The sequence below is a fragment of the Ascidia mentula genome, chromosome 8, assembly GCF_947561715.1.
Source record: "Ascidia mentula chromosome 8, kaAscMent1.1, whole genome shotgun sequence".
Classification (NCBI taxonomy): domain Eukaryota; kingdom Metazoa; phylum Chordata; class Ascidiacea; order Phlebobranchia; family Ascidiidae; genus Ascidia; species Ascidia mentula.
The window spans coordinates 10,621,648-10,765,826 of record NC_138573.1 but is presented as its reverse complement, the minus strand read 5'-3'; the positions used below and the strand labels follow the sequence as shown (position 1 = coordinate 10,765,826).

Here is a 144,179-nt window from a genome sequence, read left to right as displayed (position 1 = left end):
CACGAAGAGATAGGAAACACGCAAACAAATTCGAATTACTTAAAACGTGGGTAGAGTTTTAAAACGAATTTTCAGTATGTTAAAACAAGTATTATACTGATTCGAATGGGTAAAAAAAATAAGAAATAAATCATTTCCTTTTTTGAAATAACACGTCGTTTTTCCGAAGAATTTTTTGAAGGCCTTGTGCAAATGGAATGAAAAAGCGTAAGTATGCCTCTTTGCATTTGTTTTTTTTTATGTTAAGTGTGTTTCAACTTGCCTCTGTTGACGTAATCTAACTGTGACGTAATCATGACGCAGATTGTGAGTACTAATCTGGCTAAAACCGCTTTGTTTTTTGTAGAAAGACATTTCAAGGCAAAATAACGTAGTCTGCCATAAGTAGACTATATTTTGAAGTTATTCCGGGTCTTCAGACATTTATAAATGTGCTGCTAATCTATTTTTGCATGTATCTTACATCTTGATGTAATATTTTAATAGGGTTTGATCAATTTTATGTGTTGGATATGTATCAATGCAATCCATAAACTAAAAAGTGACCAAACAAAATTAGTTGATTTTGGTATTATGTCACAAATTCGCATGTTGCAGTTTAAAGTAAAACTCTACTTAATCTGTCTTCCTTGCCTAGATTTGTATGTCCAAATTATCACATACTATTTTGCCAGAACATGACAGAAGTAATATATTTCAGACAATCTTCAGGATTCTCAGATGAAAGAAGCAAGATTTTTGTACCAATCTCCACAAATTTATATCATTTGAATTCTGTCTCTGATGAAAACATTTAATGTGTTCGAATATTAAAATTATTGTAAGTTTTATGGTGTATGATAATAAATTCTAAATCAAAATGTATGACTAACTCCTGTCTAGCAAAAACCAATCACCACACAAAAAGTAAACAGGATACTTTGTTTATGTACAATTGCAAAGGAAATACTCATGTCATGCTAGCATCAGAATATATTTATATATTTCAACAACATGAAACCCAAAGCTTCTTTGAAAAATACATTTTTGAATCTAAGTTAACAGGCACATTATGTATTGCTTATGTTTTATCTAGTTATGTTTCTCCACACTGTTAATTTTGTAAACAACAACCTAAAAGAATTCATAAATATGTTTATGTATGGCAAATACACACAAGATTACATCTACATAACAAACTGACTCACATAGAAAAAACTGTAGGTGATTATGAAACATATCATATTACATAAATTTGTATGTATATTCTTCAAAAAAATATTTTTGCCTGTGGTAGGCTACTTAACTTCACCAGATTCACAAACATTATTTCAGAGCAAGCAGGCCCAAAGCATTTCGACCTTTGGTCATCTGTTGATCTACATTGTAGTTACGAATTGAATCTTGCATGAAAATCACAATACCTAAAAAACGCATTTTTACACGATAGGATACCTTAAAACCGTATTTATGCCTATAAAATGACGTCATGGTTCCGTCACTAGATTTATTACGTCAACACAGGTATGTTTATACATACTTAAACCAAATATGACATAAGGTGGTATACTTACACTTTAAAACTTCCAATTTACACCAAAAACTGTTCGACAAAACATCACCGTACCTCGGAAAGAAGGGTAGGAAATATTTAATATTTTTAATTATTGGAATCTAACTTTAACATACTAAAAATTCAGCTCGAAACTCTACCCACGTTTTAAGTAATTCCAATTTATTTGCGAGTTTCCTATCTCTTCGTATGCAAAAAGTCGCATTTGATCTCCTGGAAGTCATGCGTGACGGAGACAATGGTTGCACTACAATGAGAGTATACTATGGTTTTACCATAGTATACTCTTATGGTAGTGCAACTCCCATTGTTTCATTGTGACGTTTTGGGTTCGTTACGCTTGAGCACTTCGGTACGCTGGTTTGTTGTTTGATGGAAAAAGCCTGTTTACAGGAGTGTAAAACTTGGTTATTCCGTAAGTTTTAAGCGGTATTAACATAGGAGCTGTCTCAATTGCATATGTGCTCGCGCAGGACGGTCTATACATACACGGACAGCTGGCTTAACGGGATCTTGTGCCGACGCAAGCTAGAAAATATGTCTTAGCACATTTTTGCACGTGCTGGTCATAACTGTGGCAACGCTGTTTTGTATTTCATCCCGAAAGACCAGAATATTGCTGTTTATTTCTGAAGAATTCGTTCCCATGTTCTGTTTTGGTCAGTTTACAACGAAAAGAAAGCAGTTGAGTTAAAGGACACATTTGGTAAAAAATCAACAGCACTATAACAATTAACGCTAATGTGTTTTTGAAGATGTAACCAAATTATTGCAACATACTTTTATAGCCTAAGGTGGAAATGTCTAGCTTTGGTTAAAATTTAAAACTGTATTGTTTGTCAGACAGTTTTTCATGCATGCATTTATTTGCAATCTTTGTTAAAAAAGTTTGTTAGCACCAATTACAACAGCCCAGTTTCATACTATGTTTTTCAAACTGGAAAATTGAAAATAGCATATGCACCTTATTAAAAATAACATTTTGCTCACACAAAAATAACATTTTTTTACCAAACCACCTAAATTTCTGCCAATATATTACATGCTCTTAACTAACACAAGATTGAATAGTTTAACATTTTGCTTTCTGTTGTTGAATAGTAACAAAGTGGCCTTAATGTGTCAATTCAACAAGATAAACATAAAATGTTTCATGAGCCAGTGTATTTTGTTGGGATGTTTTGTATATTTAAATTTCTGTAACAATGCTGTGCAATCACTGTAATGTGTGTTGAATAAAACTTTAAAAATGTCTTTGAAGATAATAAAGTGGATGACAGTACAACCATGCAATGAAATGAGGAAAGGCATTTGCACAAACAAAACATCATTTGTACAATTTGTAGGTCATAATCCAACGTCTACTCTTTTTTGTGCACTGTTTAACAAAGGGGTAAAAATCACAACATGTATAAATAGGATTTGTTTATTAATATAATGTATGTGTAATATGCAAAAAAATATACATAATAAAATAATGCAATACAAATCTACAGAAAAATATCAAGCCTCTTTTGTAGGCTGCGTTTCTACAATTTCAAACAACTTTCTGCAATTTTATGTATTGGGTCATTGGTAGATAAAATACCCACAAAAACTATTTTTTGCCCCTTTAACTAAGCAAACTTTTTTCAGCAAAATTAAAAAAAATGTTGTAGCTAATAACTACATAGTAACAAAATATGAAAATCAAAGGCAGTTAAAACTTCATAGCCTTTCATGCAACAATACAAGTAAATACTGCGGAACCGCTGGATAGCACAGATTGCCACATTTTAGTCATAGAATACCTTTAAAATCCTACATCTGGAAACATGCACACATCCACAAATTCCACCCTCTAGTCTACTTAGGCCAGTACATTTTCCATAGATTATAGTTTCATATCATGGCGGTATTCTGGGAAAAACTAAAAGAATTGTGTAAGCTGCATAAAGATGACCACTGCTTTTACCTATGAGGTCTCATCAGTGCAGCTGGTGTGATTATCAGACGACTTTGCCAAACAAACAGCCAAGCAGAGACTTCCACTTTGTTGTGACAACCACCTTCATCAGTTGGGCACCTAACTAGGTGCAAAATAAAAGTGTTACCAACATTTTTGCTAAATTCTCCAAGTTGCAAAATAGGAAAGGTTTTCCTTATATATGAAATATGTTGCTCATTATCCTGAATCCATCATGAAACGCTGATGTTATATATTTTCTTTTTGAAGATTGGCCATTTTTCATGTAATGCTCATCAGCTTGAACCACAGAGTTAAGAAGAACTCAATTTGTTCGAAGCAACTTACTTTCCATTAAAGTTTTAATTCATATTCTCTAGTGAAGCAGGTTCGTTTGCCGTACAGTATAAGAAACATATTCAACAGATTAGTTAGGACACCGTTTACTCAATTTTGTTTTTCGGAAAATAATGTCAAGATCATATTCGTAAGCTTATTTGTCCGAAACACGCGTATTTTACTAATTAGTGTAACTTTTCCTACGTTTACTGCACAACATTGGCATTAAACCAGCATACGCAGTAGTCGTTTTGGCGGTTCAGTGCCGAAGTGCTCATGAGTGACGGAGACAATGGAAAGTCGGAGTTGGACTACCATAAGAGTATACTATGGTTTTACACTTCTGTAAACAGGCTTTTTCCATCAAACAACACACCAGCGTACCGAAGTGCTCAAGCGTAACGAACCCAAAACGTCACAATGAAACAATGGGTGTTGGACTACCATGAGAGTATACTATGGTGTAACAATGCAATGGGTCATGCATGGGCGCCAGTGTTTCGATTGAATGACCGCAGAAGAACAGGCTGTAGTCAGACCCGGAAATTGTTTTTGGCAAACAAGAGAAACTGTTACCAGGTGCATGAAGGCGAATGACCTCTAAAGCTCAATTTTCAAGATTTAATTGTGAGATACGGCCTTTAACAGTCAAAGCAGATTAGCGAAGTGCCTTGTGAATAAACAATCCATACACATAGATCAATTTATTTTGCACTACTTGTCATTTTCTTTTAAATGCAGTAAAATGTAGTTTAGGAGAACAGTATACGTCGGAACAAAGATGACGTCACACCAAAAATTATGTCAATGTGACGTCATTGGGCAAACTTACATGCTACCCCCGTCCTACTAGCGGTCCGCTTGTTGGATCATTGGATCTTATACTGCACAACAGCAGCAAAATAACAACCCTTAGCAAATGCATAAACAAGATTTGCAAGCTTAATTTACAGCATGAAAAGGAACAGCAGCCAATAATTCCTACAGCTCTCTTTTTGTGAAACAATTCCCACATACATAAAAAAACAATTCGGTTCATCATAACACAATATATATATATAACTTTATTTTTTTGTGCATATAGTGCATCTCGATTATATTTTTGGAAATTTTTGAGAATTAATAATTGCTTTTATGTGGAGATAATTGTGCTGATCCAATCCTCAAAATCAGCAACCTGAAACATGTAAAAAGCGATTTGAAAACATAATCTTAAGTGAATCAATTGTCAATCACCTTTGTGTATACTCCTGGCTTGTTTTGCTGGGCACATTCAGTGGTACCATATGATGTTATTCCATGTAAATAATATGATCCATCAGTATGTAAACAAACCAAAGGACCACCACTATCTCCCTGTCATCAAAGGTGATAGTGATGCATTAAAAAGTCATTAAGTTGTTTTATCGTAAACGCCATTTCATGCTCATGCTTAAATGTGAAAGTTTCAACAGTTTAGACAAAGTATGATTCTGCCTACATCACATGAATCTTCTCCCAAAACTCCTCCAGCACAAAACTTTGCATCTCCATCAGCCACCACTCGTCCTTGGTAATCACTTGAGCTTCTCAGGGTAAGCAAATGGCAGAGAGTGTTAGGAAATATGCTAACATTTAGCTGCATTAAAATATCACTCTTCATTCCATTTAGCGGGGCTGCAAGCAACAAACATGATCAGTGCATCAGGTTAATGCAAGTTAAAACAAAAATACACTTAAAACTAGGCTACAAGCAACAAAACAACACAGAGTAATTTACTGGTTCTTGCGCTCTGAACAAAAAAACACTAACAGGTAAAACCCCATCCAAGCGTAGAACATATTGCCCCAGCAAAGGTTGGAGCATCAGCTTCATCTGTTCTAGTCCCCTTAGGAACAGTACAAACCGGGCGAATAAATTCTGTGAACACCACTGGTGATGACATCTATCCCAAAACATAATTTCCAAATTAAACCTGTGTACAGGTCATCTGTACAAGTATATTCTAACCTTTAGCAGAGCTATATCGTTCTCAAAGGTCAAAGAGTTGTAGTTTCTAAATTCAAGCCTGGAAATGTCTCTTGTCACCTCTCGCCCAGAAGTTACACTTAACATGTGTTCTCCCAAAATGACAGAGTACAAAGAAGGGTCCCGCCTTAATGCACAAAAGTGAAAAGGTTTTCTTCACGAAATTAAGTTTATTCCAGCGCCACTTCAAAAAATTAATTAACTGTTTTTTTTTTTAAATTATTTGAGTGCGAATAGTGCACAGTCCAATCTGGTTTGGCAAACTTGGGGTGTGTATAACTTTGCTATCATAAATATCACAGCCTAAATTAACAAGCTCTGCACTTGCTATTCCAATTTACATGTATAAAATGAGAGTGGCCATGCATTATGCAACCTATTACAATAGTACCTAAGAATATGGTAGCTAACTTTTGTAGATTATTCTATTTTCCAGAATCAAACAAAGTGAAAATTACTGAATTGTACAAAATAAAATCTACGTGGTCCAAACAGTTGTAACAAAAACAAGCACTAAACAAAAATAATCCGTTTGTCAGTGCCCAAACTATGCCTAGTGTTAGATACAGTACATTAAGTCTTAAGTTACTTAGAGGCAAGTGATTTTTGTAAAGTCCTAAAAAAATCTGGTACAGGAGAATAATGAAGCAAAGTCGTCTGATAGTCACACAAGCTGCACTTAGGTCGAAACAGTGGCTATCTGTCTGCAGCTCATACACAATTCATATTATTGGCTCCACATTGCTTATTTCTACAATGTTTGGATATTTTTTAGACATTTACTGTAAGCTCTTATACAACATTGTCTTTTGTAAAAGTATGTATTATAAAATTTTACTCATGAACTTTCCTTGAAAAATATATCCTTAAAAATAGGCAGATGCAAATTTAAAAATAATGGGAACCATGTCTATGGTGTCCTGGTTTCTTTGTCTTGAACTGTGCCAGCACCAGGTGCAACTGCACAGAGTCTAAATCAACCAGTTTTGACTAAGACACCGTCTAATATCATCTACAGCAGATCTCTACAGACAAACAAAATAAAATCCCCACTTGGAGAAATGATCCTAACAGAACTTTGTCCCAACAGTAATCACTAATGCACCTTTAATACACATGAAATTCCCTTATCAGCTGTTCCGAGTATAAATTTTGGTTTCTTTCCATGCTCCCAGCATTTTTGTTTAAAAGACCACACTACACTAACTAATGACTTTTTTAAAATTTAATAGTCTTACGTTGCAATGCAGTGGGCTGCACTCACAACCCATCTATTGTTAAGTAGAGAACCTCCGCACTGTCCACCGGATATGGGACCGTTTGCACGAGTGTAGATATAAGCCATCCATGGCCAGTCACCTTCTATTGCTGTTGTTCCACCTATACAAAAATGTTGCTACCAAATATACCTACAAAAAATCCTATAAAAACAAAATAGCCCTGATAGGGCAACATGGGGCTCCCAAATATTGAATTTACAACCCCTTTTAACAGGTTGAAATTTTTAGCATCCCTTCAAGTCTTAGTAGTCGAATATAAAGATATGCTACTGAAACTAAGACTGAAAAAATTTAAATCATACACGAAACACAGATATAAAGTGTTCAATACAATTGGATTTTGATGCAGCGCAAATCCAAGGCAAAAAACATTGGTTTACAGTGGCATCACACCCTTAGATGGATTCAAACAACTGTCTCTGACAAGTGGGGTCAGTTGTTTATCCAGTGTAACTTGACCACAATATGCCTACTCCAGTGGCGAATCTGGAAAAAAATTGAGGGGGTATTCGCATAGGCGTATCCAGGATTGGTTGAAGGGGCGTCTAAAATTGGGGGGGGGGGGGAATTCTCTGATTTTTTGCTGGAAATTAAGGTTAATTATGATCAAACATTGCAAAATACGTATGCCCGTATTAGCGCGAATGATCTCACAAACGGTGGCTTCCTGGCTTGCGTAACGCTATATGGATATGGAACACTCGAATGCAGTTTTTGCGGTAGAAGGCTACTTGCACCGAATATTTATTACTATTACTTTGAAAGAAAAGTATTGAATATACTTGCAACCGAAAAAGGGATTAAATGTGCGGTTACGTAGTCAAGAAAACATACAAATAAAAACTGTTTTGCTTGCCCGCTATTCCTGTTTGCACATTTGCGCGCGCAGTTAAAATTGCATATCGTGAAAACAGCAACAGATTTTCAAAGCGTTTGCACCGCAACCAAATTAATTAGTATTTGGTTGAGTAGTGTGATTGAATGACAAACATTTTTTTTTAAACCACAATCAGTCAAAGGCAAAAAACGTAGCGGAAACGGATATTTATGTGCATTCTCATGAAACTACTAAAACTTTTTTCACAGCTTTGCAGGAAAGGTTTTAAAACCTTTCCAGAGATACTAAACTTGAATTCGTGGGGAAACATTTATCACCTCTGCAAAGCTCATTTAAAGATCTTTTTAGCGATACCTAAGTAGTGTTTAGGCCGCCGATCGAATATTGATCATAAACCGACAAAAAACTGTTCTTCGCCCTACTTAACGGGATATATTAAATATAAGTAGTTTATAACAAAATTGTATTTATTAATGCTAAAACTTCGCAAACGTTTTGGCAAAGTTGCTTAAATTAAACCATAAACTTTTTCGCTGGCAACTTCTGCTTTTGTGGTTTGTAGGCAGTGGTTCCTAACTTTCATGAGCCTGTGATGCCTTCATCTCCAACAAAATATATTATGACCCACTCAAAAAGTGTCAAGCTTTTTCAGAGACAAATTCGCACGTGTGATGTAAAGTAGTTTTTTTGAATTAGTGCAATTAGCAGAAATACAGCGCAGTTTGTTATGAAAATAAAATACGTTCAAAACCCGTAAGTATAGCATGCGATGCTCCATGAACATTAAAACGACGCGTCATTTGGGAATCTATGAACTAAAGAATAGCTGTTAACCTACGACATAAATTTTAAATTAAATGTTAGCTTCAATAGGAAATAGGTGGTGCTGCAGTACTACAGTGGCTATATGCGAGCCACCACTGGCTATAATTTATAAAATTGGCCCATCAAACTGCTATTTTAGTTCAAATTAAAACTTACCGATAATTCGACCACCAATTACCGCCGTTATCAATGGTCCCAGTGCCGGTTCTGCAAGGATAATGCGGTATTTAGTGAATCGTATTGCCATTACTTTATAATACATCTTACATCGTACCTAAAGATTTCTTTACACTTTGAGAAGAAGGAATGCCACAGAAGTCAATTTTTGTAACTGCAGTTGTTTTGTTAATATCCGGCGTGGTAAGTTCCGTTGCGTTGTTTGGTGGTATCGAAGTCGGCACAGTAATTTCAGGTAATTCGTAGAAAAACAAAAAGCCAATCAGCATCACAGAACCTCCGGTTATGGTCCAACCAGTGATTACCCACGTTGTTCCTTGAACCATTTTTAAATAATGGTACTGTAGCCTACATACGCACGATCTGTTCAGCAATGAAAAGGCCTTGGGCCACAGACGCTTTTGACCTATGTTTACCGTTTCTTTCGCGCAGAAAAAAGGTAGTTTATGTGTGTGTGTTTTTCCGGTATACAACAATGAAACTTACAAAAATATTTATTCTTGGCGCAAGGAATTGTGTCTTCTCCATTCCAACAGCAAAGCCACCGATTGCACACATCTCTAAAAAAACATAAACATAAATAAAGTGTTCAATATAATAAATATACTAATAGACTATATACTCCGTTATTGCCGTAGTGTTGCAAGCTACTCGCTCATTATTTTCTCGGTCGCATCCTTCAACCAGTGACGAAAAACCATGCGACAAATGACTTCGAATTCGGACATTTCCCCTGGAAATTATACCTAAAAAAGAAACTCATCATCCGAAAAGCGGCTTGCAATGTAAATTTTTAGACGCTATAGTGCCATACCTTGTGCTTGGTAACCTGGTGAACGCGTCGAGGTAAACTGTAAATTTGCCTCAGGCCTGAGGTCCCGGGTACCTTCGGAATAAATAAGTTGTTGATGAACTAGATAATTACGATTATTATATCTTGGTAAATTTTTCATTTGTTGATTTTCAATCAATAATAATAATACAAATGAAACAAAATCCATGGCTGCAAATAAAGCACGAAATTGTTTATGCCGCTGAATTTGTTTGGACAATTTTAACGATAAATTGGCCATCGACGAATTGAAATCATTTATTACATTGACTTGTTGACAATGCGATGTAGAGATATGACGTTATATAGCCCGGGGACGATAATAAACTTCATGCGTCAGCGTATGTAACCGAAACACAGCTTACTGAACCTAGGGTGCACAAGCAGTTTTTCTTTTTAAATGTTTTTTCTCAGCAATAAAAGTTTAGCGCAACTGCAAAAAAATTAGTGACGTCAAAAAACGCTGCTTGGAATTTAAACTACCCTGTCTCAAAAACAATGCTATTTCAGCCATTTCAAAACGAACAGAGGGCGATATAGCAAACTGTAAAACTTTTGTGACGTGTCAGCAAGGTATACCCCTAGGCAATGATCTCTTGTGTCATCAACGGCTGTAGCGTCAGTAGCTGGCGGCTATTCTTGAAAACTTCTGGAGAGCAAGAATTAATTGTACGTAGTTGTTTATACAAAATCCTGGAAATCATTTCCTATTCCACGATTTTACATGTGCTTGAGCGATGAGTCTTTTCTACGTTTATGAATTTTTTCTTTTGTGTTATTTCTGTACACACTTGATCCAATATTTCAAACAAGCATTTTCATAACTGTGCTCGTTGTTTCAATTTCAATCGTGTGACAGAGGTCCAAAGCCGACTTGTTTATCTAAAGATCTATTGATTTGACATGATAAGCAATACGCAATAATTTAACAGGACAAAGCGGAGAATAGTACGATAGCATGAGAACTAAAAAAACGCTCCAAAGTGGTCTTGGTTGATGGTATCCATGAATGAAGGACACTTTCGCACGGAAAATCACGTCAGTATATACAGTCGCATTGGAAATACATGGTGGATACATACCGTCCGCTACGTCGACAAAAACGCAAACGCGGCTCATAGTACGTTACGTTTGAATCCTATCTGCAGCGCTTCGATTAACTCTCCTGCAAGACCCACATGGTGATGATTTACACTTTTGACGTGAAAATATGGAGGATCAGTAGGAAACGGCGCTTAGTAAACCATCGCAAATTTTGCATATGTTGACATTCAACAGAAAATGTGCAGGCACGACAGCGTTCTTGCAAGTACCACTAACGTGTGAGAAACCCATCTTCAACGTTAAAATTGTGTTCGATTGGTGTCCGCTTGGCTTTAAATTGTCAAGTGCTGGAGTTTTGTTGTCAGAGAAAATATGTATTGTCTCTTATTCATGTAGCCGACTGTGTAGTCACTTTTGTGAGAGCATAGGGTCAATAAAGAGTGAATGAGCTTGCGCCGTCCCTGCATACAACCCCACTGATATACTGATGACTGTTTGGCAAAGGTCTGAGTGCGAATGAGAAACAGTCAGAAAAATAAAACAAATGTAAACAAAATATAAGTCGAATCTCCTACACAGCTCAAAAACGCAGTGTTAATTTTGTTACATGAGGCGATTTTGCGACGTGGCTTCGGAAAAAACTTGTGTGGAAATCGGCGTCTTTTTTTTTATAGTATGCCCAACTGAAAAAAGTACAGCACGAGTATACCGTTGATACGACTTACCTGGCATGAAATTATGTGGTGTCATAACACGCAAGAAAAGCAAACAAACCTACACTGTTTCGGCAACATAGCAAACCTACCGTAAAATTACCTGATAGAAAAGAGTAGCAAGCTTAAGAAACATATTTTGTGATTAAAAAAGGAAAGAAATACCAGCCCAATTATACCTACAAAACAAACTCCACAGCAGTTTGGCGTTGCACGTGAATTTCATTGACTCCGGTATCCGAAGCCATTTCGCTTGATTTAATCCAAAAACTCCAACGTATAACGGAGGACAGTCAAACATTTCTGTAAATTTGCGCGTTCATGCGTGTAAAACTTGTCTCGTGTTTGAGAAAAGATTCTATTTGCACAAGGTGGAGCCATGTAGGCATCTAGTTTTAAATCTTTTTTGTTCCTGTTTACTTAACTGTTCGCTGTGATGCTGTTTATAAACTGTGTTGAGATTGAAACGCAAATAAAATATACACGGTATTGGTGGTGGATCTGGATCCTACAAAACAGTTCCGGTGGTTCTCAGACCCGGCGTTAGATCTTTGACCGTAACTGGTTTATCTGTGTTCTTGATCGGCTTGAGTCTGAGAACCCCATATCGGGTCAGAACGGTCTGTTTTGAGACCAAACCACTAATAAATCTGTTTATTTGTTGAAAGCGTCGCAATGTATAGGACGATATCAAGGACAAAAAAAGATAAAATGAAAATTGTTGTGATTACGCGACAAAGGAGTCGTATTTGCACACGTTTCAAACACGAAACAAAAACGAGATAACGAACAAAACGTTAACAAGCCTGCGTGCGAATGAGAAACAATAGAAAGCGATTTCAAAAAACAAAATTTCAACAAAAAATTAAAGGCCCTATCTCACAATTAATTCCTTCCTGTACCTAGTGACAGCTGCATGAGGGGTTTTGCAAAGGCTTACAGCGAAACTGCATGTCCTATGGGAGTATAAACAACCATGGGGGCCTCCAAAACAGTTTGTGTAGAGGAGGACTTCGATTAATTTCAAATGGAAAATATTTTCTGTGATTCATTTTTTCACAAAACAAATCTACACTTTTTTTTCATTCAACCCAAACACTGGCACTTATGCATAACCCGTTGCATTGTTACACAGAATTATACTCTTAAAAATGTACTGATCTTCTGGCGTAAACGTGCTGTACTTTACGACGTTTCGTCTGCCATGCGGCGAGACTTCATCAGGTATAACGCAACAATTGAATCACACTGAAACACGCAGTGGCACAAAAGAAAAAGAAAAAAAGGGGAACGTTGACACCGCTTGTCAACTCACGTGCTAGAGGCACCAAACATTACAGAAGACACAACAATTACAACAAATTATTGTAAACTGCCGGAAAGAAAACACATTGTTCTTTGTTATTGACGCAACCACTATTTTTGTGGATGTGCAACGACTCAATACGTTGGAGTTTAACTTGTTAAAATTTTTAAGTCATTTAAAGGCAAACACGGCAAATGATGGACGTGCACCCTCTTTTTACAGAGGGCTCGACCAACGCGCCTACTGCGCGCAATATGAGCTACGGTATTAACGATTTCCAAAAGAAATACTTGTTAGATTTGGTTGAGAATAGGCTTGATTGTCAAGGACAAAAAACGGGCTCTTCCTTAAAATATTCGCCAACCGATTAAAATCGATGTAAAATGTAGTTGTTACGTCACAAAATAAAGTTTTTCGTCGATTAAGAGAGGGTTAATAAAGTGGTATCGGGTTAATATTTTTGTATGTTGGTATAGAAACCCTTGTGTGAAAAGATTTTTGCATTGTGGGAGGAGGCTCAGCTCCAAACTGTATAAACAGAAGTGAGAATGGGTTCAAAATGTTTCGCTTTCCTACCGCTGTATCCATTCGCAGACACTGGCTACAAAATTGTCGCTGAGATAAGTGGGTACTAACGAAAACAGAGGTTTGACTGAAAGATATACACAGATCAGTTATTATTTACCCTTTAGTGTGTTTAAAAACACATCGAACCGAACCAGTTTGAACTAAATTGAAAAGACTGTCTGAAAAATTGAAGTTGGGAGCTGTGCCAACATTACTTAATGTTTCAAACTGCCCAGCTAAACTTTCTAGCCAAAGATACTAAGTGCTCAAAATATGAAACAGAAAATAGGCAATTCAAGCGAAAGATACAAACAGAAATATTTGTTTTGCACTGTATTTATTGTTTCAAAATTAGATCACAGCACTTTTGAATGCAAAACATGGCTTCTAATTTGCCGAAATTTTTACATGATGACCAAATCAACGCTTTGCAAGGCGAAACGGTCAACAGTTCAAGATATGAGTGGCCAAACGAGAACTCTCAAAGTTGCACTGAAAATTAGATGTGTTTGTTACATCGAAAATTACGGTCTCCCCACACTGTAAATTTCAGTATAAACAGCGCCTTCATGTGGACAATTTCGCGCCTTGTGTTCGACAAGTTTGCCTTGCTGAAAACATCTGTAGTCAAAGAGACGCGACAAAACTTTTTTTTTCAGTCGACAAAACTTCAAACGCACATAACTTTGCTGTTTCTCAATGGATTCCGATAATTTTTTGGCACGATGCATAGATTGACACAAAATATTTGAAAATGTAAAAAATTATTTAATGTCATAAATCAGCCATACCTTTTTTCATAGGTCGACAGGAAAGATAATCTACCACCGTTGGAAAGCCCTTCAAAATCCCTTTACAGCGATACCTAACTTGAACGCGATTTCGTGGGGTAATGTGTTTACCGACCGAATATTAATTATGACCGTCATAAAAAAATCAGTTTTAACCACAAGCCTGTTCCAGCACAACAGTTGAACAATTCAATTCAATCTTGTTCATTAAATTCTAAAAATTGCACAGACGAATCACAATCTGCCAAAAAACGGTCTGTCTCGCCATTTTTCCTAGCGTTTTGTGTTAGTCCCCGTTTTCTCCTTTTTTCTCCCAAGTCATTGGCCCAACAGTGTCACATGAGAGGAAGGGAGCTAGCGTTGCGATACAAAATCAACGTGCGATGACTGGTGCGTACTAGACAATTCGTGAACAAAAATATGAATTAACACATTTAACTATAAGCAGGTGGAAGTAAATGAATTGAATGATGAAAAAGAACGTGACGTAAAAGAATACGTGACACAACGAAAGCGATAAACTTGGGAAAAAACGCGTGACAACAAGTGATCGCAAGTTGTTTTGCGCTACATGCATTAAAATAATTTATTTTTTGCAAAGATATTTATATAACTTGTTTGTAGCAAAGAAGCACGTACTTTTTCGCTTGCACCTTTGACTCAGCAAGGATGCCAGTGATGTCAGCAACGTGAGTGATCGGCCTCATAACCCGCTGGCTCGAGCGGCCGCGCATCTGATCGGAGGTGAAAAGGCTCAAAGTCGTGCGGCAAGTTTTCCAATCAGAGTTAATCAACTATTTTTTTTATTTTTTTTAAGAAACTCTATATAAACCTAGGGAAAATGCTGCTTCGATCCATTTCGTTTTCACAACGAAGTACTGCCAAACTTTACAGCAATATTCTTTGCAAGTTTTCGAAAAAGTTTTGAAATGTCCTCTTCCATGTTCAATGGTTTTAATATAGTCTACAGCCAGAGAAAGGTATGTTATATGCTTGATCTTTTGTTGATAAATTGTTGCGGTTGCTTACGTTGGATCGTTTTACAGTCTTGTAGAGTCGAGTCTTGTAGAGTTCATATAGGGCTGTAACGTTACGGCCAACATAGGTAAGCGTCCAAGATCAGGAAAGTGTACAAAATCGGTTACCTAAACACGCACGTGACTGCTGCGGCAAACAGGGAGGGTACATATTTTCATCCAAGGGGGGTAATTGAAATCATTTACCCCATACCTTGCACTCTGTCTACGATAGGTAACTTTGTAAACGTAGGGGTAGTCACCCTATACCTTGCACTATGTCCTTGATAGGTAAGTTTGTTAATTGTTAGGGTAGTCACGCTATACATTGCACTATATGTCCATGATAGGTAAGTTTGTTTATTGTTAAGGTAGTCACGCTATACCTTGCACTATGTCCATCATAGGTAAGTTTGTTAATTGTTAGGGTAGTTACCGTATACCTTGCACTATGTCCATGATGGGTAAGTTTGTTAAACGTAAGAGTAGTCACGCGATACATTGCACTATGTCCATGATAGGTAAGTTTGTTAATTGTTAAGGAAGTCACGCTATACATTGCACTATATGTCCATGATAGGTAAGTTTCTTAATTGTTAAGGTAGTCACGCTATACCTTGCACTATGTCCATGATAGGTAAGTTTGTTAATTGTTACGGTAGTCACCGTTATATACCTTGCACTATGTCCAAGTTGGGTAAGTATGTTAAACGTAAGAGTAGTCTCGCTATACCTTGCACTATGTCCATGATAGGTAGTTTGTTAATTGTTAAGGTAGTCACGCTATACATTGCACTATATGTCCATCATAGATAAGTTTGTTAAACGTTACGGTAGTCACGCTATACCTTGCACTATGTCCACCAAATATATTGCAGGATACAAATAAAAATAAGTGGAAGAAGGTTAAAGAAACATATCATGATTTATCTGGTGAGTTAAACAAGTCTGATGCAGCATCCACAAAGGCACTAAAATGGCCATAGTTTTCTCAGAATTTTGGCAAGAAGACCAAGGAACACTGTAAGTGCCTGATGTTTATACACAGTCGTGAGCCTTGTTTTTGGAATAAACAATGTTTTTATTCCTTTAGGCAGTTGTTGAGACAGTGGAGTTGAGTCGATCATTCCACCAACACCAGTCATCAGCACCATTTGGGACAATCAATGTTGAAAAGCGTTTTGGATTTTAAACCAGTTCCAGTCATCCATCGCCACCTAGTGACAAAAATAATTTTTTTCAATGCCTAATGTGCATAAAGTATGGGGTCTATTGCTTGACTTCCAGCTTTCAAACAACTTGAAATATAGAAAGGCTTGCTATGGCCCACCGACCAAAACCTAAATCACGCAGGAAGTCGGAAAACGAGGAGGTTACTACCCAGATCGCACTAATTCGGCGCAACGAATATGGAAAGTGGGTGCCGTTGAGGGGGAGTATGCTTCCTTTCACAATAAATAAAAGTTGCTACCAGCGAAGAAATTTGTAAAGCTGCCGTTAACAAGAGGATTCTATTTGACGTGGACTTTGATGGTGAACGTTCTTACCAATTAGTGTACAAAGATGGCCAGAAAATAGTGAATGTTCCTGGTAAAAATGAACCCTTCACATTGTTGCGTTTTAAAACGAAACTTGGAAAACCCTATGCACGGATATGCCTTTATCTTACTGACGAATTCGATGATGAACTATATTCGACTCCGAAAAAAGTTTTGAGTGAGACTTACCTAGCTTTACCGAAAAAGGTTTTAAAGGCAATCGTGCGTGTGCTAAACACCCTGAGGTAACCGAGAACGAACTGCGCAGGTCAAAAACGGCGCCTAACCCTGCCGCTCAGGTCAAAATGCGTTGTCCTGTATGTAATGGGCGGTATCCATTGTCAGAAATTGAGGTACATGCTGATGAATGCTTAAGTAAGAGCAAACTGCATTTGCATGTGGTACAACAGAAGGCAACGACTGCATCAACTTAGAAGAAGACGACGAAACTGAGTACACTGTCTCGGATGATGGCTGCAGTACGGCTGTGAATACCCCGGTAGCGATAAAAGCAGCAATTGTGGAAGCTTTACAAATGGCTGTAATTGACAAATCAGATGTCGATGCAGTAAAGATTCAAGTACGAAGAAATTTTGCTTTTCGCGACTTTCACAATTTCTTCATGAAATCATGGAATTGGAAAAAACGTAATAGGGCTTATCACATTGAGTTTATTGGTGAAGCGGGAATTGACACCGGGGGAGTATCGAGAGATTTCTATACAGGTATTTGACCTGTGTGTATTGTGCTTCATGGCTGTTAACTATTCGCTATAGTTGGTCTCGCGATTGCACGTCTTAAATTCTTTACAACAAATTGTATTGTTCCAGAATCGCTGATGGAAGTCAAACAGCAGTTTTTTACTGAATGCTTGAATGGAAGTGGTTATGAGCCCATATGTAGGACTGCATGTGTAGCTGATGGTACAGCGCGCAGCATTGGGCGTCTCATAGCAGCCAGCTTGTGCCAAGGTGGACCGGGGCCGGTATTATTTGTCCCTTGGTTATACTTCTATTTGTCTGGTGGCATTGAAAAAGTCCGACAAAACTTACCGCACTATATCTCAACAAAAATTGTGAATATGGATCTGTATACAATGAGGTAAGAAACGCCGTGTTTAGTTTATATGCTGTTTGCAATGTTCACAACTGTTGTGTTACACTACATTGCAATGTACCACTTCTCGTATTAAAGCCTAGGGAATCGAAAAACGGTTTCAAATATTCTTGATACATAACAAGCTTGTAGAATGCTGGAAAATATAGGCTACAGAGGGGATCCCACAAAAGCTACGTTAAAAAATAAAGACAATGTTTTACAGTAAGTTATTGGAAACAGCTGGATTTTTTTTTCTCTTCTCTAACTCTGTTATTAACTCCTATTTCAGATCCATTTTTCAAAAAATGGATCAAATCAAAAATTGAACCATACCTTCCTGTTCTGGTTGGCATTGCAGATGGCTTGGAGTGCTACAATATCAGAGATATTATTAAGAAACACGCCGAATTGTTGCAGCTGGTGTTTTGTCCTGGCAGTTTGTTTATATGGGATTATAACCGCTTTCTCCAAATGCTGAAGCCTACGTTTGCGGACTAAGGCAGCAACAAGAAAATGAAAGAAATGTCCACTTACAAAGCATTCTTAAACTTTACAGATTGCTGTTGGAATGATGGTAAGTGTGCTTTACCGTTTTTTGAGGTCATGGACATTATCACATCTGATGCGTTTCTTTGCAGAACTGTGCCCACTCGAATTTCAAAAGCTCATGAAATTCTTGACAGGATCTGATACTGTACCACCTCTTGGATTGCTAAGTGATTTGAGTATTTCGTTTCTTCACGGATGTCGTTTGTCTCCCGGCGGAACGAAGTGCAGGTGTCTTCCCACAGTAAGCACATGTGCTATAAGTGTGGTCCTGCCAGTCCACATAGAAACGCAAGAAGACATGATGAATACGTTTCAGTGTGCCATTACATGTGAAACAGGGTTTGGACAAGTTTAAGTGTGTGCACACTAGATACCCTTTTTTTCGTTTCGCCGTGTTTAGTTCTAAATAAACTTGGATACTTCTTGTCCATTGGTTGTAAGCTTGTAATTGCCGTATGCAACTGATCGGAAGCCATTGTAAACCGAACGTACTATGTCCACATGATAAGTTTTAAAGATTGTTTTTATTTTCCGCATAGTATGCCACAGCAAGTTAAAGACACACGCAGAAACAATGTCGGCCAATCAGCTGTAAAAGTAGTAGAAAAGTTCGTAGATTTATAGGTTTGCGAGCTTAAGAACTTGTAAAACATTCTATTGATAACAGTGTTTTTCCTGCAAATTATATCAAGTATACATTCAAGAATTAAACGCATTATTCGTACCGCACAAAACTTTCTTAAAAATAACAACAAATTAATCATGATTTACAATGGGTCTAAGGCATACTGCAGCAGTTGTTCATAAACATTCAATGTTTCATACCACTTGGTTGGCGACGGCAATCCCAACGTTTGCTTTACGATAGCGAAATATTCTTGATACAAATTGCCTTCAGTGCTGTGCTGATTGTCATCAGTTATTTCCAAGAGACTCCGTTGCAGATGTTTAACTTGTTCTGTTGTTATGGTTCTGAGTTGATTTTCTCATGAATGTAATTCCGACAGATAATAAAGCTCATCCGGTCTACCTGATACAGTTTCTATTCTCGAAATTCTGATGAAATGTGTGTTCCACTTATCCCTTGTTATGTCCATCTCTTTTTGCAATATGTCTGGGAAGCAAAACCATAATGCTTCCATTTGTAACTGATGACCCGGAGTAAACAATTCTTTTTCAATCAGATCCTTAAAAAGATTCATCCACCATGTCGTACAGCTTCGTCGCAAACATGACCACCAGGCTTCAATTCGTTGGTTGTGCGGAGATGTTCCGTAAACGTGGGCAGAAGTCGAATTGTTCAAGTAGCATTGTGCAGCTGCAACATGTACGTTTTCTGTACCGCAGTCTGACCGTACTTTTCGCGGGTAGCCATTAACCGACAAGACGGTATTTAAATAAAGATGTGCCACCACACTGGGATTGTTGTTTGATCTCAAAACAGTAAGCCACAATATTTTTCGACTCCAACCGTCGATACAACTATGCACAGCAAAACTGTATGGTTTAAGCTTGTCGTAACCATCAATATGCCAACAGTGATTTGGTCCCTGGTTGCGGTATAACCTTCGCCGCAAACATTTCCTCTGTCGTGTAGCACAACCTTCTGGATCTAATTCGTTCATCAGTTTGGTTACGCGATTTCGCGATATCGTGTACCCCTCCAGTATAAGGCTATATGCCACATACTTCTGTAGCCCAACATACAAGCGGAACTGTTAAGTTTTTGGCGTATTTCATAAATAGTAGTCTCATTTACTAAAAGAGTCCGACGTTGTAATCCATAAGTTTTTAATCGTCGCCTCAAAGTCCTAATGCTCATATAGGCTACATATTGTGATATTTTGACATGAACTCCGCGATCGTGCTGTATTTAAATCCTCTGAAGAAATATCTCTTTATGACGAGTTCTTCAGGATCAACAGGAGAACCGCAATGCGGGCAAAACTTGTACTCCAGCTTAACCTTACATGCGCAAGCAATGCAAACAAAGTCAGTAATATCGTTTAGAAATTATGAGAAATCCATTAGGTTCTTCTTTAATCCTGCAAAATTTTGAAAAAATAATCTGACTACGAGTTATGGTACATTAGCTGAAACATCTAACAACAAGCCGTCAACCTAAGCACAGCTGCTACTTCCGACGTTAATCCACTAGTGCAAACTGTCCGCAATTTTTGCCAACACTGAAGCAAACAATACAAATTAATAACTGTTACAATTTGATTCTATTACCAATATTACGTCACAATACGTTGGTTTATTAACTTTATTGCTGATATTACCTTGACAATTTTAATGTGATTCACTTTTTTAATGTGTTCCGCATTTTCAATGTGTTTTGCATTTTTAAAGTGTTTCGCATTTTTAATGTGTTTCACATTTTTAATGTGTTTCACTTTTTTAATGTGTTTTGCGTTTTTAATGTGTTTCGCATTTTTAATGTGTTTCACTTTTTTAATGTGTTTCACTTTTTTAATGTGTTCCGCGTTTGAGTTGTGTCTCAGGCGTGGCCGCTATCGGCGCTATGGGCCACCGTAAATATTCGCAACGTTAAACGGCATATTTTTACACTGGTACTTCAATCGGTGGTGAAATTTTATGGGAAAAAACAAAGGACATTTTTGAACAGCTCGCCACAAGGTCAAGGTGGTGATTAGTGACATTGGGGCTTGCAACCAAGTAATGTGGAAGTCTGTAGGAGTTTTTAGCAACAGGTGATATCCTTTTTAATTTTTTGATATTTAAACTGTAGCAAAAAACTTATCTTTACCTTTTTCTGCATTACAAATGGTCAGAGATGAAGTTGGATGTTGTATTCACTATCCTGCACTGCCTTATCAACTTCTTTACTGCATGCCTGATGTGCCTAACCTTCCTTTACCTACTCAACTCAGTTAGCACATACATTCAGTAGCTTAATTCAAGTTCTAAAAGTAATAAATGTTTTCAACAAGGTTTAAAAACGTTGGGTGGAAAAACCTATTAATTATCAAGAGGAAGGTGAGTTTAGGATAATCAAATCAAATCATGTTTGTTTTGCGAAAAAAGCAACTACGCAAAGAACAATATACAAGGAAATGAAATGGCATGGGCACCGATAAAACCATAAAGGTTATCGAGTCAGGCTAGGATAGCCCCCAAGCTGACACAAAGCCATATTCATCCAATATAAAAAAGGGTGAATATAACCCAGTAAATAATATTAAATTTTTCTATCTGTCCTCACTTTCAAATTCCCATTAGGTATTAAGCCATTCAACCGCTTTAGCCATACGCACAATGGTCGCAATAAACAAACTTTATCCCGAAGCACTGACAACTGGAATTTTTTGTCAGTATAATAACAATTGGTTCGACATCATAAACTGTCGATGTATGCAGGATGCCCTTTTTACGAATGCAGCAGAAAAGTTAGACCAGCTAACAGAGGTAAAATATTATTTTAGTAAAACAATATCAATGATACTATTATTGTGACAAAAAACTATTGTTACACGTACAAAAGGACAACCCAAACGAGGTGCAATAATAATTACAGACCTTTAAACAACGATCGCCCCGACTCTAAATCAATAACAATGTCCCTAAACTGTTGTAACCTGTTGGTCCGCCCGACATGTCTCGCCCATTCTGTGGTGATTCCACACGATTCCATTTCTTGTGGTTTCATTTGGACTGCTGTCGCATTTTCAATAAAAGATTGTTTACCTGATTGGTATTGGATACACAGAGTTCATAGAAAAACACGCTTTACACGCAACAACCTTGTACATGATGACAGAAGCAACTTGACAATCCTGGCAGAAAAAGCTTCCTCCATGCTATCAAATTCTCAAGAACAGGGGTTTTACTTTGTTTATGTTTGGGCAATCCACGAGGTCCTTAACAAATTGATTATGAAACATGCACATTATATTGCCAAAGGGAAGATACAATGCCAAGTCAGGAAGGATTTCTCACCCTTTTCAGATCATTTACTCCCAGCATTAATTTACTACAAAATGAAACAATAACTCACCTCTGTCATCCTACCAGTCAATATTAAAAGTTTCGAAATATGCAGAGAGCAAGTTTTGCCAAATTGTTGTTGACATGGCAAGACAAAAAGATGTACTTCAACATTTACTTGGTGATGCCCTGTCACAAAATGTCAAGTTTTTCAACTGCCAGGAGGTTGTTCAACAAATTGTAAAAAAGTACATTAAGTTACGACTCCACATCCATGGCAAGACTGTGACTAAACAGGCTTCCCTAAAAAAACACAATTTGAAAGCAAAATGCTCTGCAATAAACTAATTATAAAAATTCATTGTTATGTTGATCCGTAACTTTTGTTGTGTGTTGGTGCTGATCTAATTCATTTATTACATGACGCATTTTATCACAAAACTTATCTGTAAAACATCTTGTTGGTAATAATTGCCTTCTACATTGAAAAAACACACCAACAGGCAATTATAGATGCCCACAAATCTCGAAACCGCCTAACCACGATGGCATCTACTGAACAGGCTACATGTATCCCATGCTTCTTGAAATGGCTATTACCACTATAACTATATTACTATTTTTGCCAACATTGGCACTTCTATTATTCACCTTCTTCAGTTATCGCGATATAGTGACCATTATTGATTTTTTTAAATCCATTTACTATTACTGGGGGTTTCCCCAAAACTGTTATGGGCATGCTGGTGTTAGGTTTCGAATTGGTAGATGATTTTAATATTGCCGTGTTCATTTTGATCCTGCTATTGAACCTATCTAAGAGTTAATGGAAAGTTGTAACCGAACAATCATGTGACCATAAACGGCATCATTGAGCACTCTTTCTTAACAGTTAATTGCAATTATGTGCAACGTTTGTTGTGGTATTCTTGTATTTTTTTGAAGTGCAATACTAATGAAAGAAGGTATCCATTACGACAAGTAAATACCCACAAACAATACTATACCTATTTTAATATTATAGCCAGAAGCCAACAAAAACTGATCAAGGCTAGTCGCATATAAGAGACATACGAGCGTTATGCTCTGGATACGTCAACAACGTTTTATTACTTAGTGTATAAAAGCTCAGTTTTTCAGGTCACACAGTTTTTAGGGATAAACACAGTTATCAGACGTAAACATTATCCACGCCTTATTCAAGTAGAATCCTTGGGTCTAGTGCGGAATCGTACGTACCTATGTTCCAGAAACCGGGGAAACCCCAAATTACGTCACGCACCATACCCGAATCCTTATTTAAATAGAATCAGGTTAAAGCGCATCCCAAAAAACTGGCAACACAAGTACAAGCAAACCTAACCACGCGGTCTGCACGCGCAGAGTTACTGCGCAGCCTTTGTTATGAGTGTTGCGTCAAACATAGAAAGCATAGCAAAAGCAGTGACGAAAAGGAATAAACAATTTTGGTTTGGGAATCTACAACTTTAAAAAAGTGAATCACATTAAAATTGTTAAAGTATAATATCAGCAATAAAGTTTATTAACCTACGTATTGTGACGTAATATTGGTAATAGAATCAAATTGTAACAGTTATTAATTTGTATTGTTTGCTACCGTCGTCATCTCGGCGAAATAAAAAAAAAATTATACGAAAATTATTTTGCGCATGAGTGAATACAGCTCAATTCAAATTTCTATGAAATTATGACATGTTTTATACGTGATTCAGAAATGTAACTAACTAAAAATCCGCAAAAAAAACAATTCAATCAGAGGAAATAAACAACAAATTGATAAAATATTGAAAATTTTTACAAATGAAAGCAACATGGACCAGATCTATACCAATATTACATACAAAAAGCAACTGTTAATGTAGGCCAAAAATCAATCTCTTTCCGGGCCATAGAATTTCCTATAAATTTGCACAGGGCTTGCCTAGAGCATGCAGGTTAAGGTGATATTAGTTAAAATACCAACCGGCTCTACAATTCCCAGCGAAATGGACTCAAACATAGGTCATTATGTGCGACGGCATAGAGGCTGCTTGTGAGCGCAATGGCGCCAGAGACATCTTGACAAAAAGCGAAAATTCAGACACTTTCCGGCCCATAGGATTTTTTATAATTTTGCACAGGGCTTGCCTAGAGCATGCAGGTTAAGGTGATATTAGTTAAAATACCAACCGGCTCTACAATTCCCAGCGAAATGGACTCAAACATAGGTCATTGTGTGTGACGGCATAGAGGCTGCTTGTGAGCGCAATGGCGGCAGAGACATCTTGACAAAAAGCGAAAATTCAAACAGTTTCCGGGCCATAGGATTTTTTATAATTTTGCACAGGGCTTGCCTACAGCATAAAGGTGAAGGTTATATAAGTTAAAATACCAACCGGCTCCACAATTTCCAGCGAAATGGACTCAAACAAAGGTCATTGTGTGTGATGGCATAGAGGCTGCTTGTGAGCGCAATGGCGACAGAGACATCTTGACAAAAAGCGAAAATTCAAACACTTTCCGGGCCCTAGGATTTCCTGTAATTATGCACAGGGCTTGCCTAGAGCATGCGGGTGAAGGTGATATAAGTTAAAATACCAACCGGCTCCACAATTCCCAGCGAAATGGACTCAAACAAAGGTCATTGTGTGTGACGGCATAGAGGCTGCTTGTGAGCGCAATGGCAGCAGAGACATCTTGACAAAAAGCGAAAATTCAAACACTTTCCGGGCCATAGGATTTCCTGTAATTTTGCACAGGGCTTGCCTACAGCATGCAGGTAAAGGTGATGTAAGTTAAAATACCAACCGGCTTCACAATTCCCAGCGAAATGGCAGGTCATTGAATGTGACGACATAAAGGCGGTTTGTTGTGATATGTAATAAATTAGCCTATTTGGTGTCAGTATGCCGGTATTGGTATAAAGCCACTACACCACGTCAAGGTTGCGGCAATCCTAGTGGTTTTATTTTGCAGATAAAACTACATTTGTATGCAATCACATCCAAATGAAGAAAAGAACTGATCTGAAATGTAAACAGATTGTTTTATTCTGAAATTTATAACAAAAACATAACTGCTAAGTTAGTTCACATGCATTGATGTGTTCCTATACACTGGTTTAGAACCATATGGTAGTCAGGCATCCCCTTCTGAAAAACTCTTGTTTATCTACAATGTATTTCAAATGAACGTGGAAACAACAAGTATACACAATAAGATGGCTGTCAAATTTAACTGTGTCCTTTTAAACAAAAATCGATGGTTTAGAACCGACCCTTCTACACGTTTCCTCGTATGTACAGCTACTCGTACTCATTAAATAACAAATGATGGCCTCAAAGTGCAAAACGTTGTTTAGGAAAAAATTTACATCCAGTATTTTGTCCATCAACATTTCACTCAACATGCTTCCTTCCACAATCAAACCTGGTTTCAAATCTCGGCCGCAAAATGATTCACGGAAAACCTGACTACCAACAAGTCGTTGACGCACGACACGTCGACAAAACGAATATTCCATGAATCGCATTATATTGTTCATTTCATCCTGGGAAATTGTAAGGGGGGGGGACTTTTGTTGTATCTTATCAACATATTTTTTTTACCATGGTAATATAAACATAGGCGGTAACATTCTGGTAATTTTTTTTCTTGTTGAAATGATATTAATAAAGTCGCCTTTATTTTGTTAAAAATAAGGTCATATGATTGTTTTCTAGCAGAGTTCAATTCAGTAACATTCGAAATTACAACATTTCTTCCATCTATGTATTGCTCCAAAACAATATTTGTTTGAATAATGCGATCCGTAGGCTTCGCTGCCGACGCGTTGAAACATCGTGGATTGCGACGGACATAAGTCTTAGGTTGGGCTGGGGTGCTGGATAAATCAACACCGGTCTTAACTTTCTTGTAAAATAAAATGCAACAACCCGTAAGTATCCTTTCTTTAACACTATTCCATGCGACATGTTTTACAGTGTCGTGATTAAGTTCTGTCAAATGAAATTTATTGAATTTGTACGTCAAATAATGGCCTGTGTTAACACCGGATCCAATATGTACAACAACTGACATAAGCCTAAACAAAACTCCTTGTTCAAAACGCAACAATTCATCTGGGACTACACGTTTATTGCTTTTCTTGCCACTTATATTCCTAAAAACAACAATGCATAATACGTCTGTTGGACTTTTGAGCTCACTGCTAATCTTCTTCTCTGTATCCAAATTACAATGGGAACAATGGCTGATGGCAACGTTGTGAAATTCAGTTTCACAATATGTACTGAGACTACTGTTGTCCGGGATGTGATCGAACAATGGCAACGTAAGTACAGATTGCTCATTCTGAAATTTCTCCTCGTTGCCACATGCCTTGCAAGTTTTTGATGTGTGATACTTAAACGACCAGTTTAATCCACAACTCTTTATTACGGAAGCAAAATTAAAAAGCATTAAAAATTCAGTAGGGTCCTAAATTAAAATTAAGGTGACTACAGACGTCTTCGACCAATTTCAAGTATGATGAGGAATCAACGTAGTTCTGTGCAAGATGACAAACTAAGTGACCAATCCTACTTTCTATCGTGGCTTTACTGGGAAAAACACAAGGGCGATCTAACAAACGTTGAAGAGCTTGTAACACAGAATTTAACCAACAGTTATTGTATAAATTTGGAAGACCGGCGAAAATTAGCTTGTTTTTAACAATCCAATTATTTAATTTATCACTGCAACTGATCGATTCTTGGACAAGCGCAAACACAATCCAAATACGATATCGCGCAACGTCAAACTCAATCTTATTATTCCCAATTATGTTGTTTGCAATTTTTTCTAGGTTAAACATCCACACAAACCGCAACTAGACAGATCGCTCTGATATACAAGTGAGTCGGATTTAAAAGAAAGGTTACGACCGGTTATTGGAACAAAAATCGGAATTAAATATTTTCTTACTAAAGGCGTGAGTTCTTTTCGCGGACTTCCAGTAGAATCATAAAGAACCATTTCGTTCTAAAAATGTTTAAACCACAAAATGCCCTTCAAAAAGAACTGGAATGAAAACATGCTCAAACAAACGTTCGTTATGAAACATGCCATGAAGTGCTTTGCCAATATTTTTCAATTGTTTGCCCTGCAAAATTTCTCCCGCTGTAATAGTTGAAACAAACCCAAAGGCGCCAGTCATACGTAAATTACAATAACGGAGTGTTCTGGAAATATAATAATCTACAACGTTGTCCGTTAACCAACCAATTGTTAAGTCACTGTGTGTATTCGCCCGGTTTTGAGTTAAAGCACAATAAGTTTTCCCACAAGGTCTACTGCAAAGTGAACACAAATCTAACCACGAAACTGACTGACGACAGGGCATGACGAGGGCGGTGTCAAAAATTAGCCAAAACAAGTAAGTTTTTGATAGTTTGGAACTTTTACAATGTTTGCTGCACAACGACTTAGCTGCTTTCATTGCATGGCTATAACAATTGTGAACAATAGTTTTTTTAGGTCGCCGTAATTTGGAACTCATGTCGCAATGCGGTAACAACGGTTATAATATTCCAAACGAGATTCTCTACAAAACGCTTTCAAAACTGCGTTCCACATTGCCATTGAGCCATCAATGATAAGCAGTTTTGGCTGGCGGGACACACTACAGACTTTGATAGGAAAATACTACTACACCGGGGCACAAAGTTTTTTTCAAACTTGACCCACATATAAGTCTGTGTAAAACAGAAATCTGTGCGAATTTTAATGATTAGGCGTGAACAGGGCAACCACCTGTTATTTTTGTTTATATATTTAAGTTGAAATACTACACGAAATCGTAGCGTTAATATTCGCACAGATTTCTATGTTACATAGGCTTATATGTGGATCAAGTTTGGAAAAAACTTTGTGACCCGGTGTAAAAGTATCTACCACTTTGATACAATCAAAAAGAAACGTTTCCAAAAAGTGACTTATCGAAATTGCGTCATGGTTCGTTGTCACGCAAGTTGCAACTGGAAGCGGTGTGCAACCTTTGCTTGGGTTTCTAATTAACAAAGTATAAACTTGAAAGTCTTCGTAATTTTCCATCCGGCGCAACACGCTTCCAGTGGCATCAAAATACACAACGTCCACAGCGCAAATTCGGTTAAACGTTTTCAATTGCGCGTTCGTGTACATCATTACCAAAGGAGGATATAAACGAATGCAACGTACAAACTTTATATTATCCTTTTCCATTTCTAAAAGCTTTACATACAAATTTACAAACCATAATCTACTGTGCTTGTTTCCGAGGCTGTTTTCGCTTTTGATGTTATTTAAAACTGATTTCGATGGAAAATAAGTATGGGCGCCTAACCAACGTTCCTCGGGGCAAAGTTCGTCGAATCATTTTCTGTGCTGATTTACGGCAGTTTGATTTTTCAACTCTTGGCGAATTTTGTCCCTCAGCAAGCCACTTATGCGTCTACTTTTTCTACATCCAGGTTTATGATTGCGCTTACCAGATATTTCAACCCGTCCTTCGACCTTGTCTACAAATGACCAAAATGTTACAACAAACTTAACGCCACACATGCAATCTTCACATCTTTTATGGGCGCAATACAAATTTATCCAACCTTCCTTGTTGCAGTTTTTATCCTTAGCAATCGCCTCAAAGTTTAACAAATAATTGTTTGATACATTCGGGACACAACCGGCATACATCTTTCGAATTTGTTCAACAGCAATATCAACATACAACTCATTACCAAAATGGTGATCGGATCTATTTTCGACCATGGATTGCCACTCCTGCAAGGGCAACATAAACATGCCACTAACATTAACATTTGCACTGTGATGAAATTTTCGCTGAATTTCCAAACTTACTCCACCAAGTTCATTAATTACATCACAAGTTTCTTTGTTAGGAGAATAAACACATGCTTTATCGTTTTCGGCTGCAATTTCTCCAAATAACATCGTCGTAATATCATCTCCGAAACTGTTGTTATCCAAACCATCAACACCACTCTGGTGGAGTTCTATGTTTTCCTCAGAAGAAACGCATGATGCCTTTTCCTCTACAGATCTAGAAGCAACCGGTGTTTTAACGAGGAACTCAACGTCAACAGCGAAAGTCTCGTAATCAAAACTATGACAGGTTGTGTCAGCAGAAGACGCATTCGGAATTTTATCGTTAGGCGAAAGTTTATTGTCACCATTTAGTGAAACTTCACACTATTGTGTTCTATGTGCAAAGCAAGATTGAGATTCACGATGAACGCCAGAACATACCAAATTCGAGCACTTCCACTGGTCTTTCGTTAAAGTTACTGCGACAGACGATTTGTCAAACACGCATTCGGGATGAAACCACTGCAGACACGTTTCACACTCCACCATTAATGTACCATCGTAGGGCATATTGCAAACACAGAATAAGTTTCATCAGGTGCAAGCGTACTAGCTGGTGACAAATTTTGGGATATTTCCAAGTGATGCGTTTTTTTGAAAAACGTTTGAACTTTTTTGCGAAATTCACTGTTTGAAGCCCAAAACTTTTTTACTTTTAACCTGTTTTTTTTTCGCTCAAACCAAGTTTACAACATTTCAAAACCTCCTTAACGGCCTTGTTTGGCAGCCTTAACGTCCTTGGATATTCATGCAAACATTTAACTAGAGCTTGAACAGCTCCAAAATTTTCTCGTTTCGTGGTGTGGTTAAGGAGGTGGAACCGCGGCGTGGAGCCAACGACTTCTTAATTTCTTTTTCATTAGCCTTACAAAACTGGAACAGCTTTTTAAATCGCTTGTTAATTTCAACTCCCTCCCATAAATTGCAAGAGCACAGAAAATTAAAGCCAAGTGTTTTTGTGAATTGTTTACGTCCATAAAAGTCCAAATATCGGCAAATTACTTAATTTTTTCATCATGAGTTTTATACTTGCCACCACCAGTTTGCACCAAACGTCCAGATAACCGCAACGGTAACAATAAAGCAGGTACGCAAGCATATCGCTTTCGACCAGGTCGGCTTCTCCAAATTACTCGACGAAAACCAGGAATAAACGAAAAACAGCTGAAGGCGCAATCAATCACATATCCAAAACCAACGGAAGACAAACAGTACTGCATAAAAAATGATAGAACACAAAAAAACCAAGGATAGTGTAAATACCTCGTTTAAAGCCATCGAACGCAAATCCAAACAACTTTCGTGTTGTACGAACGGCTTTAGCAGTCCCACTGCTCTTTGCTTCATTGCCGACTCGGCCATGGGAGCCAACAGCTTTAGTCGACGAGTCACGAACGGCTTTAGCAGTCCCACTGCTCTTTGCTTCATTGTCGACTCGGCCATGCTGGGAGCCAACAGCTTTAGCCGACGAGTCACGAACGGCTTTAGCAGTCCCACTGCTCTGCTTCATTGTCGACTCGGCCATGGGAGCCAACAGCTTTAGCCGACGGGTCACGAACGGCTTTAGCAGTCCTACTGCTCTTTGCTTCATTGCCGACTCGGACATGGGAGCCAACAGCTTTAGCCGACGAGTCACGAACGGCTTTAGCAGTCCTACTGCTCTTTGCTTCATTGCCGACTCGGACATGGGAGCCAACAGCTTTAGCCGACGAGTCACGAACGGCTTTAGCAGTCCCACTGCTCTTTGCTTCATTGTCGACTCGGCCATGGGAGCCAACAGCTTTAGCCGACGAGTCACGAACGGCTTTAGCAGTCCCACTGCTCTGCTTCATTGTCGACTCGGCCATGGGAGCCAACAGCTTTAGCCGACGGGTCACGAACGGCTTTAGCAGTCCTACTGCTCTTTGCTTCATTGCCGACTCGGACATGGGAGCCAACAGCTTTAGCCGACGAGTCACGAACGGCTTTAGCAGTCCTACTGCTCTTTGCTTCATTGCCGACTCGGACATGGGAGCCAACAGCTTTAGCCGACGAGTCACGAACGGCTTTAGCAGTCCCACTGCTCTTTGCTTCATTGTCGACTCGGCCATGGGAGCCAACAGCTTTAGCCGACGAGTCACGAACGACTTCCTTCATGTTCTTTAGCCGCATGCAGTCAACGACGGAACCGAAACAGCTTAGGGGTTTGTACTTTCTTCGTCCGTTGAGTGATGGACTGGAGTGGAAAGAGTTGTTTGGAGTTGCTTTTTTTGGACGGACGTTAACGGTTGGAACTGTTTAACAGAAAATAGTTTGAATTGTGTCAAAACAAATTTGTTTCGTAATTTGTACTGCAAAATATTACAATACGAAATGGGAAACCATTAGATTATATGCTGCATTGAAATTATTTTGGTCATTTTTATCTCACCAATTGAATCTTCCACAGCTAGAAGAGTATGGACATGTTCTTCAAGACTGTCCATGTAGTGGCGCAGCCCTACGTCTGAGAGATGGAGTTTATCGCTCCAGTTCCCTCGATCGTTGGAGATGTTAAAATCCAAGAAGCTGAGCCCATACTCCTGAGCAAGGTTGCACAGTACCCGGTTGACTTGTGGAACGCAGTCTTTGTGAAAACCAGATTGTTTCAAGATTGCAGCCACCACAATCTTAAATGAAAACCAATATCAGAAAAAAATGACTTATACCATTGAATATATTTCTAACCAAAACGGGGAGTACGTTTATGTTACGCAAACAGACAAAAAATACTGGGGCCGCTATTTGCACATTTGCGTGCGCCAACAGTTTTTTCTTCAAATTTTAGTGGGTACATCGTCATGCATAATCTTTGCTGCGTAGTGCTGTTTTTACTGCCAGGCATAGTAATAAAGAGAAATTGCTCTTCTGGCAAGTTTCGAAAGTGTTTTTTGAAACCAATGTTTCGTCCAGGATGCACCATGGTAGAAAAAGCAATTCCTATTATTTGCTACATGTTTGACAACTAAACTAACGTTGCTTACACAACAATAAACCAACCTGGGACTGCGGGTACGTTTGTTGGCACACCTCGATCAGCTGTTGAAAATCAGTCCCGATACTGTTATGGTGGTGATCAGCATGCCGAGAGACCAGGTCGTTCGTACCAAGAGCCAGAATGATAAAATCAACTGACTCGAACCATTTCCCGTACATGATTTCCTCCGCCCCATGGTTCCGTGTTCCCCCTGGAATAGAAATGGCACTTAACGCAAAAAGTTTACTTATCGCCGATACCACCTGGGGGCAGACAATGTTCCTCCCGTTGCTATCGGTCACCAACAACACGGAAGAAAGTGGTGACCCCTTAGCAAGGAGGTAACATGTCTGCTTCCCGGACACTCCAACTTCATATTTCTTGGGCGGCGTTCTTCTTTCCATCGGCAATTGATCTTTACTCCTCAAACACGGGACTGTCGTGGCTTGTTGAGAAATGTATTGGATACTGAGGTCGTTGGATATGGATGATGTCTCGGATAGCAGTTGAATGATAATAGAGCGTTTTGCAAGTATAGTTTTCTGCAAAATTATCAATTTAAATAAAACAGATCCCGTCAGCACAGATTGCATCGTTTTAAAGAGTGCTTAACTGCGTCTCCCAGTCGCTATAACCACTCTTCACACTTAGCTACATCTCCCCTACTTAACTACGTCAATTAGCAGATGAAAGGTATTATTTTAATTCAATACGATAGCAAAGAACTTAAATATTTCTGCTTTCAAAGTCTCAAAATAGTTTCAAACTTTCTTCACTAAGTTTATGTAAAAATCAAACCATCATTGTATGCATCGCGGTAAGCTTCTCCAAGGCAAATATAAAGTTCTACACAATCTTATAGTCACCTACACGAACAAAATAATCTATAAATCTTCAAACATCTACTCACCAAGGTAACAAATAGCTAGTGAACTTTAATAAAATTTTGAACAAACTTCCGGAGTAATTGTTGTGACGTAACAAAGGTTAGGAAAGACGTCCATTGGGCAATTTAAAATAGGAGCAAAAGAGGAGCAATTGCTCCGACCAATCAGACAACACAATATACATTGAAAACATCATGAAAATCCAACGTTAATCAAAAGGAATATGGAGAAAATACAACATTTTCCATAACGTTAAACATCTTCAACGCCACACCCAACTACAAAACGATAGTAATAAGCTAGGTAAAAGATGAGGAATAGTAAGCCTCTTTCAGACAATTTTGCTGGGAGTTGTGGAGCCGGTTGGTATTTTAACTTATATCACCTTCACCTGCATTCTCTAGGCAGGCCCTGTGCAAAATTATAGGAAATCATATGGCCCGGAAAATGTTTGAATTTTCGCTTTTTGTCAAGATGTCTCTGCCGCCATTGCGCTCACAAGCAGCCTCTATGCCGTCACACACAATGACCTTTGTTTGAGTCCATTTCGCTGGGAATTGTGGAGCCGGTTGGTGTTTTAACTTATATACCCTTCACCAGCATGCTTTAGGCAAGCCCTGTGCAAATTGATTGGAAGTTCTATGGCCCGGAAAGTGATTGATTTTTGGCTTACATTAACAGTTGCTTTTGTGTGTTTTTGCTTTTGTATTGTTTAAAAAGTATTGCTAACTTTGTTGATTGAAATGCTTGTTTTTATAACGCATGGTTTGTTTTTGTCACGGGTTAATGCAGTATTTGTGTGAACGCAATCGTCTGAAGTCGTGTTCACTTATGCGTGAAATAATTTCGGTTTTAGCCAATTTCCATTTCGTCGAAATGACGGTGGTATTTACCCAAGCGTGTAAATGTAAAATAAAGTATCGTTACTATAGTTACATCTACCATACTTTCTGAATAGCCCAGTGTTGCCAATTGGGCGTTTTTTACGCTCAATTGGACGTGTTGTCTTGAGTGTTTGCGCTTTTTTATTGCACCTTGCGCTTTGGGCGCATTTGGGCGTGTTTAAGAAATTTAAAAATTTGATTATTAACTCATTAATTACGGTAGGTAACAAAACGCTGTTTCAGCTGTATTCAAAATACTGCAAACTGATCACACAACGAAATATTACGTCATAATCATATTGCAAAGACGACAGTGATCAAAATAATGAGTGTAACAGGTGTTGCGTCCTGCTCACGGTCTTAATTTACGGTTTAAGTGTTCAACCATAAGCATAAAATGACCATTGGTGTACGTAACTGATATGTGTAAACTTCATTAACATTTGGCGCATTAGGGCGTGTTGTTTTTGCAGAAATTGCCCCTTTTGGGCGTGTTGAAACAAAAAATTAGGCGCTTTTGGTAAAAAAAATCTGGCAACACTGGAATAGCCTGCTAATCAAGTTTTGCTTATCTATCGATGTTTTACAAACTGTTTTAGTCTCTATTCGGCTTATTTTGCTTCTTGATGAAGTTTGCATTTATAATGCATTGAAATATGGAGGTTACGATCCTGATTGAAAAGAATGACATACAAATTTCACAATTTTTTCGGCAATTTGTGCAAAAATAATTAGCCATTCCAATGCATAACATACAATAAACGTCAGTTTGTCTACGCTATCGATGTTCGTATACTATACCAAGATGCCCTACCTACCTCAGGCTTTAGGCTACTGCTAACCTACATGAAAATAACTTTGAGGTTGACTCAACCCTGCAGGGTGCAGAAGACTGAGTAAATAAACTGTAGTAAGAAACCAATAAAATAGCATGGACACTGATAAAACCTTGGGAGTTTTTCGAGTCAGGTGCCCATATGATTTACAAAAAAGTTTAACATAGCAATTTTTTTAGTGCAGATGGTTAATATTGGAGATACAAGGCAGTTTAATATTTGATTATATGTTCGAAAAGTTCTTTTCTATTATTATTATCGCTATCTCAACTTCCAGTAAATAAACTTCTGTTAGTACACTTAGTTTAATAATTTCCGATATTGCTTTAATGCAGAATGCTTCTTAGGTAATCAAGCGAAATGATTGAAAAGAAAAGCTATATACCAGCTTTATTGAATGGGCAGGATTTCTTGGCATCTTCACATTACAAAATTTCATATGATGACCGATTTATACCTGGTGCTTTGAAGAGTACTTTTCAAAATGATTACATACCATTAAATGACAGACACAAACCAGAGGCTGCATTGCCTCCACGACTCTCAAATTTTGAGCACAAAGATGAAGAAAAAATTAACATGAAGGCAACAGAAACATGCATAGCATTTCCTGCCAAGCAGTCTATTAATGATGACAGAAGGGATAAATATGATTCTTTGTATGGAACAAATTTTAAAATGGATTCTGATCATAGAATGTCAACTTTCAACACAACCCATGAACATTATTACACACCTAAATCTTATGGTAAAGCTAATTCTAGAAAGATTTCTACCAGAAATTTATTTCCACAAGGAGATCATCAAGTGGGAGACGAGCATATTTCTCACTATCGGTACAACTAGTATAATGTCATGCTGAAAAACCACATGTTATTTTGTTGCATTTATTACAGTGAGACTTTTCAAGGATTTCACAGAGAGCAGAAACATCCTAAAAAAGTGTTTGCTGAATATAGTGTCAAAAAATCTTCTCTTGTTGGTGACAATGTAAGACGTTTTGTAACAACTCATGGCATCAATTTCTTAGGATCTCATGTACTTCCATCCAAAGCTGTGCCCAAGGTTTGCAAAATTATTTGTAAATTTGTTTTCTGCACAACAAAAAATAGGCCTACGTATACATGTTGTAGTATTCTGTTTGTTTCATGACTATGATTGTGTAAACAGGCATAAATCATAATGTTTCAAGTTTACCAATAAAGATTCTGTAATACCACCTGACCTGTCCACAAGGATTCAAATATGTCAACTACTTCAAGTCTATGTTGTTTTACTGTGAACTAACTTTATTATCTGATATTCACAATGGAAATGTTTTTACTTCACAAATTCAAAACCTGACCAGCAACACTTCTTTGCTTATACAAGTGAAACTTCAATGTATTTGGTAATATTTGAAATTATCTGATATTAGTTTCAAATCACAGTGGAAACTTCCTGTAATGTTTACCAGCATAAAGGTAGTAAACCAATAAAGTAAAATTTAGGCACCATTTATGATATGTATATACTAAAACAAGTGGAAAGCTTTTTGCTTTATTGGATAAAAATCTTCGTTATCCAAAATGCATTTTCTAACAGTTAGTTAACCTACACACCTAGGCAGGACCATTAACCTGAACACATACTATACATATTTTCATAGTAAATTCCATTAACCTTAACATTTAGTGGCCCTTTTGTCATGAACTTGTTTAAAACCAATCTAGAATAACATATTAGCAAAAATTTAGAAAGGAAGGCAATAATAACCTAAACAAAGCTTTCACAATAGTTTGAAAGAAGTAAGCCATATCACCCAAATGCATTCGGAGCAAATAAGAAAATCTTAGCAATGAACAACAAAAAGCTTGATAACTGATCATGTCATCACAAAATAGCATGCTTTTTGTGTCTGGTTATTATATGGATGTAATTAAACACTTTTTTTTACGGAAGAGAATGTAATGTATATTCCAATGTAATGTGTGAGGTTTTGTGTAAAACTGATTTGCAATATTTGTTGATAAATTTGGGTAGTTAGTGGATTTAATAATTGTCAGCTAGTATTTTAGCACCTGTTTTTCATGGGCCTTCATGGAAGCCACAAACATGCACATTATCTCTGTGAAGCAGAAAACCTAGATTAACTTTTAAATGTTACTGTTCCAATCCAGCAGGAGTTTGATGGCGACATTTCAGGGGTTCGACAAAGCAGCAAACATTTCAGTTTAGTCATTTTCAAAATTAATTGCAGAAACAAAAATATTTATGTGCCACGGTCACCAGCTGCACTGATGAGACCTTACAGGTCGAAGCAGTGTGTACACCTGTCTGCAGCTCTCATTGACTATTATGGGTCTTTTGCGCATTTAGTTGCGTAAGTTAGGTAGGCACCTGGAGGTTGAATTGTAATCATTTAATAGTTTTACTTCTGTTGTGTAACAATGAACATGACAACAATTTGTACTCGCAGGAGTTAAGATAGGAATTGCTGAACACTTGCGTGAATTTGAAAATCGTTTGTATTTATGGCTGACGTAAACAATCAGCACATATATTTGACATTAATAGTCTTTAGAAAGGGCATTTTAAAACATTTTTTTCATGCTTTGGTGCAATCAAAAGACATTCTTGTGGCACTGCTAAATATATTTTATAGAGCGACTATGAAATATTATGCAAATTTGAAATCTTTGACTCGAGTCATTTCTAACTGACCCATCTTTGAATACCATTGCCTTCTAGTTGCGTTAAAACAGCACAACATAACATCCTGAATGCTAAAATGACTTTGCTTGGACACAGCAACCAAAATTCATTAAAATTATGTTAGATTGATTTCAGTTCGTATTACATTCCGTCTACTATTTTCGCTTATCTTATTTTTTATTGCGGGGATTTGACGAACACTTACAGGGGATCCAAGGGGTTCGGCAGGTTAAAAAGGTAAAGAACCAAGTGCTGCTGTCCTGTAAGGTATAGTTTGTGAACAACAATAGTTCAATGACTGCTTGAACAGTGCTACACCACGCATGTAGGTCACCTGACATTGCTAGTCTGGAGGTAGTTAGCACCGGCAGTCTATATGTTCGGCCTGTTTTACATTTTACTTTTGTTTTCCGTTTTACTTTACTTTAGAACTGAAGGTGTTTTTTTGTAGCAAAATATGTAATCTCTTCAATAAACTACGTTTGACACAAGGACATTTATATTTTAATTTTATGTGTTTATTTGAATGCTATTAGTATAAGCAACAAGCCTATATTTCACATTAAATACTGTTTTGTAACTGTATTAAATTACACTGACTTGTAATTAAAAACACCTTTAGTGTTTTTGCAAGCTTATCCACAGGATCCAAGTGTGCAGTGGTCCCCAAAGCTTTTAGAACCACTGGTCTAGTACAGGGCTTCTTAAATAGAAATGCACAGAAAGCTCAGTATGCCAAATTTAATCGTTCAAAACTCAAGCCTTCCAAAAATTTCAGTTTCAGTCGAAATTTGCACAAATTATTAAATCTTTTTTCACCAGTGGTGTGCATACCACAGTTTGGAAACCACTGCTGTAGGTCTTTGGGCCCCCTTGACAGGTAGCCTACACATGAATGAAAATATAACTGCATGTTCTATCAAAAATTGTTGGCGGTTATTTTAGTTCACAACCCAAAAATTACACAAGGGAACCCCAACTGGTGTTGCGACCCATAGTTTACGAAGCCCTGGTGTTATATGTTCTACATGCATACCATGTTTTTGCTAGGATATTAAAAAGTAAGTGCAGTGTTGTCACAGCTGCCTGTTATTGTATATAATGTACAACCACCAGAAATATGTTTACTTCTTTAGCACTGGCTGCCACCAAACAAATCCAGCATCAGGTGCTATAAATGTACTAACACTGGAAAACAATGTACAACATAGCATGTGTGCGTTTCACACACACTTAACACATACAAATCAAAAAGACGTTGACACAGAAGGTAAACAGTTGAAAAAATGACATCCGGTCTAATAATTCTGAAAACCCAAACAGTGCCCATTTTCACAAGCCTGATCATAGTGTTGATGATATCAGGGTTATGGTGCTGTAATAGGTGAGAGGAACATTAAAACTTGCTGAAAATTGGCTAGACAACATCACATTGACTGTTTATAACTCCATTATTAAATGGATTCATCAGCCACTGTATACATCAGGATGGTGCCAGACCAAACTGGCTAATGGCTTATCTGTGTTTTTTTGCACTTCTACAGCATTTTATTTTGTTATGCCAGTAGTTACACCTGTAGCAGCGAACAATACCTCACGAAAGCTCATATTATATAAGTTTAATAAATCTGTCCTTCAATAAATCAAGTGCCAAATACACTAGAAAACAGAAGTTAAGTAGCAAGACACTGATATGATGAAGTGTATATTTCTAATTTTATATATGTTTATTCAGCACACAAAGTCTTCAATCCCTGAAGGAGACCGAGAAAAAATGAAAACTGTTTACACAACAATGCAGGAATCATTTCAGAAAAATCACACTTTGTTCAATGAAAAAAGAAAATCTGATCCATACAATGAGCTATATGCAACTAACTACAAAATGAAGGATGAGCATGGAAAGTTTGATCACTTCTTAAGCACACATGCAGAATCTTATACCCCAGTATCAAGAAATATTGGTAAGCTGTTTTGCTAGTTTCAAATTTCTAATACATGAAACGGTGGTTGGCACATAAAACTGGTACAACAATAAAAGTTAGGTGTCCGGCAGAGTGTTTTTTGTTATCAACATTGACAAATAAACTTTATACATGTGTTTTTAGTCCCAAGGTATCGAAGGGAGAGAGATCGAAATGCAAGTGATATTCCTGAAGGGGATACTAATCCATTACGTTTGTTTGAACGAACTAATGGTTCAGTGACCAGATCTAACCATAAGCATGTATGTATAGAGTTTTTTGTGTGTGTTTTGTTTCATCTTTGCTTCCTTTCCTTGGTTCCAAACTAAAACCACCATTATGCAATCTATATTCATGACAGCTTAACCACAAAAAATACATCCCAACCCAAGTGTTCTTTCACATGTTTGGCCCCACTTACTTTAATGATAAATGTCACTTTGTTAGACAATCAGGAATTTTGAATTTGACTTTGCATGTACTAACCCCCTCCCCCACAATTTTTTTTTATGTTAAGAAATAATATAGAAATGGTAGTTGAGTTTCCATGTTGGTACTTAGCCCCAAAGCAAACTATAAACTTTTGTGTCACTAAATTCCACTAGTTCACAAGTTCCGTCAACTAGCTATACTAGATACTTCCACTTTGTGGTGACTACATCTTGTAAGTCACACCATAGATGCATTGATAAGGCTTATTAGGTTGAAACATTTGCCCTGTCTGCAGCTCACTATAAAAAAACACTATTGGCTCTATTGCTTATACATGCAAGTTTATTTGAAAAAAATTAAAAATATTTGTCTATGTTGTTGCATTTTTTACATTAATTTTTTCAGTTCGGTGGGCCTCTACTAATTGTTTTAACACTATGCATTTGTTTTATTAGCTCGATCTCTCAGCAGCTGCCATTCCTCGAGTAAATGGTGCCCAGTTGCGTACAGTAAGTAATGTTCAACTTGGAGAAAAGGATCTTTCATCCTTTTTCTACAACACCACATGTGACTCCACTTACAATGCTGAAACTGCTCCTTATAGAAGGGTACCTACTTATTCAAAAAGCACTGTCCCCCTCCATCAGTTTGGTGAGTGATCTAGCATGTGCATTACATTCATTGAACAACAAAGATATTTCTTAGGTTGGCCAAAAAATTATGACATATAAACTATTGTTCAAAATCTTTGATATAATTCAAATAAAAAACTGTCCAAACCATTTGGTGATATTTTGTTGCAAATGAAGTCATGTTTGCTTGTGCACCTCAAGGGGATTGTTCTAGAAACATGAATGTTCTATATCTAAATGTGAATGTATGCCAATGCCTCGATGGTATGGGTTAATTTTTTCATCCTCCCATGTTTGTTGCTTGATCTACTAATACTTTGCATAGTACACAATTTTGAACCACAACCCATTCAGAATCAAACATTCCACCAGAATGTTTATTTCATCAGTCCAAGCAGCTTTCTTAGAGCTCATGTGCACAATTACAAACATGCACAGACTTTCGTACTAATTGGGATATGATTACTGACTTAAACTTAAGGTTTATCCATTACGCTAAGATATTGTATATGGATAGAATGAAAGAAAACAATCACTGATTATATTAAATGTTATCGCCAAGAGAGAATAGGGGATAAAGATCCATTGTGCCATCCACAAGCAGCCACAGGCTGTAGCACAAAACGATCATAGCACATGCCACAACAAACTCTATAGTTGTAATTAATACCTGTAAACTGGAAGGGTTGATTTATCTACATTACAAGAAGAAAGTTCCACGGACCTGCAGCTCTTCCTAGTGCCAGGAACACAAATATTTATGCAAAATCTGGCATAACTTTTAAAGTTTGACAGCCTCATTTCTGTATTTCTATGTAAGATAGTTTCTTGGTCGAAAAATGGCCTTCTGGAACTCCTGCATAACATAGTGTAATTGTGTGTAACAATGCAGCAGGTTATGCATGGGTGCCAGTGTTAATGTTGAAAGAGAACAGATGCACAGGCTGTTGCCAGGGCCATTTTCAGCATGTTTCAGGCAGTTTTAGTATGGTTTTAGTTTGCGACACAAGACCCAGCAATTGTTTTTGGCAAACAAGAAAAACTGTCACCAGGTGCACAAAGGAAAATGACTTCCAAAACTCTATTTTTAGTATCTAATAGTGAGATGGGGGCCTAAAATCAAATTATGCAACTTACAGATTTCATTTGATCGCAGTCGTAAAAAAAATGCACAATAGGCCTCTGCCCAAAAAACTTTGTTCTGTTTTTTGCTTGCTAAAAGTTATCTTCAAAAAAGTCATATTGGAAATCTGTCTTTGGACAGCCCCATTACGTGACAAAAATGAATCCAATACGAAATCATGTAGTGTGGGTAAAGATTGAATGCTTTTTAATGTAATTGTGCGAGAATAGTCAGATTATCATGTTTTTCTTACATGGCGGTAGTGTTTGATGCAATGGCATGGTTGGCAGGATTGTCCCACTGTGCAGGTCCTTGCTTGGCGATCACAGCTATCGTATCACGTTCATTAGGTTTGCAGGCTTGGCAGCCCAGGCATTGCAGCCTAGCTGGATCAGCCAATTTTTCCTGACAAGTCGAAGCAAAATTTGAAAAATCAAGCTCCTGGTGAGGTTGAACTCACGACCCTGGGCTAACCAGGCCCAACAATCTACCAACTGAGGTACAGGAGCTCAGTAGTTTCACGGGGCATATTGTGGCCAAGGTACACTGGTGCACAAGCACACAACTTGCCAGACAACCTTCACATATTTCTAACGTTTTTGAGACCTACATGACGTATTTAAAACTTAAAAAAAAATACATTTGTCATAAACCGGCTGTATATTTAAACATAGCCATGAAATTTATTATTATTTGTGAAAAACACATCAAATTTGTGGGGATAATGGTGAAGTTAAGGTTTTGTTGACGAAAGTATGTATTTAACTTTGACTAATACAACTTGCTGAATTACCTTACTGTGACGGGTATTAAAAATTAAATGATTAGGCAAAAGGCTGATGTTCCTTATTGAGTGATTTTGGTAAAATTTGCATGTGAAATATAGCACTGTGTTCTATGTTTTGTAGTATTCGTGGATGTTGCTATGATACACAAAAAATTTTTTTTCAGGAGATCTACAATTAAGATCAACAACTTGGAGTGATTTTCAGTCATATGATGCAGATCGCCTAAAACTGCACAATGCAGGACTTGCAAATTTGTGCAAAACTCATTTTGCTCCTCCACTAGACAAGAAACGTTATTTTTCTACCAACCATGATTCTCAATATACACCAAAATCAATCCAACGGATGAATGTTGATTCAGGTCGACTTCAACGGAGTTCGGTTCCAATAGGTACTTTAGGTACTTTCATCGAATGGTCTCATAACGGATGGAATTAAAATGTATTCAAGAAAAGTTTCCATCTATTAATATTTTTTTATTCTTCTTGTTTGGAAGCTATTGAAATGCATGGTCTTGCCGAAATAAATGTAAAAAATCCTGCCTAAACTAGAAGACAAATGAAGAAAAATATATCCTATAATGTTGTCAAATAAAAAGTTGAAAGTTCATATTCAGTAATGAATTAACTTTAATGCCAAAATGAACGGAAGGACAGGGGCAACCTAATGTTTAGTTTTGTGCTGTAACAATTTCTTGGGCGGTCAGTCTGATTCGTCTGAAGACCCCATATGTGTTTCTGTTAAAATAAGTTACGCTGCGGGATAAACCCAAGTTATTGTCCTCTGTCATAATATAATGATGACGTAACTAACCAATCAGTGAAGCAGTGGGTCAATTTTTAGTAAGCATGTGCTGTTTTGGGAGGAATTTGATTTATACCAGATAGTTACTTGGTGCTGAAAAAAAAAAATTACGAAAGCAGCTTAAACTTCAGACTTTATTTACAGAAAAATGACTTGTTTAAGGCCCCAGCAGTCATTTGAGGTTTCACAAAAAAAAAATCCGTCCCTAGTTCTGGACAAAATTAGTTGCTGGAGAAGTTCATTCTTGCCTGCCTCCCTGGGTGTTGTATTCAGGGCTGCCAGATGGTCAAAACACTTGACGGCCAATTTTTTTTTCTCTTACGGCCAAAATTCGGCCAAATCACGTTTTTGATATTTTTTTTCTCTTACGGCCAAAATTCGACCAAATCACGTTATAAGTTTGATGATTTCCTTTAGAAACGACTATATAGCCGGAAATAAATTCGTAAATTGTATGTTTAAAACACTGTTATCTATATGCTTATCAGTGGTTTCAAAACCGGTTATGTTGCTAAAACATTACGATTGCAGCATAATTCTTTGCCAACTCAGTCAAGATTAGTTTATGACGTAACAATTTTTCTGAGACATATTTTTGACAACACAATCGTGCCTTTTGTGGATTTATATAGTACCAAGTCAAATTCGGCCAAATATCTGCCTTACGGCCAAACGATTTTTTCGCGGCCAGGCCGATTTTCAAACGGCCAACCGTGAAGACGGCCAAATGGCAACCCTGGTTGTATTATTGTTTGTATGTTGTGTATTATTTCTATTGTTGAGCTGAAACACTGCGACACAGCTAGGTCAGCATACTTATCCATATGAAACTATTGCGAGGAGCAAGGCACGGGGTCGCGTTCCAGTGTTGGGAAAGAATCTAATACGGCAGTTTGGCACGCTTACATGGCGAATCCCAACTATTTCATGAAAGTTCTCAACTTCTTTTGAAATTGGACACTAAGCGTTTTAATAAGACTGGAGAAAGACTTGGTTTTGTTGAGGGTATGCTTGTTGACAAACAAAATGGCTAAAATTGTGTCGGCCGGACCTGAATTCGCTATAGGCCCACCGCGAAGCAGAATACTGAGTCGATGTTGTGGTGTCATTTGGCCTTCATTGAGACTCATTGCGCTGGCATCATCACGACAAAAGGCAGGACAGACGTGTACTCTGCAATGATGACAAGGTCAAGGAAAAGAAACTGTTAATTTTTAATGTTTTGAATGACTACATGGAGCACTGTGGCTTTATGAACACCGTAAAAATTCTGAGGATAAAGCCAAACAGGAGTGTCAATTTCGTAAAATCAAAGAGGACTGCAATGCACGTGTGAAAGAATGGCTGAAGTATTGTGCTTCAAAGAAAGTCAGCGTATTTATTGGTCAATGTCATCGCCGTGGTGTGCAAGTTAGAATTGCGTAGAATTCTTTAGTCAGTTGCAACCAGTTTCAAAGGAAAGAAGTTGGTGAGTCCATTGTTGCCACGTGGAGGGTTTGACCAAAGAATACTATAGCCTACAACCTCGTGTTGAACTTATCCGCGAGCTGTAAACTGTTTTTGTAGTTAAATGAAAATATCTGTTGTGAATTGCAGTAAATTGACTCAAGTTGGTAACTTGAGACCGCATATCAGTATTTCTATTAAAAAAGTTTCGCCCGCGGGGAATGCCCGTCCTCGATCATAGAGAAACTGAGTGATGTCACAAGGCAACCGGTGATGCATTGGGTTCAATTTTCGGGTTGAATGAGCAGGGAGTCACGTGCTGTTGCCAGCGTGTTTGGTGCAGTTTTAGCGCATTTTTGCCCTTCGCCAAAAAAATCACCAAAATGTTCAAGTGTTCATAGCTCAAAATTAATTCACAGAAGTATATACCTTAATTTGTGAATTTATGTTAGGCCCGCCTCTTGTCTACGCATTCAGGTCAAAATTAGTTGCAGGATAGTTGCTTGAAGCGAGGGGCATTTTGCCTCTGGTCGGACATTATTTTAGCTGAATAGGCTGCAAAAAATGTAAGTTGGTTTTGCGAAAAAATTAATCACAAAAACCTCATCCAATTTGCAATTTGCTATTGGATCCAACCCTTTTCTACGCAATGGCAAAAAAATTGTCACAGGAAAGTTGCTTTGGTTGCCCCCTGGGGCTGTTTTTGCTATCCTATAGGATAAAAGATCCTCCTGGAGGCTCCTCAGAACCTTGCTGTGTCTTGTCCGATGCAGCTGCAGTCAATTTTTTTTTCTTTAAATAGTACCAGTAGATGTTCATGGGTCACCGACCACAGGAATTGTTGTGGACAAAAAGCATCACTCGGTATAGGTATTAATATTGATGGCCTTCAAAACTTGAATTTGGGAATTTATTATTGATATGGGGCCTTGAATAGTGACTGAATAACGTGTATTTACCTGGTGCAACCAAATGCAGTTCGAAGACGATCTTTTGTGCATCTTGTATTTGTGAGTTAAATACCGTCTGTCATGTTACATGTGTGACTGTTCGCTAATGTGTGTTTGTTTTGTTTAGTGGACGTGTCACAGTTCGTTGACTGTGCCGCAGAATAAAGATATAAGATAGTGTTTTTTTCTGTCGCTGCGGTTAAACCCCCGTGACGAAGTAAGCTGGCTGTGGAGCCTGTTCAGTTAGCCGTGTTACAGAAGGTGTTTTCGATTCGGTGCAATTCAATCGCATTCGTTGCATACGGAAGAGCCACATATAGAGTGTTTGCTTGAAGTAAGCTGAAAGTAAGCTAGTATGAATCGTATACATTTCGGTTTGATGTCAAGGTGAAAGAAAGGCCAATCACTAGACGAGAGAGTTGGCATACTTCAAAGACATTAATATTTAAATAAGTGATATTCATTTGTTAAATTTGATTACCACATTCCAATATAAAGGTGTTTATGTGCTGTGTCGTGTGTATGAAGCGTCGCTACACAGTGAGAATTGAATTTGGCGGACAAATGCTAAACATATGTCGGTGAATTTTACAACCGGAAAACCGGTTACAACTAACAAACCCAGTGAAATTGCGATGGCGTTATTGTCGCACTCGCAATGCCACTGCGCTGTTCGGTCCTTTGAAGTAAGCGCGCCAACAACGTCGTCAAGTTAAGACGACGCTCCGATTGGTTGATAGTGGAATGAGGTCATAATTCAATAGTGAGCGAACAATAGGCATAGTTTTTGCGGGGTTTCAGCACAGCAGGTCTTCAAACCGTGTAGCGGGAGGGAAAAAGTAGCTGTCTCGTTAGTCTGGTGATGGATCGCATTCTTCTCAGTAGATTTGTTGAGAGATGAAATATAGTATTTGTGCCAATATAATGTTCTTAGTTGGATGGTCTATTTAGTAATATTTTAATATATTTGTAGATATGTAGCTCATATAGGATATTAACTAGTGATGCACCGAAACAGCATTTTTTTTATTCGGCAAAAGTTGCCGAAATAAATTCGGCCGAATAAACCGAAACTAATTTTGGTGTCCATCTCTTTAAAATCGCAATAAATTTAAACAAAACATGCTGAAATTGAACTGATCCTATCATACAGCCCTTCATTGGCATATTAAGAATGCTGTACCAACTTCTTGAAGTTAATTTCGATGACAATTACCAAATAAAACAAATTAGTACAGTTGAAACAATGATTCTAAACTTTGTGTATCAGTGTTGCATGCAGTAAAAAAGTTTCGGTTTCGGCCGAATTTTGCAAAAATATTCGGCCGGAACCGAATAATTACAAAAACCTTGGTTTCGGCCGAATAAATTCGGCAAACCGAACTTTCGGTGCATCCCTAATATTAACAATGGAAATACCGTGTATCGTGCTAATGTATGGTTAAATGTGAAAAAAGGTTATTGCCTCATCACCTGAAGGCCGCATCTCTCAATTAAATCCTAAAAATTGAGTTTTAGAAGTCATTTGTTATTGTGCACCTGGTTACAGTTTCTCTTGTTTGCCAAAAACAATTGCCGGGTCTGATGACTCATGAAGGGGGACTACTATTGCTGACCAAGATAAATGGCCCGTTAAAAAATATTATGTTTCAGTACAAGTTTTACTATGCAGTGGAAAACATTGGTACTCCAGTATTGCTTTTGCGGTTGCACAACGTATGTAACTGTGCGAATTCGGCACTTGTCCAATTTTCAGCATATGAATTTTCGATAAAAAATATTTTTTTTTATGCAAGTTTGACTGTGCAGTGGAAAACATTGGTACTGCAGTATTGCTTTTGCGGTTACACAACGTATGTAACTGTGCGATTTCAGCACTTGTCCATTTTGCAGTGTATGAATTTTCGGTAAAAAATATTTTGTTTCAGTACAAGTTTTACTATACATTGGAAAACACTGGTATTCCAGTATTGCTTTTGCGGTTGCACAACGTATGTAACTGTGCGATTTCAGCACTTGTCCATTTTGCAGTATGTGAATTTTCGATAAAAAATATTTTTTTCAGTAGAAGTTTTACTGTACAGTGGAAAACACTGGTACTCTAACATTGCTTTTGCGGTTGCACAACGTATGTAACTGTGCGATTTCAGCACTTGTCCATTTTGCAGTATACGAATTTTTGATAAAAAATATTTTGTTTCAGTACAAGTTTTACTATGCAGTGGAAAACATTTGTACTCCAGTATTGCTTTTGCGGTTGCACAACGTATGTAACTGTGCGATTTCAGCACTTGTCTATTTTGCAGTATATGAATTTTCGATAAAAAATATTTATTTTCAGTGCAAGTTTTACTATGCAGTGGAAAACATTGGTACTCCAGTATTGCTTTTGCGGTTGCACAACGTATGTAACTGTGCGATTTCAGCACTTGTCCATTTTGCAGTATTTGAATTTTCGATAAAAAATATTTTTTTTCAGTACAAGTTTTACTGTACAGTGAAAAACATTGGTACTCCAGTACTGCTTTTGCGGTTGCACAATGTATGTAACTGTGCGTGTAACACGGCCAGGTAACCTTGTCACAGGGGTTTGACCGTACCGTCAGGAAAGAACAATATTCTTTTATTCTGCGGCACAGGTAACAAACTGTGACACGTTCACTAAACAAACAAACACATATTAGCGAACAGTCAAACATGCAACATGACAGACAACATTTAACTCACCAATACAAGATGCACAAGGACCGACTTCGAATAGCATTCGGTTGCACCAGGTAAATATACGTTATTCAGTCACTATTTAAGTTATCAACTTTAGTCAATTCACTGCAATATACAACAGATATTTAACCACCAAAACAGTTTAATGCACGCACAGACAAGTTCAACACGTGGCAAACATTAAGACTGTTGGCACTAGCCTTGCATCATACAGTTGGTAGGGGCATTATGACGTTTCTATTGTTATGAAATTTCCTCACATGGAAAGTTACGCGCACAGAAATCTTACACTTCCCCCCCAAAATTGATAAGTCGCAGCGACGTTCAATTTTTTACAACACAATTTCGACGCGCGTTTGTATCAATCGTTTGTCAGTGTTTCTCAGCGACCATTGTCTCCGGGTTATCGTGTGGCAGGTGATCGTCTCCTCTCCCATCAACTGGTACGACCACACACAGCTTGACCGACCTGGACATTTCTCTTCTCATGATGCCACTTCTGGCGAGCGATGATTGTACGCAAGTATTCCCGAGACCATCGTCTCCAAAATTGATCTGCAATATATTGGACCTTGCGCCAACCCCGGCGCGTGTTGCAGTCACGATCACTTGTGACGGTTGGAGGCATCCCTCCGGACGGATTTATCCTTAGCAAGTGATTAGGTGTCAATGGTGACTCACCAACGTCATCAAGTGTGACCGGAGTCAGGGGTCGCGAGTTGATTGATTCCCCCTCAAGCAGAAACGTTTGCAGTTGATCATCGTTGAGGACTCGTTCGTTCGTCAGCAAGGAGAGGACGCGTCGAACAGACCGAATCATCCTTGCCCAGGTACCTCCCATGTGACTTGCACCAGGTGGGTTAAAGTGCCACTGAACTTCTTTCTTTTTGAAGAACTCTTCTATTTGGTTCTGGTTCCATTCACGTACGGCGTCACGAAGAACACGCGCAGCACCCACAAAATTCGTGCCGTTATCGTAATAAATTTGCAGCACTTCGCCGCGACGAGCAATAAATCTGCGTAAGGCATTTATAAAGGCATCGGTGCTTAGGTCATGTGCCACCTCGAGATGAATTGCTCTTGTAGTTAAGCATGTAAAGAGACAACCCCATCTCTTAACTTCGCAGCGCCTTTGCTTGACGACTAGAGGTCCGAAATAATCGACTACTTTAAATGCAAAGGGAAATTCATTCATTTGCAGGCGAACTGGCGGTAAATTGGACATAGTTTGCCCTTCAGGCTTTGCGTTACGACGCCGGCATACCAAACATGCGCGGAGAACACGTCCACCGCCACTGCACCTTTAACGATCCAATAGCGATGGTTCACCTGGGACAGAATGTGGTTCACGCCAGAATGTCCACACTCTGCATGGAAATGGGAAATTAGCAACTCAGTCACGTACGAGTTGTGAGGCAAAATGGCAGGATGTCGGGCCTCAAAAGGAATAGGCGCCTTTTCCAAACGACCGCCAACCCTAAGCATTCCATCAATCATCACAGGATCCATACGAAAACTGCCGATGACTTGCTTGGTTTCTTCAAGTTTCCATCTGGGGTAATTGCTATCATCCATTGTGAGAAATGACCTCGTTGCACATATTTCACCAACTCGGCTTCAGCCGTCTGCAGCTCATCAACTCTCAGGGCCGAGGAGCCAAATCTCGCGGTTCTCGCACTTCGCAGAATTGCCTTCAAACGCAAAAACCGAAGAAAAATTTCGTTATTAAAACATCTGTGGGAGGACATTTCTCTACCACAGTAAACACACCACAAGGATCAAATACATTAACCTCAACAGGATCTGTAGCAGCGTCACCAAACATATTTGGCCAGCAGTCGGGCGCCCTGTTGAGAAACGATGGTCCGTCAAGCCACAATTCACTCCTCACCAGGGCATCGGCTGGGACTCCCCTCGAAGCCAAATCATCAGGGTTTTCCGTCGTCGGAACATGTTTCCAGTTCTTCAAACAGGTATTCTTCTCGATCATTGCCAAACGACGAGAGACAAACAACGGAAATCTTCGTTTATCATTTTTAATGCTTTGCAGCACCATAGACGAATCCGTCCAAAATATAGAGGGACGCAGGTGCAAACACATTTCCTTTCTGACAATCTGTTCCACGTCCACAGCCAGAACAACAGACATCAATTCCAACCGTGGAATAGAATTTTCACCCTGGGGTGTTAGGCGACATTTACTCATAACCAAGGTACAGGTCACTTCGCTTTCTTTATTCGTTGATCGGAGGTAGCACACAGCTCCGTAGGCTTCTTTGGATGAGTCAGCAAACGCATGAAGTTGATTTCTTATCAGGCTGTGTAAGCAGACTAACCACTTCTCCCATTTTCGTCCTTAGTAGGCATCCCTTCGTCCCATTCAATTTCTTGCTTACACAAGCTTCTATAAATAAGCCGGGCTCGCAACACGACGGGGGTAACAAAACCCAATGGGTCGAATAGAGAATTCATAGTTGACAAGAGGCCTCGGCGAGTGCGCGGCTTCATTGGCAACGAAACGGCAAATAGAAATGCGCCTGTATGAACATTCCACTGTATACCGAGCACACGCTCTTGTATTTCAGCGTCCATCGGGCGCACCTGCAAAGCCATTGATAATTCATTTTCCGGTAAGCGATCAAGAATCTCCTTGCAGTTTGACAACCACTTGGTCAAGCGAAATCCACCCTTCTCAAGCAAGGAGCGCAGACCATCGACAAGCTGCAATCCAGTTTCAACGTCTGTCACCGATGTGAGGCAGTCATCGACGTAGAAATTACGTTCAACCGTAGAGGCAACAATGGGTTCTAATTCACTCCCAAAATCACCAGCGGTTTGACGTAAACAAAAGGTTGCGCAGCTTGGAGACGAAGTTGCCCCGAAGAGATGTACATTCATTCTGTGGGGCACAGGCTCACCTGACAGGTTCCCTCCAGGCCACCAAAGGAAACGCAAACTGTCACGATCACGAGGGGCAACTCTCACTTGGTAAAACATGGCCTCAATATCAGCTACCAAGGCAATTGGCGACTTGCGGAAGCGCAACAAGACGCCAAGTAGACTGTTGACAAGATCAGGACCTTGCATCAACGTTTGGTTCAAAGACAGTCCACGGTATTGAGCTGCGCAATCATACACAACACGCAACTTACCAGGTTTGTGAGAGTTCAAAACACCATAATGAGATATGTACCACGTCCGATGTTTGGTAATCAGTTCCTCCTCTGGTATTTCTTCGGCAAATCCTTTGTCAATTGTTGCTTGCATTTGCTCAGTGTACTTCTGATGCATTTTCTCGTCGTTGCTCAATCGACGTTTTAACGATTCCAATCTTTTGTTGGTCATCTTCAGATTGTTAGGCAAAACTTGGTGATCATGTCTCCACGGCAGTGGCAATTCATAATGTCCATCAATGTATTGGACGGAGTCCTTCATCAATTGGTACGTCCTCCGATCTTCCCTGGAGAAAGGACTTCCAAACAATTCGTCTTCTTCTTTGGGGATCAGGTCACTCTCGTCGCTTAGAAACATGGTATGGGCGGTATCCATGACGCAAGCAAAGTTGGCATCTGCAGCAGATTTGCGGACAGCCTCGAGAGATCGACCTAGCAAAGACCATCCAAGAGGCGTCTTCACGGCATCTGGGCATTCGTCGTTTCCAGGACGACTGCACTGTACGCGATGTGTCAGAGGTACATTAGCACCAATCAACAATGTGACAGTTCCACCAGCAATGGAAGACAGTTGTAGACTCCTAATTGATGGGTGTATCTTCCGAGTTTTCCAGGTGGGAGACTTGTTCGGTTTCACAGGTATTTGTTCAACAACTACTACTTCCGGCAAGTTTATTTGTTCACCTCCATCAAGTGGTTCGACTGACACGGAAATTGCGATTGTGTCCAGTTTTTGCGGTGTCGTCAGTGTGTTCAACAAAATTTGTTTGGGTCGTCCAGACGCACCTAATTTGTCTACCAACTTACGTTCACAAAATGTTGTGGTTGAACGAACCCCGAAAAGACACAGTGTGTCCCAAGAATCCTGAAGAATTAGTGATAGAAGATCCTAAACCAAATGAAATGAAGCTCAAGGAATTCGAACGTCCTAGTCGTCAAAAGGTACCACGTGATAACATTTACTCGCCACATAACGGACATACCTCTACGACACAGTTTAGAACTCATTATACGGAGGTTGGTGAACGTTTTCTTCCAAAACCACAAATAACAAAGTTTGATGGCGACCCTATGGACTATTGGTCATTTGCAAATCGGTACAAAATTCATATTGCTAGCAGATTAGACTGTGATGATTTAAGACTTACATACTTGCTGCAACATTGCACGCCGAGTGTCAATGAAAAGCTGAGGCACCATACGTCATCCTCAAACCCTGCAATCAGCTACGAACTTGCTTGGAAAGAATTGTACGAACGCTATGGTCAACCACATATCATCGCTCGTTGCTGCGAAAGGAAGTTGCAAGAAAGTCCGAAGATTGGACGAAACGACCCCGACGGTTTGGAAAAGTTGGCTGTCCTCCTTAAGAGATGCTGCGTATCATTGGAGGAAATCACTGGAATGTCTACCGTAGATTCCGTCGGTTTTATTGTTGCTATTGCTAGCAAGCTACCTGTGGAGATGCAATGTAAATGGGTTTCTGTATCTGTTGCATTGCAAAGGGAAACGGGTAGAGTCGCGCGTTTCGTGGATTTTGCAAATTTCGTTGTAAAGCAGAGTGAGGAAGCAAACTCGGTATATGGGAAAGGTCTCTTTCCTTCAGGCCCTGAATAGAATCAAGGTATCAAACGACAAAAGGCGGAGTCATACAACGCCATTTCTTCTACTGGTGCACAGAAATCGGTGCAGAACGAACAACAGTCTACACAACGAAAGAAACCGTGTCCTTGTTGTGCAAAGCCGCATGACCTCGTCGTCTGCTATGCGTTTAAACGGAAATCGCATCGTGAGCGACGACAATTTGTGCGAGCGAAAGGTTTGTGTTTCCGGTGTCTTGAAGTGGGCACATGGTTGTCGATTGTAGCAGTAAGACGGTTTGCGATGAGGAAGGTTGTGGAAGTGCATACCATCATGTGCTACTGCACAATCCGGCGAGACCTCGACCGACGGACGCATCTTCGGAGGACAAAAATGGAAATGACTCGGCGTCTTTGACGCAGGGTAGTTGCTTGAATACCGTGGTCTGTCATGGTAGCAACTCATTGTTCGCTTGGTTAGACATTGTTCCTGTTCGAGTCCGCGTCGGGGACAAGGAAATTGAAACATATGTTCTGCTGGACACTGGTTCGGACAAAACCTTCTGTGAGAAACGGCTGATCAACATGTTGGATGTTGAGGTAGAAGGCGAACCCGTTCGTATGCAGCTCGGTTCGATCAATGGTGCAAAGGAGCTGAACACCGCGAAAATCTCCATGCCAGTACTGCCCTTGATGGGAGGAGAGGAGTTCAATTTACCGGAAGTTACGTTACTTGACGAAATCCCTGTCCCGCCTGAGCATGTCCAAAAGTTTGGAACACCTGTTCGCCCCAAGCATCTGAAGGGAGTACATTTACCGCAAATCAAAGGTGGGTCTGTCACATTACTTATTGGTACAGACACTACTTAGTTCATCGATGTTTGGAGAGTCGGTTCTCTCCTGATCCGGAGTACCCGGACGCTGTCAAAACGCCTCTAGGTTGGTTGCTAAGAGGTTATGCTCCACAGAAAACCTCCAGGGGCTGCAGTTTTCTGTTACAAGGAATTGAACGTTTCAATTCCTTTGATAACATCGATGACGTCATCGTGACCGATGATGGTGAAACTTACCCCATGCGAAGTGGTGATTTGGTTGATGCCGAATCCTTCCTCCAGTGGCTCCGGAGCAACTGGGAAGCAATGGAGTTTGGATTGATGTTTTCAGCAGAAGACGTCATTGCATATGACATCATGGCCAAGCAAGTGGAACACAAAGATGGACATTACCAGTTACCGCTGTTGTGGCGAAATTCGGCAGATGTTCTTCCCAACACTTTGAAATTGGCACAGAAACGACTGTCTGGTCTTAGGAAGCGTTTGTCACGTGATGCAAGTTTAAGTCAAAAGTATGTTTAGTAGATGCAAATCCTTTTGGAAAAGGGTTATGCCGAACGGGTACCAGAAGAAGAAATTAGTACTGATGGTCGGAAGTGGTACCTTCCTCACCACCCCGTGGTAAACCCAAAGAAGCCGGATAACCTTCGAATCGTTTTTGACTGTGCCGCAAAGTGCGACGGTAACTCTATCAACGATCACTTAATGAAAGGACCAGACTTAATGAACTCATTAGTTGGAGTGCTTCTGAGATTCCGCAAAAAAGCCGTGGCTTTGGTTGCGGACATAGAAGCCATGTTCCATCAAGTACGCGTCACGCAGCAGGATCGTGACGCCTTCAGATTCTTGTGGTGGCCAGGAGGCGACACACTGAAGGATCCTGTGCCTCACCGAATGACTGTTCATTTATTTGGCGCGAAGTCGTCCCCAAGCTGCGCCACATTCTGCCTACGTGAAACCGCACGTGAATTTGGGAAGTTTTTTGATCCTCGTGTTGCCGAGGTTGTGAGAAAAAACTTTTATGTGGACGATTGTTTATTATCAATCCCCACAGAAACAATGGGAATTAAAATGGTGGAAAATTTGAGAAGTCTACTGTCCATGGGAGGTTTCAGGCTGACAAAATGGTTGTCATCGAGTGATGTTGTGATGACCTCTGTTCCTAACGGAGAAAGGTCCAAATTAATCCAGAACATTCCGCTTGGCGGAGAGGTACAGGAACGTGTTCTGGGAATCAGCTGGCGTCTGCCGGAGGACGAGTTTGGATTTAATGTCGTCCTGCCGGACAAACCGATTACGCGACGTGGAATGCTCTCCGTGACAAACTCCCTGTTTGACCCCCTTGGACTCGTTGCACCCGTGGTCCTAGAAGCCAGATTGATCTACAGGGACGTGTGTCAACAGAAGATTTGATGGGACGATGTCGTGCCGACCACGGATCAAGCCATGTGGCGAAAATGGCGAGAAAGCCTCTGTGACCTTTGTGAGGTAAGAATACCTCGTTTTTATCGAATGACCACCAATGCGTTGAAAGTACAGTTACATGTTTTTGCTGACGCTTCGTCAGAAGCACGAGGTTGTGCTTGTTACCTGAAGTCAGTAGATGACCGCTCGAACGCTACGTGCTCTCTGGTGATGGGCAAATCACTGCTTTCCGGTTCAGGAAGGCAAACCATACCACGACTGGAACTGGAGGCTGCTTTGGATGCAGTAAAAATGTCATGAACAGTGAAGGAGGAACTTGATTTAGAAGACTGTCCTTGTCTGTTTTGGACTGACTCATTCATCGTGCTGCAGAGTTTGCACGCCGACAGCAAGAACTTTCCTATATTTTCGCGAAATCGAATTACACAGATTTTGAATCACTTGTGTCTGTGATTGGATGCACGTACCAACGGACGAGAACCCGGCTGATGCAGCGTCTCACGGTGTTACTGCCAATGCACTGTGCAGTGGAATGTGGTTAACCGGACCTGAGTTCCTGCGAAAGACACCCGACCAGTGGCCAAATCGATTTACTAAGAAACCAACTACTGCTGAGGTCTACAAAAGCTTTGACTTGGAAAGAATCAAGGCCGATGTTTTCCTCACAACGCTCAAAGAAAAAGGTACTGATCGTTTGATTGTCTATTTTTCATCACTACATCGTTTGAAGTTGGCAACTGCATGGTTGCTCAGGTTTAAACGCTACTTGTACTGTAAACCTAAAAAGAAAGAGGTGACCGTGTCACACTCGCCTATATCCGTTGACGAATTAAAAATTGCTGAGTCAGAACTCGTCAAGTTTGTGCAGCGTCAGCACTTTGCTGATTGGCTTGCATCGCTACCCACGGGTAAACTGCTGCCAAAATCTGCGCTCTATAGGCTCGACCCTATATTGAAGGACGACATACTTCGTGTTGGCGGCAGACTCGACAACGCGACGTTGAGCTACGAAACAAGGCATTCGGCGATTCTGCCAAATGATTGTCGCCTAACGGAATTAATTGCCCAAGAAGTGCACGCCCAAGGTGCGGGGCATGCTGGTATCAACTACACATTGAGTTTGTTGTGCCAGCGTTACTGGATAGTGAACGCCCGAGCGACTGTTCGTCGGGTTATACGCAATTGCTTGTTTTGCCGACGAAGAAACGCCAAGCCAGGACAGCAGCTGATGGCTGACCTGCCTCCGTCCAGATTGCAGGTTGACGAACCACCATTCTCACACGTCGGTGTGGACTATTTCGGACCTTTGCTGATCAGACAACGCAGATGCGAAATAAAAAGGTACGGATGTCTGTTTACGTGTATGACGACACGTGCTGTTCATTTAGAAGTTGCTGCCGACCTAACTACAGACGCCTTTTTGAATGTCTTGAGGCGATTTCTTGCACGACGTGGTCCAATATCACACATTTACTCGGATAACGGAACCAATTTCGTCGGTGCTAACCGCGTTATGAAGGAAGACGTGAAAAAATGGAACCAAAATCAGATCTGTGTCTACTTGCGCCAGCGGAAGGTGAAGTGGTCGTTCAACCCACCAGGAGCAAGCCACATGGGTGGAGTGTGGGAACGGATGATCAGAACCGTCCGAAGAATTATGATGGCGATTTATCCTTAGGGAAAACTAGACGATGACGCCCTACACACGTTGCTGTTGGAGGTGGAGAACATCATAAATTCACGACCTCTAACTGAAGTTTCCCCGGAAGTTGGTGAAGACATGCCCTTGACGCCAAACCACTTATTAAGAATTAACCCATCGGTGGGATTGCCGCCGACGATGACCTACCCGAGCGATTGCTACGCCAGACGCCGATACCGCCTGGTTCAGCATGTTGCCGATGAGTTTTGGCAACGATGGCTGAGGGAGTACCCCCTGACAATCATCTCCAGACAAAAATGGCACACCCGGAGAAGTAATTTTTCCAAAGGTGATGCTGTGCTACTCGTCGATGATTCTGCTCCACGATGTCGATGGCCTCTTGGAAAATTCACCGAACTATTCCATGATAAACACCAAGTGGTGAGGAGCGTTGCAGTGAAGACGGCCGGCGGTTTCCTCAGGAGACCCATCACTAAGCTCTGCGTGGCGATCCCCGCGCAGGAGAATGAGACTGAGTTGTGAATCTTTGTGTCGATATACAATTGGTACAATGCCCAATTTTCGGGGGGAGGATGTAGATTCCCAAACCCAATTTCGTTAATTCTTTCACGTTATGTTTTCTATGTTTGGCACAACTCTCGTTATTATGTGACAAAGGCTGCGCAGTAGACGTGCGCGTGCAGACCGCATGGTTATGTTTTTCATTGCTAGTTGTGTATTGTGGTACATATAATAATACTGATTCTATTTGAATAAGGTTTTAGTTGCAAAACGCGAAATAGTTTGTTGACTGCTTTGCAACAATTGAAAAGTTTACTGGATTACTAATGCAACTGAAAGATGTGTTGTCACTACTGATAATTTACGGAATAAGATCGGTCGCAAAACAGTTCGGTAAGTGCGATTGAATTTGCCATAGTGTGAATTTGTCTATATATTGCATGTACAATTGTGTTTATTTAACTAGAAACCGTTACATTTCTGGCGCGTTGTTGTGCCGGTCGTTCCTGTATCGAATACAAGTGTCTGTTGTGTTTCGCGGGCTCGGCTACCTAGAAGATTGGATGGGACGCGTTTGGGCTAAAGGCCAAAAAACTGCTGTGTAACGTGTAGCGCCGCCGATCCGCAGAAAAAGCACGTTACAGTAGGTATCAAACTGTCGTACGAATAGCCAGTAATTTAGTGAATCACCATCAAATTTGGTTACTTCAGGACTCGGCAAGTTCACATGGTATGCGTCATGATACGTCTTTGGTAGTGGCGAGATGATTTGGGGACTAGGGCAACATTTATTTGCGTCTGCACAAGGAATTTCATCAAACGTACCAGTCCTATGCTTCTTGATGCGTGGTGCGGGCACGTTCACAGGCGCTTCCATGTGTTGCGCATTTGACCTAATTTGTGGACACGAGCCCCGTACAGCATTTGACGGCAATTGTGAGCTCGTATGTTGAAAAACATTTGACAGTAATTGTGGGCGAGGAATAGAAATTGAACTACCTTTTGTAACAGACGCCAGGCTTGAATTACCAGTAGACTCTTCCTCCCATGCCTCCATTTCAGCTTCAGCGAGTTGCATATCGTGGCGCCTTTGCGCAGCGTGCTTCTCCGCTGATGCGCCGGGCTTCATTCTCTGCCTCACGTCGAATTCGTTCTGCCTCAAGCTCGGCCGTACGACGTGCACGATCTGCTTCCAGCTCGGCCGTACGACGTAATCTATCTGCTTCTTCTGAGGCCCTTCGTACATTTTCGGCTTCTTGAGCACTTGCGAATTTCGCAAGCTTTAGTTTCACCTTACTGCGTCGAATTTCACTTCGTATAGAAGTCGAGGTTGAATTTCTACTCGAATGAACAGACAACGCGTCGACTGGTGACAATGGTAGGGGAACGGATCTAGGCTGCGGGTCATGCTGCTTCGATATCCACGTTGCGACCCTTTCATCGAATTCTTGTTTGTCTCGGCAATAATCTCCTTCACGCGAGATTATCTCAGATAGTTTATCCGACATATTTGAGTGAAGTTCAATTAGCTTATCAAAGTTTGCATTTACTTGGGGCAGGAACTCACGTAGCGCTGAAAGATCTTGCGGCTTTTTCATAAGACTCTCTGCGCAAGCGTAGCTATCTAAGCCTCTACTATTTCGTTTTCTTGATCTTCCGTCATACGGTTTACTTGAGATGCAATTTCACGGAAATGTCCGTGGTGACCAAATCAATCGTCGATCCTTCGCTTGTTGACGATTCCTAATTTGTTGACGATGTAACACGGCCAAGTAACCTTGTCACCGTCAGGAAAGAACAATATTCTTTTATTCTGCGGAAAACAAACACATATTAGCGAACAGTCAAACATGCAACATGACAGACAACATTTAACTCACCAATACAAGATGCACAAGGACCGACTTCGAATAGCAATCGGTTGCACCAGGTAAATATACGTTATTAAGTCACTATTTAAGTTATCAACTTTAGTCAATTCACTGCAATTCACAACAGATATTTAACCACCAAAACAGTTTAATGCACACGGACAAGTTCAACACGTGGCAAACATTAAGACTGCTGGCACTAACCTTGCATCATACAGTTGGTAGGGGCATTATGACGTTCCTATTGTTGTGAAATTTCCTCACATGGAAAGTTACGCGCACAGAAATCTTACAGTGCGATTTCAGCACTTGTCCATATTGCAGTATTTGAATTTTCGATAAAAAGTATTTTTTTTCAGTACAAGTTTTACTATACAGTGGAAAACACTGGTACTCCAGTATTGCTTTTGCGGTTGCACAACGTATGTAACTGTGCGATTTCAGCACTTGTCCGCTTTGCAGTATATGAATTTTCGACAGAAAATATTTTGTTTCAGTACAAGTTTTACTATGCAATGGAAGACACTGGTAAACCAGTATTGCTTTTGCGGTTGCACAACATATGTAACTGTGCGATTTCAGCACTTGTCCGCTTTGCAGTATATGAATTTTCGATAGAAAATATTTTGTTTCAGTACAAGTTTTACTATGCAGTGGAAAACATTGGTACTCCAGTATTGCTTTTGCGGTTGCACAATGTATGTAATTGTGCGATTTCAGCACTTGTCCATTTTGCAGTATTTGAATTTTCGATTAAAATATTTTGTTTCAGTACAAGTTTTGCTATACAGTGGAAAACATTGGTACTCCAGTATTGCTTTTGCGGTTGCACAACGTATGTAACTGTGCGATTTCAGCACTTGTCCATTTTGCAGTATATTTATTTTCGATAAAAAATATATTTTTTCAGTACAAGTTTTGCTGTACAGTGGAAAACACTGGTACTCCAGTATTGCTTTTGCGGTTGCACAACGTATGTAACTGTGCGATTTCAGCACTTGTCCATTTTGCAGCATACGAATTTTCGAAAAAAAATATTTTGTTTCAGTACAAGTTTTATTATGCATTGGAAAACACTGGTACTGCAGTATTGGATTTGCGGTTGCACAACGTATGTAACTGTGCGATTTCAGCACTAGTCCATTTTGCAGCATATGAATTTTCGATAAAAAATTTGTTTTTCAGTACAAGTTTTACTATGCAGTGGAAGACACTGGTAACCCAGTATTGCTTTTGCGGTTGCACAACGTATGTAACTGTGCGATTTCAGCACTTGTCCACTTTGCAGTTTTTGAATTTTCGATAGAAAATATTTTTTTTTAGTTCAAGTTTTACTATGCAGTGGAAAACATTGGTACTCCAGTATTGCTTTTGCGGTTGCACAATGTATGTAGATTCCCAAACCTAATTTCGTTTATTTTTCACGTTATGTTTTGTATGTTTGGCACAACTCTCGTTATTATGTGACAAAGGCTGCGCAGTAGACGTGCGCGTGCAGACCGCATGGTTATGTTTTTCATTGCTAGTTGTGTTGCCAGTTATTGTAGTACATATAATAATACTGATTCTATTTGAATAAGGTTTTAGTTGCAAAACGCGAAATAGTTTGTTGACTGCTTTGCAACAATTGAAAAGTTTACTGGATTACTAATGCAACTGAAAGATGTGTTGTCACTACTGATAATTTACGGAATAAGATCGGTCGCAAAACAGTTCGGTAAGTGCGATTGAATTTGCCATAGTGTGAATTTGTCTATATATTGAATGTACAATTGTGTTTCTTTAACTAGAAACCGTTCCATTTCTGGCGCGTTGTTGTGCCGGTCGTTCCCGTATCGAATACAAGTGTCTGTTGTGTTTCGCGGGCTCGGCTATCTAGAAGATTGGATGGGACGCGTTTGGGCTAAAGGCCAAAAAACTGCTGTAAGATCTTCTAGGAGCTCTACATACAGTATTAAGTTAAAGGAAAGTCGTGTGAAGCTAAACCTTGCTCGATTAGCACGCAAGCAAGATGAAGAAAGAAAAGAAGAAAGAAAATTGGAAGCTGAACGAGAACTAGCTAAACGAAAATTGGAAGCTGAAATCGCTGATCGCGAATCTCAACGGAAGTTAGAATTAGCAGAAGCCGAAGTGAACGCATGGGAAGTAGTTGGGAGTGTTTGTTCGTTAAATTACGAACCCCGAAAAGACACAGTGTGTGCAAAGAATCCTGAAGAATTAGTGATCGAAGATCCTAAACCAAATGAAATAAAGTTCAAGGAATTCGAACGTCCTAGTCGCCAAAAGGTACCACGTGATAATATTTACTCGCCACATAATGGACATGCCTCTACGACACAGTTTAGACCTCATTATACGGAGGTTGGTGAACGTTTTCTTCCAAAACCACAAATAACAAAGTTTGATGGCAACCCTATGGACTATTGGTCATTTGCAAATCGGTACAAAATTCATATTGCTAGCAGATTAGACTGTGATGATTTAAGACTTACATACTTGCTGCAACATTGCACGCCAAGTGTCAATGAAAAGCTGAGGCACCATACGTCATCCTCAAACTCTGCAATCAGCTACGAACTTGCTTGGAAAGAATTGTACGAACGCTATGGTCAACCACATATCATCGCTCGTTGCTGCGAAAGGAAGTTGCAAGAAAGTCCGAAGATTGGACGAAACGACCCCGACGGTTTGGAAAAGTTGGCCGTCCTCCTTAAGAGATGCTGCGTATCATTGGAGGAAATCACTGGAATGTCTACCGTAGATTCCTTCGGTTTTATTGTTGCTATTGCCAGCAAGCTACCTGTGGAGATGCAATGTAAATGGGTTTCTGTATCTGTTGCATTGCAAAGGGAAACGGGTAGAGTCGCGCGTTTCGTGGATTTTGCAAATTTCGTTGTAAAGCAGAGTGAGGAAGCAAACTCGGTATATGGGAAAGGTCTCTTTCCTTCAGGCCCTGAAAAGAATCAAGGTATCAAACGACAAAAGGCGGAGTCATACAACGCCATTTCTTCTACTGGTGCACAGAAATCGGTGCAGAATCGTCGTCTGCTATGCGTTTAAACGGAAATCGCATCGTGAGCGACGACAATTTGTGCGAGCGAAAGGTTTGTGTTTCCGGTGTCTTGAAGTGGGACACATGGTTGTCGATTGTAGCAGTAAGACGGTTTGCGATGAGGAAGGTTGTGGAAGTGCATACCATCATGTGCTACTGCACAATCCGGCGAGACCTCGACCGACGGACGCATCTTCGGAGGACAAAAATGGAAATGACTCGGCGTCTTTGACGCAGGGTAGTTGCTTGAATACCGTGGGCTGTCATGGTAGCAACTCATTGTCCGCTTGGTTAGACATTGTTCCTGTTCGAGTCCGCGTCGGGGACAAGGAAATTGAAACATATGCTCTGCTGGACACTGGTTCGGACAAAACCTTCTGTGACAAACGGCTGATCAACATGTTGGATGTTGAGGTAGAAGGCGAACCCGTTCGTATGCAGCTCGGTTCGATCAATGGTGCAAAGGAGCTGAACACCGTGAAAATCTCCATGCCAGTACTGCCCTTGATGGGAGGAGAGGAGTTCAATTTACCGGAAGTGACGTTACTTGACGAAATCCCTGTCCCGCCTGAGCATGTCCCAAAGTTTGGAACACCTGTTCGCCCCAAGCATCTGAAGGGAGTACATTTACCGCAAATCAAAGGTGGGTCTGTCACATTACTTATTGGTACAGACATCTACTTAGTTCATCGATGTTTGGAGAGTCGGTTCTCTCCTGATCCGGAGTACCCGGATGCTGTCAAAACGCCTCTAGGTTGGTTGCTAAGAGGTTATGCTCCACAGAAAACCTCCAGGGGCTGTAGTTTTCTGTTGCAAGGAATTGAACGATGACGTCATCGTGACCGATGATGGTGAAACTTACCCCATGCGAAGTGGTGATTAGGGGGATGCCGAATCCTTCCTCCAGTGACTCCGGAGCAACAGGGAAGCAATGGAGTTCGGATTGAAGTTTTCAGCAGAAGACGTCATTGCATATGACATCATGGCCAAGCAAGTGGAACACAAAGATGGACATTACCAGTTACCGCTGTTGTGGCGAAATTCGGCAGATGTTCTTCCCAACACTTTGAAATTGGCACAGAAACGACTGTCTGGTCTTAGGAAGCGTTTGTCACGTGATGCAAGTTTAAGTCAAAAGTATGTTCAGCAGATGCAAATCCTTTTGAAAAAGGGTTATGCCGAACGGGTACCAGAAGAAGAAATTAGTACTGATGGTCGGAAGTGGTACCTTCCTCACCACCCCGTGGTAAACCCAAAGAAGCCGGATAAGCTTCGAATCGTTTCTGACTGTGCCGCAAAGTGCGACGGTAACTCTATCAACGATCACTTGATGAAAGGACCAGACTTAATGAACTCGTTAGTTGGAGTGCTTCTGAGATTCCGCAAAGAAGCCGTGGCTTTGGTTGCGGACATAGACACCATGTTCCATCAAGTACGCGTCACGCAGCAGGATCGTGACGCCTTCAGATTCTTGTGGTGGCCAGGAGGCGACACACTGAAGGATCCTGTGCCTCACCGAATGACTGTTCATTTATTTGGCGCGAAGTCGTCCCCAAGCTGCGCCACATTCTGCCTACGTGAAACCGCACGTGAATTTGGGAAGTTTTTTGATCCTCGTGTTGCCGAGGTTGTGAGAAAAAATTTTATGTGGACGATTGTTTATTATCAATCCCCACAGAAACAATGGGAATTAAAATGGTGGAAAATTTGAGAAGTCTACTGTCCATGGGAAGTTTCAGGCTGACAAAATGGTTGTCATCGAGTGATGCTGTGATGAACTCTGTTCCTAACGGAGAAAGGTCCAAATTAATCCAGAACATTCCGCTTGGCGGAGAGGTACAGGAACGTGTTCTGGGAATCAGCTGGCGTCTGCCGGAGGACGAGTTTGGATTTAATGTCGTCCTGCCGGACAAACCGATTACGCGACGTGGAATGCTCTCCGTGACAAACTCCCTGTTTGACCCCCTTGGACTCGTTGCACCCGTGGTCCTAGAAGCCAGATTGATCTACAGGGACGTGTGTCAACAGAAGATTGGATGGGACGATGTCGTGCCGACCACGGATCAAGCCATGTGGCGAAAATGGCGAGAAAGCCTCTGTGACCTTTATGAGGTAAGAAAACCTCGTTTTTATCGAATGACCACCAATGCGTCCAAAGTACAGTTACATGTTTTTGCTGACGCTTCGTCAGAAGCACGAGGTTGTGCTTGTTACCTGAGGTCAGTGGATGACCGCTCGAACGTTACGTGCTCTCTGGTGATGGGCAAATCACTGCTTTTCGGTTCAGGGAGGCAAACCATACCACGACTGGAACTGGAGGCTGCTTTGGATGCAGTAAAAATGTCACGAACAATGAAGGAGGAACTTGGTTTAGAAGACTGTCCTTGTCTGTTTTGGACAGACTCATCCATCGTGCTGCAGAGTTTGCACGCCGACAGCAAGAACTTTCCTATATTTTCGCGAAATCGAATTACACAGATTTTGAATCACTCGTGTGTCCATGATTGGATGCACGTGTAGAAATGAGTGTTGTTTGATGTTTGAATTGCGTGTTCAACTGCGATATGCGTTTCCCTGACTCCTAACTCCTCTTCGTAACTAACCAAACTTGTGTTAGTTTGTTTTTGTTCACCAAAGACGAAAGATATATGTGCAGAATACAACTGAGCCCAGAGTAGAATATACAAACGGCGATTCTACGCTAAAGGCGAACCAAAATGTAGAATGGAATGGTGAAACTACACTAGGCAGAAGCCCAGAGCAGAGTAGGCGATTCCACGATGTGGAATGAAATCGGGCCACAGAAACCAGAGATTTATAGACAATTCATATCAACCAGTTATGCGGCTTGCGTGAGAACCGCGATACATAATTACATGTTACGAACGATTCTCCGTTGTCGTTCCGAGAAAATTGGAGTTACACTTCATGGTACGAACTGCTAAATCATTGCATTACCTCATGGAAAAGTTTCATGCGTATGAAAAACACATTACCTCATAACGTTACACTTTTCTCACCCCAAAAAGTGTTTTACAAGATAGGCAAAAAACAAGGATATAAGAGAGAAGAAAAGAATAAGAAGAAAAGTGATATTTTAGCTTTGTCAAAGTACATGTCACAAAATAATGGCCAAACAACAAAACCATGCGTAAAATATGTCAATCAGCAGTTATGTGCTTCATCAAACCAAAACAAAACTAGAGCAAGGATTTTTCCTATTGGGGCTTCAGACATATAAAGAGTGGGGAGGCATATAATGGGCGACCTTGCTTAATTATGCGCCATGTAGTATAAAGCGTCAGGCCCCGTGCTAACTTTGTCATGCAGACACGTTAAGGGTTGAATCAACATTTCACATTTAACAGACTTCAATTACGCAAGGAAAATATCAACTAACGTTCCGGTGACAATAAGACTTAACAAAGTTTAAAAAAAACCTTTTACAGAAAGTGAACATAAGGGGATTAGTATTACATAACCACTGAGGACTAGGCATGGCTTAAAAGAGTAGAAACAAAAGTAGTATGCACATTACCGGGTAATTTTCGACAATGTTCCGACGTTTGTAGCTAAGATTTCTTGAAATATCCTTGATGTTTGCAATGGCAGGTAAAAATTCAGTTCATTGCCTTTAATAATCCATGAGTGTTGAATAGCGAAATTGTATAGTCCAACAGTTATTCCATAGGTTCAACCATAAAGTTCTTGAAATGAAATCCACCTTCCCTCGCACAACAGACTTTGTCGTGTTTCATTCTTGCCTGTTGGCATCGGTTCCAACACAGTGTGATGGTCCGCCGGAATTGAGAGTGCGATTTCCGCAGTGACACGCCAACGCCCGCCGGCCGCCCTGGCCAAAACAACGAGACGGAAATTGGGCAGGGGGAAACGAACATTCACGGAAAATATCCAACGTTGTATATGGGGAACGATGAAATCCGTGCGTACGCGAATTGAATCTCCTCTAAGCTCGATTAAAGCGCAGGGCTGGAGTTGACGAATCCTCAGGAGAACACTCGTGAATGGAAAGAACCGACGATGAATCCAAGAGAAATGGTAGCAGCAACGTCCAGCAATGGAAAACGAGGAACCTTGAAAATCTCAGCAAGATTTAGGAGATTTGCGCGTTAATTTGCAACTGCGCACAATCCCAAGACAGCGAAACGAACGCTGGGATTTTTGCTTGAATATTACTTGATTAATATTCAATCAGAAGGCAATTTGGTTGAAAGATTATCGATAGATTCCTCGTGACAGTTAGATCATGAAAGAATTTCGACCAAAAGTACAACTGGTTTGGTACTCACGGTCAAGTTTGTCGATCGTCTTGGAAGAATTATCCTCAAACTTGTTTCTTCGAATGTTGCAGGAAACTTTGCAGTTACGGGGTCACCAAAGTGTAGGTCGTTCGTCTTGGAAGATTTTATTCACCAATGGACGAAATTTATTCACCATGGACGAAAGATATATGTGCAGAATACAACTGAGCCCCAGTGTAGAATATACAGACGGCGATTCTACGCTAAAGGCGAACCAAAAATGTAGAATGGAATGGTGAAACTACACTAGGCAGAAGCCCAGCGCAGAGTAGGCGATTCCACGATGTGGAAATGAATTCGGGCCACAGAAACCAGAGATTTATAGACAATTCATATTAACCAGTTATGCGGCTTGCGTGAGAACCGCGATACATAATTACATGTTACGAACGATTCTCCGTTGTCGTTCCGAGAAAATTGGAGTTACACTTCATGGTACGAACTGCTAAATCATTGCAATACCTCATGGAAAAGTTTCATGCGCATGAAAAACACATTACCTCATAACGTTACACACGTACCAACCGACGAGAACCCGGCTGATGCAGTGTCTCGCGGTGTTACTGCCAATACACTGTGCAGTGGAATGTGGTTAACCGGACCTGAGTTCCTGCGAAAGACACCCGACCAGTGGCCAAATCGATTTACTAAGAAACCAACTACTGCTGAGGTCTACAAAAGCTTTGACTTGGAAAGAATCAAGGCGGATGTTTTCCTCACAACGCTCGAAGAAAAAGGTACTGATCGTTTGATTGTCTATTTTTCATCACTACATCGTTTGAAGTTGGCAACTGCATGGTTGCTCAGGTTTAAACGCTACTTGTACTGTAAAGCTAAAAAGAAAGAGGTGACCGTGTCACACTCGCCTACATCCGTTGACGAATTAAAAATTGCTGAGTCAGAACTCGTCAAGTTTGTGCAGTGTCAGCACTTTGCTGATTGGCTTGCATCGCTACCCACGGGTAAACTGCTGCCAAAATCTGCGCTCTATAGGCTCGACCCTATATTGAAGGACGACATACTTCGTGTTGGCGGCAGACTCGACAACGCGACGTTGAGCTACGAAACAAGGCATCCGGCGATTCTGCCAAATGATTGTCGCCTAACGGAATTAATTGCCCAAGAAGTGCACGCCCAAGGTGCGGGGCATGCTGGAATCAACTACACATTGAGTTTGTTGTGCCAGCGTTACTGGATAGTGAACGCCCGAGCGACTGTTCGTCGGGTTATACGCCAAGCTTGTTTTGCCGACGAAGAAACGCCAAGCCAGGACAGCAGCTGATGGCTGAACTGCCTCCGTCCAGATTGCAGGTTGACGAACCACCATTCTCACACGTCGGTGTGGACTATTTCGGACCTTTGCTGATCAGACAACGTATATGCGAAATAAAAAGGTACGGATGTCTGTTTACGTGTATGACGACACGTGCTGTTCATTTAGAAGTTGCTGCCGACCTAACTACAGACGCCTTTTTGAATGTCTTGAGGCGATTTCTTGCACGACGTGGTCCAATATCACACATTTACTCGGATAACGGAACCAATTTCGTCGGTGCTAACCGCGTTATGAAGGAAGACGTGGAAAAATGGTACCAAAATCAGATCTGTGACTACTTGCGCCAGCGGAAGGTGAAGTGGTCGTTCAACCCACCAGGAGCAAGCCACATGGGTGGAGTGTGGGAACGGATGATCAGAACCGTCCGAAGAATTATGATGGCGATATATCCTGAGGGAAAACTAGACGTTGCTGTTGGAGGTGGAAAACATCATAAATTCACGACCTCTAACTGAAGTTTCCCCGGAAGTTGGTGAAGACATGCCCTTGACGCCAAACCACCAATTAAGAATTAACCCATCGATGGGATTGCCGCCGACGATGACCTACCCGAGCGATTGCTACGCCAGACGCCGATACCGCCTGGTTCAGCATGTTGCCGATGAGTTTTGGCAACGATGGCTGAGGGAGTACTCCCGGACAATCATCTCCAGACAAAAATGGCACACCCGGAGAAGTAATTTTTCCAAAGGTGCTGTTGTGCTACTCGTCGATGATTCTGCTCCACGATGTCGATGGCCTCTTGGAAAAGTCCCCGAACAATTCCATGATAAACACCAGGTGGTGAGGAGCGTTGCAGTGAAGACGGCCGGCGGTTTCCTCAGGAGACCCATCACTAAGCTCTGCGTGGTGATCCCCGCGCGGGAGAATGAGACTGTGTTGTGAATCTTTGCGTCGATGTAAAATTGTTACAATGCCCAATTTTCGGGGGGAGGATGTAGATTCCCAAACCCAATTTCGTTAATTCTTTCACGTTATGTTTTCTATGTTTGGCACAACTCTCGTTATTATGTGACAAAGGCTGCGCAGTAGACGTGCGCGTGCAGACCGCATGGTCATTTTTTTCATTGCTAGTTGTGCTGCCAGTTATTGTGGTACATACAATAATACTGATTCTATTTGAATAAGGTTTTAGTTGCAAAACGCGAAATAGTTTGTTGACTGTTTTGCAACAATTGAAAAGTTTACTGGATCACTAATGCAACTGAAAGATGTGTTGTCACTACTGATAATTTACGGAATAAGATCGGTCGCAAAACAGTTCGGTAAGTGCGATTGAATTTGCCATAGTGTGAATTTGTCTATATATTGAATGTATAATTGTGTTTCTTTAACTAGAAACCGTTCCATTTCTGGTGCGTTGTTGTGCCGGTCGTTCCTGTATCGAATACAAGTGTCTGTTGTGTTTCGCGGGCTCGGCTACCTAGAAGATTGGATGGGACGCGTTTGGGCTAAAGGCCAAAAAACTGCTGTGTAGCGTGTAGCGCCGCCGATTCGCAGAAAAAGCACGTTACAACTGGAGTACCAGTGTTTACCACTGTACAGTAAAACTTGTACTGAAAAAAGATATTTTTTATCGAAAATTCATATACTGCAAAATGGACAAGTGCTGAAGTCGCACAGTTACATGCTTTGTGCAACCGCAAAAGCAATACTGGAGTACCAGTGTTTTCCACTGCATAGTAAAACTTGTACTGAAAAAAGGATTTTCTATCGAAAATTCATATACTGCAAAGTGGACAAGTGCTGAAATCGCACAGTTACATACGTTGTGCAACCGCAAAAGCAATACTGGGTTACCAGTGTCTTCCACTGCATAGTAAAACTTGTACTGAAAAACAATTTTTTTATCGAAAAGTCATATACTGCAAAATGAACAAGTGCTGAAATCGCACAGTTACATACGTTGTGCAACCGCAAAAGCAATACTGGAGTACCAGTGTTTTCCACTGTACAGTAAAACTTGTACTGAATAAAAATATATTTTATCGAAAATTCATATACTGCAAAAAAGACAAGTGCTGAAATCGCACAGTTACATACGTTGTGCAACCGCAAAAGCAATACTGGAGTACTAGTGTTTTCCAATGTATAACAAAAATTTGTACTGAAATAAAATATTTTTTATCGAAAAGTCATATAGTGCAAAATGGACAAGTGCTGAAATCGCACAGTTACATACGTTGTGCAACCGCAAAAGCAATACTGGAGTACTTGTGTTTTCCAATGTATAATAAAACTTGTACTAAAATAAAATATTTTTATCGAAAAGTCATGTTGTGCAAAAGGGACAAGTGCTGAAATCGCACAGTTACATAGGTTGTGCAACCGCAAAAGCAATACTGGAGTACTAGTGTTTTCCAATGTATAATAAAACTTGTACTGAATAAAAATATTTTTTATCGAAAAGTCATGTACTGCAAAACAGGCAAGTGCTGAAATCGCACAGTTACGTCATAGAACACTAAAACATGGAATGGAAACTCTTTTCGTCACGCATGAGTAACACTTTACGCAAAATGAAAAATGCATTGGGTTAAATGCGATTTTGGCGTTTTTCGGCGGCGAAAAATTGTAAGTTAATGTAACCACAATATTTTATTTAAATGTAATTCAAGTAGTTTCATCCTTAATCTTTTGAAATATGTGGATGATTTTAATTATGACGCGCTATAATGCACTTTTTGACCGTGTGTTACAAGTCACCTTACAGATTAAAAAATTGTTAATACGTCTTCGCGTCAACCTCAAAGATGACGTTAGACATGTAACTACGTCATACAAGTGATGACGTAATGTTTTAGATTTGCATATCTGCCTAAAAAGCAATCATGGGATTCAGAAACCTAATATATGAACAAAACAGTCTGACCCAGAGGTCACATTTTTGCAGTCATTATAGGGTATGTATCAAAATGTTTCATAACTCCTCTTTTTGTAAAGACATATGTTGGACAGATAGTGCAGTACTACATGAAGTAGTTTCTGGCCCAAAATGTCAGATTGTAGCCTTTGTAAACCAGATAAAATGGGGCCAAATTTTGCTGCTTAATTTTAAAGATTGTATTTACTTGGTTAACCATACTTGAATCTGGCCGTTTTTCATGATTTGTGCAAATAATATTAAATAATAAATAAATAGTGGTAACTATCTAAAAAATATTGACATAATTAAATAAATTCTTGTGTCATTTTTTATATTCCATTGATTTTGAGCAATTCATGCCACATATGAGCCAATGCTCTGTGAATATTAATGAACTTGCTTTTGTTGTACTAGTAATCTACTTTTTACATTTTTCCCACACAACACTGAGTTTTCTATTTGATTTCATTGTAAATATATGGTTGTATATTGGCTTTTTTGTCCGAAAGTTCGACCTTAAGTGTTGATTAGTCCAATATCCCCGAGAAGAAAACAAATCAAATTGGATGGAAATTATTTTTGTCAAACTATTGCACACATAACAGAAGTATATTCTTTTACTCTTATCATAACAGTTGGTTGAATGCTTATGACACAGTTGAAAATATGTAATGTTTTGTTGAACTAAACATAATTGCCTTTTGTTTCAGCCAAATTGGACCTTTATATATTAAAAATACCCCTTTTCACTAGTCATTTTTTTTCTTCGCAGATTAGTTTTAAGTAAAACACAACAGAATTTGATTTAGATATGTATTAAAATGCTTCTGAGAGACACATGTCATGTTGAAGAAAAAGATGAAAGTTTTCAGAATTTGTTCATATGCAAACACTTATGTACAAGTTATAGTTGGTTTATATTGGAAGTATTCCCACTGCCCTTGAGTATTTGCAAGCAATTTTGTCAAGGCTTAACTTTTTTAAACCCATATTATGCAAAAAAATGTTGTTTTGTGTTGGACTTTACTGGCAACATTTGCACTCAGCAGTATGAACATGGTGTTGGCTAGGTATTTCCTGATTTTAATAATTTGGTTTGTTATAATATCTTCCTCTCCATCTTCATCAAGATACAGAAATCGCAGAAAAAAAGCAGCCATACTATCGTTTGTCAACTGTTTGTCAAATGCCCTGTTTTTGCAAAATAAATATTCCCAAACAACCGCATTACTGTGTGCAGAGATACTGTCCTAGAAAAAAACATAATAAGCAATTAGTTGATTTTACATAACAAGCATAGTAGTTGATAATATTACTCGATTTAGCCTCCCACTACTTGCAAACAGCAAAAGCGCGCAATTATTTGTTCATATTTTGACCCAAAAGGTAGTAGACAGCAAATCGCCGTAAAAAATGATGTGACACGGTTTATTCAAAATCATCGACATATTTCAAAAGACGAGGGACCAAACTTATTGTTTTTTCAGAAAAGTTTTAAATTTTGTTCTATTTAATGGGTTTTTAAGCCCCTTAAAAAACACCAAAATCGCATTTAACCCAATGCATTTTTCATTTCGCGTAAAGTGTTACTCATGCGTGACGGCGCACTTGCAGCGGAGTTTCCATTCCATGTTTTAGTATTCTATGGTTACATGCGTTGTGCAACCGCAACAGCAATACTGGAGTACCAATGTTTTCCAATGTATAATAAAACTTGTACTGAATAAAAATATTTTTTATCGAAAAGTCATGTACTGCAAAATGGACAAGTGCTGAAATCGCACAGTTACATACGTTGTGCAACCGCAAAAGCAATACTGGTGTACCGGTGTTTTCCAATGTATAATAAAACTTTAACTGAAACACAATATTTTTTATCGAAAAGTCATATACCGCAAAATAGGCAAGTGCTGAAATCGCAAAGTTACATACGTTGTGCAACCGCAAAAGCAATACTGTAGTACCGGTGTTTTCCAATGTATAATAAAACTTGTACAGAAAAAAATATTCTTTATCAAAAATTTACATACTGCAAAATGGACAAGTGCTGAAATCGCACAGTTACATACGTTGTGCAACCGCAATAGCAGAGTACCAGTGTTTTCTAATGTATAACGAAGCTTGTAGTGAAAAAAAATATTTTTTATCAAAAATTTACATACTGCAAAATGGAGAAGTGCTGAAATCGCACAGTTACATACGTTGTGCAACCGCAAAAGCAATACTGGAGTACCAATGTTTTCCACTGTACAGTAAAACTTGTACTAAAAAAATATTTTTTATCGAAAAGTCATATACTGCAAAATGGACAAGTGCTGAAATCGCACAGTTACTTACGTTGTGCAACCACAAAAGCAATACTGGAGTACTGTAACAGCGAAAAGTTATCCCTAACGTTTATTTAATATTTTTTGCCAATAGAAATCTTGCACGTGTTAACACGACATTTAAACGATCCGTTTGGCCCCTCGTATGTGTCAAACTAGTAACAATTTGTATCTGTTTCAAGTAGCAACAATCCTTATTATTTTCTATTTGAATTAAAGGAATTAGGAGTTAAATTAACCGAACAATTTATAACACGCGGTGAAGTTTCTTAAAGTCACAAGTATTCGGTGAGTGTTTGCAATGACGTCTCATTACTTCAGTGTGTTTTTGTTATCAACTCTTTTTCTGTTTCTTACAGAAAACGCATGTACGCATTTGCATGTACACATGTATCTGTGCTCTCAAGTCGATCAATATATCCTTGATGATAGTACATGTTGTTTGAGATACTTATAGTTGATTAGTTTTCGCCGCCAAGACAGTGAATATACTGTTAAACACAGTGACTGTTTTAGACAAAAATACGGCAGTCACATTCGGTTTTCGAATACTTCCTGAAGAAGCATAGTCAACTACTGTATTCGAATTGCAAAATGGCATCTGATGGAGAAACAAACTTAGAAACTACTGAAAATGTCCAGTTTGCTTGTGGTCTTAAAGGTGATCTATTTCAACAAATAGCTGATAATGCCACAGAGATTGAAACAAATGCAGTTCCACAACCCAATTCTAACAATGTGCAAGTTCAAGAAGGACAGCTGTTGGAAACCTTAGTGGAAAATGCTCCAACCTTATCTGCTGCGAAGGCATCAGCACCAACACAAGGAATGGTCACACGTTCAATGTCCAAGCTCCTGTATAAGGGAGTAATGCAACCTCGAACATCTCGGACAAGAGATGATGTTTTCAGTAGCAGTTCTAAAAGAAGTTGTAGGACACAATCAAAATCCTCCCAAAAAAGCCATTCAAAAACATGTTCTTCTCATTCAAGTTGTGGAAGTATTTCCTCCCAAATCAATCCAAGTGAAAGGAGAATCATTTTGCTGTCTCGTTTGGCATCTCAGAAGAAATTGGCTGAGGTAAAACAACAACAAACCTATGCAAGACTGCAATTTGAAGAAAATCAGTTAAAATTACAGAACCAACTAGCACAAGAAGAGTTGGTGTCTGAATACCGAAGAAAACAAGAAGAAGCTTTGAGAATACAAAAGGCTAAAGAATTAGATTTTCAACAAACCAAATATCGAGAACAACTTGAAGAAAAATTCCGGCAAGAAATGTATCAACTTGAATTGCAAGCAAGCTTAAATGAAACTGAAGCCTTGGTGCAAAATGAAAAGGAATCGCATTATGCATCCAAGACAAACAACAATTTTAATCCTGAAAAATTACCTTATTCACCTGAAATGAAACCCTATTCCAATTCCAGTACCCATGTTACCTTCAATCCCAATACCTTGCTTTATACATCAACATTACCTGAACCAAACAAAACCCATACGGTACCTTCATCGAACCCTAATTGGTCACCTATTCCACCAATGATACATACACCACATCCGATTCAAACCCAAACCCCACAAATTCCCAATACTGCTTTACCACCAATTATCATCAAACCTCCAATTGATTACACTAAAGAATGTCCAATTTTTGATGAAAATCCTGCAAAATTTTGTCAATTTATGGATGCATTTGATACACTGATTGATAGCAATGTTCCTGAACCAAAGATGAAGCTTTACTTTTTGTTAGAACATATTAAAGGCACACCAAGATATCTGTTGGAAGGCTGTCGTCAGAACAAGTCACCTGAAATTGGCTATCAAGAGGCAAGACAGTTGTTGAAAAACAGGTTTGGTAATAAATATAAAATTGCCAAAGCTTGTCTGGCAGAAATTACTGAAGGACTTTCATTGAATCAAAATGATCATGAAGCTTTAATGAAATTTGATGCAAAACTAACTTCCTGTATATGTACTCTTAAAGCAATAAATTGTCTAAGTCAAATGAACAGTTTTAATGTTATTGAACAAATCATGAAACGTCTTCCACAGTCCTGGTTACCAAGTTGGTATCATGAAGTGGATTTCATTATGACAAAGAAAGACAGATATGTCACAATTCAAGACCTGTCTGAATTTGTGAAAATGAAAACGAGGGAATGCACCAACATATTTTGTGACAACTCCAAGCCAATGAAGCATGTCCAAAGTGCAACAAAGCTAACGAAGCATGACCAAAGTGCATCTAAGCAAAACAAGCCAAAAGGTGTCATATTTGCAACACAAGTGCAACCCTCCCCGAAATCTCGACCTGTTTGCCTACTTTGCCAAGAAAATCATTACTTGAATCAGTGCAAAAGGTTTAGGGAAATGGCTTACGAAAAGCGAAGAGAGTTTGTTGACAAAAAACTACTGTGCCTTGCCTGTTTAGAAAAAGGACATTGGGCTCAACAATGTAATCGAAAGGAACCCTGCAAGAAACCTGGTTGCAAGAAACGTCACACAACTTTGCTGCACCCAACTGAGAACGAGCAACAAAAGAATAAAGAAAATGCAGTGGAAGTTCATAGTGGCTTGGTGAATCTCAATAATAAAAAAGGAGTTTTGCTACCAATAGTTCCTGTTAAGATTCGTCTGAAGGGAAGTAACCGGACTGTAATTACCAATGCTTTTCTGGATACAGGAAGCACCAATTCTTTTGTGACTGATAGTTTGATCAAAAGGTTGCAAATCCCCAAATGTCCTGAAGTCAATATCTGCACAGTCTCCATTAATCAAGGCCGTGAGAATAGAAGGGCAAAAATAATCAGTAACTTGGAGATGCTTGATTTTGAGGAATCAGTTTGTATTCATTTGAACCCTCTGTACTCAAATGAACAATTGCCTGTTTCATCTGCTGATGTGCCAACCCAAGAAGATGTGGACCAATTTCCAGATTTTAAGGATGTCTGCATACCAAGAGCAAATGTTGAAGTTGGTTTACTCATTGGCAATGACAATGTAAAAGTCATGCAGCCACAAGAAATAGTAGAAGGACCATCTGGCTACTATGCAATCAAAACTGTGGTGGGCTGGATTGTCAACTGCCCAAGCAAAGCAAGTTCATCGAACCATACCAAGAATTTCTTTGTCAAAACAGCTGTACATCCAATGTGCAGTATGTGTTCTGATGTGGTGGATTCCTTAACCAATTCCAAAGATGAGCTGTCGGTGGATCAAGCTCGTTTTATGAAAATGGTCAACAGTTCAATCAGGCATCTAGATGATCAGCATTATGAAATTGGATTGCCAGTGCGTAACTCTAGTTTGCATCTGCCTTTCAACAAAGTTCAAGCAGAACAACATGCTGCATACTTGAAACACCGTTTCAAAAAGGACAATAATTTCTTCGAAGATTACAAGGCTTTCATAGATGACATGATTGACAAAGGTTATGCTGAAAAGGTTACCAATACAAGTGAAATCCAAGGTAAAACTTGGTATGTTCCCCACCATGGTGTTTACCATCCTGAAAAACCAGGAAAAATTAGAGTCGTTTTTGACTGCTCTGCAAAATTTAAAGGAATTAGTTTGAATGTCAATCTGCTTCAGGGGCCAGATATCACCAACAAGTTAATTGGTGTCTTGTTTCGTTTTCGTCGTGATCTAATTGCTGTACAAGGTGATATCCAAGCTATGTTTCATCAAGTTAAGGTACCAGCTGCTGACCGTGACATGTTCAGATTTCTTTGGTGGAAAGATGGAAATCTTGAAAATGAACTCCAAGAGTATAGAATGACTGTATACCTGTTTGGAACAGTCTGTTCGCGAAGCTGTGCCAATTTTGCCTTGAAACGTACTGCAGAAGACAACAAATTAGATTTCAATGCTGTTACTGTGGATACAGTACTAAATTGTTTTTATGTTGATGATTGTCTAACTTCAACTCCCAGTGTTGAAAGTGCAAAACAGCTTGTAAAGGAGCTTATCAAAATTCTTTCCAGGGGTGGATTCAAGTTAACAAAATGGATAAGTAATAACAGAGAAGTTCTTCAATCTATTCCTAAAGAAGAATAGTCCAAAGAAGCAACTAATCTGGAACTATTCAGTAACAGACTACCAACAGAAAGGGCTTTGGGCCTATTCTGGAATGTTGAAGAAGACACATTGTGCTTTAGAGTAAAAGTTAGGGAAAAACCTGTAACACGTCGAGGAATTCTTTCAATTGCAAATTCAATATATGATCCTTTAGGGTTTGGTGCTGCAGTTGTACAACCTGTTAAGGTTCTTCTTCAAAAGTTATGTAAATTGAAACTAGGGTGGGATGATCCAGTGCCCAGTTGGATGAAGAAGAAATGGTTAAAATGGCTACAACAACTGCCAAAGCTAAAAGAGTTTAGCACCTAACTTCCACAAAGTGGTCCAAGCTCAATTACATCATTTTTCGGATGCTTCTGAAGAAGCATATGGATCTGTATCGTACCTGAGGATAGTGGATGCCAAAGGCCACATTCATTGTTCGATGGTCTTTGGGAAATCAAGACTTGTCCCACTCAAACCAATTACCATTCCCCGCCTGGAGCTTTGTGCTGCTACAGTCTCTGCTCGTTCTGATGTTGTGCTCCAGAACGAACTGCAACTTAATCATCTAAATCCCAGTTCTGTATTTTGGACTGATAGCACAACTGTGCTGCGTTATCTAAATAATGAAGACAAACCATTTCACACATTTGTTGCCAACAGAGTTCAACAAATCAAGGACTGTTCTGATGTGTGTCAGTGGAGGTATGTACCTACTAATCTTAATCCGGCTGATGATGCTTCCAGAGGACTATCTGTTGATGCTTTTTTGAAATGCAATCGATGGAAAAATGGACCAGATTTTTTATGGAAACCAAAATCTGAATGGCCAATTTCCCCAGATTTTGTTAATCAACTGCATGATGAAGACCCAGAAATTAAACAAACCAAAAGCTTTGCAACAACAAGTAGTGAAGATCACTTTTTGGATGACCTATGTGAACGCTTTTCAAGTTGGAATAAAATGAAAAGGGTTTGTGCATGGATTTTAAGATTCAAAAATGCTGTTTTAAAGACACCTTCAACTATTGTTAAACAATTCCTGTCTGTAGAAGAAGTTTGCAATGCTGAACAACTAATTTTTCTATATTTACAACGGAAATTCTTTATTGAAGAAGTGATGACTTTATCCAGCAAAAAAACAATAAAAAAATCAAGTCGTCTTGTCAAGTTTGACCCTTTTCTTCAAGATGGACTTCTAAGAGTCTGTGGTCGACTTCAATTTGCATCAATACCGTATGGTGCCAAACACCAGATAATCCTCCCCAGATGCTCAGTAACAAATCTGATTGTCAAACAACCACATGAAGATGCTGGTCGGCAACATGTTCTGGCGCTAATTAATGAAAGATTGTAGATCCCTAAGGCCAATACTGTTGTTCGAAGAGTGCTGTCTGCCTGTGTGGTCTGTCGCAAAAGACATGGCATGGCTGGCAAGCAGAAGATGGCAGATTTGCCAGAAGAAAGATTAATTCCAGATGAACCTCCTTTCTCTTATGTTGGGGTGGATTGTTTTTGACCATTCATGGTATGCAAAGGAAGAAGTAACCTCAAGAGGTATGGTGTACTGTTTACATGTCTTACTATGAGAGCTATCCATATTGAGGTAGCTCACAGTATGGATACTTCATCATTTATTCAAGCTCTGCGGAGATTTATTGCTCGCAGAGGCCAAGTAAGGCAAATTCGCTCTGATAATGGCTCCAATTTTGTTGGTGGTGACAGAGAACTCTGTGATGCAATCCAGAGCAGGAACAACGAGCAGATCTCTGATTTTTTACTCCAACGCAAAATAAACTGGATCTTCAATTCACCAAGTGCTTCACATCATGGTGGTGTGTGGGAGCGACAAATCCGCTCGGTCAGGAAAATACTTGGTGGCATTTGTAAAGAACAAACTTTGACTGATGAAAGTTTGTCAACGCTTGGGTGTGAGGTAGAATGCATTATCAACAGTCAACCTCTCACCACAGTCTCTGATGATCCCAAGGATCTGAAGGTTTTGACTCCCAATCATCTCCTGCTCCTGAAGGATGATGTGCTGATGCCTCCCGGTTTATTTGATAAGAAGGATGTCTACTCCAGAAGGCGATGGAAGTAAGTCCAATATCTGGCTGATGTGTTTTGGTCCAGATGGACTAAGGAGTACCTGCCTCTGCTCCAGCAGAGAAAAAAATGGACAGATAAATTTTAAAATCAATGATATTGTGCAGCTTGCACACAACATGCCTCGAAATGTTTGGCAAATGGGGCGTGTGCTTGAATTGTTTCATGATAAAAATGGTATTGTCCGTAGTGTAAAAATTCAAACGCAAAGTTCATTACTTGTAAGACCAATTACCAAATTGTGCCTTTTGGTTGAGTCTGAATGATGGCCGTTCATTCTTTTTCTTTGCATGCAGTCTTTCAAGTGTGTTCTATTAAGCATTTCAAACGACCAATGCTTAAAAGGGGCCGGTATGTAACAGCGAAAAGTTACCCCTAACGTTTATTTAATATTTTCTGCCAATAGAAATCTTGCACGTGTTAACACGACATTTAAACGATCCGTTTGGCCCCTCGTATGTGTCAAACTAGTAACAATTTGTATCTGTTTCAAGTAGCAACAATCCTTATTATTTTCTATTTGAATTAAAGGAATTAGGAGTTAAATTAACCGAACAATTTATAACACGCGGTGAAGTTTCTTAAAGTCACAAGTGATCGGTGAGTGTTTGCAATGACGTCTCATTACTTCAGTGTGTTTTTGTTATCAACTCTTTTTCTGTTTCTTACAGAAAACGCATGTACGCATTTGCATGTACACGTGTATCTGTGCTCTCAAGTCGATCAATATATCCTTGATGATAATACTTGTACTGAAAGAAAATATTTTTCGAAAATTCATATACTGCAAAATGGACAAGTGCTGAAATCGCACAGTTACATACGTTGTGCAACCGCAAAAGCAATACTGGAGTACCAGTGTTTTCCTCCGTATAATAATACTTGTTCTGAAAAAAATATTTTTCGAAAATTCATATGCTGCAAAATGGACAAGTGCTGAAATCGCACAGTTTCATACGTTGTGAAACCGCAAAAGCAATACTGGTGTACCGGTGTTTTCCAATGTATAATAAAACTTCAACTGAAAAACAATATTTGTTATCGAAAAGTCACATACTGCAAAATAGACAAGTGCTGAAATCGCACAGTTACATAGGTACGTTGTGCAACCGCAAAAGCAATACTGGAGTACCGGTGTTTTCTAATGTATAATAAAACTTGTACAGAAAAAAAATATTCTTTATCAAATATTTACATACTGCAAAATGGACAAGTGCTGAAATCGCACAGATACATACGTTGTGCAACCGCAATAGCAATACTAGAGTACCAGTGTTTTCCAATGTATAACGAAGCTTGTAGTGAAAAAAAATATTTTTTATCAAAAATTTACATACTGCAAAATGGACAAGTGCTGAAATCGCACAGTTACATACGTTGTGCAACCGCAAAAGCAATACTGGAGTACCAATATTTTCCACAGCATAGTAAAACTTGTACTGAAACAAAATATTTTCTATCGAAAATTCATATACTGCAAAATGGTCAAGTGCTGAAATCGCACAGTTATATACGTTGTGCAACCGCAAAAGCAATACTGGAGTACCAGTGTTTTCCTCTGTATAATAATACTTGTACTGAAACAAAATATTTTTCGAAAATTCATATACTGCAAAATGGACAAGTGCTGAAATCGCACAGATACATACGTTGTGCAACCGCAATAGCAATACTAGAGTACCAGTGTTTTCCAATGTATAACGAAGCTTGTAGTGAAAAAAAATATTTTTTATCAAAAATTTACATGCTGCAAAATGGACAAGTGCTGAAATCGCACAGTTACATACGTTGTGCAACCGCAAAAGCAATACTGGAGTACCGGTGTTTTCCACTGTACAGTAAAACTTGTACTGAAAAAAAAATATTTTTTATCGAAAAGTCATATACTGCAAAATGGACAAGTGCTGAAATCGCAGAGTTACTTACGTTGTGCAACCGCAAAAGCAATACCGGAGTACCAATATTTTCCACAGCATAGTAAAACTTGTACTGAAACAAAATATTTTCTATCGAAAATTCATATACTGCAAAATGGTCAAGTGCTGAAATCGCACAGTTACATACGTTGTGCAACCGCAAAAGCAATACTGGAGTACCAGTGTTTTCCTCTGTATAATAATACTTGTACTGAATAAAAATATTTTTCGAAAATTCATATACTGCAAAATGGACAAGTGCTGAAATCGCACAGTTACATACGTTGTGCAACCGCAAAAGCAATACTGGAGTACCAGTGTTTTCCTCTGTATAATAATACTTGTACTGAAACAAAATATTTTTAGAAAATTCATATACTGCAAAATGGACAAGTGCTGAAATCGCACAGTTACATACGTTGTGCAACCGCAAAAGCAATACTGGAATACCAGTGTTTTCCACTGTATAGTAAAACTTGTACTGAAAAAGCACTATTTTTTATCGAAAAGTCATATACTGCAAAATGGACAAGTGCTGAAATCGCACAGATACATACGTTGTGCAACCGCAATAGCAATACTAGAGTACCAGTGCTTTACAATGTATAACGAAGCTTGTAGTAAAAAAATATTTTTTGTCAAAAATTTACATACTGCAAAATGGACAAGTGCTGAAATCGCACAGCTACATACGTTGTGCACCGCAAAAGCAATACTGGAGTACCGGTGTTTTCCACTGTACAATAAAACTTGTACTGAAAAAAAAACATTTTTTATCTAAAATTCATATAATGCAAAATAGGCAAGTGCTGAAATCGCACAGTTACATACGTTGTGAAACCGCAAAAGCAATACTGGTGTACCGGTGTTTTCCAATGTATAATAAAACTTCAACTAAAAAACAATATTTTGTATCGAAAAGTCATATACCGCAAAATAGGCAAGTGTTGAAATCGCACAGTTACATACGTTGTGCAACCGCAAAAGCAATACTGGAGTACATGTGTTTTCCACTGTGTAATAAAACTTGTAGGCTAAAAAAATATTTGTTATCGAAAAGTCATATACTGCAAAATAGACAAGTGCTGAAATCGCACAGTTACATACGTTGTGGAACCGCAAAAGCAATACTGGAGTACCGGTGTTTTCCAATGAATAATAAAACTTGTACAGGAAAAAAATATTCTTTTTCAAATATTTACATACTGCAAAATGGACAAGTGCTGAAATCGCACAGATACATACGTTGTGCAACCGCAATAGCAATACTAGAGTACCAGTGTTTTCCAATGTACAACGAAGCTTGTAGTGAAAAAAAATATTTTTTGTCAAAAATTTACATGCTGCAAAATGGACAAGTGCTGAAGTCGCACAATTACACACGTTGTGCAACCGCAAAAGCAATACTGTAGTACCCAGTGTTTTCCACTGTACAGTAAAACTTGTACTGAAAAAAGATACTTTTTTATCGAAAATTCATATACTGCAAAATGGACAAGTGCTGAAGTCGCACAGTTACATACTTTGTGCAACCGCAAAAGCAATACTGGAGTACCAATGTTTAACGTCTACTTCAGTGCTCCTGGTGGGCACAGACGTCTACTCTGTTGCTTCAAAGTATATTCAAAAACGCGCCTCCCAGGTCCCAACTACAGGCTTCTTCCCACTAACACTCCAACAAGGTTTCAACAGCTTATTTGTACAAACAAAGCCCTTGCTGGCTTCAATTAGCGGGATGTAGTTACTTCACGGGATTAGATGGATAAACTGGCGGACGTTTTTCTAAAGGAAATATTAGGCCATAAGCACAATAGAAAAATGCCGGTTTCAACAATATAACATTCTTACCGAAACGTTTTGACCAGGACTTTAAAACAGTTATTTGTTGACGAGCAATCAAGTCAAACTGCAAGTAACAAACAAAGTACACTTTAGACCAGACACATTGTCACAACAAAAGGTTTAACAATACAAGACAATGCTAAGTATGAATAGACTGGCCCATATTGTTATTAACACGTCACCACCCGCGCGAGCCTTATCTGTGACGTCGGTCAGGTCAGCTCCTTATAATGATGGAGCTACACCAATCGCGTCAGTCAAACTGATGATGACATAAGTTTTTGTCGAAACGTCTTATTTTAACATGACAGTGTTAATAACAATATGGGCCAGTCTATTTATACTCAGAATTATGAGAAAACCCGTGAGTTGTGTTCACAAGACAATGGTTGTAACACGACCAGCTAGCCTTGTCACAGGGGTTTGACCGCACCGTCAGGAAAAAACAGTATTCTTTTATTCTGCGGCACAGTTAACAAACTGTGACACGTTCACTAAACAAACAAACACATTTTAGCGAACAGTCACATGCAACATTTAACTCACCAATACAAGATGCACAAGGACCGACTTCGAATAGCATTCGGTTGCACCAGGTAAATTTACGTTAGGCAGTCACTAATTAAGTTATCAACTTAAGTCAATTCACTGCAATTCAAATAGATATTTAACCACCAAAACAGTTTAATGCACGCGGACAAGTTCAACACGTGGCAAACATTAAGACTGCTGGCACTAGCCTTGCATCATACAGTTGGTAGGGGCATTATGACGTTTCTATTGTTGTGAAATTTTCTCACATGGAAAGTTACGCGCACAGAAATCTTACACTCCCCCCCAAAATTGATAAGTCGCAGCGACGTTCAATTTTTACAACACAATTTCGACGCGCGTTTGTATCAATCGTTTATCAGTGTTTCTCAGCGACCATTGTCGCCGGGTCATCATGTGGTAGGTGATCGTCTCCTCTCCCATCAACTGGTACGACCACACACAGTTTGTGAATGGGTCTTCGCACAATCGTTCCTCTCGATCGAATTCGAACACTGCGGACCACACCAAAGTCATCAGGATTGGTTGATTCAACGCGACCGATCGACCAAGAACGTCTGGGGGCAGCATCATCAACCAGAAGGACAACATCACCGACCTGGACATTTCTCTTCTCATGATGCCACTTCTGGCGAGCGATGATTGTACGCAAGTATTCCCGAGACCATCGTCTCCAAAATTGATCTGCAATATATTGGACCTTGCGCCAACTCCGGCGCGCGTAGCAGTCACGATCACTTGTGACGGTTGGAGGCATCCCTCCGGACGGATTTATCCTTAGCAAGTGATTAGGTGTCAATGGTGACTCACCAACGTCATCAAGTGTGACCGGAGTCAGGGGTCGCGAGTTGATAATTGATTCCGCTTCAAGCAGAAACGTTTGCAGTTGATCATCGTTGAGGACTCGTTCGTTCGTCAGCAAGGAGAGGACGCGTCGAACAGACCGAATCATCCTTTCACAGGCACCTCCCATGTGACTTGCACCAGGTGGGTTAAAGTGCCACTGAACTTCTTTCTTTTTGAAGAACTCTTCTATTTGGTTCTGGTTCCATTCACGTACGGCGTCACGAAGAACACGCGCAGCACCCACAAAATTCGTGCCGTTATCGGAATAAACTTGCAGCACTTCGCCGCGACGAGCAATAAATCTGCGAAAGGCATTTATAAAGGCATCGGTGGTTAGGTCATGTGCCACCTCGAGATGAATTGCTCTTGTAGTTAGGCATGTAAAGAGACAACCCCATCTCTTAACTTCGCAGCGCCTTTGCTTGACGACTAGAGGTCCGAAATAATCGACTCCTGTAAATGCAAAGGGAAATTCATTCATTTGCAGGCGAGCTAGCGGTAAATTGGACATAATTTGCCCTTCAGGCTTTGCGTTGCGACGCCGGCATACCAAACATGCGCGGAGAACACGTCGCACCGCCACTGCACCTTTAACGATCCAATAGCGTTGGTTCATCTGGGACAGAATGTGGTTCACGCCAGAATGTCCACACTCTGCATGGAAATGGGAAATTAGCAACTCAGTCAGGTACGAGTTGTGAGGCAAAATGGCAGGATGTCGGGCCTCAAAAGGAATAGGCGCTTTTTCCAAACGACCGCCAACCCTAAGCATTCCATCAATCATCACAGGATCCATACGAAAAACTGCCGATGACTTGCTTGGTTTCTTCAAGTTTCCATCTGGGGTAATTGCTATCATCCATTGCGAGAAATGACCTCGTTGAACATATTTCACCAACTCGGCTTCAGCCGTCCGTAGCTCATCAACTCTCAGGGCCGAGGAGTCAAATCTCGCGGTTCTCGCACTTCGCAGAATTGCCATCAAACGCAAAAACCATGCAGCGGCACGTTTAAGTTGATACAACGAAGAAAATTTCGTTATTAAAACATCTGTGGGAGGACATTTCTCTACCACAGTAAACACACCACAAGGTTTCTTATCAAATACATTAACCTCAACCGGATCTGTAGCAGCGTCACCAAACATATTTGGCCAGCAGTCGGGCGTCCTCTTGAGAAACGATGGTCCGTCAAACCACAATTCACTCCTCACCAGGGCATCGGCTGAGACTCCCCTCGAAGCCAAATCAGCAGGGTTTTCCGTCGTCGGAACATGTTTCCAGTTCTTCACGCAGGTATTCTTCTCGATCATTGCCAAACGACGAGAGACAAACAACGGAAATCTTCGTTTATCATTTTTAATGCTTTGCAGCACCACAGACGAATCCGTCCAAAATATAGAGGGACGCAGGTCCAAACACATTTCCTTTCTGACAATCAGTTCCACGTCCACAGCCAGAACAGCAGCCATCAATTCCAACCGTGGAATAGAATTTTCACCCTGGGGTGTTAGGCGACATTTACTCATAACCAAGGTACAGGCCACTTCGCTTTCTTTATTCGTTGATCGGAGGTAGCACACAGCTCCGTAGGCTTCTTTGGATGCGTCAGCAAACACATGAAGTTGACTTCTTATCACATTGGCGCTGACACCAAATCCAAATGATCGTGGAATGCGCCTTTCCTGCAGGCTGTGTAAGCAGACTAACCACTTCTCCCATTTTCGTAAGTCCTTAGCAGGCATCTCTTCGTCCCATTCAATTTCTTGCTTGCACAAGCTCCTATAAATGAGCCGGGCTCGCAACACGACGGGGGTAACAAAACCCAATGGGTCGAATAGAGAATTCATAGTTGACAAGAGGCCTCGGCGAGTGCGCGGCTTCATTGGCAACGAAACAGCAAACAGAAATGCGTCAGCATGAACATTCCACTGTATACCAAGCACACGCTCTTGTAATTCAGCATCCAGTGGGCGCACCTGCAAAGCCATTGATAATTCATTTTCCGGTAAGCGATCAAGAATCTCCTTGCAGTTTGACAACCACTTGGTCAAGCGAAATCCACCCTTCTCAAGCAAGGAGCGCAGACCATCGACAAGCTGCAATCCAGTTTCAACGTCTGTCACCGATGTGAGGCAGTCATCGACGTAAAAATTACGTTCAACCGTAGAGGCAACAATGGGTTCAAATTCACTCCCAAAATCACTAGCGGTTTGACGCAAACAAAAGGTTGCGCAGCTTGGAGACGAAGTTGCCCCGAAGAGATGTACATTCATTCTGTGGGGCACAGGTTCACCTGACAGGTTCCCACCAGGCCAAACTGTCACGATCACGATGGGCAACTCTCACTTGGTAAAACATGGCCTCAATGTCAGCTACCAAGGCAATTGGCGACTTGCGGAAACGCAACAAGACGCCAAGTAGACTGTTGACAAGATCAGGACCTTGCATCAACGTTTGGTTCAAAGACAGTCCACGGTATTGAGCTGCGCAATCATACACAACACGCAACTTACCAGGTTTGTGAGGGTTTACAACACCATGATGAGGTATGTCCCACGTCCGATGTTTGGTAATCAGTTCCTCCTCCGGTACTTCTTCGGCAAATCCTTTGTCGATTGTTGCTTGCATTTGCTCAGCGTACTTCTGATGCATTTTCTCGTCGTTGCTCAATCGACGTTTCAACGATTCCAATCTTTTGTTGGCCATCTTCAGATTGTTAGGCAAAACTTGGTGATCATGTCTCCATGGCAGTGGCAATTCATAATGTCCATCAATGTATTGAACGGAGTCCTTCATCAATTGGTACGTCCTCCGATCTTCCCTGGAGAAAGGACTTCCAAACAATTCGTCTTCTTCTTTGGGGATCAGGTCACTCTCGTCGCTTAGAAACATGGTATGGGCGGTGTCCATGACGCAAGTAAAGTTGGCATCTGCAGCAGATTTGCGTACAGCCTCGAGCGATCGACCTAGCAAAGACCATCCAAGAGGCGTCTTCACGGCATCTGGGCATTCGTCGTTTCCAGGACGACTGCAGAGTACGCGATGTGCCACAGGTACATTAGCACCAATCAACAATGTTACAGTTCCACCAGCAATGGAAGACAGTTGTAGACTCCTTATTGATGGGTGCATCTTCCGAGTTTTCCAGGTGGGAGACTTGTTCGGTTTCACAGGTATTTGCTCAACAACTTCTACTTCTGGCAAGTTTATTTGCTCACCTCCATCAAGTGGTTCGACTGACACAGAAATTGCGATTGTGTCCAGTTTTTGCGGTGTCGTCAGTGTGTTCAACAAAATTTGTTTGGGTCGTCCAGACGCACCTAATTTGTCTACCAACTTACGTTCACAAAACGTTGTGGTTGAACCCTGATCCAGAAAAGCGTACGTGGCAATGGAAGTGGTCCCATGGCGAACAACGACAGGTACAACATTCAGGTACACACTAGACGCGTTGACACTTGCACTGTACTCGCGACTTCGGATCGTAGCACAAGCAGGATTGTCATTCTTTACCCCTTCGGATACAGTAGGAGGGGCTGGGTAATGAAGCAATTTGTGGTGCGATTTACCATCGCATCCGTTGACAAAACAACTTTGACTGGAATCACAGTCACTAGCACGGTGGCCAGCCTTTAAACACTTAAAACACAAACCCATTGAACGCACGAACCTGAGTCGATCATTCCACGACATTTTCCTAAACTGGACACATGCGTCAAGAGAATGGCTCCCGTTGCACAACAAACACTTCATTGGCACGTGTGTTTTGTCCTTAATTTTCGGCGCAGAAGTCGCCACAGTGCTGTGCGCAATTGCCTTCGGCCGGCGGCTTCCTTTGTTGTCTTCCTTTGATGAATACAGCGCCTTACCAAAAATCGAGTTTGCAACCTTGCTTTTTAGTGCTACAAACTCTGTAAGAGTCGCAAAGGTAGCTCGTTTTTCAGTGTCATGCTCAATCTGTGCGGACATCGAAACCCAGTCCTTTCGCATGCTAAACGGGAGCTTCCTGATAACAGCCAACATGACATCCATGGAATCAACACTAGAAGCATGTCTTATCTCACCATGTAGTGCCGTACAGCATTTGTCCAACAGCACAGATAATTTCATAAGACCATCGGGGTCGTTGTCCTTGACAACAGGAGCTGACATCAGCTGTTCTTCGCATCTTTGTGCGATAATGTGAGGTTGGCCATATTCGTTATACAAGGTTTGCCAGGCAAGCCTGTACCCTTCGGCTGGATCTTTCGCGTTAAAGCGTTCAATTTTTTCCCTAATATGGGGGTTTACAGTGCTGTACCAAATACAACAGCCGCATCTCATCATTGTGGGCCTTCTTAGCAATGTAGGTATCAAACTGTCGTACGAATAGCCAGTAATTTAGTGAATCAACATCAAATTTGGTTACTTCAGGACTCGGCAAGTTCACATGGTATGCGTCCTGATACGTCTTTGGTAGTGGCGAGATATTTTGGGGACTAGGGCAACATCTATTTGCGTCTGCACGAGGGATTTCACCAAACGTACCAGTCCTATGCTTCTCGATGCGTGGTACGGACACGTTCACGGGCGCTTCCACGTGTTGCGCATTTGACCTAATTTGTGGACACGAGCCCCGTACAGCATTTGACGGCAACTGTGAGCTCGTATGTTGAAAAACATTTGACAGTAATCGTGGGCGAGGGATAGAAATTGAACTACCTTTTGTAACAGACGCCAGGCTTGAATTACCGATAGACTCTTCCTCCCATGCCTCCACTTCAGCTTCAGCGAGTTGCAAATCGTGGCGCATTTGCGCAGCGTGCTTCTCCGCTTCTTCGCTGATGCGCCGGGCTTCATTCTCCGCCTCACGTTCAATTCGTTCCGCCTCTAGCTCGGCTGTACGACGTACACGATCTGCTTCCAGCTCGGCCGTACGACGTGCACGATCTGCTTCCAGCTCGGCCGTATGACGTGCACGATCTGCTTCCAGCTCTGCCGCACGACGTAGTCTATCTGCTTCTTCTGAGGCCCTTCGTACATTTTCGGCTTCTTGAGCACTTGCGAATTTCGCAAGCTTTAGTTTCACCTTACTGCGTCGAATTTCACTTCGTATAGAACTTGAGGTTGAATTTCTACTCGAGTGAACAGACAACGCGTCGATTGGTGACAATGGTAGGGGTACGGATCTAGGCTGCGGGTCATGCAGCTTCGATATCCACGTTGCGACCCTTTTATCGAATTCTTGTTTGTCTCGGCAATAATCTCGCTCACGCGAGATTATCTCAGGTAGTTTATCACTATCCGACATATTTGAGTGAAGTTCAATTAGCTTATCAAAGTTTGCATTTACTTGGGGCAGGAACTCACGTAGCGCTGAAAGATCTTGCGGCTTTTTCATAAGACTCTCTGCGCAAGCGTAGCTATCTTGTATAGCCTTTAAAGCCTCTACTATTTCGTTTTCTTGATCTTCCGTCATACGGTTTACTTGTGATGCAATTTCACGGCAATGTCCGTGGTGACCAAATTAATCGTCGATCCTTCGCTTGTTGACGATTCCTAGTTTGTTAACGATGTAACACGACCAGCTAGCCTTGTCACAGGGGTTTGACCGCACCGTCAGGAAAGAACAGTATTCTTTTATTCTGCGGCACAGTTAACAAACTGTGACACGTTCACTAAACAAACAAACACATATTAGCGAACAGTCACATGCAACATGACAGACAACATTTAACTCACCAATACAAGATGCACAAGGACCGACTTCGAATAGCATTCGGTTGCACCAGGTAAATTTACGTTAGGCAGTCACTAATTAAGTTATCAACTTAAGTCAATTCACTGCAATTCAAATAGATATTTACCCACCAAAACAGTTTAATGCACGCGGACAAGTTCAACACGTGGCAAACATTAAGACTGCTGGCACTAGCCTTGCATCATACAGTTGGTAGGGGCATTATGACGTTTCTATTGTTGTGAAATTTTCTCACATGGAAAGTTACGCGCACAGAAATCTTACAATGGTTATTGACATAATGTTGACAAAGACACACAGGCAAATAAAACAACACTTACCAAAGCAACTGGGTCACGACTTACTGGCAGACTTTATATGCACAGCAATAAAGAACAGGTTACTTAACTTTTTAAGAAGAATTTACTTAATTTTCCTGCAAAACAAACGACAGAAGTTTCCTAGACACACGAAACTAACTACAGCCGTTGTCACTTGTCAGCAAACTTGTCGAACACGAGGCGCGAAATTTTCCACATGAAGGCGCTGTTTATACTAAAATTTACAATTTGGGGAGACAGTGGACAAAAAACAGTAATTTACGATGTAACAAATGTGTAACGCCCGTTAGATGCTCCCCGGTTCGTGGAGCGGAACGTAACACGAGGGAAAGGTTAAAACGCGCCTCCTGAACTTCCTCCGAATATATTCGGAGTTTTTTATTCGGTCAAAGAAGACGGTTTCTACACAAAATGCATCACGTCAACAAATGCACTTCAAATGAACAAATACAATATAGGCTCACCAACTGTTTTCGGAACCGGCATGCAAACGAATAAATTGTTGGTTCAGTGTCACGCCTAAACAAAGAAGCAATGTAGCCTATAGTTACAAATTCCCGAAACGACGTTACACACAATGCTTACCAATTGTTGTGACAGCAAACCACAGACACCACTTGAATTAAATGGCACGAACACTCTATCATTAAGCCCTTTGCGACATAGAACCGTGCTCCACGGAAGCCAAACACGAAAAGGAGTTAACCACGTTTTCATTTCAACAAAACTACCCGTTAACTGTTACGTCACAAACTGCAATAGACTGCAACAATTATAGCAGTGAAAAGAAAAAAGGCACATAAATAGAAATCAGGCAATTGCTGGCAAATAAGATGTAACATACCCCCCCACAATGTACGAATCCAAAAGGAGTACATTCAACACAAAACAAACCAGCATCGGCAGCAATTGCAAACTTATATACAACACAACACACAAACATCGGGCAATAATTGCGAACACCGTTCACCTGCAACTAATCACGCATCGCGTCGTCGCGGCACAATAAGCACAATTTTGCGATTGGGCGTCTTAACGCACCAGTGTGAGTCTTGACGATCACCTGACGCACAACTCCTTTCCGATCAGGAAGTACCTCAATCACTCGACCCAGGAGCCACTTGCTCCGGGGCTGGTTGTCATCCGCCACAAGAACCACGTCATTGACCATAAAATTCGAATGTCCACTTGCCCACTTCGATCTGGGCATGAGCGTAGGCAGGTACTCGCGAGACCATCGCTTCCAAAACTGATCGGCCATGTATTGTACCTGACGCCACCGGTTTCGATGGTAACAGTCCTTCCCTGTGAACAGTCCTGGGGGCATATTCGGCGCTGCACGCTGCAGCAGTTAATGATTGGGAGTAAGGGGCTCCTCATCCTTCGGATCGAACGTCACTGGGACCAAGGGGCGGGAGTTTAGAATTGCCTCGACCTCTACCATCAGAGTGCACAACCGCTCATCAGACAACGTCTGCTCCGAGAGCAGGGCGCTGAGAATTTTGCGCACAGAGCGTATCATGCGCTCCCATACCCCACCCATGTGGCTGGCAGTGGGGGGATTAAAATTCCATACAATTTCGCGTTGTTGCAGATATTCGTGAATCTGCTGTTGGTTCCACTTCTTCAGTTCTTCGCGCAGGATACGCTCGGCTCCGACGAAATTCGTGCCGTTGTCGCTGAAGATCTGGTTTGGACGGCCACGACGACCGATGAACCGTCGAAGGGCTCCAATAAAGGAGTCAGTCGACAATGAATGGGCTATCTCGATGTGTGCGGCCCTGGTGGAGAAACAAGTAAAGATGCAACCGTACCTCTTTACCTCACTTCGCCCTTGCTTCACAAGGAAGGGTCCGAAGTAGTCGACACCCACCACTGAAAATGGTGGCTTGTTGGCCTGCAGCCTCGCAGCAGGAAGGTCTGCCATCATCTGCTTCCCCAAGGAACCGTTTCGTCGTCGGCAAGAGAGACACTTGCCCAGCACGCGTCGAACCGCCACACCTCCTTTGACAATCCAGTAGCGTTGTCTAAGGGACGACCAGGTGTGTCCCATTCCAGCATGACCAACCTCATCATGCCGCTGCATAATCACCAGGTCTGTAACCCGATGGTCGTACGGAAGGATGATCGGATGCTTCACATCGAAGTCGATCAATGCACGCTCCAGCCTTCCGCCAACCCTTAGAATTCCATCAACAAGAATTGGGTTGAGCTTTCCCAAAGCTCTCTTCTTCTTTGGCAAACAAACAGTTCCGTCCTTTGCCTTTGACACTGCAGCAATGACGTCTGGGAAACTGCGCCCCTGTACGTACTTCACGATCCCAAGCTCAGCAGCTTTGAGTTCGACGACAGTCAATTGACCAGTCGGTACCCTGTACTTCGACGGAAACCTATTGGCTAGCAACATTGACTTGTATCGGAGCATCCATCCGACAGCCCTTTTTAGCCGATTCCAGGACGAGTACTTGGCGATAAGTCGATCAGTGGGAGACTCGTTGGCGACGAGACAAACAGTTTGAGCTTCCTTCTTTGCTTGAAGAAACTCGATCGGCACGTTGGACAGGTCGGGGGAAGAGGGCCATGTATCTTCTCTTTCCCAAAGAAACTGGGGTCCACTGAGCCATCGGCTAGATCTTAGAAATTTGTTCACACCAAGTCCACGTGACGCTTCATCAGCAGGGTTTACCTTTGTGCTTACATGCCTCCACTGATTTGGATGAGATGCGTCTTCAATTTTGGCTAAGCGGTTTGCTACGAACACCGGAAAGCGCTTGTTGCAGTTGCGAATGCTTTGGAGAACGGCAGTCGAGTCTGTCCAGAACACAGATTGGCATCCGACCAGATCCAATTCCTTCCTCGCAAGTTGATCCAACTTGACTGAAACAACGGCGGCCGTCAACTCCAGGCGGGGAATCGAACACGTCTTCAGTGGGGCAACACGTGCTTTGCCCATCAGAAACGAACAGTGAATGCGTCCTCGCTCATCTACCAGCCTCAGGTATGTCACCGCACCATAAGCTGTAGATGACGCATCTGCGAAATGGTGCAATTCCTTTTTTCGCACCTTACCGAAACTGCTTGGCTTCACGCATCTAGGTAGAACGACGTCTTTTAACCGCGGTAGTTGCTGCAACCATTTCCTCCACGTTTCGGAATCCTCATCGGAAAGCACGTCGTCCCAACCAAGTTGTTTCCTGCAGAGGTCTCTTAGCATCGTCTTTGCCACCACGATCACGGGCGCTGCAAAACCAAGAGGATCATACAACGAACTCACCACTGACAGGATGACTCTTCTGGTAAAGGACTTCGGCTGCTTTACGTCAACGCAGAATCCGAACTCGTCTGAGCAAATGTTCCACCGAACTCCGAGAACTCTCTCGCACGACGATCCATCCAGACTCAGCTCTTTCACCGATTTTGCTCGTTCCTCTTCATCAATGGACGCGAGAACTCGCTCGCTGTTGCTAACCCACTTGGTTAAACGAAATCCCTTCCTCTTAAGAAGTGTGCAAATACTCTGGACAAGATTTATAGCGTCTGCTTCAGTTGATACAGACTTCAGACAGTCGTCGACGTAGAAATTCTTCTTTATGGTCTCGACGACCTCACTTGGAAACTCGTTTCGCAAATCATCAGCAGCCTGCTTCAGGCAAAAGCTCGCACATGAGGGGGAGGAAGCTGCCCCGAACAGGTGAACCAGCATCCGGTGTGCCGTGGGCTTCTTCGACATATCGCCACCGGGCCACCACAGGAATCGAAGTGCATCGCAATCAGTCGGTTGTACACGTATCTGATGAAACATGGCTTCCACGTCGGCCACGAGAGCCACATGTCCCATCCGAAATCTTGAAAGGACACCAACCAACGAGTTGGTCAGGTCCGGGCCCTGAAGTAGAGCTTCATTCAGCGACTGCCCGCGATACTTGGCGGCGCAGTCGAAAACCACCCGCACCTTTCCTGGCTTGTGCGGATTTGTGACAGGATGATGTGGCAGATACCACGCAACATCTTTGGTCTGTTTGTCATTAGGAATCTCCTCTGCATAGCCTTTAGCTATGTAACCCTGGACCGTCTTGGTGTAAACGTCCCGCAGAAATTCATCACGCATCAGGCGGCGTTCCAAAGATCTCAGACGGTTTAGTGCCATGTCCCTGTTGTTGCGCAGCGGGTGCGCATTCGGACGCCACGGCAACGGCAACTCATAATGTCCCTGCTGGAATTTCACACCGTTCTTCATTTTATCTAAAACATACCGGTCTTCACGGGACATAGGCATCTCTGTGCAGTTGGTATCCTGAAAGTCGGTCTTCCACATTCGCTCCAGCTTATCCTGTAGCGAATCATCGGCAACTTGGGTAAAGTTTACTGCAAACCAATCGTTTGATTTCTTGCAGACAGGTCCCGCTAAGGCCCATCCAAGTGGAACCTTAAATGCAATAGGCTGCTTCGGTTTTCCCTTCCGTACCTCTTGTACGAGAAAGGCATCTGGCACATCCAAACCAATCAGCAGCAAAGCTTCACTGCAGTCAACACGCGGGAATGACAAATCCTTGATATGAGGCAGTCCGTTCAATTCTATCTTTGTCGGAAACTTGTTGGCGGAAATGGGCAAACAATCAACGGCAAACACTTCCGGGAGTTCCACAGTCGCAGCACCATCAAGCGAAGCAACGGTCAAGCCGACCATCTTGCCTTCGCGCCTGCGACTGTCTCCGTTGACCGTTTTCAGCGTCACGTTGCTCGGTTCACCTTTCAGCCCAAGCCTTTCAGTTAACTTCCTGTCACACAAAGTGACACCAGAACCAGTATCCAGAAGAGCGTACGTGTTTACGCACCTTCCGTTGGCACTGACCTTGACGGCAACCATCATCAGATTGACATTCTGGCGACCAGAAGAAGCATGACAGTCCCTTTCACTTGCCGACACAACCGAACAGACAGTCCGTTCCGGGGCGGTTCCCATAACAGGGGAGGATTCGTCTTCTCTCTTCTCCGGTGGATGCAACAATGTGTGATGAGCTTCGTTGCAGTCCTTCACTGTGCACGCCTTGGGGCTGTTGCACCTTGTAGCAAAATGTCCAAATCGAAAACAGTTGTCACACAGTCTGCGGCGTCGGGTAACGCGCAAACGATCACAGTACGACCGGGATTTAAATTCCTCGCACTTTACAAGGCCGTGCCTTCCCGAACAGCACGGACACAGAGGGACTGCTGGAACGTGGGAAGGTCCAGCACGAGCCTTGGGCTTAGACTCTTCTTCCTTTACAACAACGTGACTAGAGGCCTTTACATGACTACCTTTACCTTTTGCTTTCTTGGTTTCGTTGCGATGCTCGTCCAGCATGCGACTGAACAACGAATTGGCAATCCGGTCCTCCGTTTCCACGAATTCGACCAGGTGTTCGAATTGGGGTTCACGGCCGGTCGTCCTGACTATTTTCTCAACATGCCGTTTCCAGCTCTCCTGCATCTTGAAGGGTAAACGATTTGCCACCGCAATCAGCGTAGGGTAGTTATTCATCTCGGAATGCTCGTCAATGTCTGAAAGTGTAAGTAAACAATCGCGCAGCGACTGCGCCAATTCGCTTAAACCAGCAGCGTCATTTGGTCGTAACTCTTGACCGTTCACAACGCACCTTACACAGGCATGAGCAATTATATGGGACTTGCCATACTGTTGAAATAGCAACTCTCTCGCTTGTCGGTAACCGTTTTCCTTCAGTCTATAGCAGTGCTCAATCAGTTTACGGGCTTTGCCTTCACAATGCTGGATCAAGTACGACAATTTGGCTCCATCGTCATCGACATTGTCATCGATACGAGAATCAAAATTGCGAACGAACCGCCAATAGTCCATTGGATTGCCGTTAAATACAATTACTTCAGGCTTGGGCCTGTTAATGTGCTTAACAAGCGATACGATTTCACTACCATGTGCACTTGTTGGCTTAGCAAATGCGGAAGGAGCATTTACATTCGGGTTTGTTAGGTCAGAAGAACCTTGTCCTTCACATGAGGGTTTATTTACAGGCATAGAATGTGACAAGGACACAGCCGGGGCCACATAGTCAACCACATACCGCCGATCCGAAGGGCTTCGCTGCGACGTGACGGGAGGTGACGTAAACAGGACACGACGCTGATCCTGCAGCGGCTGCTCTCTGGAGGATATGGATGATCCCCCAGAACCTCTCACCGTCACGTACTCCGTGTTTCCCGACATCTCGTCCCAAACCTTCTCTTCCACCTCGGCGGCCTGCAGTCGATGTTGTAGCTCCAGCATTTCCAAGTCATCCCTTCGGCGCTGTTCTTCTTCGGCTTGCTGTCGGGCCAACTTCTGTTCTTCTTCGGCTTGCTGTCGCGCCAGCTTCTGTCTTTGAGCGGTCTGTTGAACAGCAAGACGCGCTAGCTGTGTTGTTACTTTAACCCGTGTTCTACTGCTTGTCGAAGAACCAGAGCGCATACTTCGTCCGCAGGACGAGTTGTTGTCCTTCAGACTACCGTCACCGCTTCCACCTGGGCTGGTTGCATGCCCAGATAAATCACGACAAGATTGCGAGTTTGCCTCACAAACCCAGGAGGCAACTCGGTCGTCAAATTCAGTTTTGTTTTTCTTTACGCTTTCAAGATCATCGGCAAGCTCGGGATGCGCCTTGTAGGCCTCAACCGCATCAATAAAAAGCTGTTCTAAAGTAACCAAGACAGTCTCAAGCACCTCCAAGTTGCGGTGATCCTTCATCAGACGCTCGGCGGTGATGTATTGTCCACTGAGTCGTCGAAGACGATCAACGACCGCATCAGGAAGTGTCGGTGGAGAAACGCTTGGTTCTGCCATATTGAAAGGCGAACTTGGCAAGATTGCCTTTACCAAATAGTTAAACTTGCTTTCAACAAACAGTTGAAACTTTCATGTAACGCCCGTTAGATGCTCCCCGGTTCGTGGAGCGGAACGTAACACGAGGGAAAGGTTAAAACGCGCCTCCTGAACTTCCTCCGAATATATTCGGAGTTTTTTATTCGGTCAAAGAAGACGGTTTCTACACAAAATGCATCACGTCAACAAATGCACTTCAAATGAACAAATACAATATAGGCTCACCAACTGTTTTCGGAACCGGCATGCAAACGAATAAATTGTTGGTTCAGTGTCACGCCTAAACAAAGAAGCAATGTAGCCTATAGTTACAAATTCCCGAAACGACGTTACACACAATGCTTACCAATTGTTGTGACAGCAAACCACAGACACCACTTGAATTAAATGGCACGAACACTCTATCATTAAGCCCTTTGCGACATAGAACCGTGCTCCACGGAAGCCAAACACGAAAAGGAGTTAACCACGTTTTCATTTCAACAAAACTACCCGTTAACTGTTACGTCACAAACTGCAATAGACTGCAACAATTATAGCAGTGAAAAGAAAAAAGGCACATAAATAGAAATCAGGCAATTGCTGGCAAATAAGATGTAACAAAATGTTTTCCACTGCATAGTAAAACTTGTACTGAAAAAAGATATTTTTTATCGAAAATTCATATACTGCAAAATGGACAAGTGCTGAAATCGCACAGTTACATACGTTGTGCAACCGCAAAAGCAATACTGGAATACCAGTGTTTTCCACTGTATAGTAAAACTTGTACTGAAAAAAGATATTTTTTATCGAAAATTCATATACTGCAAAATGGACAAGTGCTGAAATCGCACAGTTACATACATTGTAACGTGCTTTTTCTGTGGATCGGCGGCGCTACACGCTACACAGCAGTTTTTTGGCCTTCAGCCCAAACGCGTCCCATCCAATCTTCGAGTTAGCCGAGCCCGCGAAACACAACAGACACTTGTATTCGATACGGGAACGACCGGCACAACAACGCGCCAGAAATGGAACGGTTTCTAGTTAAAGAAACACAATTGTACATTCAATATATAGACAAATTCACACTATGGCAAATTCAATCGCACTTACCGAACTGTTTTGCGACCGATCTTATTCCGTAAATTATCAGTAGTGACAACACATCTTTCAGTTGCATTAGTAATCCAGTAAACTTTTCAATTGTTACAAAGCAGTCAACAAACTATTTCGCGTTTTGCAACTAAAACCTTATTCAAATAGAATCAGTATTATTGTATCATAGCATACTATGATTGTATGTACCACAACAACTGGCAGCACAACTAGCAACAAAAAACATAACCGCGCACATCTACTGCGCAGCCTTTGTCACATAATAACGAGAGTTGTGCCAAACATAGAAAACATAACGTGAACGAATAAACGAAATTGGGTTTGGGAATCTACACCAGTATTGCTTTTGCGTTTGCACAACGTATGTAATTGTGCGAGTTCAGCACTTGTCCATTTTGCAGTATTTGAATTTTCAATAAAAAATATTTTCTTTCAGTACAAGTTTTACTATGCAGTGGAAAACATTGGTACTCCAGTATTGCTTTTGCGGTTGCACAACGTATGTAACTGTGCCATTTCAGCACTTGTACATTTTGCAGTATATGACTTTTTGTGAAAAAATATTTTTTTTCAGTACAAGCTTTATTATTCAGTGGAAAACGCTGGTACTCCAGTATTGCTTTTGCGGTTGCACAACGTATGTAACTCTGCGATTTCAGCACTTGTCCATTTTGCAGTATATGACTTTTCGATAAAAAATATTTTTTTTCAGTACAAGCTTTATTATATAGTGGAAAACGCTGGTACTCCAGTATTGCTTTTGCGGTTACACAACGGATGCAACTATGCCATTTCAGCACTTGTCCATTTTGCAGTATAGGAAATTTGAATAAAAAATATTTTTTTTCATGACAAGCTTTATTATACAGTGGAAAACGCTGGTACTCCGGTATTGCTTTTGCGGCAGCACAACGTATGCAACTATGCGATTTCAGCACTTATCCATTTTGCACGATATGACTTTTCGATAAAAAATAGTTTTTTTTCAGTACAAGCTTTATTATACAGTGGAAAACGCTGGTACTCCAGTATTGCTTTTGCGGTTGCACAACGTATGTAACTGTGCGATTTCAGCACTTGTCCATTTTGCAGTATATGACTTTTGGATAAAAAATATTTTTTTTCATGACAAGCTTTATTATACAGTGGAAAACGCTGGTACTCCAGTATTGCTTTTGCGGTTGCAAAAAGTATGTAACGATGCGATTTCAGCACTTATCCATTTTGCAGTATATGACTTTTTGTGAAAAAATATTTTTTTTCAGTACTAGCTTTATTATACAGTGGAAGACGCTGGTACTCCATTATTGCTTTTGCGGTTGCACAACGTATGCAACTGTGCGATTTCAGCACTTGTCCATTTTGCAGTATACGACTTTTCGCGAAAAAGTATTTTGTTTCAGTACAAGCTTTATTATACAGTGGAAAACGCCGGTACTCCAGTATTGCTTTTGCGGTTGCACAACGTATGTAACTCTGCGATTTCAGCACTTGTCCATTTTGCAGTATATGACTTTTCGATAAAAAATATTTTTTTTCAGTACAAGCTTTATTATACATGGGAAAACGCTGATACTCCGGTATTGCTTTTTCGGTTGCACAACGTATGTAACTATGCGATTTCAGCACTTGTCCATTTTGCAGTATATGACTTTTTGTGAAAAAATATTTTTTTTCAGTACAAGCTTTATTAGACAGTGGAAATGCTGTTACTCCAGTATTGCTTTTGCGGTTGCACAACGTATGTAACTATGCGATTTCAGCACTTGTCCATTTTGAAGTATAGGACTTTACGTAAAAAAATTTTTTTTTTCAGTACAAGCTTTATTAAACAGTGGAAAACGCTGATACTCCAGTATTGCTTTTGCGGTTGCACAACGTATGTAACTGTGCGATTTCAGCACTTGTCCATTTTGCAGTATATGACTTTTCGATAAAAAATGTTTTTTTTCAGTACAAGCTTTATTATATAGTGGAAAACGCTGGTTCTCCAGTATTGCTTTTGCGGTTGCACAACGTACGTAACTATGCCATTTCAGCACTTGTCCATTTTGCAGTATATGACTTTTGGATAAAAAATATTTTTTTTCATGACAAGCTTTATTGTACAGTGGAAAACGCTGGTACTCCAGTATTGCTTTTACGGTAGCACAACGCATGCGATTTCAGCACTTATCCATTTTGCAGTATATGACTTTTCGTGAAAAAATATTTTGATTCAGTACAAGCTTTAATATACAGTGGAAAACGCTGGTACTCCAGTATTGCTTTTGCGGTTGCAAAAAGTATGTAACGATGCGTTTTCAGCACTTGTCCATTTTGCAGTATATGACTTTTCGATAAAAAATTGTTTTTTTTCAGTACAAGCTTTATTATACAGTGGAAAAATCTGGTACTCCAGTATTGCTTTTGCGGTTGCACAAGGTATGTAACTGTGCGATTTCAGCACTTGTCCATTTTGCAGTATATGACTTTTCGACAAAAAATATTTTTTTTCAGTACAAGCTTTATTATACAGTGGAAAACGCTGGTACTCCAGCATTGCTTTTGCGGCTGCACAACGTATGTAACTGTGCCACTTCAGCACTTATCCATTTTGCAGTATATGACTTTTTGTGAAAAAATATTTTTTTTCAGTGCTAGCTTTATTATACAGTGGAAGACGCTGGTACTCCATTATTGCTTTTGCGGTTGCACAACGTATGTAACTGTGCGATTTCAGCACTTGTCCATTTTGCAGTATACGACTTTTCGTGAAAAAGTATTTTGTTTCAGTACAAGTTTTATTATACAGTGGAAAACGCCGGTAATCCAGTATTGCTTTTGCGGTTGCACAACGTATGTAACTCTGCGATTTCAGCACTTGTCCATTTTGCAGTATATGACTTTTCGTGAAAAAATATTTTTTGTCAGTACAAGCTTTATTATACATGGGAAAACGCTGATACTCCGGTATTGCTTTTGCGGTTGCACAACGTATGTAACTATGCGATTTCAGCACTTGTCCATTTTGCAGTATATGACTTTTTGTGAAAAAATATTTTTTTTCAGTACAAGCTTTATTAGACAGTGGAAAACGCTGGTACTCCAGTATTGCTTTTGCGGTTGCACAACGTATGTAACTGTGCGATTTCAGCACTTGTCCATTTTGCAGTATATGACTTTTTGCAAAAAAATATTTTTTTCAGTCCAAGCTTTATTATACAGTGGAAATGCTGGTACTCCAGTATTGCTTTTGCGGTTGCACAACGTATGTAACTATGCGATTTCAGCACTTGTCCCTTGTGAAGTTTAGGACTTTTCGTAAAAAAATATTTTTTTTTAGTACAAGCTTTATTATACAGTGGAAAACGCTGGTACTCCAGTATTGCTTTTGCGGTTGCACAATGTATGTTACTATGCGATTTCAGCACTTGTCCATTTTGCAGCATAGGAAATTTGGATAAAAAATATTTTTTTTCATGACAAGCTTTATTATACAGTGGAAAACGCTGGTACTCCGGTATTGCTTTTGCGGCAGCACAACGTATGCAACTATGCGATTTCAGCACTTATACATTTTGCAGTATGTGACTTTTCGTGAAAAAATGTTTTTATTCAGTACAAGCTTTATTATACAGTGGAAAACGCTGGTACTCCAGTATTGCTTTTGCGGTTGCAAAAAGTATGTAACGATGCGATTTCAGCACTTGTCCATTTTGCAGTATATGACTTTTCGACAAAAAATATTTTTTTTCAGTACAAGCCTTATTATACAGTGGAAAACGCTGGTACTCCAGTATTGCTTTTGCGGTTGCACAACGTATGTAACTATGCGATTTCAGCACTTGTCCATTTTGCAGTATATGACTTTTCAATAAAAAATAGTTTTTTTTCAGTTCAAGCTTTATTATACAGTGGAAAACGCTGGTACTCCAGTATTGCTTTTGCGGTTGCACAACGTATGTAACTGTGCGATTTCAGCACTTGTCCATTTTGCAGTATACGACTTTTCGTGAAAAAGTATTTTGTTTCAGTACAAGCTTTATTATACAGTGGAAAAGGCCGGTAATCCAGTATTGCTTTTGCGGTTGCACATCGTATGTAACTCTGCGATTTCAGCACTTGTCCATTTTGCAGTATATGACTTTTTGTGAAAAAATATTTTTTTTCAGTACAAGCTTTATTAGACAGTGGAAAACGCTGGTACTCCAGTATTGCTTTTGCGGTTGCACAACGTATGTAACTGTGCGATTTCAGCACTTGTCCATTTTGCAGTATGTGACTTTTCGTGAAAAAATGTTTTTATTCAGTACAAGCTTTATTATACAGTGGAAAACGCTGGTACTCCAGTATTGCTTTTGCGGTTGCAAAAAGTATGTAACGATGCGATTTCAGCACTTGTCCATTTTGCAGTATATGACTTTTCGACAAAAAATATTTTTTTTCAGTACAAGCTTTATTATACAGTGGAAAACGCTGGTACTCCAGTATTGCTTTTGCGGTTGCACAACGTATGTAACTATGCGATTTCAGCACTTGTCCATTTTGCAGTATATGACTTTTGGATAAAAAATATTTTTTTTCATGACAAGCTTTATTATACAGTGGAAAACGCTGGTACTCCAGTATTGCTTTTGCGGTTGCAAAAAGTATGTAACGATGCGATTTCAGCACTTGTCCATTTTGCAGTATATGACTTTTCGACAAAAAATATTTTTTTTCAGTACAAGCTTTATTATACAGTGGAAAACGCTGGTACTCCAGTATTGCTTTTGCGGTTGCACAACGTATGTAACTGTGCCACTTCAGCACTTATCCATTTTGCAGTATATGACTTTTTGTGAAAAAATATTTTTTTTCAGTACTAGCTTTATTATACAGTGGAAGACGCTGGTACTCCATTATTGCTTTTGCGGTTGCACAACGTATGCAACTGTGCGATTTCAGCACTTGTCCATTTTGCAGTATACGACTTTTCGTGAAAAAGTATTTTGTTTCAGTACAAGCTTTATTATACAGTGGAAAACGATGGTACTCCAGTATTGCTTTTGCGGTTGCACAACGTATGTAACTCTGCGATTTCAGCACTTGTCCATTTTGCAGTATATGACTTTTCGATAAAAATATTTTTTGTCAGTACAAGCTTTATTATACATGGGAAAACGCTGATACTCCGGTATTGCTTTTTCGGTTGCACAACGTATGTAACTATGCGATTTCAGCACTTGTCCATTTTGCAGTATATGACTTTTTGTGAAAAAATATTTTTTTTCAGTACAAGCTTTATTAGACAGTGGAAAACGCTGGTACTCCATTATTGCTTTTGCGGTTGCACAACGTATGTAACTGTGCGATTTCAGCACTTGTCCATTTTGCAGTATATGACTTTTCGCAAAAAATATTTTTTTCAGTACAAGCTTTATTATACAGTGGAAATGCTGTTACTCCAGTATTGCTTTTGCGGTTGCACAACGTATGTAACTGTGCGATTTCAGCACTTGTCCATTTTGCAGTATACGACTTTTCGTGAAAAAGTATTTTGTTTCAGTACAAGCTTTATTATACAGTGGAAAACGCCGGTAATCCAGTATTGCTTTTGCGGTTGCACAACGTATGTAACTCTGCGATTTCAGCACTTGTCCATTTTGCAGTATATGACTTTTCGATAAAAAATATTTTTTGTCAGTACAAGCTTTATTATACATGGGAAAACGCTGATACTCCAGTATTGCTTTTGCGGTTGCACAACGTATGTAACTATGCGATTTCAGCACTTGTCCATTTTGCAGTATATGACTTTTTGTAAAAAAATATTTTTTTTCAGTACAAGCTTTATTAGACAGTGGAAAACGCTGGTACTCCAGTATTGCTTTTGCGGTTGCACAACGTATGTAACTGTGCGATTTCAGCACTTGTCCATTTTGCAGTATATGACTTTTCGATGAAAAATATTTTTTTGCAGTACAAGCTTTTTTATACAGTGGAAAACGCTGATACTCCAGTATTGCTTTTGCGGTTGCACAGCGTATGTAACTATGCGATTTCAGCACTTGTCCATTTTGCAGTATATGACTTTTCGATAAAAAATAATTTTTTCAGTCCAAGCTTTATTATACAGTGAAACGCTGGTACTCCAGTATTGCTTTTGCGGTTGCACAACGTATGTAACTGTGCGATTTCAGCACTTATCCATTTTGCAGTATATGACCTTCCGTGAAAAAGTTTTTTTTTTCAGTACTAGCTTTATTATACAGTGGAAAACGCCGGTTCTCCTGTATTGCTTTTGCGGTTGCACAACGTATGTGAATCTTCGATTTCACCACTTGTCCATTTTGAAGTATAGGTCTTTTCGTAAAAAAATATTTTCTTTTAGTACAAGCTTTATTACACAGGGGAAAACGATGGTACTCCAGTATTGCTTTTGCGGTTGCACAACGTATGTAACTGTGCGATTTCAGCACTTGTCCATTTTGCAGTATATGACTTTTTGCAAAAAAATATTTTTTTCAGTCCAAGCTTTATTATGCAGTGGAAATGCTGGTACTCCAGTATTGCTTTTGCGGTTGCACAACGTATGTAACTATGCGATTTCAGCACTTGTCCATTTTGAAGTATAGGACTTTTCGTAAAAAAATATTTTTTTTTAGTACAAGCTTTATTATACAGTGGAAAACGCTGGTACTCCAGTATTGCTTTTGCGGTTGCACAATGTATGTTACTATGCGATTTCAGCACTTGTCCATTTTGCAGTATACGACTTTCGTGAAAAAATATTTTTTTTCAGGACAAGCTTTATTATACACTGGAAACCGCTGGCACTCCAGTATTGCTTTTGCGGTTGCTAAAAGTATGTAACGATGCGATTTCAGCACTTGTCCATTTTGCAGTATATGACTTTTCAATTAAAAATAGTTTTTTTTCAGTACAAGCTTTATTATACAGTGGAAAACGCTGGTACTCCAGTATTGCTTTTGCGGTTGCACAACGTATATAACTGTGCGATTTCAGCACTTGTCCATTTTGCAGTATATGACTTTTCGATAAAAAATATTTTTTTTCAGTACAAGCTTTATTATACAGTGAAACGCTGGTACTCCAGTATTGCTTTTGCGGTTGCACAACGTATGTAACTGTGCGATTTCAGCACTTATCCATTTTGCAGTATATGACCTTCCGTGAAAAAGTTTTTTTTTTCAGTACTAGCTTTATTATACAGTGGAAAACGCCGGTTCTCCTGTATTGCTTTTGCGGTTGCACAACGTATGTGAATCTTCGATTTCACCACTTGTCCATTTTGAAGTATAGGTCTTTTCGTAAAAAAATATTTTCTTTTAGTACAAGCTTTATTACACAGGGGAAAACGATGGTACTCCAGTATTGCTTTTGCGGTTGCACAACGTATGTAACTATGCGATTTCAGCACTTGTCCATTTTGCAGTATATGACTTTTCGTGAAAAAATGATTTTTTTTCAGTACAACCCTTATTATACATTGGAAACCGCTGGTACTCCAGTATTGCTTTTGCGGTTGCACAACGTATGTTGCTCTGCGATTTCAGCACTTGTCCATTTTGCAGTATATGACTTTTCGTGAAAAAATATTTTTTTTCAGTGCAAACTTTATTATACAGTGGAAACCGCTGGTACTCCAGTATTGCTTTTGCGGTTGCACAACGTATTTTACTCTGCGATTTCAGCACTTGTCCATTTTGCAGTATATGACTTTTCGATAAAAAATATTTTTTTTCAGTACAAGCTTTATTATACAGTGGAAAACGCTGGTACTCTAGTATTGCTTTGTGCGGTTGCACAACGTAGGTAACTGTGCGATTTCAGCACTTGTCCATTTTGCAGTATATGACTTTTCGTGAAAAAATATTTTTTGTCAGTACAAGCTTTATTATACATGGGAAAACGCTGATACTCCGGTATTGCTTTTGCGGTTGCACAACGTATGTAACTATGCGATTTCAGCACTTGTCCCTTGTGAATTTAGGACTTTTCGTAAAAAAATATTTTTTTTTAGTACAAGCTTTATTATACAGTGGAAAACGCTGGTACTCCAGTATTGCTTTTGCGGTTGCACAATGTATGTTACTATGCGATTTCAGCACTTGTCCATTTTGCAGTATAGGAAATTTGGATAAAAATATTTTTTTTCATGACAAGCTTTATTATACAGTGGAAAACGCTGGTTCTCCGGTATTGCTTTTGCGGCAGCACAACGTATGCAACTATGCGATTTCAGCACTTATCCATTTTGCAGTATGTGACTTTTCGTGAAAAAATGTTTTTATTCAGTACAAGCTTTATTATACAGTGGAAAACGCTGGTACTCCAGTATTGCTTTTGCGGTTGCAAAAAGTATGTAACGATGCGATTTCAGCACTTGTCCATTTTGCACGATATGACTTTTCGATAAAAAATAGTTTTTCTTCAGTACAAGCTTTATTATACAGTGGAAAACGCTGGTACTCCAGTATTGCTTTTGCGGTTGCACAACGTATGTAACTATGCGATTTCAGCACTTGTCCATTTTGCAGTATATGACTTTTCGATAAAAAAAAGTTTTTTTTCAGTTCAAGCTTTATTATACAGTGGAAAACGCTGGTACTCCAGTATTGCTTTTGCGGTTGCACAACGTATGTAACTGTGCGATTTCAGCACTTGTCCATTTTGCAGTATACGACTTTTCGTGAGAAAGTATTTTGTTTCAGTACAAGCTTTATTATACAGTGGAAAACGCCGGTAATCCAGTATTGCTTTTGCGGTTGCACATCGTATGTAACTCTGCGATTTCAGCACTTGTCCATTTTGCAGTATATGACTTTTTGTGAAAAAATATTTTTTTTCAGTACAAGCTTTATTAGACAGTGGAAAACGCTGGTACTCCAGTATTGCTTTTGCGGTTGCACAACGTATGTAACTGTGCGATTTCAGCACTTGTCCATTTTGCAGTATATGACTTTTTGCAAAAAAAATATTTTATTCAGTCCAAGCTTTATTATACAGTGGAAATGCAGGTACTCCAGTATTGCTTTTGCGGTTGCACAACGTATGTAACTATGCGATTTCAGCACTTGTCCCTTGTGAAGTATAGGACTTTTCGTAAAAAAATATTTTTTTTTAGTACAAGCTTTATTATACAGTGGAAAACGCTGGTACTCCAGTATTGCTTTTGCGGTTGCACAACGTATGTAACTATGCGATTTCAGCACTTGTCCATTTTGCAGTATATGACTTTTCGATAAAAAATAATTTTTTTCAGCACAAGGTTTATTATACAATGGAAAACCCTGGTACTCCAGTATTCCTTTTGCGGTTGCACAACGTATGTAACTATGCGATTTCAGCACTTGTCCATTTTGCAGTACATGACTTTTCGATAAAAAATAATTTTTTCAGCACAAGGTTTATTATACAATGGAAAACGCTGGTACTCCAGTATTGCTTTTGCGGTTGCACAACGTATGTAACTATGCGATTTCAGCACTTGTCCATTTTGCAGTATATGACTTTTTGTGAAAAAATATTTTTTTTTCTGTGCAAGCTTTATTATACAGTGGAAAACGCTGGTACTCCAGTATTGCTTTTGCGGTTGCACAACGTATGTAACTATACTGCAAAATGGACAAGTGCTGAAATCGCACAGTTACATACGTTGTGCAACCGCAAAAGCAATACTGGAGTATCAGCGTTTTCCAGTGTATAATAAAGCTTGTACTGCAAAAAAATATTTTTCATCGAAAAGTCATATACTGCGAAATGGACAAGTGCTGAAATCGCACAGTTACATACGTTGTGCAACCGCAAAAGCAATACTGGAGTACCAGGGTTTTCCACTGTATAATAAAGCTTGTACTGAAAAAAATATTTTTTATCGAAAAGTCATATACTGCAAAACGGACAAGTGCTGAAATCGCACAGTTACATACGTTGTGCAACCGCAAAAGCAATACTGGAGTACCATGGTTTTCCACTGTATAATAAAGCTTGTACTGAAAAAATTATTTTTTATCGAAAAGTCATATACTGCAAAATGGACAAGTGCTGAAATCGCACAGTTACGTACGTTGTGCAACCGCAAAAGCAATACTGGAGTACCAGCGTTTTCCACAGTATAATATAGCTTGTACTGAAAAAAATTATTTTTTATCGAAAAGTCATATACTGCAAAATGGACAAGTGCTGAAATCGCGCAGTTACATACGTTGTGCAACCGCAAAAGCAATACTGGAGTACCAGGGTTTTCCACTGTATAATAAAGCTTGTACTGAAAAAAATTATTTTTTATCGAAAAGTCATATACTGCAAAATGGACAAGTGCTGAAATCGCACAGTTACATACGTTGTGCAACCGCAAAAGCAATACTGGAGTATCAGCGTTTTCCACTGTATAATAAAGCTTGTACTGCAAAAAAATATTTTTCATCGAAAAGTCATATACTGCAAAATGGACAAGTGCTGAAATCGCACAGTTACATACGTTGTGCAACCGCAAAAGCAATATTGGATTACCAGGGTTTTCCACTGTATAATAAAGCTTGTACTGAAAAAAATATTTTTTATCGAAAAGTCATATACTGCAAAACGGACAAGTGCTGAAATCGCACAGTTACATACGTTGTGCAACCGCAAAAGCAATACTGGAGTACCAGGGTTTTCCACTGTATAATAAAGCTTGTACTGAAAAAATTATTTTTTATCGAAAAGTCATATATTGCAAAATGGACAAGTGCTGAAATCGCACAGTTACGTACGTTGTGCAACCGCAAAAGCAATACTGGAGTACCAGCGTTTTCCACAGTATAATATAGCTTGTACTGAAAAAAATTATTTTTTATCGAAAAGTCATATACTGCAAAATGGACAAGTGCTGAAATCGCACAGTTACATACGTTGTGCAACCGCAAAAGCAATACTGGAGTACCAGGGTTTTCCACTGTATAATAAAGCTTGTACTGAAAAAAATTATTTTTTATCGAAAAGTCATATACTGCAAAATGGACAAGTGCTGAAATCGCACAGTTACATACATTGTGCAACCGCAAAAGCAATACTGGAGTATCAGCGTTTTCCACTGTATAATAAAGCTTGTACTGCAAAAAAATATTTTTCATCGAAAAGTCATATACTGCAAAATGGACAAGTGCTAAAATCGCACAGATACATACGTTGTGCAACCGCAAAAGCAATACTGGAGTACCAGGGTTTTCCACTGTATAATAAAGCTTGTACTGAAAAAAATTATTTTTTATCGAAAAGTCATATACCTACTGCAAAATGGACAAGTGCTGAAATCGCACAGTTACATACGTTGTGCAATCGCAAAAGCAATACTGGAGTATCAGCGTTTTCCACTGTATAATAAAGCTTGTACTGCAAAAAAATATTTTTCATCGAAAAGTCATATACTGCAAAATGGACAAGTGCTGAAATCGCACAGTTACATACGTTGTGCAACCGCAAAAGCAATACTGGAGTACCAGGGTTTTCCACTGTATAATAAAGCTTGTACTGAAAAAAATATTTTTTATCGAAAAGTCATATACTGCAAAACGGACAAGTGCTGAAATCGCACAGTTACATACGTTGTGCAACCGCAAAAGCAATACTGGAGTACCAGGGTTTTCCACTGTATAATAAAGCTTGTACTGAAAAAATTATTTTTTATCGAAAAGTCATATATTGCAAAATGGACAAGTGCTGAAATCGCACAGTTACGTACGTTGTGCAACCGCAAAAGCAATACTGGAGTACCAGCGTTTTCCACAGTATAATATAGCTTGTACTGAAAAAAATTATTTTTTATCGAAAAGTCATATACTGCAAAATGGACAAGTGCTGAAATCGCACAGTTACATACGTTGTGCAACCGCAAAAGCAATACTGGAGTACCAGGGTTTTCCACTGTATAATAAAGCTTGTACTGAAAAAAATTATTTTTTATCGAAAAGTCATATACTGCAAAATGGACAAGTGCTGAAATCGCACAGTTACATACATTGTGCAACCGCAAAAGCAATACTGGAGTATCAGCGTTTTCCACTGTATAATAAAGCTTGTATTGCAAAAAAATATTTTTCATTGAAAAGTCATATACTGCAAAATGGACAAGTGCTAAAATCGCACAGTTACATACGTTGTGCAACCGCAAAAGCAATACTGGAGTACCAGGGTTTTCCACTGTATAATAAAGCTTGTACTGAAAAAAATTATTTTTTATCGAAAAGTCATATACCTACTGCAAAATGGACAAGTGCTGAAATCGCACAATTACATACGTTGTGCAACCGCAAAAGCAATACTGGAGTATCAGCGTTTTCCACTGTATAATAAAGCTTGTACTGCATAAAAATATTTTTCATCGAAAAGTCATATACTGCAAAATGGACAAGTGCTGAAATCGCACAGTTACATACGTTGTGCAACCGCAAAAGCAATACTGGAGTACCAGGGTTTTCCACTGTATAATAAAGCTTGTGCTGAAAAAAATATTTTTTATCGAAAAGTCATATACTGCAAAACGGACAAGTGCTGAAATCGCACAGTTACATACGTTGTGCAACCGCAAAAGCAATACTGGAGTACCAGGGTTTTCCACTGTATAATAAAGCTTGTTCTGAAAAAATTATTTTTTATCGAAAAGTCATATACTGCAAAATGGACAAGTGCTGAAATCGCACAGTTACGTACGTTGTGCAACCGCAAAAGCAATACTGGAGTACCAGCGTTTTCCACAGTATAATATACTTGTACTGAAAAAAATTATTTTTTATCGAAAAGTCATATACTGCAAAATGGACAAGTGCTGAAATCGCACAGTTACATACGTTGTGCAACCGCAAAAGCAATACTGGAGTACCAGGGTTTTCCACTGTATAATAAAGCTTGTACTGAAAAAAATTATTTTTTATCGAAAAGTCATATACTGCAAAATGGACAAGTGCTGAAATCGCACAGTTACATACGTTGTGCAACCGCAAAAGCAATACTGGAGTATCAGCGTTTTCCACTGTATAATAAAGCTTGTACTGCAAAAAAATATTTTTCATCGAAAAGTCATATACTGCAAAATGGACAAATGCTGAAATCGCACAGTTACATACGTTGTGCAACCGCAAAAGCAATACTGGAGTACCAGGGTTTTCCACTGTATAATAAAGCTTGTACTGAAAAAAATATTTTTTATCGAAAAGTCATATACTGCAAAACGGACAAGTGCTGAAATCGCACAGTTACATACGTTGTGCAACCGCAAAAGCAATACTGGAGTACCAGGGTTTTCCACTGTATAATAAAGCTTGTACTGAAAAAATATTTTTTATCGAAAAGTCATATACTGCAAAATGGACAAGTGCTGAAATCGCACAGTTACGTACGTTGTGCAACCGCAAAAGCAATACTGGAGTACCAGCGTTTTCCACAGTATAATATAGCTTGTACTGAAAAAAATTATTTTTTATCGAAAAGTCATATACTGCAAAATGGACAAGTGCTGAAATCGCACAGTTACATACGTTGTGCAACCGCAAAAGCAATACTGGAGTACCAGGGTTTTCCACTGTATAATAAAGCTTGTACTGAAAAAAATTATTTTTTATCGAAAAGTCATATACTGCAAAATGGACAAGTGCTGAAATCGCACAGTTACATACATTGTGCAACCGCAAAAGCAATACTGGAGTATCAGCGTTTTCCACTGTATAATAAAGCTTGTACTGCAAAAAAATATTTTTCATCGAAAAGTCATATACTGCAAAATGGACAAGTGCTAAAATCGCACAGATACATACGTTGTGCAACCGCAAAAGCAATACTGGAGTACCAGGGTTTTCCACTGTATAATAAAGCTTGTACTGAAAAAAATTATTTTTTATCGAAAAGTCATATACCTACTGCAAAATGGACAAGTGCTGAAATCGCACAGTTACATACGTTGTGCAATCGCAAAAGCAATACTGGAGTATCAGCGTTTTCCACTGTATAATAAAGCTTGTACTGCAAAAAAATATTTTTCATCGAAAAGTCATATACTGCAAAATGGACAAGTGCTGAAATCGCACAGTTACATACGTTGTGCAACCGCAAAAGCAATACTGGAGTACCAGGGTTTTCCACTGTATAATAAAGCTTGTACTGAAAAAAATATTTTTTATCGAAAAGTCATATACTGCAAAACGGACAAGTGCTGAAATCGCACAGTTACATACGTTGTGCAACCGCAAAAGCAATACTGGAGTACCAGGGTTTTCCACTGTATAATAAAGCTTGTACTGAAAAAATTATTTTTTATCGAAAAGTCATATATTGCAAAATGGACAAGTGCTGAAATCGCACAGTTACGTACGTTGTGCAACCGCAAAAGCAATACTGGAGTACCAGCGTTTTCCACAGTATAATATAGCTTGTACTGAAAAAAATTATTTTTTATCGAAAAGTCATATACTGCAAAATGGACAAGTGCTGAAATCGCACAGTTACATACGTTGTGCAACCGCAAAAGCAATACTGGAGTACCAGGGTTTTCCACTGTATAATAAAGCTTGTACTGAAAAAAATTATTTTTTATCGAAAAGTCATATACTGCAAAATGGACAAGTGCTGAAATCGCACAGTTACATACATTGTGCAACCGCAAAAGCAATACTGGAGTATCAGCGTTTTCCACTGTATAATAAAGCTTGTATTGCAAAAAAATATTTTTCATTGAAAAGTCATATACTGCAAAATGGACAAGTGCTAAAATCGCACAGTTACATACGTTGTGCAACCGCAAAAGCAATACTGGAGTACCAGGGTTTTCCACTGTATAATAAAGCTTGTACTGAAAAAAATTATTTTTTATCGAAAAGTCATATACCTACTGCAAAATGGACAAGTGCTGAAATCGCACAATTACATACGTTGTGCAACCGCAAAAGCAATACTGGAGTATCAGCGTTTTCCACTGTATAATAAAGCTTGTACTGCATAAAAATATTTTTCATCGAAAAGTCATATACTGCAAAATGGACAAGTGCTGAAATCGCACAGTTACATACGTTGTGCAACCGCAAAAGCAATACTGGAGTACCAGGGTTTTCCACTGTATAATAAAGCTTGTGCTGAAAAAAATATTTTTTATCGAAAAGTCATATACTGCAAAACGGACAAGTGCTGAAATCGCACAGTTACATACGTTGTGCAACCGCAAAAGCAATACTGGAGTACCAGGGTTTTCCACTGTATAATAAAGCTTGTTCTGAAAAAATTATTTTTTATCGAAAAGTCATATACTGCAAAATGGACAAGTGCTGAAATCGCACAGTTACGTACGTTGTGCAACCGCAAAAGCAATACTGGAGTACCAGCGTTTTCCACAGTATAATATACTTGTACTGAAAAAAATTATTTTTTATCGAAAAGTCATATACTGCAAAATGGACAAGTGCTGAAATCGCACAGTTACATACGTTGTGCAACCGCAAAAGCAATACTGGAGTACCAGGGTTTTCCACTGTATAATAAAGCTTGTACTGAAAAAAATTATTTTTTATCGAAAAGTCATATACTGCAAAATGGACAAGTGCTGAAATCGCACAGTTACATACGTTGTGCAACCGCAAAAGCAATACTGGAGTATCAGCGTTTTCCACTGTATAATAAAGCTTGTACTGCAAAAAAATATTTTTCATCGAAAAGTCATATACTGCAAAATGGACAAATGCTGAAATCGCACAGTTACATACGTTGTGCAACCGCAAAAGCAATACTGGAGTACCAGGGTTTTCCACTGTATAATAAAGCTTGTACTGAAAAAAATATTTTTCATCGAAAAGTCATATACTGCAAAACGGACAAGTGCTGAAATCGCACAGTTACATACGTTGTGCAACCGCAAAAGCAATACTGGAGTACCAGGGTTTTCCACTGTATAATAAAGCTTGTACTGAAAAAATATTTTTTATCGAAAAGTCATATACTGCAAAATGGACAAGTGCTGAAATCGCACAGTTACGTACGTTGTGCAACCGCAAAAGCAATACTGGAGTACCAGCGTTTTCCACAGTATAATATAGCTTGTACTGAAAAAAATTATTTTTTATCGAAAAGTCATATACTGCAAAATGAACAAGTGCTGAAATCGCACAGTTACATACGTTGTGCAACCGCAAAAGCAATACTGGAGTACCAGGGTTTTCCACTGTATAATAAAGCTTGTACTGAAAAAAATTATTTTTTATCGAAAAGTCATATACTGCAAAATGGACAAGTGCTGAAATCGCACAGTTACATACGTTGTGCAACCGCAAAAGCAATACTGGAGTATCAGCGTTTTCCACTGTATAATAAAGCTTGTACTGCAAAAAAATATTTTTCATCGAAAAGTCATATACTGCAAAATGGACAAGTGCTGAAATCGTACAGTTACATACGTTGTGCAACCGCAAAAGCAATACTGGAGTACCAGGGTTTTCCACTGTATAATAAAGCTTGTAACACGACCAGCTAGCCTTGTCACAGGGGTTTGACCGCACCGTCAGGAAAGAACAGTATTCTTTTATTCTGCGGCACAGTTAACAAACTGTGACACGTTCACTAAACAAACAAACACATATTAGCGAACAGTCACATTCAACATGACATACGGTATTAAACTCACCAATACAAGATGCACAAGGACCGACTTCGAATAGCATTCGGTTGCACCAGGTAAATTTACGTTAGGCAGTCACTAATTAAGTTATCAACTTAAGTCAATTCACTGCAATTCAAATAGATATTTAACCACCAAAACAGTTTAATGCACACGGACAAGTTCAACACGTGGCAAACATTAAGACTGCTGGCACTAGCCTTGCATCATACAGTTGGTAGGGGCATTGTGACGTTTCTATTGTTGTGAAATTTTCTCACATGGAAAGTTACGCGCACAGAAATCTTACAAAGCTTGTACTGAAAAAAATATTTTTTATCGAAAAGTCATATACTGCAAAACGGACAAGTGCTGAAATCGCACAGTTACATACGTTGTGCAACCGCAAAAGCAATACTGGAGTACCAGCGTTTTCCACAGTATAATATAGCTTGTACTGAAAAAAATTATTTTTTATCGAAAAGTCATATACTGCAAAATGGACAAGTGCTGAAATCGCACAGTTACATACGTTGTGCAACCGCAAAAGCAATACTGGAGTACCAGGGTTTTCCACTGTATAATAAAGCTTGTACTGAAAAAAATTATTTTTTATCGAAAAGTCATATACTGCAAAATGGACAAGTGCTGAAATCGCACAGTTACATACGTTGTGCAACCGCAAAAGCAATACTGGAGTATCAGCGTTTTCCACGGTATAATAAAGCTTGTACTGCAAAAAAATATTTTTCATCGAAAAGTCATATACTGCAAAATGGACAAATGCTGAAATCGCACAGTTACATACGTTGTGCAACCGCAAAAGCAATACTGGAGTACCAGGGTTTTCCACTGTATAATAAAGCTTGTACTGAAAAAAATATTTTTTATCGAAAAGTCATATACTGCAAAACGGACAAGTGCTGAAATCGCACAGTTACATACGTTGTGCAACCGCAAAAGCAATACTGGAGTACCAGGGTTTTCCACTGTATAATAAAGCTTGTACTGAAAAAAATTATTTTTTATCGAAAAGTCATATACTGCAAAATGGACAAGTGCTGAAATCGCACAGTTACATACGTTGTGCAACCGCAAAAGCAATACTGGAGTATCAGCGTTTTCCACGGTATAATAAAGCTTGTACTGCAAAAAAATATTTTTCATCGAAAAGTCATATACTGCAAAATGGACAAATGCTGAAATCGCACAGTTACATACGTTGTGCAACCGCAAAAGCAATACTGGAGTACCAGGGTTTTCCACTGTATAATAAAGCTTGTACTGAAAAAAATATTTTTTATCGAAAAGTCATATACTGCAAAACGGACAAGTGCTGAAATCGCACAGTTACATACGTTGTGCAACCGCAAAAGCAATACTGGAGTACCAGGGTTTTCCACTGTATAATAAAGCTTGTAATGAAAAAATATTTTTTATCGAAAAGTCATATACTGCAAAATGGACAAGTGCTGAAATCGCACAGTTACGTACGTTGTGCAACCGCAAAAGCAATACTGGAGTACCAGCGTTTTCCACAGTATAATATAGCTTGTACTGAAAAAAATTATTTTTTATCGAAAAGTCATATACTGCAAAATGGACAAGTGCTGAAATCGCACAGTTACATACGTTGTGCAACCGCAAAAGCAATACTGGAGTACCAGGGTTTTCCACTGTATAATAAAGCTTGTACTGAAAAAAATTATTTTTTATCGAAAAGTCATATACTGCAAAATGGACAAGTGCTGAAATCGCACAGTTACATACGTTGTGCAACCGCAAAAGCAATACTGGAGTATCAGCGTTTTCCACTGTATAATAAAGCTTGTACTGCAAAAAAATATTTTTCATCGAAAAGTCATATACTGCAAAATGGACAAGTGCTGAAATCGTACAGTTACATACGTTGTGCAACCGCAAAAGCAATACTGGAGTACCAGGGTTTTCCACTGTATAATAAAGCTTGTAACACGACCAGCTAGCCTTGTCACAGGGGTTTGACCGCACCGTCAGGAAAGAACAGTATTCTTTTATTCTGCGGCACAGTTAACAAACTGTGACACGTTCACTAAACAAACAAACACATATTAGCGAACAGTCACATTCAACATGACATACGGTATTAAACTCACCAATACAAGATGCACAAGGACCGACTTCGAATAGCATTCGGTTGCACCAGGTAAATTTACGTTAGGCAGTCACTAATTAAGTTATCAACTTAAGTCAATTCACTGCAATTCAAATAGATATTTAACCACCAAAACAGTTTAATGCACGCGGACAAGTTCAACACGTGGCAAACATTAAGACTGCTGGCACTAGCCTTGCATCATACAGTTGGTAGGGGCATTGTGACGTTTCTATTGTTGTGAAATTTTCTCACATGGAAAGTTACGCGCAGAGAAATCTTACAAAGCTTGTACTGAAAAAAATATTTTTTATCGAAAAGTCATATACTGCAAAACGGACAAGTGCTGAAATCGCACAGTTACATACGTTGTGCAACCGCAAAAGCAATACTGGAGTATCAGCGTTATCCACTGTATAATAAAGCTTGTACTGAAAAAAATATTTTTTATCGAAAAGTCATATACTGCAAAACGGACAAGTGCTGAAATCGCACAGTTACATACGTTGTGCAACCGCAAAAGCAATACTGGAGTACCAGGGTTTTCCACTGTATAATAAAGCTTGTACTGAAAAAAATTATTTCTTATCGAAAAGTCATATACTGCAAAATGGACAAGTGCTGAAATCGCACAGTTACATACGTTGTGCAACCGCAAAAGCAATACTGGAGTACTAGGGTTTTCCACTGTATAATAAAGCTTGTACAGAAAAAATTATTTTTTATCGAAAAGTCATATACTGCAAAATGGACAAGTGCTGAAATCGCACAGTTACATACGTTGTGCAACCGCAAAAGCAATACTGGAGTATCAGCGTTTTCCACGGTATAATAAAGCTTGTACTGCAAAAAAATATTTTTCATCGAAAAGTCATATACTGCAAAATGGACAAATGCTGAAATCGCACAGTTACATACGTTGTGCAACCGCAAAAGCAATACTGGAGTACCAGGGTTTTCCACTGTATAATAAAGCTTGTACTGAAAAAAATATTTTTTATCGAAAAGTCATATACTGCAAAACGGACAAGTGCTGAAATCGCACAGTTACATACGTTGTGCAACCGCAAAAGCAATACTGGAGTACCAGGGTTTTCCACTGTATAATAAAGCTTGTAATGAAAAAATATTTTTTATCGAAAAGTCATATACTGCAAAATGGACAAGTGCTGAAATCGCACAGTTACGTACGTTGTGCAACCGCAAAAGCAATACTAGAGTACCAGCGTTTTCCACAGTATAATATAGCTTGTACTGAAAAAAATTATTTTTTATCGAAAAGTCATATACTGCAAAATGGACAAGTGCTGAAATCGCACAGTTACATACGTTGTGCAACCGCAAAAGCAATACTGGAGTACCAGGGTTTTCCACTGTATAATAAAGCTTGTACTGAAAAAAATTATTTTTTATCGAAAAGTCATATACTGCAAAATGGACAAGTGCTGAAATCGCACAGTTACATACGTTGTGCAACCGCAAAAGCAATACTGGAGTATCAGCGTTTTCCACTGTATAATAAAGCTTGTACTGCAAAAAAATATTTTTCATCGAAAAGTCATATACTGCAAAATGGACAAGTGCTGAAATCGTACAGTTACATACGTTGTGCAACCGCAAAAGCAATACTGGAGTACCAGGGTTTTCCACTGTATAATAAAGCTTGTAACACGACCAGCTAGCCTTGTCACAGGGGTTTGACCGCACCGTCAGGAAAGAACAGTATTCTTTTATTCTGCGGCACAGTTAACAAACTGTGACACGTTCACTAAACAAACAAACACATATTAGCGAACAGTCACATTCAACATGACATACGGTATTAAACTCACCAATACAAGATGCACAAGGACCGACTTCGAATAGCATTCGGTTGCACCAGGTAAATTTACGTTAGGCAGTCACTAATTAAGTTATCAACTTAAGTCAATTCACTGCAATTCAAATAGATATTTAACCACCAAAACAGTTTAATGCACGCGGACAAGTTCAACACGTGGCAAACATTAAGACTGCTGGCACTAGCCTTGCATCATACAGTTGGTAGGGGCATTGTGACGTTTCTATTGTTGTGAAATTTTCTCACATGGAAAGTTACGCGCACAGAAATCTTACAAAGCTTGTACTGAAAAAAATATTTTTTATCGAAAAGTCATATACTGCAAAACGGACAAGTGCTGAAATCGCACAGTTACATACGTTGTGCAACCGCAAAAGCAATACTGGAGTATCAGCGTTATCCACTGTATAATAAAGCTTGTACTGAAAAAAATATTTTTTATCGAAAAGTCATATACTGCAAAACGGACAAGTGCTGAAATCGCACAGTTACATACGTTGTGCAACCGCAAAAGCAATACTGGAGTACCAGGGTTTTCCACTGTATAATAAAGCTTGTACTGAAAAAAATTATTTCTTATCGAAAAGTCATATACTGCAAAATGGACAAGTGCTGAAATCGCACAGTTACATACGTTGTGCAACCGCAAAAGCAATACTGGAGTACTAGGGTTTTCCACTGTATAATAAAGCTTGTACAGAAAAAATTATTTTTTATCGAAAAGTCATATACTGCAAAATGGACAAGTGCTGAAATCGCACAGTTACATACGTTGTGCAACCGCAAAAGCAATACTGGAGTACCAGGGTTTTCCACTGTATAATAAACCTTGTACTGAAAAAATTATTTTGTCCATTTTGCAGTATATGACTTTTCGATGAAAAATATTTTTTTGCAGTACAAGCTTTATTATACAGTGGATAACGCGGATACTCCAGTATTGCTTTTGCGGTTGCACAACGTATGTAACTATGCGATTTCAGCACTTGTCCATTTTGCAGTATATGACTTTTCTATAAAAAATAATTTTTTTCTGTACAAGCTTTATTATACAGTGGAAAACGCTGATACTCCAGTATTGCTTTTGCGGTTGCACAACGTATGTAATTATGCGATTTCAGCACTTGTCCATTTTGCAGTATATGACTTTTCGATGAAAAATATTTTTTTGCAGTACAAGCTTTATTATACAGTGGAAAACGCTGATACTCCAGTATTGCTTTTGCGGTTGCACAACGTATGTAACTGTGCGATTTCAGCACTTGTCCATTTTGCAGTATATGACTTTTCGATGAAAAATATTTTTTTGCAGTACAAGCTTTATTATACAGTGGAAAACCCTGGTACTCCAGTATTGCTTCTGCGGTTGCACAACGTATGTAACTGTGCGATTTCAGCACTTGTCCATTATGCAGTATATGACTTTTCGATGAAAAATATTTTTTTGCAGTACAAGCTTTATTATACATTGGAAAACGCTGATACTCCAGTATTGCTTTTGCGGTTGCACAACGTATGTAACTATGCGATTTCAGCACTTGTCCATTTTGCAGTATATGACTTTTCGATGAAAAATATTTTTTTGCAGTACAAGCTTTATTATACAGTGGAAAACGCTGATACTCCAGTATTGCTTTTGCGGTTGCACAACGTATGTAACTATGAAACTTCAGCACTTCTCCTATTGCAGTATATGACTTTTCGACAAAAAATGAATTTTTTTCAGTACAAGCGTTTTATTCAGTGGAAAACGCTGGTACTCCAGTAATGCTTTTGCGGTTGCACAACGTATGTAACTATGCGATTTCAGCACTTGTCCATTTTGCAGTATATGACTTTTCGATAAAAAATAATTTTTTTCACTACAAGCTTTATTATACAGTGGAAAACGCTGGTACTCCAGTATTGCTTTTGCCGTTGCACAACGTATGTAACTATGCGATTTCAGCACTTGTCCATTTTGCAGTATATGACTTTTCGATGAAAAATAATTTTTTTCAGTACAAGCTTTATTATACAGTGGAAAACGCTGATACTCCAGTATTGCTTTTGCGGTTGCACAACGTATGTAACTATGCGATTTCAGCACTTGTCCATTTTGCAGTATATGATTTTTCGATGAAAAATATTTTTTTGCAGTACAAGCTTTATTATACAGTGGAAAACGCTGATACTCCAGTATTGCTTTTGCGGTTGCACAACGTATGTAACTATGCGATTTCAGCACTTGTCCATTTTGCAGTATATGACTTTTCGATGAAAAATATTTTTTTGCAGTACAAGCTTTATTATACAGTGGATAACGCTGATACTCCAGTATTGCTTTTGCGGTTGCACAACGTATGTAACTATGCGATTTCAGCACTTGTCCATTTTGCAGTATATGACCTTTCAATAAAAAATAATTTTTTTCTGTACAAGCTTTATTATACAGTGGAAAACACTGATACTCCAGTATTGCTTTTGCGGTTGCACAACGTATGTAATTATGCGATTTCAGCACTTGTCCATTTTGCAGTATATGACTTTTCGATGAAAAATATTTTTTTGCAGTACAAGCTTTATTATACAGTGGAAAACGCTGATAATCCAGTATTGCTTTTGCGGTTGCACAACGTATGTAACTATGAAATTTCAGCACTTCTCCTATTGCAGTATATGACTTTTCGACAAAAAATGAATTTTTTTCAGTACAAGCGTTTTATTCAGTGGAAAACGCTGGTACTCCAGTAATGCTTTTGCGGTTGCACAACGTATGTAACTATGCGATTTCAGCACTTGTCCATTTTGCAGTATATGACTTTTCGATAAAAAATAATTTTTTTCACTACAAGCTTTATTATACAGTGGAAAACGCTGATACTCCAGTATTGCTTTTGCCGTTGCACAACGTATGTAACTATGCGATTTCAGTACTTGTCCATTTTGCAGTATATGACTTTTCGATGAAAAATATTTTTTTGCAGTACAAGCTTTATTATACAGTGGATAACGCTGATACTCCAGTATTGCTTTTGCGGTTGCACAACGTATGTAACTATGCGATTTCAGCACTTGTCCATTTTGCAGTATATGACTTTTCTATAAAAAATAATTTTTTTCTGTACAAGCTTTATTATACAGTGGAAAACACTGATACTCCAGTATTGCTTTTGCGGTTGCACAACGTATGTAACTATGCGATTTCAGCACTTGTCCATGTTGCAGTATATGACTTTTCGATAAAAAATATTTTTTTGCAGTACAAGCTTTATTATACAGTGGAAAACGCTGATACACCAGTATTGCTTTTGCGGTTGCACAACGTATGTAATTATGCGATTTCAGCACTTGTCCATTTTGCAGTATATGACTTTTCGATGAAAAATATTTTTTTGCAGTACAAGCTTTATTATACAGTGGAAAACGCTGATACTCCAGTATTGCTTTTGCGGTTGCACAACGTATGTAACTATGCGATTTCAGCACTTGTCCATTTTGCAGTATATGACTTTTCTATAAAAAATATTTTTTTTCAGTACAAGCTTTATTATACAGTGGAAAACGCTGATACTCCAGTATTGCTTTTGCGGTTGCACAACGTATGTAACTGTGCGATTTCAGCACTTGTCCATTTGGCAGTATATGACTTTTCGATGAAAAATATTTTTTTGCAGTACAAGCTTTATTATACAGTGGAAAACGCTGATACTCCAGTATTGCTTTTGCGGTTGCACAACGTATGTAACTATGCGATTTCAGCACTTGTCCATTTTGCAGTATATGACTTTTCGATAAAAAATATTTTTTTGCAGTACAAGCTTTATTATACAGCGGAAAACGCTGATACTCCAGTATTGCTTTTGCGGTTGCACAACGTATGTAATTATGCGATTTCAGCACTTGTCCATTTTGCAGTATATGACTTTTCGATGAAAAATATTTTTTTGCAGTACAAGCTTTATTATACAGTGGAAAACGCTGATACTCCAGTATTGCTTTTGCGGTTGCACAACGTATGTAACTATGCGATTTCAGCACTTGTCCATTTTGCAGTATATGACTTTTCGATAAAAAATAATTTTTTTCAGTACAAGCTTTATTATACAGTGGAAAACGCTGATACTCCAGTATTGCTTTTGCGGTTGCACAACGTATGTAACTGTGCGATTTCAGCACTTGTCCATTTTGCACTATATGACTTTTCGATGAAAAATATTTTTTTGCAGTACAAGCTTTATTATACAGTGGATAACGCTGATACTCCAGTATTGCTTTTGCGGTTGCACAACGTATGTAACTATGCGATTTCAGCACTTGTCCATTTTGCAGTATATGACTTTTCGATGAAAAATATTTTTTTGCAGTACAAAGTTTATTATACAGTAGAAAACGCTGATACTCCAGTATTGCTTTTGCGGTTGCACAACGTATGTAACTATGCGATTTCAGCACTCGTCCATTTTGCAGTATATGACTTTTCGATGAAAAATATTTTTTTGCAGTACAAGCTTTATTATACAGTGGAAAACGCTGATACTCCAGTATTGCTTTTGCGGTTGCACAACGTATGTAACTGTGCGATTTCAGCACTTGTCCATTTTGCAGTATATGACTTTTCGATAAAAAATATTTTTTTCAGTACAAGCTTTATTATACAGTGGAAAACCCTGGTACTCCAGTATTGCTTTTGCGGTTGCACAACGTATGTAACTGTGCGATTTCAGCACTTGTCCATTTTGCAGTATATGACTTTTCGATGAAAAATATTTTTTTGCAGTACAAGCTTTATTATACAGTGGAAAACGCTGATACTCCAGTATTGCTTTTGCGGTTGCACAACGTATGTAACTATGCGATTTCAGCACTTGTCCATTTTGCAGTATATGACTTTTCGATGAAAAATATTTTTTTGCAGTACAAGTTTTATTATACAGTGGAAAACGCTGATACTCCAGTATTGCTTTTGCGGTTGCACAACGTATGTAACTATGAGATTTCAGCACTTCTCCTATTGCAGTATATGACTTTTCGATAAAAAATGAATTTTTTTCAGTACAAGCTTTATTATACAGTGGAAAACGCTGGTACACCAGTATTGCTTTTGCGGTTGCACAACGTATGTAATTATGCGATTTCAGCACTTGTCCATTTTGCAGTATATGACTTTTCGATGAAAAATATTTTTTTTCAGTACAAGCTTTATTATACAGTGGAAAACGCTGATACTCCAGTATTGCTTTTGCGGTTGCACAACGTATGTAATTATGCGATTTCAGCACTTGTCCATTTTGCAGTATATGACTTTTCGATGAAAAATATTTTTTTGCAGTACAAGCTTTATTATACAGTGGAAAACGCTGATACTCCAGTATTGCTTTTGCGGTTGCACAACGTATGTAACTATGCGATTTCAGCACTTGTCCATTTTGCAGTATATGACTTTTCTATAAAAAATAATTTTTTTCTGTACAAGCTTTATTATACAGTGGAAAACACTGATACTCCAGTATTGCTTTTGCGGTTGCACAACGTATGTAACTATGCGATTTCAGCACTTGTCCATTTTGCAGTATATGACTTTTCGACAAAAAATATTTTTTTGCAGTACAAGCTTTATTATACAGTGGAAAACGCTGATACTCCAGTATTGCTTTTGCGGTTGCACAACGTATGTAATTATGCGATTTCAGCACTTATCCATTTTGCAGTATATGACTTTTCGATGAAAAATATTTTTTTGCTGTACAAGCTTTATTATACAGTGGAAAACGCTGATACTCCAGTATTGCTTTTGCGGTTGCACAACGTATGTAACTATGCGATTTCAGCACTTGTCCATTTTGCAGTATATGACTTTTCGATGAAAAATATTTTTTTGCAGTACAAGCTTTTTTATACAGTGGAAAACGCTGATACTCCAGTATTGCTTTTGCGGTTGCACAACGTATGTAACTATGCGATTTCAGCACTTGTCCATTTTGCAGTATATGACTTTTCGATAAAAAATAATTTTTTTCAGTTCAAGCTTTATTATACAGTGGAAAACGCTGATACTCCAGTATTGCTTTTGCGGTTGCACAACGTATGTAACTGTGCGATTTCAGCACTTGTCCATTTTGCAGTATATGACTTTTCGATGAAAAATATTTTTTTGCAGTACAAGCTTTATTATACAGTGGATAACGCTGATACTCCAGTATTGCTTTTGCGGTTGCACAACGTATGTAACTATGCGATTTCAGCACTTCTCCTATTGCAGTATATGACTTTTCGATGAAAAATGAATTTTTTTCAGTACAAGCTTTATTATACAGTGGAAAACGCTGGTACTCCAGTATTGCTTTTGCGGTTGCACAACGTATGTAATTATGCGATTTCAGCACTTGTCCATTTTGCAGTATATGACTTTTCGATGAAAAATTTTTTTTTGCAGTACAAGCTTTATTATACAGTGGAAAACGCTGATACTCCAGTATTGCTTTTGCGGTTGCACAACGTATGTAATTATGCGATTTCAGCACTTGTCCATTTTGCAGTATATGACTTTTCGATGAAAAATATTTTTTTGCAGTACAAGCTTTATTATACAGTGGAAAACGCTGATACTCCAGTATTGCTTTTGCTGTTGCACAACGTATGTAACTATGCGATTTCAGCACTTGTCCATTTTGCAGTATATGACTTTTCTATAAAAAATAATTTTTTTCTTTACAAGCTTTATTATACAGTGGAAAACACTGATACTCCAGTATTGCTTTTGCGGTTGCACAACGTATGTAACTATGCGATTTCAGCACTTGTCCATTTTGCAGTATATGACTTTTCGATAAAAAATATTTTTTTGCAGTACAAGCTTTATTATACAGTGGAAAACGCTGATACTCCAGTATTGCTTTTACGGTTGCACAACGTATGTAATTATGCGATTTCAGCACTTGTCCATTTTGCAGTATATGACTTTTCGATGAAAAATATTTTTTTGCAGTACAAGCTTTATTATACAGTGGAAAACGCTGATACTCCAGTATTGCTTTTGCGGTTGCACAACGTATGTAACTATGCGATTTCAGCAATCGTCCATTTTGCAGTATATGACTTTTCGATGAAAAATATTTTTTTGCAGTACAAGCTTTATTATACAGTGGAAAACGCTGATGCTCCAGTATTGCTTTTGGGGTTGCACAACGTATGTAACTATGAGATTTCAGCACTTCTCCATTTTGCAGTATATGACTTTTCGATAAAAAATGAATTTTTTTCAGTACAAGCTTTATTATACAGTGGAAAACGCTGGTACTCCAGTATTGCTTTTGCGGTTGCACAACGTATGTAATTATGCGATTTCAGCACTTGTCCATTTTGCAGTATATGACTTTTCGATGAAAAATATTTTTTTGCAGTACAAGCTTTATTATACAGTGGAAAACGCTGATACTCCAGTATTGCTTTTGCGGTTGCACAACGTATGTAATTATGCGATTTCAGCACTTGTCCATTTTGCAGTATATGACTTTTCGATGAAAAATATTTTTTTGCAGTACAAGCTTTATTATACAGTGGAAAACGCTGATACTCCAGTATTGCTTTTGCTGTTGCACAACGTATGTAACTATGCGATTTCAGCACTTGTCCATTTTGCAGTATATGACTTTTCTATAAAAAATAATTTTTTTCTTTACAAGCTTTATTATACAGTGGAAAACACTGATACTCCAGTATTGCTTTTGCGGTTGCACAACGTATGTAACTATGCGATTTCAGCACTTGTCCATTTTGCAGTATATGACTTTTCGATAAAAAATATTTTTTTGCAGTACAAGCTTTATTATACAGTGGAAAACGCTGATACTCCAGTATTGCTTTTACGGTTGCACAACGTATGTAATTATGCGATTTCAGCACTTGTCCATTTTGCAGTATATGACTTTTCGATGAAAAATATTTTTTTGCAGTACAAGCTTTATTATACAGTGGAAAACGCTGATACTCCAGTATTGCTTTTGCGGTTGCACAACGTATGTAACTATGCGATTTCAGCACTCGTCCATTTTGCAGTATATGACTTTTCGATGAAAAATATTTTTTTGCAGTACAAGCTTTATTATACAGTGGAAAACGCTGATACTCCAGTATTGCTTTTGGGGTTGCACAACGTATGTAACTGTGCGATTTCAGCACTTGTCCATTTTGCAGTATATGACTTTTCGATAAAAAATATTTTTTTCAGTACAAGCTTTATTATACAGTGGAAAACCCTGGTACTCCAGTATTGCTTTTGCGGTTGCACAACGTATGTAACTGTGCGATTTCAGCACTTGTCCATTTTGCAGTATATGACTTTTCGATGAAAAATATTTTTTTGCAGTACAAGCTTTATTATACAGTGGAAAACGCTGATACTCCAGTATTGCTTTTGCGGTTGCACAACGTATGTAACTATGCGATTTCAGCACTTGTCCATTTTGCAGTATATGACTTTTCGATGAAAAATATTTTTTTGCAGTACAAGCTTTATTATACAGTGGAAAACGCTGATACTCCAGTATTGCTTTTGCGGTTGCACAACGTATGTAACTATGAGATTTCAGCACTTCTCCATTTTGCAGTATATGACTTTTCAATAAAAAATGAATTTTTTTCAGTACAAGCTTTATTATACAGTGGAAAACGCTGGTACTCCAGTATTGCTTTTGCGGTTGCACAACGTATGTAATTATGCGATTTCAGCACTTGTCCATTTTGCAGTATATGACTTTTCGATGAAAAATATTTTTTTGCAGTACAAGCTTTATTATACAGTGGAAAACGCTGATACTCCAGTATTGCTTTTGCGGTTGCACAACGTATGTAATTATGCGATTTCAGCACTTGTCCATTTTGCAGTATATGACTTTTCGATGAAAAATATTTTTTTGCAGTACAAGCTTTATTATACAGTGGAAAACGCTGATACTCCAGTATTGCTTTTGCGGTTGCACAACGTATGTAACTATGAAATTTCAGCACTTCTCCTATTGCAGTATATGACTTTTCGACAAAAAATGAATTTTTTTCAGTACAAGCTTTTTATACAGTGGAAAACGCTGGTACTCCAGTAATGCTTTTGCGGTTGCACAACGTATGTAACTATGAGATTTCAGCACTTGTCCATTTTGCAGTATATGACTTTTCGATAAAAAATAATTTTTTTCAGTACAAGCTTTATTATACAGTGGAAAACGCTGGTACTCCAGTATTGCTTTTGCCGTTGCACAACGTATGTAACGATGCGATTTCAACACTTGTCCATTTTGCAGTATATGACTTTTCGAAAAAAAATAATTTTTTTCAGTACAAGCTTTATTATACAGTGGAAAACGCTGATACTCCAGTATTGCTTTTGCGGTTGCACAACGTATGTAACTATGCGATTTCAGCACTTGTCCATTTTGCAGTATATGACTTTTCGATGAAAAATATTTTTTTGCAGTACAAGCTTTATTATACAGTGGAAAACGCTGATACTCCAGTATTGCTTTTGCGGTTGCACAACGTATGTAACTATGCGATTTCAGCACTTGTCCATTTTGCAGTATATGACTTTTCGATGAAAAATATTTTTTTGCAGTACAAGCTTTATTATGCAGTGGATAACGCTGATACTCCTGTATTGCTTTTGCGGTTGCACAACGTATGTAACTATGCGATTTCAGCACTTTTCCATTTTGCAGTATATGACTTTTCGATAAAAAATAATTTTTTTCTGTACAAGCTTTATTATACAGTGGAAAACGCTGATACTCCAGTATTGCTTTTGCGGTTGCACAACGTATGTAACTGTGCGATTTCAGCACTTGTCCATTTTGCAGTATATGACTTTTCGATAAAAAATATTTTTTTCACTACAAGCTTTATTATACAGTGGAAAACCCTGGTACTCCAGTATTGCTTTTGCGGTTGCACAACGTATGTAACTGTGCGATTTCAGCACTTGTCCATTTTGCAGTATATGACTTTTCGATGAAAAATATTTTTTTGCAGTACAAGCTTTATTATACAGTGGAAAACGCTGATACTCCAATATTGCTTTTGCGGTTGCACAACGTATGTAACTATGCGATTTCAGCACTTGTCCATTTTGCAGTATATGACTTTTCGATGAAAAATATTTTTTTGCACTACAAGCTTTATTATACAGTGGAAAACGCTGATACTCCAGTATTGCTTTTGCGGTTGCACAACGTATGTAACTATGCGATTTCAGCACTTGTCCATTTTGCAGTATATGACTTTTCTATAAAAAATAATTTTTTTCTGTACAAGCTTTATTATACAGTGGAAAACACTGATACTCCAGTATTGCTTTTGCGGTTGCACAACGTATGTAACTATGCGATTTCAGCACTTGTCCATTTTGCAGTATATGACTTTTCGATAAAAAAATGTTTTTTCCAGTACAAGCTTTATTATACAGTGGAAAACGCTGATACTCCAGTATTGCTTTTGCGGTTGCACAACGTATGTAATTATGCGATTTCAGCACTTGTCCATTTTGCAGTATATGACTTTTCGATGAAAAATATTTTTTTGCTGTACAAGCTTTATTATACATTGGAAAACGCTGATACTCCAGTATTGCTTTTGCGGTTGCACAACGTATGTAACTATGCGATTTCAGCACTTGTCCATTTTGCAGTATATGACTTTTCGATAAAAAATATTTTTTTCAGTACAAGCTTTATTATACATTGGAAAACGCTGATACTCCAGTATTGCTTTTGCGGTTGCACAACGTATGTAACTATGCGATTTCAGCACTTGTCCATTTTGCAGTATATGACTTTTCGATGAACAATATTTTTTTGCAGTACAAGCTTTATTATACAGTGGAAAACGCTGATACTCCAGTATTGCTTTTGCGGTTGCACAACGTATGTAACTATGCGATTTCTGCATTTCTCCTATTGCAGTATATGACTTTTCGATAAAAAATGAATTTTTTTCAGTACAAGCTTTATTATACAGTGGAAAACGCTGGTACTCCAGTATTGCTTTTGCGGTTGCACAACGTATGTAACTATGCGATTTCAGCACTTGTCCATTTTGCAGTATATGACTTTTCGATAAAAAATAATTTTTTTCAGTACAAGCTTTATTATACAGTGGAAAACGCTGATACTCCAGTATTGCTTTTGCGGTTGCACAACGTATGTAACTATGCGATTTCAGCATTTCTCCTATTGCAGTATATGACTTTTCGATAAAAAATGAATTTTTTTCTGTACAAGCTTTATTATACAGTGGAAAACGCTGGTACTCCAGTATTACTTTTGCGGTTGCACAACGTATGTAACTATGCGATTTCAGCACTTGTCCATTTTGCAGTATATGACTTTTCGATAAAAAATAATTTTTTTCAGTACAAGCTTTATTATACAGTGGAAAACGCTGATACTCCAGTATTGCTTTTGCGGTTGCACAACGTATGTAACTGTGCGATTTCAGCACTTGTCCATTTTGCAGTATATGACTTTTCGATAAAAAATATTTTTGTCAGTACAAGCTTTATTATACAGTGGAAAACCCTGGTACTCCAGTATTGCTTTTGCGGTTGCACAACGTATGTAACTGTGCGATTTCAGCACTTGTCCATTTTGCAGTATATGACTTTTCGATGAAAAATATTTTTTTGCAGTACAAGCTTTATTATACAGTGGAAAACGCTGATACTCCAGTATTGCTTTTGCGGTTGCACAACGTATGTAACTATGCGATTTCAGCACTTGTCCATTTTGCAGTATATGACTTTTCTATAAAAAATAATTTTTTTCTGTACAAGCTTTATTATACAGTGGAAAACACTGATACTCCAGTATTGCTTTTGCGGTTGCACAACGTATGTAACTATGCGATTTCAGCACTTGTCCATTTTGCAGTATAGGACTTTTCGATAAAAAAATGTTTTTTCCAGTACAAGCTTTATTATACAGTAGAAAACGCTGATACTCCAGTATTGCTTTTGCGGTTGCACAACGTATGTAATTATGCAATTTCAGCACTTGTCCATTTTGCAGTATATGACTTTTCGATGAAAAATATTTTTTTGCTGTACAAGCTTTATTATACAGTGGAAAATGCTGATACTCCAGTATTGCTTTTGCGGTTGCACAACGTATGTAACTATGCGATTTCAGCACTTGTCCATTTTGCAGTATATGACTTTTCGATGAAAAATATTTTTTTGCAGTACAAGCTTTATTATACAGTGGAAAACGCTGATACTCCAGTATTGCTTTTGCGGTTGCACAACGTATGTAACTGTGCGATTTCAGCACTTGTCCATTTTGCAGTATATGACTTTTCGATAAAAAATATTTTTTTCAGTACAAGCTTTATTATACAGTGGAAAACGCTGATACTCCAGTATTGCTTTTGCGGTTGCACAACGTATGTAACTATGCGATTTCAGCACTTGTCCATTTTGCAGTATATGACTTTTCGATGAAAAATATTTTTTTGCAGTACAAGCTTTATTATACAGTGGAAAACGCTGATACTCCAGTATTGCTTTTGCGGTTGCACAACGTATGTAACTATGCGATTTCAGCATTTCTCCTATTGCAGTATATGACTTTTCGATAAAAAATGAATTTTTTTCAGTACAAGCTTTATTATACAGTGGAAAACGCTGGTACTCCAGTATTGCTTTTGCGGTTGCACAACGTATGTAACTATGCGATTTCAGCACTTGTCCATTTTGCAGTATATGACTTTTCGATGAAAAATATTTTTTTGCAGTATAAGCTTTATTATACAGTGGATAACGCTGATACTCCAGTATTGCTTTTGCGGTTGCACAACGTATGTAACTATGCGATTTCAGCACTTGTCCATTTTGCAGTATATGACTTTTCGATGAAAAATATTTTTTTGCAGTACAAGCTTTATTATACAGTGGAAAACGCTGATACTCCAGTATTGCTTTTGCGGTTGCACAACGTATGTAACTATGCGATTTCAGCACTTGTCCATTTTGCAGTATATGACTTTTCTATAAAAAATAATTTTTTTCTGTACAAGCTTTATTATACAGTGGAAAACACTGATACTCCAGTATTGCTTTTGCGGTTGCACAACGTATGTAACTATGCGATTTCAGCACTTGTCCATTTTGCAGTATAGGACTTTTCGATAAAAAAATGTTTTTTCCAGTACAAGCTTTATTATACAGTGGAAAACGCTGATACTCCAGTATTGCTTTTGCGGTTGCACAACGTATGTAATTATGCAATTTCAGCACTTGTCCATTTTGCAGTATATGACTTTTCGATGAAAAATATTTTTTTGCTGTACAAGCTTTATTATACAGTGGAAAACGCTGATACTCCAGTATTGCTTTTGCGGTTGCACAACGTATGTAACTATGCGATTTCAGCACTTGTCCATTTTGCAGTATATGACTTTTCGATAAAAAAATGTTTTTTCCAGTACAAGCTTTATTATACAGTGGAAAACGCTGATACTCCAGTATTGCTTTTGCGGTTGCACAACGTATGTAATTATGCAATTTCAGCACTTGTCCATTTTGCAGTATATGACTTTTCGATGAAAAATATTTTTTTGCTGTACAAGCTTTATTATACAGTGGAAAACGCTGATACTCCAGTATTGCTTTTGCGGTTGCACAACGTATGTAACTATCTGATTTCAGCACTTGTCCATTTTGCAGTATATGACTTTTCGATGAAAAATATTTTTTTGCAGTACAAGCTTTATTATACAGTGGAAAACGCTGATACTCCAGTATTGCTTTTGCGGTTGCACAACGTATGTAACTGTGCGATTTCAGCACTTGTCCATTTTGCAGTATATGACTTTTCGATAAAAAATATTTTTTTCAGTACAAGCTTTATTATACAGTGGAAAACGCTGATACTCCAGTATTGCTTTTGCGGTTGCACAACGTATGTAACTATGCGATTTCAGCACTTGTCCATTTTGCAGTATATGACTTTTCGATGAAAAATATTTTTTTGCAGTACAAGCTTTATTATACAGTGGAAAACGCTGATACTCCAGTATTGCTTTTGCGGTTGCACAACGTATGTAACTATGCGATTTCAGCATTTCTCCTATTGCAGTATATGACTTTTCGATAAAAAATGAATTTTTTTCAGTACAAGCTTTATTATACAGTGGAAAACGCTGGTACTCCAGTATTGCTTTTGCGGTTGCACAACGTATGTAACTATGCGATTTCAGCACTTGTCCATTTTGCAGTATATGACTTTTCGATGAAAAATATTTTTTTGCAGTATAAGCTTTATTATACAGTGGATAACGCTGATACTCCAGTATTGCTTTTGCGGTTGCACAACGTATGTAACTATGCGATTTCAGCACTTGTCCATTTTGCAGTATATGACTTTTCGATGAAAAATATTTTTTTGCAGTACAAGCTTTATTATACAGTGGATAACGCTGATACTCCAGCATTGCTTTTGCGGTTGCACAACGTATGTAACTATGCGATTTCAGCACTTGTCCATTTTGCAGTATATGACTTTTCGATGAAAAATATTTTTTTGCAGTACAAGCTTTATAAAACAGTGGAAAACGCTGATACTCCAGTATTGCTTTTGCGGTTGCACAACGTATGTAACTATGAGATTTCAGCACTTGTCCATTTTGCAGTATATGACTTTTCGATAAAAAATATTTTTTTTCAGTACAAGCTTTATTATACAGTGGATAACGCTGATACTCCAGTATTGCTTTTGCGGTTGCACAACGTATGTAACTATGCGATTTCAGCACTTGTCCATTTTGCAGTATATGACTTTTCGATGAAAAATATTTTTTTGCAGTACAAGCTTTATTATACAGTGGATAACGCTGATACTCCAGTATTGCTTTTGCGGTTGCACAACGTATGTAACTATGCGATTTCAGCACTTGTCCATTTTGCAGTATATGACTTTTCGATGAAAAATATTTTTTTGCAGTACAAGCTTTATTATACAGTGGATAACGCTGATACTCCAGTATTGCTTTTGCGGTTGCACAACGTATGTAACTATGCGATTTCAGCACTTGTCCATTTTGCAGTATATGACTTTTCGATGAAAAATATTTTTTTGCAGTACAAGCTTTATTATACAGTGGAAAACGCTGATACTCCAGTATTGCTTTTGCGGTTGCACAACGTATGTAACTATGCGATTTCAGCACTTGTCCATTTTGCAGTATATGACTTTTCGATGAAAAATATTTTTTTGCAGTACAAGCTTCATTATACAGTGGAAAACGCTGATACTCCAGTATTGCTTTTGCGGTTGCACAACGTATGTAACTATGAGATTTCAGCACTTCTCCATTTTGCAGTATATGACTTTTCGATAAAAAATAATTTTTTTCAGTGCAAGCTTTATTATACAGTGGAAAACGCTGGTACTCCAGTATTGCTTTTGCGGTTGCACAACGTATGTAACTGTGCGATTTCAGCACTTGTCCATTTTGCATAATATGACTTTTCGATAAAAAATAATTTTTTTCAGTACAAGCTTTATTATACAGTGGAAAACGCTGGTACTCCAGTATTGCTTTTGCGGTTGCACAACGTATGTAACTGTGCGATTTCAGCACTTGTCCATTTTGCAGTATATGACTTTTCGATAAAAAATATTTTTTTCAGTACAAGCTTTATTATACAGTGGAAAACGCTGATACTCCAGTATTGCTTTTGCGGTTGCACAACGTATGTAACTATGCGATTTCAGCACTTGTCCATTTTGCAGTATATGACTTTTCAATGAAAAATATTTTTTTGCAGTACAAGCTTTATTATACAGTGGAAAACGCTGATACTCCAGTATTGCTTTTGCGGTTGCACAACGTATGTAACTATGCGATTTCAGCACTTGTCTATTTTGCAGTATATGACTTTTCTATAAAAAATAATTTTTTTCTGTACAAGCTTTATTATACAGTGGAAAACACTGATACTCCAGTATTGCTTTTGCGGTTGCACAACGTATGTAACTATGCGATTTCAGCACTTGTCCATTTTGCAGTATAGGACTTTTCGATAAAAAAATGTTTTTTCCAGTACAAGCTTTATTATACAGTGGAAAACGCTGATACTCCAGTATTGCTTTTGCGGTTGCACAACGTATGTAATTATGCAATTTCAGCACTTGTCCATTTTGCAGTATATGACTTTTCGATGAAAAATATTTTTTTGCTGTACAAGCTTTATTATACAGTGGAAAACGCTGATACTCCAGTATTGCTTTTGCGGTTGCACAACGTATGTAACTATGCGATTTCAGCACTTGTCCATTTTGCAGTATATGACTTTTCGATGAAAAATATTTTTTTGCAGTACAAGCTTTATTATACAGTGGAAAACGCTGATACTCCAGTATTGCTTTTGCGGTTGCACAACGTATGTAACTGTGCGATTTCAGCACTTGTCCATTTTGCAGTATATGACTTTTCGATAAAAAATATTTTTTTCAGTACAAGCTTTATTATACAGTGGAAAACGCTGATACTCCAGTATTGCTTTTGCGGTTGCACAACGTATGTAACTATGCGATTTCAGCACTTGTCCATTTTGCAGTATATGACTTTTCGATGAAAAATATTTTTTTGCAGTACAAGCTTTATTATACAGTGGAAAACGCTGATACTCCAGTATTGCTTTTGCGGTTGCACAACGTATGTAACTATGCGATTTCAGCATTTCTCCTATTGCAGTATATGACTTTTCGATAAAAAATGAATTTTTTTCAGTACAAGCTTTATTATACAGTGGAAAACGCTGGTACTCCAGTATTGCTTTTGCGGTTGCACAACGTATGTAACTATGCGATTTCAGCACTTGTCCATTTTGCAGTATATGACTTTTCGATGAAAAATATTTTTTTGCAGTATAAGCTTTATTATACAGTGGATAACGCTGATACTCCAGTATTGCTTTTGCGGTTGCACAACGTATGTAACTATGCGATTTCAGCACTTGTCCATTTTGCAGTATATGACTTTTCGATGAAAAATATTTTTTTGCAGTACAAGCTTTATTATACAGTGGATAACGCTGATACTCCAGCATTGCTTTTGCGGTTGCACAACGTATGTAACTATGCGATTTCAGCACTTGTCCATTTTGCAGTATATGACTTTTCGATGAAAAATATTTTTTTGCAGTACAAGCTTTATAAAACAGTGGAAAACGCTGATACTCCAGTATTGCTTTTGCGGTTGCACAACGTATGTAACTATGAGATTTCAGCACTTCTCCATTTTGCAGTATATGACTTTTCGATAAAAAATATTTTTTTTCAGTACAAGCTTTATTATACAGTGGAAAACGCTGATACTCCAGTATTGCTTTTGCGGTTGCACAACGTATGTAACTATGCGATTTCAGCACTTGTCCATTTTGCAGTATAGGCCTATGACTTTTCGATGAAAAATATTTTTTTGCAGTACAAGCTTTATTATACATTGGATAACGCTGATACTCCAGTATTGCTTTTGCGGTTGCACAACGTATGTAACTATGCGATTTCAGCACTTGTCCATTTTGCAGTATATGACTTTTCGATGAAAAATATTTTTTTGCAGTACAAGCTTTATTATACAGTGGAAAACGCTGATACTCCAGTATTGCTTTTGCGGTTGCACAACGTATGTAACTGTGCGATTTCAGCACTTGTCCATTTTGCAGTATATGACTTTTCGATAAAAAATATTTTTTTCAGTACAAGCTTTATTATACAGTGGAAAACGCTGATACTCCAGTATTGCTTTTGCGGTTGCACAACGTATGTAACTATGCGATTTCAGCACTTGTCCATTTTGCAGTATATGACTTTTCGATGAAAAATATTTTTTTGCAGTACAAGCTTTATTATACAGTGGAAAACGCTGATACTCCAGTATTGCTTTTGCGGTTGCACAACGTATGTAACTATGCGATTTCAGCATTTCTCCTATTGCAGTATATGACTTTTCGATAAAAAATGAATTTTTTTCAGTACAAGCTTTATTATACAGTGGAAAACGCTGGTACTCCAGTATTGCTTTTGCGGTTGCACAACGTATGTAACTATGCGATTTCAGCACTTGTCCATTTTGCAGTATATGACTTTTCGATGAAAAATATTTTTTTGCAGTATAAGCTTTATTATACAGTGGATAACGCTGATACTCCAGTATTGCTTTTGCGGTTGCACAACGTATGTAACTATGCGATTTCAGCACTTGTCCATTTTGCAGTATATGACTTTTCGATGAAAAATATTTTTTTGCAGTACAAGCTTTATTATACAGTGGATAACGCTGATACTCCAGCATTGCTTTTGCGGTTGCACAACGTATGTAACTATGCGATTTCAGCACTTGTCCATTTTGCAGTATATGACTTTTCGATGAAAAATATTTTTTTGCAGTACAAGCTTTATAAAACAGTGGAAAACGCTGATACTCCAGTATTGCTTTTGCGGTTGCACAACGTATGTAACTATGAGATTTCAGCACTTCTCCATTTTGCAGTATATGACTTTTCGATAAAAAATATTTTTTTTCAGTACAAGCTTTATTATACAGTGGAAAACGCTGATACTCCAGTATTGCTTTTGCGGTTGCACAACGTATGTAACTATGCGATTTCAGCACTTGTCCATTTTGCAGTATAGGCCTATGACTTTTCGATGAAAAATATTTTTTTGCAGTACAAGCTTTATTATACATTGGATAACGCTGATACTCCAGTATTGCTTTTGCGGTTGCACAACGTATGTAACTATGCGATTTCAGCACTTGTCCATTTTGCAGTATATGACTTTTCGATGAAAAATATTTTTTTGCAGTACAAGCTTTATTATACAGTGGATAACGCTGATACTCCAGTATTGCTTTTGCGGTTGCACAACGTATGTAACTATGCGATTTCAGCACTTGTCCATTTTGCAGTATATGACTTTTCGATGAAAAATATTTTTTTGCAGTACAAGCTTTATTATACAGTGGATAACGCTGATACTCCAGTATTGCTTTTGCGGTTGCACAACGTATGTAACTATGCGATTTCAGCACTTGTCCATTTTGCAGTATATGACTTTTCGATGAAAAATATTTTTTTGCAGTACAAGCTTTATTATACAGTGGAAAACGCTGATACTCCAGTATTGCTTTTGCGGTTGCACAACGTATGTAACTATGCGATTTCAGCACTTGTCCATTTTGCAGTATATGACTTTTCGATGAAAAATATTTTTTTGCAGTACAAGCTTCATTATACAGTGGAAAACGCTGATACTCCAGTATTGCTTTTGCGGTTGCACAACGTATGTAACTATGAGATTTCAGCACTTCTCCATTTTGCAGTATATGACTTTTCGATAAAAAATAATTTTTTTCAGTGCAAGCTTTATTATACAGTGGAAAACGCTGGTACTCCAGTATTGCTTTTGCGGTTGCACAACGTATGTAACTGTGCGATTTCAGCACTTGTCCATTTTGCATAATATGACTTTTCGATAAAAAATAATTTTTTTCAGTACAAGCTTTATTATACAGTGGAAAACGCTGGTACTCCAGTATTGCTTTTGCGGTTGCACAACGTATGTAACTGTGCGATTTCAGCACTTGTCCATTTTGCAGTATATGACTTTGCGATAAAAAATATTTTTTTCAGTACAAGCTTTATTATACAGTGGAAAACGCTGATACTCCAGTATTGCTTTTGCGGTTGCACAACGTATGTAACTATGCGATTTCAGCACTTGTCCATTTTGCAGTATATGACTTTTCGATGAAAAATATTTTTTTGCAGTACAAGCTTTATTATACAGTGGAAAACGCTGATACTCCAGTATTGCTTTTGCGGTTGCACAACGTATGTAACTATGCGATTTCAGCATTTCTCCTTTTGCAGTATATGACTTTTCGATAAAAAATAATTTTTTTCAGTACAAGCTTTATTATACAGTGGAAAACGCTGATACTCCAGTATTGCTTTTGCGGTTGAACAACGTATGTAACTGTGCGATTTCAGCACTTGTCCATTTTGCAGTATATGACTTTTCGATGAAAAATATTTTTTTGCAGTACAAGCTTTATTGTACAGTGGATAACGCTGATACTCCAGTATTGCTTTTGCGGTTGCACAACGTATGTAACTATGCGATTTCAGCACTTGTCCATTTTGCAGTATATGACTTTTCGATGAAAAATATTTTTTTGCAGTACAAGCTTTATTATACAGTGGATAACGCTGATACTCCAGTATTGCTTTTGCGGTTGCACAACGTATGTAACTATGCGATTTCAGCACTTGTCCATTTTGCAGTATATGACTTTTCGATGAAAAATATTTTTTTGCAGTACAAGCTTTATTATGCAGTGGGAAACGCTGATACTCCAGTATTGCTTTTGCGGTTGCACAACGTATGTAACTATGAGATTTCAGCACTTGTCCATTTTGCAGTATATGACTTTTCGATGAAAAATATTTGTTTGCAGTACAAGCTTTATTATACAGTGGAAAACGCTGATACTCCAGTATTGCTTTTGCGGTTGCACAACGTATGTAACTGTGCGATTTCAGCACTTGTCCATTTTGCAGTATATGACTTTTCGATAAAAAATATTTTTTTCAGTACAAGCTTTATTATACAGTGGAAAACGCTGATACTCCAGTATTGCTTTTGCGGTTGCACAACGTATGTAACTATGCGATTTCAGCACTTGTCCATTTTGCAGTATATGACTTTTCGATGAAAAATATTTTTTTGCAGTACAAGCTTTATTATACAGTGGAAAACGCTGATACTCCAGTGTAACGCCTACTTCAGTGCTCCTGGTGGGCACAGACGTCCACTCTGGTGCTTCTACGTAGATTCAAAAACGCGCCTGCCAGGTCCCAACTACAGGCTTCTTCCCACTAATATCCAACAAAATTCCAACAGTTTATTGTATTAACAAAGCCCTTGTTGGCTTCAATTAGCGAGATGTACTTCACGGGATTAGGCGGACGGTTTTCTAAATGAAATATTGGGCCATGAGTACGATAGAAAAATGCCGGTTTCAAAGATAAAACATTCTTACCGAAACGTTTTGACCAGGACTTTAAACAGTTATTTTTCAACGAGCATTCAAGTCGAACTGCAAGTAACAAACAAAGTACACTTTAAACCAGGTTTGACAATTCAAGACAATGGTTATTGACATAAACACACATGCAAATAAAACAACACTTACCGAAAACAACTGGGTCACTAATTACTGTGAGACTTGATGTTCACAGCAATAAAAACAGGTTACTTAACTTGTTAAGAATAATTAACTTAAATTTCCTGCAAAACAAATGACACAAGATTCGTAGACCCACGAAACTAACTACAGTTGTCAGCAAACTTGCCGAACACGAGGGGAGAATTTCTCCACGTGGAGGCGCTATTTATACAGAAATTTACCATTTGGGGAGACAGTAGATTTACGATGTAACATCCTCCCCCACAAATGTACGGCTCAGAAGAGTACATTTCCAATTCACAAACAAAAATAACATCGTAAATCACACAAGTTACGGAGACGAAAAATTTGCCAATTTCAATTGGCTAGTTGCAGCAAAGTCTGTATGAATAAACATGCGTGGGTGTTAGCTCAACAGCATAGCGTTCATTTTTTCATGTCTTCCTTCAATTTAGAGCACCACGCTCAACACTAGTAGTCGACGACTAGTTGTCGGAGCCTGTCGAATGCACTTGGGAACCGCTAGCCTCGAAAACAAGGCACAACTTTGCAATTGGCCTTTTGATTATGTTTGATTTAGTTTTTACGTCGACTTGTCTGACAACTCCATGTTTGTCCGGATAGGTATTTATAACTCGACCAAGGTCCCAGCCTCGACGGGGCATAGATTCGTTAACAACGAGAACAATATCGCCGACTTCGATATTTTTTCTTCTGTCTGGCCACTTTTGCCGCAAAGCGATGGTTGGCAAGTACTCATTGGTCCATCGTCTCCAAAATTCGTCAGCTAAGAACTGCACTTGGCGCCAGCGACGGCGGGTGTAGTTGTCCTTTTCGTCAAATTGCCCAGGTGCCATAATAGGGCTTGGCTTCTGTAACAGAATGTGATTGGGTGTCAAAGGAACGTCGTTGCTTGGACTAAACGTGACGGGCGTCAACGGTCTGGAGTTGAGTATATTTTCAACTTCCACCATCAACGTACGTAGGGTATCTTCACTAATAATCGGGGACTTGTGTAGCATCGAGTTCAGGATTTTTCGTATGGAACGGATTAATCTCTCCCATATGCCGCCCATGTGACTTGCTGCTGGGGGATTAAACGCCCATTTTATTCCTTTCTGTTGAAGATGAGCTTCCAGCTTCTCCTTGTTCAGCTCCTCCAGGGCTTCGCGTAAAACACGCTCTGCTCCCACAAAATTCGTTCCATTGTCGCTATAAATTTCAACTGGCTTTCCTCTTCGGGCAATAAATCTTCTCAAGGCGTTTATGAACGAGTCGGTTGACAAATCTTCGGCAACTTCGATATGCACGGCACGCATCGTCATGCAGGTAAAAATGCAGCCATATCTCTTTACTTCGCTGCGGCCGCGCTTCACTAAAAAGGGACCGAAAAAATCGATTCCGGTGTACGAGAATGGTGGCTCGTTCGGCTTCAAGCGTGCTGGTGGTAGATCTGCCATCAGTTGCTGACTGCGAGGCACGTTGCGTTTGCGGCAAGGTATACAGTGAACGAGAGCACGACGGACAGCTGCACCACCCTTGACAATCCAGTACTTCTGGCGGATCGCCGTCCATGTATGTGCAGTCCCTGAATGACCGCCTTGCTCGTGGTAATGCGTAATAATTAGCTTTGTCAAATGGTGATTACTTGGTAAGATGATGGGATGTCTGGATTCAAAAGGAATGGGTGCGTTGTCCAATCTTCCTCCAAGTCGAAGGACACCGCTTATCAGTTGCGGGTTTAACTTGTTTAAGCACTTCGTTTGGTTAGACTTCTTCAACCAGCGACGACCCTTTTGATCTGTGCCTAAATTCGACAGAGCTTCAAATGCAATTGGAAACGCTGACCTTTGGACATACTTCACCAATTCCAGCTCTGCCTGTAAAATCTCTTCAACAGTCAGTTTTCCCTTCTGAACAGTTTTCTTCGAATGCAGGTAGAGTTTGTACCGCAATATCCAGGCTACTGCCTTCTTCAACTTAAACAATGACGAAAACCTGTTTATTAAAGTGTCAACAGGATTGATTGTAGAACAGCAAGTTGCCATTGACTTTTTTACTTCAATTGGCTTAAATTCGTCTGGTACACATTCCTTAAGGGCAGGGTTACATGGCCAAGAACTTTCATGCTTCTGTAAAAATCTCGGACCCTTGAGCCATAAACTTGATCCAAGCAGCTTCTTCACTGAAATTCCTCGTGATGCTTCATCAGCCGGATTCTGCTTGGTTCCTACATGCCTCCATTGGGATGTGGTAGTTTGCTGATGTATTTTTGATAAACGATTTGCCACAAATGTGGAAAAACGCTTTCTCTCATTTGAAATGCTAAAAAGAACAGCACTTGAGTCAGTCCAAAATGTAGATTTACAATCAGGATAGTCCAAGTGTTCATGTAACCACTTGTCAGCTTTAACAGCAAGAACAGCTGCAACAAGTTCCAATCTGGGAATGCTTTCACTTTTTGGTGGAGTGACCTTAGATTTTCCACACAGAAAAGAACAATATACACAATGATTCTCATCCTCTTGTCGAAGGTAAGTAACAAATCCATAACCATTTACAGATGCATCACAGAAATGGTGGATTTGGCGTTCAATCACTCTTCCAAAATCTGGTGGGTTCAAACATCTTGGCAATAAAAGCTGCTTAAGTTCAGGCAGCTGACCACACCATTTTTTCCACTTTTCGGACAGGAATTCTGGGATTGTGTCATCCCAGCCCAACTTCAACTGAATAACTTCTTGCTGAATTCTTTTTGCAACTAAAACAACAGGTGCTGCAAAACCAAGAGGATCATATAGGGAATTAATGACCGACAATAGTCTTCTTCTGGTAAGTCTTTGTTCGTCAATATAGCTTCTTGTTCGAAACCCAAACTTGTCCTCAAATACATTCCAATACACGCCCAGCACTCTTTCCTTGACACTTTCTTTCGGGCTGATATCTTTCATTGATTTTGCTATTTCAGTTTCAGGGATCCGGTCCAAAACTGCTTGGCTGTTTGAAATCCACTTTGTGAGACGAAAACCTCCCCTTTGTAGCAATTTACAAAGTTGGAAAACAGTCTTAATTGCTTCCTCTTCAGTAGGTGCAGATGCTAAACAATCATCTACATAAAAATTGTGCTTCACTATTTCAGACACATGTTTGTCAAACTCATGTCCAAATTCCTCAGTGGTGTGCTTCAAACAGAATGTAGCCATACATGGGGATGAGGTGGCTCCAAATATGTGGACTAACATTCGGTGAACTGTTGGCTTCTTTGTGAGATCACCTTCAGGCCACCATAAAAACCTCAGTAAATTTGAATCACTCTTCTTTACTCTAACTTGGTGGAACATAGCTTCCACATCACCAACAATTGCAATTTGATTCTTTCGGAAGCGGGTTAGCACACTGACCAGACTGTTAACAAGGTCAGGACCCTGCATGAGACTATCGTTTAAGGACACACCTTTTTGTGTTGCAGCGCAATCAAAGACGACTCTGACTTTGTCTGGTTTATGTGGGTGATAAACTGGATGGTGAGGAAGGTACCACGTGGGGTCACTTGTTTGTAGTTCTTCAGTTGGCACCTGTTCAGCATATCCTTTGTCTATGTACTCTTGAATTCTTTCCACATATCCTTTGCAA

At 39.3% G+C, this 144,179-nt stretch overlaps 16 protein-coding genes and 3 pseudogenes across 19 annotated transcripts in view; 9 read left to right on the top strand and 10 right to left on the bottom strand.

The window, feature by feature from the left end:
* Nucleotides 1-4,535: 4,535 nt before the first annotated feature.
* LOC145910540 (chymotrypsinogen A-like) lies at nucleotides 4,536-11,633 on the bottom strand. Of its 3 annotated transcripts, XM_082997697.1 has the most exons (12): nucleotides 11,566-11,633; nucleotides 9,779-9,850; nucleotides 9,587-9,710; nucleotides 9,451-9,524; nucleotides 9,062-9,118; nucleotides 8,944-8,994; nucleotides 7,083-7,224; nucleotides 5,827-5,971; nucleotides 5,629-5,761; nucleotides 5,317-5,492; nucleotides 5,073-5,192; nucleotides 4,536-5,013 (listed from the first exon to the last, which is right to left on the bottom strand). In XM_082997697.1, exons 1-12 carry the CDS (start codon nucleotides 11,588-11,590, stop codon nucleotides 4,969-4,971), a joined length of 1,164 nt encoding a protein of 387 aa, XP_082853823.1. In that variant the 5' UTR covers nucleotides 11,591-11,633; the 3' UTR covers nucleotides 4,536-4,968. The 3 variants fall into 3 exon arrangements, with proteins under 3 accessions (XP_082853823.1, XP_082853822.1, XP_082853824.1); XM_082997696.1 differs by lacking the exon at nucleotides 11,566-11,633 and having other exon boundaries at nucleotides 9,779-11,171; XM_082997698.1 differs by lacking the exons at nucleotides 9,587-9,710; nucleotides 9,779-9,850; nucleotides 11,566-11,633 and having other exon boundaries at nucleotides 9,062-9,312; nucleotides 9,451-9,468.
* A 5,443-nt stretch (nucleotides 11,634-17,076) lies between these two features.
* Nucleotides 17,077-18,773, top strand: LOC145912396 (ubiquitin-protein ligase E3C-like; annotated as a pseudogene).
* A 412-nt stretch (nucleotides 18,774-19,185) lies between these two features.
* LOC145911925 (uncharacterized) lies at nucleotides 19,186-20,428 on the bottom strand (annotated as a pseudogene).
* Nucleotides 20,429-34,183: 13,755 nt separating this feature from the next.
* On the top strand, nucleotides 34,184-43,119 carry LOC145910934 (uncharacterized). 2 transcript variants are annotated; one of them, XM_082998160.1, is made up of 7 exons: nucleotides 34,184-34,260; nucleotides 35,225-35,713; nucleotides 35,774-35,942; nucleotides 39,307-39,535; nucleotides 39,680-39,798; nucleotides 40,423-40,618; nucleotides 42,674-43,119. In XM_082998160.1, the coding sequence occupies exons 2-7, from the start codon at nucleotides 35,238-35,240 to the stop codon at nucleotides 42,946-42,948; spliced, it is 1,464 nt and encodes a 487-aa protein (XP_082854286.1). In that variant the 5' UTR covers nucleotides 34,184-34,260; nucleotides 35,225-35,237; the 3' UTR covers nucleotides 42,949-43,119. The 2 variants fall into 2 exon arrangements, with proteins under 2 accessions (XP_082854286.1, XP_082854285.1); XM_082998159.1 differs by lacking the exon at nucleotides 34,184-34,260 and adding an exon at nucleotides 34,915-35,010.
* Nucleotides 43,120-48,870: 5,751 nt separating this feature from the next.
* LOC145911923 (uncharacterized) lies at nucleotides 48,871-49,659 on the bottom strand. The gene has a single exon (XM_082999357.1). The coding sequence runs from the start codon at nucleotides 49,657-49,659 to the stop codon at nucleotides 48,871-48,873; it is 789 nt and encodes a 262-aa protein (XP_082855483.1).
* Nucleotides 49,660-49,930: 271 nt separating this feature from the next.
* On the bottom strand, nucleotides 49,931-50,640 carry LOC145911922 (uncharacterized). The gene is made up of 2 exons (XM_082999356.1): nucleotides 50,227-50,640; nucleotides 49,931-50,125 (listed from the first exon to the last, which is right to left on the bottom strand). Exons 1-2 carry the CDS (start codon nucleotides 50,638-50,640, stop codon nucleotides 49,931-49,933), a joined length of 609 nt encoding a protein of 202 aa, XP_082855482.1.
* Nucleotides 50,641-50,765: 125 nt separating this feature from the next.
* Nucleotides 50,766-51,983, bottom strand: LOC145911921 (uncharacterized). The gene has a single exon (XM_082999355.1). It carries the CDS (start codon nucleotides 51,981-51,983, stop codon nucleotides 50,766-50,768), a length of 1,218 nt encoding a protein of 405 aa, XP_082855481.1.
* Nucleotides 51,984-54,545: 2,562 nt separating this feature from the next.
* Nucleotides 54,546-55,433, top strand: LOC145911920 (uncharacterized). The gene has a single exon (XM_082999354.1). It carries the CDS (start codon nucleotides 54,546-54,548, stop codon nucleotides 55,431-55,433), a length of 888 nt encoding a protein of 295 aa, XP_082855480.1.
* A 469-nt stretch (nucleotides 55,434-55,902) lies between these two features.
* LOC145911919 (uncharacterized) lies at nucleotides 55,903-57,630 on the top strand. Its single transcript, XM_082999353.1, has 2 exons — nucleotides 55,903-57,066; nucleotides 57,124-57,630. The coding sequence occupies exons 1-2, from the start codon at nucleotides 55,903-55,905 to the stop codon at nucleotides 57,628-57,630; spliced, it is 1,671 nt and encodes a 556-aa protein (XP_082855479.1).
* Nucleotides 57,631-64,257: 6,627 nt separating this feature from the next.
* Nucleotides 64,258-65,052, top strand: LOC145911917 (uncharacterized). Its single transcript, XM_082999351.1, has one exon. It carries the CDS (start codon nucleotides 64,258-64,260, stop codon nucleotides 65,050-65,052), a length of 795 nt encoding a protein of 264 aa, XP_082855477.1.
* A 2,286-nt stretch (nucleotides 65,053-67,338) lies between these two features.
* Nucleotides 67,339-68,645, top strand: LOC145911916 (uncharacterized). The gene is made up of 2 exons (XM_082999349.1): nucleotides 67,339-67,993; nucleotides 68,041-68,645. Exons 1-2 carry the CDS (start codon nucleotides 67,339-67,341, stop codon nucleotides 68,643-68,645), a joined length of 1,260 nt encoding a protein of 419 aa, XP_082855475.1.
* Nucleotides 68,646-73,628: 4,983 nt separating this feature from the next.
* LOC145910980 (uncharacterized) lies at nucleotides 73,629-78,614 on the top strand. The gene has a single exon (XM_082998209.1). It carries the CDS (start codon nucleotides 73,978-73,980, stop codon nucleotides 77,443-77,445), a length of 3,468 nt encoding a protein of 1,155 aa, XP_082854335.1. The 5' UTR covers nucleotides 73,629-73,977; the 3' UTR covers nucleotides 77,446-78,614.
* LOC145911915 (uncharacterized) lies at nucleotides 77,891-78,805 on the top strand. Its single transcript, XM_082999348.1, has one exon. The coding sequence runs from the start codon at nucleotides 77,891-77,893 to the stop codon at nucleotides 78,803-78,805; it is 915 nt and encodes a 304-aa protein (XP_082855474.1).
* A 228-nt stretch (nucleotides 78,806-79,033) lies between these two features.
* LOC145911914 (uncharacterized) lies at nucleotides 79,034-79,549 on the top strand. Its single transcript, XM_082999347.1, has one exon. The coding sequence runs from the start codon at nucleotides 79,034-79,036 to the stop codon at nucleotides 79,547-79,549; it is 516 nt and encodes a 171-aa protein (XP_082855473.1).
* Nucleotides 79,550-84,222: 4,673 nt separating this feature from the next.
* Nucleotides 84,223-86,985, bottom strand: LOC145911912 (uncharacterized). The gene has a single exon (XM_082999346.1). The coding sequence runs from the start codon at nucleotides 86,983-86,985 to the stop codon at nucleotides 84,223-84,225; it is 2,763 nt and encodes a 920-aa protein (XP_082855472.1).
* Nucleotides 86,986-87,001: 16 nt separating this feature from the next.
* On the bottom strand, nucleotides 87,002-90,170 carry LOC145911911 (uncharacterized; annotated as a pseudogene).
* Nucleotides 90,171-92,057: 1,887 nt separating this feature from the next.
* On the bottom strand, nucleotides 92,058-93,685 carry LOC145912232 (uncharacterized). Its single transcript, XM_082999645.1, has one exon. It carries the CDS (start codon nucleotides 93,195-93,197, stop codon nucleotides 92,124-92,126), a length of 1,074 nt encoding a protein of 357 aa, XP_082855771.1. The 5' UTR covers nucleotides 93,198-93,685; the 3' UTR covers nucleotides 92,058-92,123.
* LOC145911910 (uncharacterized) lies at nucleotides 93,253-97,607 on the bottom strand. The gene is made up of 2 exons (XM_082999345.1): nucleotides 93,459-97,607; nucleotides 93,253-93,387 (listed from the first exon to the last, which is right to left on the bottom strand). Exons 1-2 carry the CDS (start codon nucleotides 97,605-97,607, stop codon nucleotides 93,253-93,255), a joined length of 4,284 nt encoding a protein of 1,427 aa, XP_082855471.1.
* A 43,424-nt stretch (nucleotides 97,608-141,031) lies between these two features.
* Nucleotides 141,032-144,179, bottom strand: part of LOC145911909 (uncharacterized) — a 5,892-nt gene continuing 2,744 nt past the window's right edge. Inside the window, exon 2 of the mRNA XM_082999344.1 lies at nucleotides 141,032-144,179. This exon is cut by the window's right edge and continues 2,088 nt beyond it. Within this exon, the coding sequence (XP_082855470.1) occupies nucleotides 141,032-144,179 (3,148 nt within the window).

Bases quoted from the DNA above. Each gene is read 5' to 3' on its own strand.
- LOC145910540 (XM_082997696.1), bottom strand. From the start codon at position 10,037: ATGGCCAATTTATCGTTAAAATTGTCCAAACAAATTCAGCGGCATAAA. The intron at 7,225-8,943 runs GTAAGTTTTAAT...ATTTTTGTATAG, and splicing joins AATTGGTGGTCGAATTATCG to GTGGAACAACAGCAATAGAA. The intron at 5,762-5,826 runs GTTAGAATATAC...GTTTTGGGATAG, and splicing joins ACGATATAGCTCTGCTAAAG to ATGTCATCACCAGTGGTGTT.
- LOC145910934 (XM_082998160.1), top strand. From the start codon at position 35,238: ATGATTGAAAAGAAAAGCTATATACCAGCTTTATTGAATGGGCAGGAT. The intron at 35,714-35,773 runs GTACAACTAGTA...CATTTATTACAG, and splicing joins GAGCATATTTCTCACTATCG to TGAGACTTTTCAAGGATTTC. The intron at 39,799-40,422 runs GTATGTATAGAG...TTGTTTTATTAG, and splicing joins CCAGATCTAACCATAAGCAT to CTCGATCTCTCAGCAGCTGC.
- LOC145911923 (XM_082999357.1), bottom strand. From the start codon at position 49,659: ATGTCCAATTTACCGCCAGTTCGCCTGCAAATGAATGAATTTCCCTTT.
- LOC145911922 (XM_082999356.1), bottom strand. From the start codon at position 50,640: ATGAGTAAATGTCGCCTAACACCCCAGGGTGAAAATTCTATTCCACGG. The intron at 50,126-50,226 runs GTTAATGTATTT...TTGCGTTTGAAG, and splicing joins CTGCTACAGATCCTGTTGAG to GCAATTCTGCGAAGTGCGAG.
- LOC145911921 (XM_082999355.1), bottom strand. From the start codon at position 51,983: ATGGATACCGCCCATACCATGTTTCTAAGCGACGAGAGTGACCTGATC.
- LOC145911920 (XM_082999354.1), top strand. From the start codon at position 54,546: ATGCAAATCCTTTTGGAAAAGGGTTATGCCGAACGGGTACCAGAAGAA.
- LOC145911919 (XM_082999353.1), top strand. From the start codon at position 55,903: ATGCACGTACCAACGGACGAGAACCCGGCTGATGCAGCGTCTCACGGT. The intron at 57,067-57,123 runs GTGTGGGAACGG...ATTTATCCTTAG, and splicing joins GAGCAAGCCACATGGGTGGA to GGAAAACTAGACGATGACGC.
- LOC145911917 (XM_082999351.1), top strand. From the start codon at position 64,258: ATGGGAAGTTTCAGGCTGACAAAATGGTTGTCATCGAGTGATGCTGTG.
- LOC145911916 (XM_082999349.1), top strand. From the start codon at position 67,339: ATGAAAAACACATTACCTCATAACGTTACACACGTACCAACCGACGAG. The intron at 67,994-68,040 runs GTGCGGGGCATG...TTGTTGTGCCAG, and splicing joins CCAAGAAGTGCACGCCCAAG to CGTTACTGGATAGTGAACGC.
- LOC145910980 (XM_082998209.1), top strand. From the start codon at position 73,978: ATGGCATCTGATGGAGAAACAAACTTAGAAACTACTGAAAATGTCCAG.
- LOC145911915 (XM_082999348.1), top strand. From the start codon at position 77,891: ATGGTCTTTGGGAAATCAAGACTTGTCCCACTCAAACCAATTACCATT.
- LOC145911914 (XM_082999347.1), top strand. From the start codon at position 79,034: ATGAGAGCTATCCATATTGAGGTAGCTCACAGTATGGATACTTCATCA.
- LOC145911912 (XM_082999346.1), bottom strand. From the start codon at position 86,985: ATGAATGTACATCTCTTCGGGGCAACTTCGTCTCCAAGCTGCGCAACC.
- LOC145912232 (XM_082999645.1), bottom strand. From the start codon at position 93,197: ATGCTCCGATACAAGTCAATGTTGCTAGCCAATAGGTTTCCGTCGAAG.
- LOC145911910 (XM_082999345.1), bottom strand. From the start codon at position 97,607: ATGGCAGAACCAAGCGTTTCTCCACCGACACTTCCTGATGCGGTCGTT. The intron at 93,388-93,458 runs GTAAACCCTGCT...CCGATGGCTCAG, and splicing joins GGAGGCATGTAAGCACAAAG to TGGACCCCAGTTTCTTTGGG.